Genomic DNA, 144179 nt, shown 5'->3' with positions numbered 1-144179 from the left:
AAAAGAATATATTATGTATATTTATAATTAATTGCTTTTGAATGGAGTACTATTATATTAAATGAATTTTCAACAAATCTGTTAGGGTAGTTCCTGTTATGTTTTTGAGAGACCGTGGAAAAGGGGGAAAGTCACCTTAATAGTCTCCATCGGCCGCTTGGTCCACTTTCCGTTTGGTATTATCCCACTCGGTCTAATCCTGAACCATTTGGTCTAATTGGAATTTTGAAACCGAGCACACTCTAAAAGATATTGGGTGAAAGTGCTCCATGAGGGTAATTATGCGTCCAACCAACATTGGGCATTTGTTTTGGGCATTTTTATTTATCCAGTGTGATGAAAATTTTGCCCATTCTAAAGTAATTTCTGATTATTTTTTAACCTTACTGGACAATGTGCCTCCCCCATTGGGTAAAATACTGCCCCAAATTAGTTGTACACATAATGACCCTCGTGGTGGTAAACATTTTACCCAATATTTTTTTTACAGTGCAGGGTCCCGTTACACAAAGGTTAGCGATTAATCGTACTCTTGGTTTCCACGATTGATTGTAGTCAATGCAATCAATCGTATATAGACAAATGTTCTACGATTGATTGCTAAGCTTTGTGTTACGGTCAAAATAAATGATTTTACTTTGGTTACTATATTTTATTATGTCTTGAAGTTGTAAATCGCTTAGATACTTTATTGTATTACGCACTATATCAAAAAGCCCCTTATTATTATCATTCTTCTTATTATTATTATTATTATCATTATTATTAATTAATTAATTATTATTTATTATTATTATTATTATTATTATTATCATTATTATTATTATTACTATTATTACTATTATATTTGAAACATTCTGAGTAATAATCGTCATGCATTTTATAGCTCTTACAAAGAAAATTTATCTTACACTGATATATATATTGTCCTCACTTTCATAAGGACACCAAATCAACAATAACCTGGGGCCTGTTGCATAAAACGTTTGTCATAAAAAAATAAGGTATACAAAAGTGTGCCATTGGCGCGGTCGACCTGCAATGTACACAGCAAACAATACACCATATTTACTGCCGATTCGTCTATTGCCAACCCGTCCACTAATCACATGGTCTACCTTCATTTAGTCTGATGCCATTCCGTATATCAACATTTCCAACCGTTTGGTCCAATAATCACTTCGTCTAATCACCAGTTCATCTATGACCATTTCGTCTACTAGCCAGTTGGTCTAATGTCCATTTTCTTTTTATTCATTTCGCCCAATTAACACATATCCAATTAAACCAAATGGTATATGGACGAAACGTCTAGTGGACCAACTGGTTATTAGACGAAATGATGAGTGGACGAAATGGCGATTAGACCATGTGGATAGTGGAAGAACTGATGGTAGACCAAATAGTCGACGAGCCATTAGACCTATTGGAAATAAACCTTTATGAGTATCGTAATGATCATATCTGGGCTAAAATGAGGCTTCCAATACAGTCCCTTTGTCCCTTTATCAGGTCGTGTTTTTGTAAAATGGTTCCAGCTGTTAAATGATCAGGGACCCGTTTCATAAAACTTGTTATAATAACAAATTTGCAATAGCATTTTAAAGCTACTGAAAATCCTTCAATATGATTGGCTGATATTAACTTTGTTATGTAAATAAGTGTATTTGTTATTATAACAAGTCTTTATGAAACTACGGTACACAGAGGTGTCAGAAGTATCCATATCCTTGTCAAATCATGAAGTTTCTTTACGTAATAATGAGTAGATCATTAAGTCATTAGCTCCCTGGTTTCACTCCGTTTCCTATTTACGAGCTGCAGGATGACCATGACGACTTAAACCGCTAATGAACGAAGGGCAGGAGGACATTGGAAACTAGAGACATTCATAACGCCGCTTCACTGCATGGTAACTGTCAATATTTCCTACAAATTAGAAACGAACTCAGTACATCCTAAACATGGTGGTTGTAAAGAGCCAACAGTTTTGAGGGGTCAGATATGAAATGGCGGATGGAGCAAACAGTAAAACAACAACAATAACAAAAAGATGCGAGCGAAGCTTGCGCGTGTTGTCTTTTTTAATGCAAAAAAAAATCCTGATAGATTTTGACACAATCTCCAGAAAATAATACAATATTTCACTCTTTCCCTTTCCTTTTTTTTTTTTTTTTTTTTTTTTTGGGGGGGGGGTCGTGAATCTTTTTTACCATGGCCCCAAGCCCCCATCTGTGGGGCAATGCACGTATAGACCAGCACAACTCTCGAGACAGGGGCGGTATGGTACTAAATAAGGTACTAACTAATAAAAAACAAAGAGGGGGTCAAGAGGAGAAAGAAGGAAGCAGATTCATATAATTCAAACAATAATTAGAATATTACTTTTCTTAAAATATGTACTTTATTTGAATTGTAATGTATTTCACAATTATGCAACATTGTGAATGTGTATTCAATAACCCGTAGGTTTGAGTTGGGACCTCATATGTAATATTCTGGAATGTATACTTCATAAATTGCCCATATATTATGTGCCCAACTTCGATTTCATGTGGGGCAAATGGGCCCGACTATCACGTTTCATGCTATCAGCATGTCTAATTCGTTCTTGTCTACCTAAGAGGTAAGGGTCCATTGTGAATGTAAGTTCAGAACATGATGTTATAAAGCTTTGACACAAATGTATCGTTTTTATTTTAAAAATCTAAGTTATGGGGGGTTGGGGCACTATATCACACATCCATTATTTCTGGTACTGTATACATGACTTGTGTGAATGACGTTTGAAAAGTTGATGAACGCAAACAAATGGTTAGTTGAATTGGACATAAGTACATCCACGGGGCATCACTCATCCTCGCACCTTGACGCGTTACTTGTAGTACCATTTTAATAAGACTTCAACAGTCGTTTCCTCATTTATTGAAAGGCCAGGTCAACGTGTTCTCTGAATTTGGCAGCCACGTGAAAGTGTAATTTACTTATTTGTTTGTTTTGTTGACAGAGGAATATTTGATTCCCAAATCAAATGCAGCTTATAACATGCATTCCACGCAAGAGCTTTCCTAGATAGGAAGTCTTTTCTTGAGTCGCATAATCACTTCTTTAACATGTTTAAGCTTGGCCCTTTCCCTTGTCAGTATTGATGCATGAATGAAGATAGTTGTAGTCGTTCAGAGTCGAAATAATAGAAATTGAAATACCATCTACTAGCCACTCTAGCTGAATGAGAGACGTCCCCGCGCGCCGTGTGCTATCTTGCTTAGATAACTAAAAAAACGAGAAAGCAGTATAACTTCTACCTCACTACACTGAATGAAACACTTAGCGCTCCCGCCTATCGCCATCATTTTGGGCATACTGTCAGATTCGGGGAGCGTTTCATGAAAGGAGTTGTCGGACGTTTTCATCTGACAAGTCCTGTTTTAACCGACAGTTGCCATAGGAACTGTACTTCTCAGCCAGTCAAATATAGGAAAGTTGTCAGATCTGACAACTTGTCAGATAAAAAGGTTGATGAAATGCTCCCATGTTTTCTAATGGCCGTGTGACTGTATGCTCTTACAAGTCAGTGCAAGCAATTGTCTTCCGCCGAGAATCATGAGAGTGGCGATGCAAAACCATTGACTCTTTTCTTTTCTGCATTAGCACAATTAACTATCATATTTTGTTTTAGATAAACGCATAATAAGAACCCGATATTAGATGAATGGTTAACTGGACACTGGTCTGATAATAGATCAGTGATTGCCAAAACATGGGACTAAAACTCCTTTGCCAGTGTTCACAGAGCACTACCATTGCAACACCGAGCATAGTTTCAGCGTTAAAATCATGGTGTTATGTTTGGTGCTGGGTTTGTTGTTATACTCAAACACTATGGTGTATAACACCTGAGGATATGGTCCATGCACTCAGAATACATGCAGGTGTTGTCGTTTACACCGTGTTGCCCTAGTCCAGAATCTGTCCTGTTTACGAACAACCTATAAACCGTTTATATTTCATCTCATCACCTGCTGCAAACCGCTGCCGAGATGCTGAAAGTGGGCATGCGTGCATCTACTGTAGAAACGGCAATTCGGAAATAACGCCATCTCCGACTCAAAACGAGTCGGGATATCGCGCCATATTGAACATTCTGAAGAGAGAATTGAAAATAAACATGAAAATATAAATGTATTAGACACACCGTTGCGTCGATATAGATTTAGAAATTTTTCAATTTCCTAAGGGTTCTTTTTACGTTTTCATAACAGGTGTGCAATTAACAATAACTTGATTGAATCGCAAACCCAGACGAGATGTTGAGCCTTCCTCCTCTAGTCCTGCAAATGTGATTACTTAAAATAGAACCACATGATGAAAATAAAACAACAGACATCAACTGAGTTCTTCTTTCTTCAACAAATCTTGTGTCCCCCATAATCCACCAATTTGTTTCTCCTGTTTCGGCTGTAGTCATTCTAAACCACGCGAATAAAATGTGCAATACGCTGCAATTAGATTTACACATGGCTGTTTATATTCAATCGCTCGTCGCTTATGTCACTGCTGCTCCAGTCAGGTTTTACATTCAAAGCGCTGGAATAGAAAAGGGAAATTACGTATTTGTATTCCTTTTGGTATATTTTGCTTTCTCATTTTCGAACTCGCCACCAGCAGGTGTGATAAAAAGGTGGGTCTTTCCGTGTTCTATTTTAAGTGTCCCTGTAGTGTCTGGGGTATGTTGAATAAAAAAACAGGTATGAGACTCTTCAAACTAAAACGCACCTTGTGGAAGCACACCTGTCCCAAGGTGGAAACTATACCCCCCCCCCTCTGTCTGCTGAAAGTTATGCTCAGTTGTAACAGGGATATTGTTTTTCGTCTGGTGCTTTGCTAGTTGCCATTGGTTGTAAAAAGCGGTACAGTTTTACTCCCCTGTGTCACTTGCTTTGGAAATAAAACTTTCATAGCAAATCAGAGGATCAGAGGATAACTGAAGATAACCGCCATCACTCCGTCTGATGTCACAACCGATTGTGATGGTGACAAGGATACATAACTCTGCCTCTATCTCATGGCAAAGGTGAACTCTTAGAATAGTTTTGCAAAAAATGCCCAACTTTTTACCAACCCTGGGCAACATACTGTCCACACAGGCTATTGGTTAAAATCTGCCCGAATTGGGTAATAAAAACTAACAATTGGGTATTTTTTGCTCAATTGAATAATGATTGCCCAGAATATATATATTACACTGGGCAGTATGTTGCCCAACATTTTAAGTGTGTGGAGACGGATGTCCCTCTTTCTCTGGTTACATGTCAGGGGTACCTCTACTCTCGGTCTGGTAACATGGATACTTAACTTTGCTCTTCTGGGTGGTGATAGGGGTATACAATTCTAACCCTTTGTACGGTTACAGGGGTACAGAATTCTGCCCCGTAACTTTTTGGCAGGGGTGGACAAGGTCGCATCCCCTCTTTCTCTGGTTACTGGGGTACTTCTTAATTATGTCTGGTAACATGGGTAAAGAACTCTTCCCCTGACTGTCTGGTAACAGCGATACGACCCTCCCCCTATTCCAGATGATAGCTAAGGGTATACCTATGCTATCTTCCGACTACCAGAGGGACGTTGATTGATGTCATTCCCCTATGTCAGTATGTGGATTTCGCTATGGGGCGTCGTATACCCCAGGTGGGTGTTTCATAAAGCTGTTCGTAAAGTTACGAACAACTTTACGCACAACTGGAACCTGTTCTTAGGCGCTAAATCAGTTACATAGGGGTATCACATAGCACAAGAAAGGATCACCAGTCGTGCGTAAAGTCATTCGTATCTTACGAACAGCTTTATGAAACGGGCCCCAGGTGTGTGGTGGTAGGGTGTGCCCCGGTGACATCGATAGAAGAATAAGAAACAGAGGAAATTAACCTCTTTTGCAGCTATAGGCCCATTTATTTCATTGCATGTATGCTCAAACGCGACGTGGATAGTTCTGTCTGCATTTTCAGTTTCAGTTTAGTTTAGCTTATTTCACTTCCATTTTCTGATAATAAACATAACAAACATATATACATATGTATGAATGTACATAACAGAATAAGTGTCATAAGAATATTTCAATAATTAATTAACAAATTCGTAGGAAATAGTCGGAGTATATATAATTCTTTTTGTTCCAAACACATTTTGATAATTAGACAAATTATAGATTACAGTTAGCATGTGAAAATGAAAATGAGGGACTTATTAAAAAGCAAAGCTTGTAATGTTGCCATTGCCATTCTATTCCTGTGTGAAGTGTGCATGCGACTGTCACACCTACAAAACCAACTCCAAACCGACCGATGGTGGGACGATGGTATATGCCATTCGAAATAATTAACAGCCATGATCATAGCTTGATCGGTCTGGACTCGGTTTCGTTGGTGCGCGTGCTACTGTGTAAGATCAAGCCTTTTGGAGCCACCCCCCCCCCCCCATCCCCTCGCTCTCTTGCTCTGTCTATCTCCCCCTCCCCCCCCCTCACCCATGCTTTCAACACCATCCCGCCCCCTCCCACATTCTTTCTCCACCGGTTTTTTCAATTCTTGCTTGTTATTTCCATGTCGCACTTCCTTTCCCTGATTTTCCTATTGTCCATGGTATTTTAATGACACATACTTTTTTTTATTTGATTCATTTTCCCTTTCACTTAATTTCTTCTTTCCTTTCAGAATGGAAATCTTACAGCTTAATACAAACTAACAAATTAATCATTTTCATTTTCATACCATGCAATTATGTTTCTATTTTAATTGTCAATGTTTATTCCTCTTCTGTGTGATAATATCTAAAACCTTTTTTCAAAATCAAAATCGGTTAACTGAAGAATGACTTTCAAATTATAACGCATTGTGTATTCATTATCACCGTATCTAGTCTGATTACCGTATCCTGAAAGTGGGTAATGATTTGCACACCTGATGAGTATCCGCTCATCCCGTTTGACCCCATTTATAAGATCTCGGTACAAGTCTGGATTTTCTTGTAAGTCGGTTAAATGCCTCAGAGCAAGGAACTCTTCTTTCTTCGCTTGATAAGATGTCTACTATTGATTTGTCATCTCTATTAAAAGCCAAAGTTTATATCTAGACAATACCATTTAGTCTGATAAAACAGACAAGTTCATTCATTTAGTCATTCCTTTATCATATTCTTAAATCATTCATCTATGTGTACGCTGATCATTCTATGTTGAAGTGGCAGTACAACGTTGTATGCATTTTTTCCCTATTTCAGTGTTCATAAAGGCATGTAAGACACTCGCTATTATAAACTGAAAATGGGGAAAATAAAAGTGTAGATAATAATTCTAAAATTAAGAAATTTGAAGTTTAATCCTATTTTGAACATCTTCTTCAACTCTAATTTAGATTACGTTAGATTATAGACTGGAGTCGAATGGTGTTATGTATGTTTTTGTATCGAAAATCAATTACATTTTAAAGATATTCATCGGAAAAAACAACAGTCTGAACACTCTGATGGGTTATCAGGCGACCAATGCTATAGTTGTATTTTTTTCATACAGATACAAATATTTGCATTGTCGCAGAAAAATAAAATAGTAAGCTGTAAACGAATAAAATATTTCAAAAACGGAAAGTACATTACTGGGGAGCAGATCCCTGCGGAACGGATGGTAAAAAAATAAAAACGTTTTTCAAACATAAACCAATCGAATTGATAACAGTCATGAAGAAAAAATGTGTTTCTTCACGGCACGCATCTTCTCTCAACTACTAAGGTGTCTCAGACTTGAAAAACATGAAAAATGGTTTATATTTCAAAGCTACAAGGCGGGTGATATAGACGAATACCCAATGCAAATCTAGATTTTTGGATCAGAGATATGATCGTCTTCGGAAAAATCTGATATTGCTGGAGGGTTGCAGAAGGGTGGTTGATAGAGTTGTTATTCCTATCCGTGAGTCAAGGGTCTCATGCTTCCTGCAAATGAAGACAATATAAACAAAGTCATGTTCGACACCCTTGGGCTGGTATTAAAAAAAAATCATAGACACATTACCAATACCTTTAAGAGAAGTGAGGCATATTGGAAAAATCCGGATAAAGGTGCAGTTACCAGGTTACTCAAAGGGTGAATAATTGCCACCCCCCCCCCCCCCCCACACCCCTAATCCGGCCCCGTGGCTGAATGTAAAGATTATCATCTCCATTTACCGGTTTCAGTTTTCGCTCATTAATTATCAAATTTATTAATCTTTTTACGAATTTGTCGAGAAAACCTATTGTTTTGTGTGCTATTCACCATTGTATAGGTGTACTTACGTTTTGAAATGAATACTGTAGGCATGCATGTCCTTCGTAAAGTTAAGTAGAAAACACGCATGCGCTTTGCCATAGGAATTACATTACATCATTATCAAATTAATCTTATAGTCAATTTATTCTTTATTAATAAACACAAGCGGTCAAGGTGCCGGATTGAGGATGAAAAGATAATCGCAGTGATTAGATTTGATGTGTCCGTATTTGACTTACAAGGATTTTCTTGTTAAATTGATAGTCATTTCTGCTTCCCGCCCAACGTCGTCCAGGGGTAGGCAGTCATCCCCGGACTACGGTGTTATAAGTTTCGATCTTGATCTTTTGAACCAATTTTCAATTAATTGATCGAGGGCAACAGGATATTGTAAAAATAGATATCCGTGATACGAAATAGATTGGGGAACCGTCTCAAGGGGGGGGGGGTCAATAATTACTATTCATAATTACAAAAAAAGAGATAAGAGATAAAGAGTGGAGTGGGGTTTATAACCTTATGATTACTGGGTCATCTTCCGTTGCACGACTTTTTCCTTATTTTCTTAAGCAACACCCATGCCACCCATTCTGTATTACTTCCAATTTCCCGGCCCAAGCACCAACAATTTTTAGTTGTTATTTGTGTTGCTGTGGAAACACTTTCCCAAAATGTACGTCAAGTCTAAGCCAATGTTTCTTCCCTCGTTTTTTTTATCAAGCCCTCTTACCAGACCCTGTCGTGCCAAGGGGGTGGCGCTACAAAGGGGGTAGGGGTAGCCACCCTCTGATTTTTAAGTAGTGAAAAAAAGACAAATGTGGAGATAATAATAAAATGTGATAATGGAAATAAATTATGAAAAAAGGCGTACAATGAGAAGAGGATCTGGGCCCCGTTGCATAAAAGTTACCATTATGGTAACTTTGCCATCCAATAGTAACTTGCATGGAATCTTGATTTTGATTGACTGTTGATCATTACCATGGTAGTTACCATTGGATGGCAAAATTATGACGTCACCTTTTTTGGTCACCTATATCCCCCGTTAGAGGTGGGGGTTCCCCTAGACAGTGACTTGAAGCAATAGAGTGATCAGATATTGCAGTGGCATCGACCCCCCCCCCCGTTGTTTTTCTAACTAACTTGTGTGCGCACTCGTAATGACTCTGCTCCTATACGAGCCAAGGTTTCGTCATGATATCGTGTAGTGTTTATTATTAGAAGGAATGAAATCGGGAACGCCAAAAACTAAACTTAAGCCGGTAATAAGATAACCTGATTGTTATATCCTCCTCTTGGGTACATTCAAACTTTACAAAGCCCTCTTTTTCTCTATGTCAAAGTCTCTGGCGTGACCAATTCTGTGGTATGACTGTCACTCAAAATGTCAAAGTATCCATGACACCTCCCACGTCCATCCATCCATACTCTCCCTCTTGCCTTCTCCCCCCCCCCCCTTTCTCTTTCTCTCTCTCTCTCTCTTTCTTTCATTCCCATTCCACCTGTCCAACTATCTCCCACATTTTAAGACTAATCTTGGAATCATTGAGGAGCTTGAAGTATCATAGGATGAGTACTTAATAGTTTTGTGGTTTGTCTGATTGGCAATTGGTGCAACAGGAATGAAGCAAGGGGAAGGGATTCTATTTGTGGGAGGGGGTAAGTGATTGACTCGACATTTTGCAGAAAATTTTTAAAAAATCAAAAGTTTGATTAAAAATAAGAAACTTATTGAAAATAAGTCACTTACCTTTTAATATATATTTTGATAAATATTAATTATGTTTTTCACCAAAGTTAGTAAACAATAACTCGTATACATGTATGTAACTTTACAGCTGACCAACCGGACATTTTGCGATGTGTGACCCGCTGTCACTTTTATCATCATTATCTATTCATTTCAATTTTGTTTTTTACCAATTTACAGCCATCTACGAATCTCACTTGCTCATTTTGAAGCGGAAGATTCAGATATTAACTCTTATGAATATCATAGAACAATGTACAAAATGAAAGAGAGTAAGAGACAGAATCACTTCAAATTTGGGGATTTTGAAAAGGCTTTTGGATAGCGTTCACCGAGGAAGCCCTTGAACTACCCTATGAATGTATAGAATTAACTTATGCACTGTAAAAAATATTGGGTACAATTTTTAACCAGCACGAGGGTAATTATGTGTCCAACCAATTTGGGGCAGTATTTTACCCAATGCGGGAAGCATATTGCCCAGTAAGGTTAAAAAATAAGCATTACTTTAGAATGGGAAAAATTTGCTTCACACTGGATAAATAAAAATACCCAAGAAAAATATCAAGTGTTGGTTGGACACATAATTACCCTCATGGAGCATTTACCCAATATTTTTGTAGAGTGTAGCAGATCTCATAGTCAGCGGCGTAACAGGGGTCGGTGGCCAGGGGGGGCAAGAGCCAAAAATTTCCCTATCATATCATGGTATGAACAGGCGTAATGGTGTTATGGGGCGACTATTTTGAGAAGGCCAGATATTGCGTATCGGGCAGAATTTATCTTTAAAAAAAGTTGCGAGCGAGCGAGCGAAGCGAGCGAGCAAAATTTTTGACCTTTTTAATACAAAAATCAAATTTTGTGATAAATTTTGACATAATAGCCAGAAAATAATATATTTCACTCTTCTCTCTTTAGATTCCTTTTCTGTGGTCTGTACGCCACTGTGAACAGGATTCTTTGTGGCAGTATCGTGAAGAGTAAAAAAAGAAAAAAAAACAGGGGCGCAGTATAGCACATGTGCTAAAAAGCTGCTTTATATAAGTCCCGAGCGAGCGAAGCGAGCGAGAAAAAATCACCTTTTCATGAGAATCTAACTTTGAGCTATTTTTTTTACATTATATTCAGTAAATAAAATCATATCCTATACACTTTTCCTTTGCTTTTCTTTCCTCCTTTTTTGTTCTTGTTTGTAGAACTTTTTGGGGCCATGGCCCAACCCTTCCATACGCGGCAGTGCTGTGCGGTTGGGGTCCGGGGCAGAGCCCCCGGAACTTTTTGATATCAAAGCCATTTAAACCTCGCAGATTGCCGCTATTTTAATCAAATCGCAGGCATATACAGAATATAGCTTTTACACAACACATTTATTCAACCCAGTTGCGTAATGAACCAAATATTTTGAGGGGGCAAAAACATAGCAATGTGGGAAAAATTTGTAAAAAAGTCGCCAGCGTGCAAAGCGAGCTGGAAAAAAAATTGCCTATTAAAATTAAATTCTAATTATGTGATAGATTTTTCCATTATATAAAGCAAATAACACATTTTATTGTTTCCATTCATTTCATTATACGTTGTCTCCTATAATTTATTTTATTTTCTCTTGGGTGTGGAACCAAGACCCCCCCCCCCCCATCTGTATGCCAGTGATTGAACGTGATTGAACGGGGGCGTTATAGAGTCATTTGAAGGTTATAAATGAAGAGCCCCTGCTGCGTGGGGTCTGGGGCAAAGCCCCGGTAGCTTATTTGCATAAAATTTAGCAAGCTTATAGCACAATGTTGTATGCAGTCCATCTTTCTTCCCGCTTTTTAATTTCAATCATCGGCAGCCAGGTCGTGTTATTATTATTTTTTTCTTGTCCCTTTTCTTTTGTTTTCCAATTTAGCTTTTGACTAATTACTCTCTACCTTCGTTTCCCGCTATTGTTTGCCATTTTGTCATCTTTTAATTTATTTCCCACCGTGCTATTGCATTACATAGGCCTATTTCGGAATGATTTGTTCTTTCTCAAATGTTCTTCTTTCGTACAATTTCCAGCTTTCCTTCCTTTTCCATTAAAAAAAAAGTTTTTTCTTCGTTTTCTTTTCACTTTCCCTTTCTTTCTCCCTCCTTTTTTTCTTTTTCCCGTTTTTCTTTTATTTTCCCGGTGAAATCCGCCAGGGGGGGCAACTTGCCCCCCCCCCCTGCCCCCCGCCTGTTACGCCACTGCTCATAGTATTCAAGGTTCACTTTTAAAAGGAAAATGAAGACGAGTGTTCAGCAAGGATACGTGATGTCTGCGCTGATCTTTATAACAACTATCGAATGCGTACTAACTACTGAAAACCATCCAGAGTCATAAGATGGACCCTCATTTCTTCGTAAGAAGACTTCGGTTTGGCTGATGATTCGGCTCTCACCCTCCCCCCCCCCCCCACACACACACACACACCCACGCACACACACCCCACGCACACACGTACACCCTCCTCACCCACATAAGAGAAGACGACCCACCTGATTTCCTTTGCCAAACGAATTGGCCTTTAAATAAACCAGGGCCCCGTAACACAAAGATTAGCGTTTGATCACTAATTTGAAAGTACAATTCTGATTGGTTCCTAGTCAGTCTCCTAAGCAAAATGCGCATGCAACGGTGATCTTGATAGGTCATTTCTTTTAGCGATCAATCGCTAACCTTTGTGTTACGGAGCCCAGAATTAAAGACACTCAACACCCCGAACCCATCGTATGGAACTGACCTTTCAACAACTTAGCTGGACAGTATTGTGGTGCCTATAATGTCATCAAGAACCGAATTTGTTTGACATTAAAGGCGTGCAAGCTAAATATTGGAGAAAAGAATAAATATAATTATAACGACCCATGAAATGTGCATATTTCACCAGCCCCTGAGCCCCCTACCCTGTACGTGCATGCGCAGTCGAATCGTCTTTTGGGCATTTTTTTCTTTTGGGGGAGTTTTTGTGATGTTAGCAATTAAATAATAAAATGCATTTTTTTCCTGAAATATATTCCATATTCCATGTTCCTCTTCTGTTTGCGGCTGTTAAAGAGGGCCAATACTATAGTACTTGACAGAATTTGATAATAAATATGAAAGACGCGTGGATGATGAGAAGGTACAACTCTATTGACATATAATGACCCCCCGCGGAGGCTCTATCAGAAGCAGTCAAAGCTGAAAAGTGTTTGAAATTGAACAGCCAAATGACAGGGAAATGAGATTTAAAAAAATAAAAACAATAAGAGTGGTGACTCGTTCATCATTAATTCTTTCTGAGAATTCTCAGGAAATTTTTTGCACAGGAAACAGCAGGGACGACCACCCCTCCGATGAGTTGTCAACTGCGGAGTTAGAGAAAATAGAACAGAAGATAAGAAAATAGGGGAGAAAGAGACCCAAGAGAAAAGGAAAAAATAAAGAGAGCGGTATATCTCTCTCTTGTCCTTGTAAGCCAGTTGATATGTTTTTCAGGACGTCTTGCCCCACATCCCTATATACCCTGGCGCCATATCAAACATGAGCAGCGCTATAAACAGACCAGTGACGCCCCCCCCCCCCATAGTGTTTTTACAAGTTATGGGAGAGAAGAGAATATAGAAAAGCCATAGTAGAGAGAGAAGGCAGATAAAGTTAGGAATAGATAATAGTTTGTTAGTGAAACTACTATCAATCCTACTATCTGTTTTCTTTTTATTTATTTATTTTTTTAATAAAGAAGAATTACTCATCTTTTAGTCACCCTAGGGTGTAAGTACGACGGAGCCGTCTCGAACGGTTGAAGACTGAGATAACAAGATACACAACTGAAGAACAAAGAAGGTGATGATCTGTGGCGTAATGAGTAAAACAAAATGAAAACATGTGGAGCACAACGTGGCAAACGTTGGATTTCTATATAGGCACGAGCGATCGAGCGAAGCGAACAAGCAAAGATGCCATTTAATTTGAAAATATTATTTTCGTGAGAGGTCATCTAGAAAATCATTTTTAAGATATTAAAATAATTAACCCCTGACCCTTTCATTTCTCTTGCGGTCTTTTTGTTTTGTTTTGTTTGCTCAGTGGTGGAAATATGTAAGGGGCAGGGGCCCCAATGCCCCCACATCCGTAGGCCCTAGGTCATGGGTTACGATAGTGTGAAGAATGAAGATTTAGCAAAATATGGCATAAATTGGAAAGAAAACAGTCAAAAGTCTCGTTTTTGTTGTTTTAATATTTGGAAGATCCTATAGTAAGAAGAAATAGTGAACAACATGAGAAAATAGTGATCATGGTGAACTATAACAGATCTAACACCGCCATATATATGATACACCAACCAACAACAACAACAACAACCTTTTAAGTATAATTGAAATTAATCACAATCTTGACTCGAATGAGAGGTTCAATTTAAAACTGTGTCAAACGCCAAAATGAAATGTTATCTTAAAAGATCTTAAAATATCTGACGCCAAGTTTAAAAGGTGTGTGTTTGCTTTTGTGGTTTGTACAGGTATGAAACATTTCAGTTGTTTGACAAAGAGATTAATCCCGTCAAATATCCTTTTCAAACTTGAGAGAATTGGTTTTCTGATATGTTTGCAGAGTCCTTGTTCGTGTCTTGTTCGAAGTTTTGAACTTGTGTTTCCCGTACCCCTTTCTGGTGTCAATTTTAAATTTAAACCGATCGAGCCAGATAGAGGCCTGATTTATTTTGGTTTCTATCACTCTAAGAAATAATTTATGTTCCAATTTCCTTATTCCGTATTTCCTGAATGTCCTCTTGTTCATTTTAATGAGAATTCCATATGTCGAGATTCGAAGATGGTCGACATCTTATATTTAACTCTGCAATCGATTAATTTATGCAAATTGCAATTTTGCCAGAGCTCTGTGATACAGGAAACAAAATTTAGGATATTGTCGTCCCTATTTGATGGATATTGATCTTGTATCATGATGCTATATCGGACTTTTGTCATTTTGGATGTCGTCTGACGCGAGAGCGAGATGGAGTTCCTACGAGTTGGGATGTTGCTCCTATTTCACGTATTTTTCTTCTCTGGATATTCACAATCGAGATCTCTTAGGCCGAGAGAAAAGGTAAGTGACCTTTTCTTCTTCAAAATTTTTATGAAAATATTTTTTTGTACTATTGTTAAAACAAAATACATAAGACTAATATCATAATAATAATAATAATATTCCGCATTTACATAGCGCTTAATACATCGGAACGACGTCTCTAAGCGCTTTACAGACATATTATTACCCCGGTCATCGGATTCTTGCATGTCCGCATACAATGTATGCACCTTCTCCACTCCCTGGGGAGCATTCCAACAAGAGTTCCAAGACTCAAATGCTAGGCATACTATTATAGGCTTTCACATCCTACCGGGTACCCATTTCACACCTGGGTGGAGAATGGCAAAGTGTGGATTAACGCCTTGCCAAAGGACGCTAAGCCATGGTGGGATTCGAACACACGATCCTCATATACATTGTCTCCAAAACACACTTGCCCAATATCATAACTGCAGTTTTTTTTTTATCCTTTAATTTGATTTATGATAAATTTGAATGTATTAGAATTGTTAATGTTATTAATCAAAATTACATGTGAATCGTTTTTTTCCAATAGATCTGACAGGTAAATTAACAAAATCATTCTATTTCCCCCTCCTCTGCCTCCCATTTCTTCTTCTTCTTCTTTTACTTTTACTTCTTCCTCTTATTTTTTCCTTCTTCTTTAATAAATAACAAAAAGGAGAAAACATATGAAAGTAATAAATAAATAGACAAAATAAATCGAAAATGAATATAAGAAATTAAAGATTAAAAAGAGATACAGTCAAAATTGGAACAGATTCATCAATTCCAAGCTTTGAAATGCGTTTAAAAGCACGATTGTCCGTCGTGTTGACTTGCGGTTGCATATAGTATCATGCTATAAAATATATATTCCATCTCCCCCTTTCAGGAAAAAAAATACATTTTTGGCTATAAAGGTGACGCAGAGACTCAATTTGATATTGGTCATGTTGGTTAAACATGACTCACTCTTGAAACTGTTAAAACTGAATGATAATCCGATTACTTCACCAAATCAACATAGAGCTTCCAAAAATCTGTTGACACTCTCAGTTAATAATTTGCCTAAGTTATTTGTGATTCTTATCATATTTGTGCCCATGATTACCAGCTATAAGTGAGAAATTACATTGTTCAATATTTTATTTTGGACAATGTATTTGTATATGTATTTGGACAATGAGATTCTTTTCTAACAGTCTAAGTGGGATATTTACCTTACTTTTTATGTCAAAATCCAGATGAAATGAGGGCAAAATACACGATCATTTTATGCTATTTAATGTGTTCTTCTTGTGTCATAGGAAATTGATACACTCAAAAGGGCGGTTCGAGATTTATTTATGATATACCAAGAGGAAAGCTTGAAGACGAGACTAGTCGGTGTGATCCGAGGCGAAGCGGGGAAACCCCTGAATGAAAACGAAGACCACGTGACAAACGAACCAGGTGGGTGTGTCACTGTGTCTTAAACTCCGCATGCAATATTGTGTTCTTTTATCTTCCATTCTCTCTCTCTCTCTCCTTCTTTCGGACACAAAGTTTGTCAAACACATTACCTGGGTTTTTTTCTTTCTCATATTCCCCTATTATGAAAAGCTTTATATTATTTGGTCAAGAGGTCTACTTTATGTCCATTACAAGCAATAGAACCTTCGAATACGACAAGATAATACCGAAAATAGTGTGAGGTGATGAATATCCTCCAAACTGAAGTTAGAATAATCCCTTCCGTCATGCTTGCTGCTCATCAGTATTTTCAGTGTATATACTGACAAATAAATTAAATAAATGAATAAACACACTTTAGCGAACATTATAGGTGGTAGAATACAAAATCAATCCCACATAGTAAGGCCATCGGTTTGACGCTTTGCTGATCTCTTTGTCATTTTGAGCACCGCTGTACCCTAACTACAATCCCTCTGTATCAATACATGAAGAATTCATAGCAAGATATAGCAATTTTCCTTTTTTTTCTCGATATAGGGCAAATATCTTCTGACGGAAACTTCACTGGGTTGGATGACATATCAACGTCACTTCTTGATACAAATAAAAACGGCGACGATGATGATGACGATGTTGACGACGACAAAAAGAAAGACTTGCTTCTCCGAATCTATTCCATATTACGCAAAACCTCTCAAAAGGCTTATGTCAATGAGTCGGATGATGAGCAGGACATTGAAAACCACCGGGGAGAGGCAGACGATGACAGTTTAAGTGCGTACTCTAAACCCAATCACAACCATCTTACTTTGATGCCGTTAAACGAAATATTCCCTGCAAACCCAACAAACGATTCAAACATTAACATTTCCGTTTACGGTGCTATAAATGAAAGCAAACTGATGGCTTTAGCGAACGAGACTAGGACAAATGTAGACTGGTCGTACATTCCTTATTCGACCGATTCGACGACGAAACTAAGTGAAGACGACGAAATGGTGCTGAGGAATGCAACACTGACCACTATCGACGATGTCGAGTTCACAAATAATATGTATCCTACAGATGGCGGTGGTGGCGGTCAGGAATTGTTTGAGAACAAACGCAACGAGCAGGACATCGAATACTTACCAAGAACGATGTCGGATGAGAAAAGGGGTGACATTAGCAGGGATGAAATTAGAGATGAAAACGAGAAAAATCACGACAATGATTTTATTAGCATTAAACGAAGTAAAATAGACTTGCATTACCAGATTGTTGCTCATTTAGAAAATGATACTTCAACATTTTATAACCACTCTACAAAAGAAAGTCTCGATCGAGAAGTTAGTGACGGTGGAAAATACATTGGTGATGATGGTGACAAAAAGGTCGATGTTGTAGATGATGACGATGATAGCGACTATGAAGAAGCAAATAACGATGATGATCATAATGGCAATATTTATGTTCTTGATCATTATTTCGCTGACGACGGCGACGATGATGATGAAGAGGACGATGATTATTATGATGATGATATCCATGATGTCGATGTCGACGATGGTTATGATGGGGACGGTAATCATTATGATGAAGATATCGATCAGTTCGATGATGAGGGTGACGACGATGGTGACGACCATGCTGATGATGAGGACGATGATCAGTACGATGATGAAATCGATAATGTCGATGGTGAGGATGGCGGCGATATTAACGATGATGATGATAATGATGCCTTGCCTTTCGTTACAAAACCAAACGATGAAGAGCATGCTTACGACAACCAAAGAACATATAATCGCGTTTTCGAAACCGGAGTGTATTCTCATATAAACGAAGTCGATGATAATCACCATGGTCGTACATCAATTGAAGATAGAGATGCTGAAAGATTCCTCCGCTGGATGCTTAGATACATCCTCCGAAGAATGGATGAAGGATCCAAATCAGAGAGAAAATTGAAGGTTGGCGAGGAACTACTGCCGTCTGAAGGTTTGTGAAATGTTTTTGTGCACTTGATCTAAAGCCCGGGGGGGGGGCACTCAGTATATAATGCATAGTGGGTTTGTGCCGCGGAGGGGACCCCCATTTTTACACTCAAATTTCCGATCCAAGGCATAGCATTTTTGTCTTATTGAGAAAAAGAACAAAGAAAGCCGTTCCAAGGCATAGCATTTTCTTCTTATCGAGAAAAAAGGAAGACAGAAATCCGCTCCAAAGCGTCGCATATTTTTCGTTACGCCGTTCCGGTCGCATTGAAGCTGCAATTTTGGTGAAAAGCGGCCGAGAGCGCTGTCCGACCATCGCCTCTGCGCGAGCGCACTCGGCGGCCGTGCCGCCGGGCTAGCTGCATCATGCACGCATGCCCGTTCCATAGGGATGCATACAAGCTCACACGCTGGCGATCCGTTCCAAGGACCCCCGTTTTTACAAACATTTGTCGTTCCGAAGCCCGTTCCGAGGACCCTCCTTTTTACAATAAGCCCGCTCCAAGGCCCCCGTTTTTTGTCTCGCCCGCGGCACACCCCTACCACTTTTTTGGTCGAGTGCCCCCCCCCCCCCCGGGATCTAAAGGCAGTTGGTCTACATATTAGCTAGTCTAACAACACATGGGCTAAACACATTTGGTCTAATTGTTGTTGGTCTACACTACAATTTCCATATCCACTTGGTGTTGTTGTTGTTGTCGTTGTTATCTTGGATTTTAAGGCGCGTACCACTCAGATATGAATATTCACTCCAATTTATTCTCATTTACTCTAAAGCCCAGACGTTCTAATTTTCACTTCGTTACTCCTTGGTCAAACGACTGTTAGGTTCATAAACAACTGGGGGTTGTGGCGTGCACCTGTAATCCAAGCTATGTGGGGAAGTTACAAATTGATGCAGAGGTTCGAGGTTCGAGCCCTGGTCACGTCTGTAGGATGGTGACAATAAAGGTCGGTCCAGACATAAAGGGCATATCTGATTAATACACGTCTAACAAAACTCAATTACATACACTCAGTTCATCTGATCATAGAGAGTAAGCGGCGTGGACCAAGTGGATATTAGACGAAATTTGTCTAGCCTATTCAGACAAAATTGTAAATGGGCTAAATAGCAATTAGACCAAATGGTTATACTATATAGGCGAAATCGGGTAAGGCAAAACCAAAACGAAAAACGCATACTGAAGGTGAGGGATTAATTGTCTGAAAAGTTCTTGTTCGCCTAATGATCAAGACTGACAATAATAAGGGGAATTAATTTACAAACCAATGATTGAAATGAATGTATTGGATAGCTGGACGGGGATCCCTTTCAGGTTATCGTATGATAATTATTAAATAATTAGTTCAGTAATTATATTTGCATCCGTATGATTTCTTTTGTTCTCTTTTTCTTTCCTGTAATACATATATGTACGCATATCAGAATAAGTCTACTATACTTTTTTCATTTCCAAGGGGTATCCACACTTTACAAGCTTTGCTTTTTAGTGGATCCCCTCATTTCCATTTTTGCTCTATATTATACTGTTTTTTCTGTTTGTTTTTTTACGAATGTAAGAATGCCCTTCTGTAAAATTGTACTTGATTTGTATTACTTTATATTACTTTGTATTATGTTTTTTTGAATGGAAATGAAATAAAAAGAATTGAAATTGAAATTTGAAATTGAAATATTAAACGTTACGAATGAATATTTATTTCATCGCTCTGCCGAGGTGACGAAAGATTCGCAAGTACGATAATCACGGACATTTTCTGTTCGCCGTTCTATACATTACATGACTAATAAACGATACAATCTTCATATGCATATATACCAGTTGAAACAAAAGCTTATTTTGATATGTTTTATACCAGAATGTTTCGATTTCTGTAATTTTTCAGACGAATCTTCTGCTACTATTCGAAGATATCTAGCAAAAAGCTTACAAAAAGAACGGACTGTCGCTTCCATCGGCGGAGAGGGCAGCATTGAATCTAGAAATGGTGGGTTGACACCGACAACGAACGACAGGCTGAGAAAGGGAGAGAGGCCTTCATCACGCCTTTCTCTTGAAGAGAAATATAAAGATCCAGGGGTACTTCTACAGAGCATCATTAAAAGAGAAGGTGGATTTAGGTCTAGTTCAATCCTCTCTATCTAAAAGAATCCACTCATGAAAAAAATTACATTGATTGAATGTTTAACATGTTTTTAAAAGAAAATAATGGAGTCCAAAATGAAAGAAAATTTCGTCCCACGAAATGATTGACAAGCAACATAAAAAGAAAATGTATCAAAAAGAAAAGAGTAAACAAAAAGATCATTCCTCCACTAGAGGTGCGCAATAAAGGCATTCTTATTGGACATAATGGGGTGCATCATTACAATTTCAAATTTAACGGGGAGCACCCGCACCTTTGACACCCCACCCTTTTAATCAAAATCCAGCATTTTATTGACAACTTTAGGTTGTATTTTCATCATCTCTATCTCCTATTTCTGTTTCATATTTTGTTCTTTTATTTCAGACTTGGAAAGACGTAACCAAATCCGAGACCTCGTGACAAGATTGCGCCAAAGATCGGAGATCGCAAGAATGAAGTCTACCCCATGAACCTGAACGTTTACAACAAGTCCAACAGCCCATTCATTGCACAAACCAAGTGTAGTTCTTATAACATCGGCGGTCAGGCGTGCTTAGATTCTTTACAAATCATTAAAATTGGATTTAAACCAAAAAACCTTTCGAAACATGCTTGTCATCAGAGTTCCTTTATTTTAGGGACCGAAAAACATATTCAGTAGTAGACCTACATGAGCATGATGAGTGGCTGGGTATAGCGTTGCACTGCCGAGAGAGCGGTCTTGTTAATAAACATGATAAAAGGGAAGAAGAGAAAAGAAAAAAGGCAAAGAAGAAAGACCATCATATAGCCGTAAGCGGGAATCGTTTATTAGGGAGACAAAATGTGTTAAAGGACACGTCCCCCCCCCCCCAGGGGGGGGGGGCTGTCAAATGTATTGCTGTACACATGCGTGACCAAATTATTTCCAAACACCCCCGAAACGAGTAATTCTCGATGTGCAAAATAAACCCCTAAAACTTTTTCGCTGGCTTCATTTACACATTTTGGCCCCTAAACAAGTTGTCGCCAGAGTATGACCCCTATACAAGTTTTGTCTACTTGCTAACAATAAGCTTAAATAGACAAAACAATATTCATGGGTATTGCATGCCCCCTGTGCAGTTAAGGTTACAATCGGGAAGAACCCGAACACTTTTCAGAAACGAGAAGGAAAAAGCTTGGGAGAAAAACATAACCTAAACACGTTTGGCTAGTCTTAAAAAAGCTATGGTGAAAAACATACCCTAAATACGTTTGACCCCGAGATTGACCATTGACCAGTCTTTCAGAACCACTCTGTTTTGAAAATCGGTGTCTTTTATACCCTTAACGAGTGCACGCGCCGCCCGCGTCTAAAACTGAAAACACCCCTTTAAACACGTTTTTTTTTGGGGGGGGAGGGGGGTCACGCATGTGTACAGCTATGTGTTTGACTGCCCCCTCCCCCCGGGAGTCCACCCCAACAAACAGTTGATTTGAATAAAAGAAGAATAATCCATCAAGCATATTATTGAAAATATCTTTAAAATGGGACGTAAAATAAGACAGTTATATGAGTTTTCAAAGTTTCGCTTACATTCACATCCTCGTCGGTATGCATATTAACAGACTGATGACGACACCCACTCACTGAAATAATCAAAATTCAAATTTTCTCCTCATTGTCATGCGAATTAACATTTTATTCCTCCCTGAAAATGTGGAATTACCATTATTTTAATATTTTTTGGTCCTTGTTGTCAAATCCATAAAAATTGAAATATTGTATAATTCAAACAATGAAAAACAAAAGAAATAGTAAGTGAAGGACATCATCGACTCTCTGATTTGCATATCACTGAGTTGTGCATTTAACTGTTTTGTGATAAAAAGCGAAAATTAAAATGTCATAATTTTGTTATTTTGTTATCGATTCAAATCAACATTAAATGTGGAGGTGCCGTGTGGAGGTGCCGTGGCCGAGTGGTCTAAGGCGCCTGGCTATACATGGAAAGTTCGGGGTTCGATCCCCGGCCGCGGCACCTATGCCCGTGAGCAAGGCATTTAATCTACAATGCTCTTTTATCCTGCTTTCAAATAAATGGAAATGCTATATGCATTATTGCATATGAAAATGAGATCTGTTGTACAAGGTGTCCACTTGTTTGTTAAAAAAAAAAAAATTATCTGGGGTGGACTTGATCTTTAAATTTTCAAGAACACATAAATGTGATTTGTAAGTAAGGGAGTGAAACAACCAAGTTAAATTATGAAACTTTGTGTAAGGGGTTGTTATTAATAAAAAGTCTATAAAATGAGATCTGTTGTACGTTTTGAATGGAATTTGTGGTTCAAAAAATACGATTGAAAGATCAGGGAGTTCCGAGGGACAAGATCCATGGACAAGATCCATGCACACCCCCACTCCAGTCCCGCCCCCATCCAAGCTCCGCATTCCGATTTTCTTTGTGACTCTTTAGTCGCACTAACTTAAAAACATGCATATTATATTACAATCTCATTTTATTTGTTCCATAATTTACTATTTGTTGTATTATAATTACTATTTCGGATGATTTTTTTCCATCTTAATTACCATACCCAACCTCTTTTACTTTGTTCCTGTCTCCCTCCCTTCCTCTTATTTCACTTTTTCTTTCTTTCTAACATGTTCTCGCTACTTTGTCCTACCTCTGACGCATTCCTGTTATGCTTGGTATTTCCATTAATTTCATATTGTGCATAATTATTTTGTAGAACCCTTTAATTAATTTTGCCTATTTTATTTTAAGTCATACGTTATATGTCTATGTATACCATTTGTAAAGTTATTTTCAGTGTATGATATATACTGTTCTATAAATATATAAGCTATACGTTTTTATGACAGACTGCATGGTCTTGTAGAGCACTCAGTTATATTTATAGATTCCTTTATTACATTGGCGTAAATCCGTGACGTCATGCTATTCAAGTGGTTGATTGGTTTGATTTGATTTGATTTGATTTTATTTTATTCACCAACGATAACAACATATTTACAGATGTTTACATATTACATTATTATGTCATGCATATAAATATTACAGAAATGAAACATACATGTATATGTTAAGAGCTGATAAAAGGGACCAGAAAATATCACAAGTGCTAGTCGAGCCTGGCCCCTACACATATTAGTAATATAGGCGAATATTGAACTTTAAAGTATGTTTTTTTTTTTGATTGATTGATTGATTGATTGATTGATTGATTGATTGATTGATTGATTGATTGATTGATTTAGTGAGTGAGTGAGTGAGTGAGTGATTGATTGATTGATTGATTGATTGATTCACATTAGTTACTGAAACTTACAGCGAGAGAGGGGGTGAGTATATGTCACAACTTCAAAATCCACATACAGTAATAATCAACCAAACAAAGAGGTGGATCAACCATAGAGATGTATACTAGTATACATCTCTATGGGATCAACCCATCCATTTGTTATTTTACAACGTCGCCCTCTTTTGTTTTGTAAATGAAGCTGCATGTTTACATGTACAATCGCTGCTACCTACAGCGCATGGAACTAGCTCCATGCATGCTCTGTATACTGTAATTTGTTGTTTTACGGTAGGCCCTACAGTATACTAGGTACCGGTACACTGACTGTATGGAAGCACGATCCCATAAAACTCAGCTACCTGCCTGAGCTCCAGACATCGAATACATTTCAGGAAATCTCTCAATCGGGATGAGGGTAAACTCCAATTCCATGCGATCTTGGTGAATTAGTAGAAGAAATCAAGATGGATAGCATTATTCCTCCAGAGTTTCCAGAGGGAGTCTTTGTGGAAGATGGTAAGAAAATACTGTCTCAGCACTAGTCTAACGTTGTTAAAGGGGAATCCAGCCTTGGCCATAAAATGTTGTGTTGGGAAGAAAAAAAATAAATTAAACAGAATGGTGAAAGTTTGAAAGAAATCGGACAAGCAGTAAGAAAGTTAGAGCTGCTTTAAAATTGAGATCACTAATACTTTGTAGATTTCAAATTGGCAACTGAGTAAGTAAATTATGACAAGGGGCAAGGACAACTTTCCAATAGGCCATGTACTTTATTATCAGGGATTTGTGGTTTTCTCTTAAGTACCCATTCTCCTGGGGCAGTAATCTAACTACAACCCAGGTAGTATATTGTTTTATGTCCTCATGAAAGAAAAATATAATTTGAAATAAAACTTTTGGAAAAAATGACATTTTAGCCATAATGTGTATTGGAGTACATGGAAGAGTAGTCCTTGCCTTACATCACTATGGCATCCCATATGCGGCCAATTTGAAGTCTCTATGGGTATAGTGATTACCAATAATTACATCTTTTAAAAATTCATAACTTTTTTGTTGTTTGTCCAATATTGTTAAAACTTTCACCTATCAACTTGTCTGAATTTTCTTTTCCTTATAAAAACAAGTTTTTATTTGGGTTGGATTCCCCTTTAAGTACCGGTAACGTCATGAACGTTACTCGTTACGTTAGGCCTAACTTTTAATCCCCTGATTTTTCCCATTCTGTATCAAGAAATGACAAGAACAGCAAAAGTCTCACATGTAGACCTACTAAATATGTAATTATGTAGGCAAAACTGATGGGTAATCCTGGGGCTGGGTTTTCATGGTTTTAGGGGACTAAAAGTGTTTTCGGGACCAGGTCACAAAAATTCTAAATTTCTATTTTTTACTTTAATACTAATCAAATAGGCCTAGGCCTAGTCTATTGTTTCTGCGCGAGTCCCACACAATCAGTATACCCAGTTGTTGTGTGTCCGGACAGGTTGTGTGTCCGGACGATCAATTTTAGAAAGTCATTTGGAAATATTTACAACCAAAGTTTCATCAATTTTTAGTACAAAATGCTAGGAAATATTAGAACAAAATTGAAGATGATTATAACTATTGAATTCATATTTTTAGTGTAATCCAAAGACAAAAAAGAAGGCTTCAAAAATATAAACTGAAGTGTCCGGACACCGACCCCCCATCCTATCAGCCACCAAATTTTAAACAAATCTACATTTACATGCATATTCCATGAGGGACTGCACGTCTATCTTGTTATAGCCCATTTGTGGTGGTTGGTGGTGCAGCCAGTATAGTGGGCAGTAGGGCCTAAGTTGGACCATATTTAAAGACAAGAAAATATGTGAAGAATTCTCACAGTGATTTTCAAAAGAAATGATGCAAAGAAAGTTAGTAATGCAATCTTGACTCCTTGTAGACTATCCGCTGTTTCTGAGAAGTTTTTTAAAAACAATTTCTGATTTTTTTTCTCCTCCTTTCCCTTTGATGAACTATAAAATACCCCCAAAATGTCTCTTTTTTGCTTTTTTTTATGGTGATACAAACTCTTCGTCCATGATGTATTCTTTAAAAATCTATATTACATGCTCTCCTAGAGAAAGAACACATGATTCACTGATAGATAAAGAGGCAGTTTAAGTGAAATATATACTAAACTGGGGAGAGTTGTTCACAAGTGACATCATACATCTTTATCGCATTGCCAATAGGAGGATCTCCATAGCATTAGTAATCGCAATATTCAAATGCTCATAACATTGTCATTATTTGTCCGCTTTTTTTTCAAATTTTTGTTTATCTGTTTCTTTGATTTTTCTGGTTTCATTCTCCTTTAATTATTCCCCTTTCAACAGAGAAAACAAAGCGTATGAATAAAAATCAACATTTTTAAAAAAACAATCAGCTTACCAGTATACTATGTTGAAAAAAGGTCTAGATCTAGGCCTATGTGATATTAAAACATTTAACAAAACAATTAGCTTACCAGTTTATTGAAATATCAGATGTAAATTGTTATTCCAAAGAGCCAGTCTCTGGTTTCATCGATCGTTCCTCATCATGTTCCTATTGCAGCTTGGGCATAAATGCACCAGCCAATCATGTTCATGCTACCATTTTCAGTTCATCATGGTTAAACACGAATGTGATTAGCTGGCGCATTTGTTATCGTATTCTCAAGCTGCAATAGAAACATGACGAAGAACGATCGATGGAACCCAAGACTGGCTCTTTGGAATAATTTTTTTTTTTAATTTGCATCACATATTTCAAGAAACTGGTAAGCTGATTGTTCTGCTAAAATGTTAATTTTCATTTGCATGCTTTGTTTTCTCTGTTAAAGTGGGGAATTAAGGAGTGATCAAAAGGGTGCGGTAGCGCATCCTTTTCTCCATAGACCATGTACATGTACTTGTAGTTTAGCGTCGTGCGAAGCACCAGCACACCAATGATTCCCCTCCCCCCCCCCTCGTGGCACCACCCCTGTTGGAGGGTTATTGAAGGGGTGGAGCTGCTGAGATCTAAAGTACTATTCATGAACGTGGAGTAAAACCAATAGAATGTAAACAGATAGTAGTTGAAAAGTACACTGTGGAATTCTAGTATTGAACTTTGATCTGCAGATTAGCACTAGGAATGCACAAACAGACAAGATTGTAAAACAGTGTATGTTTGGTGTATTTGAACGAGATACTGAGAATGAGATGCAGTTAGTACTTTTCATAGTGATGTAAATACATGTAGAATAAGAGTGTAAGACTTTTATTGTAAACTATGTACAGCCATACAGGTCAAAGGTCAGCAACAGGAATGCTGCTTGATACTAAACATCTTCAAACAGTTGTCTACCGTACTTGTCAGATCAAGGCTAATACATGGGTCCCACTTCCCATGTCAAACTCCTTTGGCCAACATGTAGTACCATCAGTTTGGTCTGTTCACTTTTCCAACCTAGTCTCGTTTAGTCTAACTCCCAGATGCTGTTATTTCCTCTTTGTCTTGTAATTATTATAAACTTTGTCAATTTAGACAATTGAATTCATGAATGATAAAATCAAACAGTTCCCTCTATTGAAAAATATACATCCAGGGAATAATTTTGCTTTACAAATTTGAATAGCATTTCTGGTCATAAGAGAGAAGTTCTCAAATCTCAACTGAGTACTAGTAATGTACAGTCCTATGTAAAATACAAAAGACTTAATGCATGGCAGTCTTTCAAAAATGTGGAGCAAATTGCAATGCGATTCCAGGAAAATTATTCCCTTTACATCTCCTCCATGGTGTTTTTTTTTTGTGTGTGTGTGTATGTGTAATTGGGCTTTATGAGAAACAGGCCCAAAATATTACTTTATTATAAAAACAACAAGAATAGAAGGTGCAGTACTCATTTTTCAAAAAGAAGAGAGCAACAGAACTCGAAAAAAAAGTGGTCAAGAGAGCAAGAATGGTGGATGTACAAAAAGAATGAAGTGTATTGACTACAGGAGCTCTATCAATTTCCTTTTAAAGGGGAATCCAGCCCTGGCCATACAATGTTGTGTTGGGAAGGAGAAAAATAAATTAAAGAGAATGGTGAAAGTTTGAAAGAAATCGGACAAGCAATAAGAAAATTATAGCTGTTATAAAATTGAGATCACTAATACTATGTAGATTTCAAATTGGCAATTGGGTAAGTAAATTATGACAGGGGGCAAGGACAACTTTCTCATAGGCCATGTACTTTATTATCAGGGATTTGGGGTTTTCTCCTAAGTAACCATTCCCCTGTGGCAGTAATCTAAATATAACCCAGGTAGTATATTGTTTTATGTCCTCATGAAAGAAAAATATAATTAAAAATAAAACTTTTGGAAAAAATGACATTTTAGCCATAATATGTATTGGAGTACATGGAAGAGTAGTCCTTGCCTTACATCACTATGACATCCCATATGCGGCCAATTTGAAGTCTCCATGGGTACAGTGATTACCAATATTTACAACTTTTAAAAATTCATAACTTTCTTGTTGTTTGTCCAATATTGTTCAAACTTTCACCTATCAACTTGTCTGATTTTTCTTTTCCTTATAAAAACAAGTTTTTATTTGGGTTGGATTCCCCTTTAAAGAGGTGTTGCATCCCTAAAAATGTGTCATGCCTTATTGCAAGTAATTAATACATGTTTTATGAGTAGGTTCTTATATACAGCAAATGAATTGTAATGTATTTCTTTTTTAGGAAAAGACACTTCTGATCCACCTAAGGTAGAATCTGCTGAGAAAGGTATTATACTTTTTTTTTCATCAGTAAGAAGTAACGATAACAAATGATCAAAGCTTCAGCTTCCATTATTAATATTATATCTCGTTCGTATCGAGTAAGTACTATTGAGACATCCACTGCAATATTGTACCAAATACCCGATCATTTTGTGCATTGCGTGTGTGCCATTATTTATAAATCATCAAGCCTGTCCTACATATGATTTCATTGCTGTTAATCTTATTCATGGTTCAACTATTACCCCAAACAACTTTATGCTTGATAATATGAAAAAAAATCTATAGTTTTTCGTTTTGTGATATCTAATTTATTCTCATTTGTATTTGATCTTAAACTTCAAAAATGTAATAACCCTTTGCATACTGATTTTTTTCTTGGTGATAATTGTGAATAATGGGGGAGTTTTTGAAATCTAGATTTCCATTTTACACCATTGCCTTGGTACTATTCTATGTACTGTAGATGTTATCCAAGAATTGCAATCATTTGTTTTGCTTTACAAAGCTTAGGGAAAAAAACAATATTTACATGTACATAGGTGTACGATTGTTCAATTTAATTGTACGAATGTGAAAATTACAGCGTTTGTATGAAAAGGATGTTAATTATGTTAATAGCCAATTCTTGCGTACTGAAGCTCATTTGATGTATGGCCTTAGCAATAGCAATTTGTTTTTCCTGAAAATTTGATTATCAATTGGCTATTTCGTGCTGGCAAAGAAAAATACATACATGTACATTGTAGTATGGCAAATTTATTTTTGTCAGCAACTGGATACAATTTCATAACAATGGTGTACTACTACAGACTGTATACATTGCCATGAGTAGCAATGCCACTACAAGTTGACTTGTTTTAATGAATACTGTACAAGTCCTTGTGTAATATTTCAAGTGTGATAAATGCTGGTATAATGACCATGTTCACTTTATTATTCTTGCAATCCATCACAATGCAAACTGTACCTAAATTGATCTCAATGCCACATTCTAATACATTCATGCGTAAAATGTTTACAAATATTCATTCTTCATTTTCACACAGATCAAGTATGATACATGTACATTAAATAAAGGCCTAAGAAGCACTGTAGTTCTTGTGTTTACTGTAAAATACAATAACCTTTATTTTATACACACTTATTTCAGAGAGCTACAAAGGTTTCTTATATTGTGATATTATCAGCCCATTCTATGCTTAAAAAAATTGTTTCATTACCCCCCCCCCCTCCTACAAACAAAAGTTTTTTTTACCATTTTGCTCTGAATCAAAACCACAATTTTTATTTAAAATGACAAAATGTGATACTATTCCATTTTCCAAATTCATAAAAAAACTTTCGCAATTTATAAACCATCTGTGTTTTGTTAGTCTTATATACTAGAGTAAAGTAGGTCTATCTCATTTACATGAGCTGTGAAACCTGCAATGTACTCAGCACCCTTTATTCTAAAAGAACAAATCAAGTATACATGTGTGTTGTGTAAAGTGAGCAATCTCTATAATATCTCTATTTGTATAATGTTCATCCTACATTGTATTGTTCCATTTTATGTATTTGTTATTGTGATTACAAACCACCAGACCAAAAAATGAATTCAAAGTTCTCTGTATGTTTTACCTGGTTTTTATTTCATTCTGATATTCATGAACTTTATTACCCATTTCAGAGGCAGACATGGACACCGTTCTCATTACGGTTTTTAAATCTAGTATACTGGAAACCGGTTCAGGTTCAACCAGTTTGGAAGATCGCTTTGCTAGCGTTCCCATTTAATCACACAAAAGTGGTTTTCAAAATCACTTCACGTAAAGCGATATTGTTGCTATGGGAACGCTCTCAGTGGGGTGACACGTTTCGCGCGAAATTCGAAACTGCAGCGTAGGCATTCTACACACAGTGTGTGGAGTAGCGTGCTCAAAATGAGGCAAAGCAATCTTTAAAAGTACATCGCAAGGTGGTTTTCTGTACCGGTTTGGAAGATCGCTTCCAAGATCGATTTGATCGTTCTCATTACATGTTAAACTAGTTTCTCCTAAACTAGTTTCCAGTAAACTGGTTTTAGGAAGGCAGTGAGAATGGTGTCTTTATGTATAATTACTGCTCTAGATTTGTGCTGATTGGAATGTGGTTAGCATTTATTAGCGCTCTGTAAATAGAAATAAACCACACACCTTGTAAATTCATACAAAGTTCCCATGCATTTGTCAGTGTACATGTACATGCCCATGTGACTGGTATTTATTTCCACCCCATGTCCATTAACACGGTTTCCATGCAAAGCAAAAAAAAAAAAAAAAAAAAAAGAAAGAGAAAAATTCTGCTGTATTAGATGTTCATTTTCTTATACTATCAGCAATTCAACATTTCAGTTAAGTTTTTGAAGTTGCATACTGTATATGTACTTTCATTTTTAAATGAAAATTATTGGTGACAAACAGATTGGGTGTAGAATACAATAAGTATCAGTGATTATTTTATACTGTTTATATGTATAAATTGCATTGTCCTGGACCAATTATAATGCTTTATGGTCAGTTTTGCAAGAAACTGTGATTTTCAACAAGATTAAATCTTGTTTATAATCACAATCTTCTCCTTTTCTAGAGCGATGGAAATCTGATTTCCATTGCTCTGAAGAAGAAGTTACCTAATCAAGCTAATGGCATTTAGATATTTTATTTCAGACTATGTAATTCCTCCCTATAAATGACAGATATCTTTAAATAGGAGATATGAGGCTTTTATCAAAATGTTTCCTATCATTAGCACCTATCTTCGAGACTAATGCAAGCATCTTTTTGAAAAAGTAGGATGCACATCACACGTATGGGACAGGTTACATACATGTAGAGAGTAGCCAGTGAATTTTCACTGACCACAGCAGCTAAGCTATTGAAATCCTTGAATCTTATGGGGGGGGGGGGGTTACTTAGATTTGGTTTGGACGGGGGTGTGGGGCTGAAGTTTCAAAACCCATACCCATATTTATGGGTCATTTTGGCTAAAAAGTTACCCATTATTAGGAATTTATTACAGGGGCGGATCCAGGATTTTCCAAAGGGGGGTGAATTTTTCCCTGGAAGATTTGACAAGAAAAAAACCCAGAAGTTATCTCCCAAAATGTAAAGTCATTTCATATTTGCACCCATTTGGACCCATGTTTAAGGTCAGTATCTAAAAATTGGGTCCATGTTTAGGGATTTTCCAGCATAAAACTATACCCCATGTTTAGGGATTTCTTCAAAATAAGCGACCCATTCCAGCGGCATATCCCTGTATGCTTTATTTTGTGAGTACCCCCCCCCTGCCGGGGAATCTTATACCCCTTTCATACTGCCCTCTTCCTTTTTCACCGGCGAACTTCGCCGGCGAACTTCTCCGCCTCGCATTCCTCACTTCCCCGGCGAAGAAAAAAATGTACCCTTTCGCACTGACATTTCTTCCCCGGCGAAAGTCAACGGGCGATTGCAGAACAAACGAAAGAAAATTGTAAACATTACTTCTTACCTATTACAAAAAGGTATCAAAAAAATTAATTACAACATATTTTGGAAGTATTACGATAAAAACAAACAATATCACCTTGTTTTTATATCTTAGCGCATTTTATACATGTAAAAAGTGCTTTTTAATAAATATTGTTAGTAAAAAAAAAAAATGTTCGAGGGTATCTACTTGGCCATAGCATTCAGCTGAGCTTGCAACTATCGCGCGCGGAATCTCGGTGCAGGGGACTTCGGGAGAGAAAAAAATTGACCTCTGACGTCATTAAAGAGGAGAAGTTCTCCGGTTTGCTTTCATACTGGCCTTTTCACCGGCGAACTTCGCCGGTGAAACAGTTTCGCCGGCGAAGTTCTCCACCTCTAGAGGTGGAGAAGTTCACCGGTGAAGTTCTCTTGTGTACCTTTCATACTGGACACTTTCCCCTTCGCTGGTGAACTTCGCCGGTGAAGTTCGCCGGTGAAAGGCGCAATATGAAAGGGGTATTATTGGCTGAGATCGAATTTGTCATTTACAGATCGTAGACAAAGACACTTCATGAAATGCTCATTTGGAAGTTGGAGTTCTTACAATGTTCGCAGGTCCAAGATGTTCTGACTTCTGAATAACCTTCTGGTCAAAATGTCAACTCGTGCTAAAAAAAAGCAATTCTTATTATTCCTGAACCAGTGAAGGTCAATGCTTGTGAAATGAACATTAGTCCTCAGTTGTAACCGTGACAACATTAATTAAAGAAAGTAAATATTGCATCTGCTGCATCTGCTGATTGGATGCAAGAACTGAGTGTGAGTGGAAGTGTACTGCATGCACAGTATTGCACACTAGTCTGCAGGCACAGACCCTGATTGAAATTTTGATCAACAAGTGTGTCTCCACGCAAAGACTAGCACATACAAAACTTGCTGTTTCAATTCCACAAGGCATTCAGAGTAGGCTGCAATTCAGACCCTTAACTCGAATGAAGGGTTTGCACAGCAGACTAATTGTACACTGTGTACATGTACAAACTTTCATTAGACAAAACTAGAAATTAGACAATATGGTTAATGGGATATATTTGGGAAAGCTGCTCTTTAAACAATATATCATAAAAATTTGCCGACATGTACATGTATACATGTTTGATGTTCTAATTCTCATCTCAGTAAAGACAATCCCACAATTCCTTTGGTTAAATTTGACATAGACTCAATTCATGAAGTACAGTGCAGTAAATACCAAACAAAACCAATAGTATATGAGTCAAAACGAGAGAAAATTTTGAACAACTTCCTTTTTAACAGTACAAAGGGTGAGCTTACCTGTATTTGAGATGAACTCGTTATCTTACCTAGTTTTTACCTGTGCTATCTATATATTAGTAACATTGAAGATGGTTCATTTTCTAAGTTTAATTTGTGGTCATATTGTGATCTAAAACTTAATTTTCTCTGTAAATACATTATATGTATGAAATACCCTGTGGATTTATTTTGAAATTTCTAAAGAAAAAAATATAATGGTCCCAAACTTTTTTTCTTTTTTAAATTTTGTTTCTTTATTATATGAAAAATAACACTTGAATGAGATGAAAATTCAGGATTCAGTAATTTTGTTATTTTATAAGTAAATCTATTTAATAGCTATATTAAAGGTTTTTATTTTTTCTAATATCTGTGCTTCCAAACAACATTTGTTATTTTTAATCATGATCATGACATAAAACTTTGTCAATAAATAAAGTGTGGTATGACTTTGTACTTTTTGTTTTTATATTTTGTGCCATACAGTGTATGTACTTTGTTATTAAATCTATTGTCATTCATATTTCCCCCATTAAATATAGGCAACCGTTCCTCACAAACCTGCATTGCTGTACATTGGCTTCACTCCCACGATTCCAAATGCAAACAAGTGTATTTTATCATACAGAATATTACTCCATTCATGATTCTTGCCCATGCATAGTACAAAGTACATATCGACCACAATAAAGGCACCTTGCTGTGTGGGATAATAACATTGAAATTCCTTCTTTTGAATTAAACACTTGACTGGATGCGTAAACGGAGCCTGTAATTTCAATGTTGTACATGTGTATGTAAATGTAAAGGTCTGTTAGAGATATGACTGGATCCATTTTTAATATGTCCTACATGTTTTAGTTTCCGGCTTTTTAATTGAAAAGAAGTTAATAAAGATCTGATTAAATCTTTTCATATTGGTTAACCTGTTTGTCCATATAGTAATATGGGCTACGACATGTATCATTTTGATAATTACAATCATAGACTTGTCTCCCTGCTTTTTTAAGAAAAATCTGTTTCATGATGAATACTAGAACTTTATACTTAAAACACAAACATATAGGCAGTGTACATTTTCAGAGTTATAGTTTCTTAATTTTTTTTTAATATCAAAACAGAGAAGCTTCTTGAGGGGGAGGATGTGCACATGTCCAGCTTCTTGTCCGACTGGGATACGGAAGCTGACCAGGGTGGACGCATGGTCACGGCCGACAGCGGCGATGACCGCTCCATAGACAGTCTTCCTATGTCACCCGACGAAGCCAACTCCAATCAGAATGCCGACATTCCAGTCCGAGGCATGGCGCCGGTCCTGGTTGGCGAGGAAACAAGCCACGCCTTCTTCTGCTTCGCTTGGGAGGACGACGAGTGGACCATAAACGTGGTCCGCAAGCTGGAATCCACCGCATATGGATTCACCTGTGACAACAGCAACCACAAGTGGGATCCCGGCGTTGCCAAGATGGACAAGATTATCAACTGTATCTCCACCTCCAAGAAGCTGGTGCTAGTCTTGTCGCCAGACTTTATGCGCAGTCCATGGTGCACGTATGAGAATATGCGTGCTTTGCGCGTTCATTACACGAACACAGCAAAGGTAATATTGGTGGTGTTGAATGAGATGGATCTCCCGGACTTTCTGGATGGGATACCGACCATTAATGCGATGTCAAGGAACTTTTGGCAGAGATTTGTCGCCGCATTAAGATTAGGTAGGTGAATGGATTGAGAACCAACCTGAAAACTTTTTTTTTTTCATCTCAATATTTACATATTTTCTTTGATACTTTGCTATAAAGATGTGACTTTCTACATTTTATTTGAAAAAAAAAATCTTCCACAAAAGTTGCTTGAAAATCAACAATTCACATCTATATACTATTTCCTTTGAAGTATTTTTATAAACTTTGGTTGGAAATTATAGGAAACATACAGGGAAATGATGAATATTCCCTTCTTCCTTCCTTGACCATGATAGACAGATTTTCTGGAATTTCAGTTGATGTTAAGCTACATCTATAAACATGTTGATTAATTTTACTTTCTCTTTCAGTTTCAATGTTGTTCGGGCACTGCCTCACAAGACATGACCATTGATCTAGATAAATCACAAATATTATAACGAGTTCAAACATCTGTCGCCAGTTGTCAATTTGAATAAAACCTCATAAATCCTTTCAATGAAATAAACAATCATAGGCAAATTTGTATTTCCTTGTATCAATGATATGCAATCCACAAAGGTTGAACTCAAAATGCATTGTCAATATTTTCTTTGTTTTTATTATTCTTGTTTTTGTCTCACCTGCATAGCAGTGTAAGAATATAGGCGCCGCTTTTCCGACGGCGGCGGCGGCGTCAACATCAAATCTTAACCTAAGGTTAAGTTTTTGAAATGACAGCATAACTTAGAAAGTATATGGACCTAGTTCATGAAACTTGGACATAAGTTTAATCAAGTATCACTGAATATCCTGCATGAGTTTCACGTCACATGACCAAGGTCAAAGGTCATTTAGGGTCAATGAACTTTGGCCGAATTTGGGGTATCTGTTGAATTACCATCATAACTTTAAAAGTTTATGGATCTGATTCATGAAACTTGGACATAATAGTAATCAAGTATCACTGAATAATCTGTGCAAGTTTCAGGTCACATGATTAAGGTCAAAGGTCATTTAGGGTCAATGAACTTTGGCCAAATTGGGGGTATTTGTTGAATTACCATTATAACTTTGAAAGTATATTGGTCTAGTTCATAAAACTTGGACATAAGAGTAATCAAGTATCACTGAACATCCTGTGCGCATTTCAGGTCACATGACCAAGGTCAAAGGTCAATGAACTTTGGCCGATTGGGGGTATCTGTTGAATTACCATCATAACTTTGAAAGTTTATGGATCTGATTCATGAAACTTGGACATAATAGTAATCAAGTATCACTGAACATCCTGTGCAAGTTTCAGGTCACATGATTAAGGTCAAAGGTCATATAAGGTCAATGAACTTTGGCCAAATTGGGGGTATTTGTTGAATTACCATCATATCTCTGTAAGTGTATTGGTCTCGTTCATAAAACGTGGACATAAGAGTAACCAAGTATCACTGAACATCTTGTGCGAGTTATAGTAGGTTTCAAAGTCAGCACTGCTGCTATATTGAATCGCGTGATGCAGGTGAGACCGCCAGAGGCATTCCACTTGTCACTTGGAATCACCTTGAGTGATCCCTTTTCATTTGAGTTCAAATAGAAATTAGTGCCTTTAAAAGAAACTTTAAGAAAGTATTAGCCATAAGACCTTTTGACAGTAAATTGCCATTTCCTCTGCTGCCAACTCGTCCACTCATCACATGGTCTACTTTCGTTTAGTCTAATGCCATTCCGTCCATCAACATTTCGTCTCATAACCAGTTGGTCTAATATCCAGTTCATTTTCATTCATTTTGCACAATTTAACACTCAGTCCAATACCACTACAATGGTATATGGACTAAATGGCTATAGGACCAACTGTTTATTAGACGGAATGGCATTAGACTAAATGAAAGTAGACCATGTGGTGAGTGGATGAACTGATGGTAGACCAAAATGATAGTAGACGAGTTGGCAATGGGACAAATTGGCATTAGACGAATTGGAAATAAAGCCTTTTGACTTTTTAAATGATTGTTAATTTTGAAACACCCCTCTTGGTTTGCACCTATTTAGACTTGGTACATGTAGTTTGAATATCTTGTACGTCTTTTTTTGTCTAGAACGTACAATAGATTTAATCAATCACACCTGTTAGTAGTACATGCCTCAGAGGCTCAGAATAATGAACAGAATGTGAATGCTTTTGTATCATGTTCTCTTTCATTTCATTCTTTTGTTAGCGCTCAGCCGCAAATGAACATAAATGCCACTATACAGTGTATATGAAATGTACACTTTATTACTATATTCATGGTTGATTTACATTATTATGCCTTGGTACATTTAAATGGTGTGAAAATTGAAACATTTGTGTGTGGTAGAGTGCATATTACTACTAGTACTTTGCATACAAAATTGCCCCCAAAGACACTTAATAGATCATTAACATTTTGGTTTTCTAACATAATACTCTATTTCATTGTTCTTGATGTGGTGGTGATGATGAGGAGGAGGAGGAAGGGGCTAATTATCATAATGATGATGAGGTTGTTATATTGCTGTTGCTGTGTTGATAATGAATTGAGAATAGTCATGATCTGTTGAGTGTTTACGATAATGAGGATGGTGATGATGATGAATGATAATGATGAAGATGATGATGGTCATGACAATGATTATGACGATGATGATGATAAAGACAGTGATGATGGAGATCTGTGATGATGATGAATGATAATGATGATGAAGATGATGATGGTCATGACAATGATTATGACGATAATGATGATAAAGACACTCGGTGATGATAGAGATCTGTGATGATGATGATGGTAATGATGATAATAGTGATGATGAAGATTCTTGTTGAGCATGGTATTAGGTATTCAGATTTTTATCTTTTTTCATTGGAAATTAATTCAAAACTATTCTTTCCCATTCTTTTCCCTGTTATTTTAGGTTCAAGCTTAGATGCCCACGATGCCTCTGTTAACAACAATGTGCCTGGTAAGTCTACCTTAAAGCCATTGCCTCCTGGGCCTGCATCATCCCTGTGCCAAACCAATGGGAGAAGAATCCGTTCAGTAATTAACAGGTTAAACTATTTGGGTCAGAGTCTGAATTGAATGCAGGCATGGGAGGATACTTTGATCATGAGCCATGTTTGAAGAAGACAATTTGTGAATATTTGCACAAGCCTATCAACATCTGGCTAGGGGTACACTAAACTACAGTTGCATTTTGTCTGGTTACATCTACCATCACTATGTTGTTTTTGCTGTGAGACTGTGAGAGAAAAAGCTATTTAACAAACAATTGATATCATAATAATGGTAATTGCAATCATTTCTGTATACTTTTTAGTGAAATGTATTATTATCCACCCCCACAAAAAACACTACTACTTATAATGATAATAATATTGTTATTATTATTATTATTACTATGATTATTATTATTTTTATTATTTTAATATTATTATAAAATCATATTTAATAATGAAAAAAATGTAATTCACACACATTTATCGTTTCCCACCAATTGATAATACTCAGATGTCTTTAATTAAGATATTTTGGGGGAATATTTTATGCTTTTACCTTTTTAGGCAATTTGCTTCCTCTTTTTCACATATACAGGGTTTTTTTTTTTTTTTTTTTTTCCTACTATATAGTCTTATGTATTTTTCCCGTCACACCTAGCGGATTACAATATCAGTTACACCATATGTGTATTAATATTTTTTCATATACATTTCTTTTTTGGATATATTTATATACATATTACTTATAGATACATATTTACACTTACCTTCTCTTAGTTTGTTTGATGCTTTATCATATATACTTATATATCTTTTGCACATTATCAGTTGTTCCCCATTCTTTTCCTTTTTTCCCCACTCTTATGCACCAGTTTATTATGCCTTTCTTTGTAACCTGTTTGACCCACCTCTCACTAATTCTCTGTTATTCATCCCATTATCACTGTTTTGTTCCAGATCCTGTTTGATGTTGCCTGCCTCATTATCTTAATCCCTCTTGGCTTGAGGCTTTTTACTGGCCTTACTTACACTAACTTCCCTTTGTGTCTGCCTACTCCTTTTCTTTCATCCCCTTCACTAACCTGATTGGTCTTCTCTACTCACTAATGCCCCTTTTGTCTCCTTGTTTCTAGTGTTGCTGTAGCTTGTTTGTGGTCTATATTATGGTTGTTCCACTTTATATGTTTGTCATTTTGCCTCCGACGAAGATTCTGCTAGGATCGAAAGCTTAGGCCCCTTTTTGACTTTCGAATATTTTATGAAACAGAATGAATTTCACCGACTACTGTTATAACAGGGCTCGACACTAGCGCCGGTCCGACGGTCCCAGACCGGTAAAAATCACTGTCGGGCCGGTAGATTTTCAGAAATAGCAAGATTTACTGGTCCGACATGACCAGTAAGAAAATATCATTGTCGTGCCAGTAATTTTCCAAAAATAGCAAGATTTATGGGTCCGACATAAACAGTAATAAAAACCATTGTTGGGCCAGTAACTTTTCCAGAAATGGTCAAATTCACTAGTTCAACATAAACATAAAAAATATTCCATGACTCAAATTGCAAACCATTTTCCTTCCGTTAAATTATGTCATTCACACACAGAATACACACAGAATGAATCGCATGCAATTTTTACTAGGGTAACATACAGTGTACATATGGCTAGCCAGCCACACAGCCCACATGGTAAATTTGCTACTGGCTGCACGAACGAAGCTTGGCGAAGCTTGGCAAACCTCTGGCAGAAAACTCTCACAGAACTGTCAAAATTCACATTTCACACTAATGAAAAGCTCTTATAATGTCCATATTTCCTAAAAATTGGGGTAACTGTCATTTGTAAGCAGTAAAAAGAAAAATTTTCACTTCTGTTTTAGTTCAAAGAGATCGGGTTTCGAGTGATATCGTCTGAATACATGATATCCCCACATATGCATTTGTGTGTGTGTTGATACACTTGGTTTCTTTCGTAGCTATATCTTAATTGAGCCAAAGAGAAACTGATTATTTATTTATGATAGTTTTAGCTTTCTTCCTCTGTTTTCTTTCTATCTTTCTTTTCAATCTTTCTTTGTTTCTTCCCTCTCTTTATTTTTTTTTGTTACTGTCTTTCTTTTTTAATTTTCCTTTTTCTTTGTCTTCCGTTCTTTCATTCTTTCTGTCCTTTTAATATTTTTCTCTTTTTTCTTTCTTTTTCTTTTTTGATTTCTTTCTTTCTTTAATTCTTGAGTCCATCCATCCTATATTTATCTCTTCTTTCTTTCTTCCTTTCCTTCCTTCTTTTTACCCTTTCTTTCCTTCATTCTTTGTTTCTTTCTTCATTCCATCCATCCTTTCTTTACCATTTCTTGTTTTTTATTTCTTCCACCTTTCAGCCCTTTCTCTCTTTCTTTCATTCATTCCTTCCTTTCTTCTTTCTGTCTTTTGTTCTTTCTTTTTTCCCTTCGTTCCATCTATCCTTTTACCTTTTTTTTTTTTTTTTTTTACTGCTTGCTTCCTTTCTTCTTTCGTTCTTTCTTTCTTTCTTTCCTTCATTCCTTCCTTTCTTTGTCTTTCGGTCTTTCTTTTTTTTCTTCCTTTCATCTATTCTTTTACATTTTCTTTCTTTTTTATATTGCTTGCTTGCTTCCTTCTTTCCTTCATTCTTTTTTCCTTATATCTATCATTTTACCTTTCTTTATTTCTTCCTTCTTTCAATACTTTCTTTCTTTTTTCCTTCTTTCCATCTCTCCTTTTACCCTTTTTTTATTGCTTCTTTCCTTCATTACTTTCTGTCTTTTGTTCTTTCTTTCTATATTGCTTGCTTCATTTCTTTCCTTCATTCCTTTATTTCTTCTTTTTCTTTTGTTCTTTCTTTCTTATTTTGTTCTTTCTTTCCTTCCTTCCTTTCCCTCTTTAGTTCTTTCTTTTTTTCCTTCCTTCACATTTATCCTTTCTTTACCTTTTTTCTTCCTTTCTTTCTTTCTTTCTTTCTATCTTTTTTCCTTCTTTCCATCTCTCCTTATACCCTTTCTTTCGTTATTGCTTCTTTCCTTTCTTTCCTTTTTTCATTACTTTCTGTCTTTTGTTTTTTCCTTCTTTCCATCTCTCCTTATACCCTTTCTTTCGTTATTGCTTCTTTCCTTTTTTCATTACTTTCTGTCTTTTGTTTTTTCCTTCTTTCTTTCTTTCTTTCTTTCTTTCCTTTTTTTCTTTTGTTCTTTCTTTCTTTCTTTCCTTTATTCCCTTCTTTCTTTCTTTAGTTCTTTCTTTTTTCCTTCCTTCACATCTATCTTTTCTTTACCTTTTATTTTTTCTTCCTTCCTTTCTTTTATTATTTATTCCTTTGTTTCTTTTTGTCTTGCTTTCTTTTTGTCTTTCATTCCTTCATTTTTTTTTTGGGGGGGGGGTTAACAAGAAAGGACAGCAAAATAAACTCACGCCTTTTTTTAATGTTTTCTTTATTTTGGGGACCAGTAGATTTTAGGTTCGGACCAGTAAAAAATGGAAAAACTGGGTATCTACTGGTCCGACATGAATAGGTTGGACCAGTAGAAAAAAATGGTAAGTGTGGAGCCCTGGTTATAAGCTACTGAAATCCTTGCATGTGCTTGGCCCAGAGCAAATTTTTCAGTGAAAATCACTTCATGAAACACCTAGTAATGATTCAAAGTTTCAGACCACAATCAGCTGTAGTCTGCGGTCATTAGAATAGACTTCCTTCCTGCGATTTAGATTTAATCATGGGTTTTAAACCTCAGTCATGAATTCCCATTGTTTTTTTTTTTTTTTAGAAATACAGTTCCCAAGTGTAATTTAAAAGATAGTGTGTCTCCCTCCCAATTTCTATCATGTGATTTTCTAAAAGTTTTTGTGGTTCCAAAGCAGCCCAAATTTGAGTCATATATGGTCAGTTGGCAAGTATTACGACCAACTTAAATGTAGGAATTTTCATGAATTTTCAAAGGTTTATATGATATACATTCTTTGATCTTTGTGAATAAACAACGGCCTCATCATTCATAAAAAACAAAGTAATGGTGAATGTCGGAAGTCTGTTGTAAAAAGTACTTGTAGCCCCTTGATTCAATGTCGCTGTGCATCTTTCACATCAACTTTCTCCTCTTCCACATCATTTTGTATATGATGACCACTAGCGTAAAGAACAGGGACTTGAGGGCCATGGGGCCCACACCCCCCCCCCCCTTTAAAAAATGATAATAATTAAATCTTAAAAAAATAATAATTCATGACCAAGAAAAAATTTGAATATAAAGAAACGGAAAGAAAAAGTGGTGAACAATGTATTATTTTCTGAATATTTGAAATTTGTCGCAAAATGAGATTTTTTATGGAAAGGTCATACATGTAAGTTTGCCCTATATTCCATATCAGGAGATGTCTGGCAATGAAAAGACTTTTGAAGAGAAGTCCCTGACTTCATAATTGCATGATTGTAAGACATCTTTTACAATGATTTCTATGTTTATTTTTATTTTTTTACTTTGTTTTACAGCCCTGTACAACAGTGCTCATCTCGCAACCATTCAGTCCAGTACAGATTGCTGTTGTAAGGCAAGATTTGATACTATTTACTGTCCTGATGAACTAGCAAGAAAAGGCGTTCAGGTATTACATTTTCCACTTCTGTTGTAATAACATTCAGTGCCCCATTTTGCCCACGATTTGGCAGTTTCGTGGCCCTTTTAAAATGGCTGGAATCTGAACCAAATTGTAAGTTGTTTTTCAAGGAAAAATTCTGGCATGCAAAAAAGTGAAAGTTGGAACAATATTTCACTAACTGTTACAATAAGAATGTTATAAAATTTTGTGAAGTTATGTCATTCATATGTTGACTTCAAATTGGTTGCATTGATGATGATGTAGGGTATTAGACAGACTACATTTCCTTTTGCTCCAACATATAAAATGGCTTGAAATTTACTTTAAAATGTGGAACATATTCAGATAAGCAATAGGCAGGGCATATATTTGAATGCGCACATTTGAGATTCCTTCAGGGGAGTGTTTCATAAAATATTTTGTCACCGATCTTTATTGACAGATGTTATAAGCTACTGAAATCCTTGCATCTGAATGGTAGAGAGCAAATGAGTGAGTGATGCTCACTGACAAAACTTCATGAAATCCTCCCTTTAATAGTATCAATTTGTTGTTTGACTATAGATACCTCAGCGGGATTACACCTCGGCCATCACCGCCATCTTGGACGCTCCGAAGATGAGATGGTACACGTTGTGGTACAACCGTTTCTTCAGCTCCCTCATCTGTGCCATCATCACCGCCCTCATCATCGTGGGTGTGGTCGGTAACCTTAGTAACTTCCATAACAAAGAATCGGGCGGTCTCCATGTCGGGATATCCCTCCTCATCGCTGTTGTCCTGTCCGCTGTTGTGGTCGGCCTCCTGCATCTTATTGTCTTCTATGAAAAGAGAAAGGTACTGTAACCACTGTATAATGAATGAACATAACATTGTTGTGATTGCCACAAGGCAGAAAATTATAAACCAAATTTTATTGCATATTCATTTCACTTGGCTGCCAGGATATTGAAACTTTCAGGGTTATTTAGTCACATAAACTATCTCCATAATATGCAAATCACTTTAATAGAGTTAGAGACATTTTCCATCCACTGTGATTAGAAAGTATAAAGGTCCTCACTCGGAAATCCCCTTGAGAGTAACAACTGTTACAAGACACTAATATAATTGCATCTGAATTGCAGAGAGCAAACTTGTCAGGAAAACCCCTTGATAACACCCCCTCCCTTTCAAAAACGCTTAGTCCTTGTCAACGTAGTCTAAATGTTCATATTAAGTTAGAATGATTAAAGCTTGTCCTGTGGTAAAAGAGACTTTAGCAGACACAGCATTTGTATAAATCACTGTGTGGATGGAATGAATGAAATTTTATCTGACAATCTGCTTTTATTTTTTATTTATTTTTCCTTTTATGTGAGGGATGGGGTTTAACTTTATATCTTTGGCCCGTAACACGAAGCTTAGTAATGATCGTAGAACATTATTCTACCATCGACTCCATTGACTACAATGTACAATCATTCTTGAAAATCAAGCGTAAAATTAATCCCTAACCTTTGTGTTTCGTGACACTTGTGTGTGACTTCCCCCTTCCTTTTTTCATAGACGCTGTCTATGCGACAGTGGGAAACACTCTTTCCCTCGGATAGGATGATAAATGAGCTTGGCCTTGTTCACAGGAGAGTCCCCATCTTTGCACATATGAATAAACTGAATTATTCACACAAGAGCAGGGGGAACCCTGGTATAGTGGTACACCTGCATGCCCCCAATCATATATATCAGGAAGATTGACCTGCGGGTCACAGTTCAAGTTTGTTTTGCTTCTCAAGTGCAGATGATGCAAAATAAACCATATTTCTTTAAAAATGATAGTAATGAAACGTTGTTTTTTCTTTATTTTCTTTGATTTTTTTCTCCAGTTAAACGTTTTAATAGAAGCTAACCTATCCCGTGCTAACATGGTGTTCTCCAAGCATAACATCCTGGTTGGGATGACCGATAAATTCAACTGGTGCTGGAACAGAGCTGTGGTATCCTTTTAAATCAAATTTGAAATGAAAATGATTTGAGAATGTTGCTCGGTCTGAAGAAGCTATTGAAGGGGGTATAAACTAAACATGTGCATTTTCAGGTGTAAATGTGCTTGGTCATCTCCCCTATTGAAATGGGCTCTTATGTTGGCCATGTCAAGGAGAGTCACAACCTATGCATGTTTAAACGATAAACTATTCATAAAAGAAAAGGTTACAGTGTGTTAAATCAATACCCTAGCAGGAAGTTATTTTTCTTAACCTGAAAATCTTCAGCTTCATTTTGTATATTTTGATTTGGCAGAATGTAGGGTGAGTCCTTTTTTTTCTTTTAATTAAGTTTGATCATGAGAGGTCATGCGAGAAAACATCAGGGCCCATATTCATAAAACTTAATAAATCTAGTTATCAGAGAAAAAAAAGGGGGAGCTGGGGTGATTTTGCCCCCGAAATGGCTCAAAAGAGCCTCGAAAACCCAATAAAGGAGCCCTGGAAAATGTCCATTCATTGCAATGTTAAAGCTTATCCAATATTGCAGATTCATGCAATAAGTTGTGAAAAAAAATACACACAATTAGGGTGTTCTTTGGCTTATCACGTTTTTATGAATATTGACCGGAATCGTATCACAAAACAATTGCAGCAGTCAAAAAATGTTGATGGTGTATGAATAAGGGGGTTTTGCAAGAAAATATTTACAATCAATTGCAAATTTCAGTTTCAAATTCCCAAGTGATAGATCAGTTTTAACAATTGCACAATGTTCATTTCAAATTTACTATCGGCCAATCAAATCAAATGTTTTCAGTAGCTTTAAACTTTCATTGCAAACTTTATACAACAGACCCCTGAACAGTATGATGATTCAAAACAGTTTTTATATTCTTATTAAATTTATAAAGTTGTTTTACAATACTCAATATTTTGTTACACTTTTATAAAATTGTTTTTGGTGTTTTATTTTGACAGAAAGAGATGGTAAAATTCTTGAATGACAATCGCAATACAGGAGATGTGGACATTGGTTTAAATCAGGTATGTATGAAAGAATGTGATGAGGATGATGGGTGGTTGCATGAAGTGATAGTGATGATGGTGGTGGTTGTGGGGGTGGCGGTGGTGGTGATGATGGTAGTGGTGGTGATGATGGTAGTGGTGGTGGTGGTGGTGGTGATGATAGTGGTGGTGGTGGTGGTGGTGGTGGTGGTGATGATGGTGATGATGGTGGTGGTGATGGTGATGATGGTGGTGGTGATGATGATGATGGTGGTGGTGGTGGTGATGATGGTGGTGGAGGTGGTGATGATGGTGGTGGTGCTGATGGTAGTGGTGGTGGTGATGATGGTGGTGGTGCTGATGGTAGTGGGGGTGGTGGTGGTGGTGATGATGGTGGTGATGGTGCTGATGGTAGTGGTGGTGATGATGGTGATGGTAGTGGTGGTGATGATGATGGCGGTGTTGGTGATGGTGGTGGTGGTGATGGTGATGATGATGGTGGTGATGGTAGTGGTGGTGGTGCTGATGGTGATGGTGGTGATGATGATGGTGGTGATGGTGGTGGTGGTGGTGCTGATGGTGATGGTGGTGGTTGATGTAGTGATAGTGGTTGTAGTGGTGGTAATTATCTTGATTTCCTTCCTTGATGTAGATAAATGATGTTGGGCTAATTTGGAGCTGATGTGCATAAATTGCCACTTATGGGCTGACCTCCTTTTGTGTGTATGCCTCAGTCAAAATACTGCAATATTGCAGTAATATTGGGGTATTCTAAAGTGTATATAAACAGAGGTTTGGAAAATTCTACAAATGTCAGTCTGTAATAATGAATCTGACTTCAGAGAAATGTAACTTGTGCAGCCATAGCTGGGGGCTTCAAAAGAAGAATAAAAGTACTTTCAATGGGATTCACAACGAGCCAGGTGCATCCCTATGTCTGTGTATAAACTATCATTAGATACGCATACGGTAGTTGAACCCCCTCAGTTATCAATTACTTAAAAAGGTTGCCTAAACCAAATGGGCCTAAATTCAGAGCTGCCCTTTAGTACTGAGTTTCAGATATTGGTAATGAGAAGAATACTGGCAGTTCCATGCAAAGTACTTATTACTATTAGATTTCAGTCTTATGTGTTCTATGGTATTTCTTTGAAAATACTGATTTCCAGCTTTTTTTTAAATACTGAAATGTTCTTGTCCAGGTTGGCAGCTCTGTAAATAAACATGGTATCTTAGATGCCTGGTTGATTGGGAAGATGATGAGTATTTTAACTATTTTTAACAAATTCTTTCCTCCTAGAATTCGTCAGTAAGTGTTGAAATGCTGCCCTCTGGAGGATGTGATGGAGATACCGCTCGGCTCACCATGGATACTAAACTCCGGACATTGTCCCCTCAGACTCTTATTGCCGATACAGACCCAAGATCTGTTGAGGTGGGCCATTTTGTAATCATAAACATGAACTTAGCAAGCGCAAGATTTAGTAAGGGGCTGGAGGATAACTTGGGTCTTTCAAGGATTTGGAGATTAATTTCAAATATATGTACATGATGAAAGAATAGTAGAATATATATGAGTACAATAGCAAAAGATTTTAAATTTCTGCTGGATTTTTTAAGTATTCAATTTGGAAATTATACCCTTAACATATGAGTCACCCCCACTTTTTCATTGGTATTTATTTGCTGTACAAAAGTATGGCTTAATGCAGATCTTTCTTGTATTTCATATATCAACTATTTACTCTTTAATTCGCTCCAATGAGACTGAAATATTTCATTGATTATTTTTACATTTCTCTGCTGTACATTAATTTTAATTATTGTTGACATCTCTCAAGTCTTGTTTGTTTTGTTACTGATATTCTTTTGTATTTGTGTTGTTGAATACCCTTTCTGCCATGGAATAGCTAACTTTTGAAAAACTGTTCCATAGTCCTAGGTTCCTATTTCAGGACATAATTTGTAATATTTTCAAGGTTAAACCAATTTTGGATAGAACACATTTGAAAATAACACCACAAATGGGAAAAGTTCAAATGGGCACAAAAATCTCCCAAGGACAGTATTAAAGAGAGAGGCAATCAATTAACATCCAAGGCCTTTATTTTGTTGGCCTGGGGTTAAAGTTAAGGACTGATATCTGCTTGTTTCCTTGTCCAAGAGTTTCATAATGTGGTATTATATTAAATGTTGTATTTATTTTCTTTTTCCTAGGAGGAAGCAGAGTTGTACCTCATGCAGAACAGTGCATCGTATATCAACAAACTACTCAAAAAGCAGTTAGTGGGACCATTAAGAAAGAGACATTGTAGGACCACTGTATGCCTGTGTCAGTACGTCCAAAAGACAGTCTTCAGTGTTCCAGTATAGCACCCACCAGAAGTTGACAGATTTTCATTCATTGTGTGCAGCAACTGTGTGTCTCTTGTCTGACTGGTTTGAATGCACTGCGAGTATGGTGTTTGTGTTGATTATGGTGTTTGTTGGTTGGTGTTATTGTTGGTGTACAGGTCATGGATTGGACTACAGAAGTGGGCTCCAACACCATCAATGATTGTATGTCATTTCAAGCATGGTGCTGGTGTTAGTGTTGAGAACATGAATTTTGGATCCTAGGACTCATCTCCTACAACAATACAAATTATAGATTAATACAAATATAGTGTTGGTATTGGTGTTGGTGTTAAGCATGAATAAGGTTCCTGAACTCATCCCCAACATCAACACCAACATAGGTGAATAGTGGTTGGTGTTAGTTTTTAGAGCATAAAGAAGGCACCTAAATTCATCTCCAACACCATCACTGATTAAATATGATTTCAACTATTGGGTTGATGTTGGTGTTAGTGTTGATCAGTCAGACGGCAGGTCCCAAGAAAGTGGCTTCTTTCATCCAAGTGATATTCATGACTTGAGATGTTTTGCATATTTAATGAGCTTGATGCGGACCAAAACACCTCTTTTCATTCGGTCATTGCTGCTCTAATTGTGCATCGAATTTCATAAATTTGGTATCATTGTAAAGAGGAAGAATCATTCTTTCAGCTCATGTGTTTAGATTTGTTCAAAGATTTTGTAATATAGGTTAAAATTTTGATCTAAAATATGCTACAAAATAATTATTTTCACCTGACAAAAGCTGCTATTTTCACACTTTATTTTTGTTTGAGCCCAAATGATTTTTAGATCATGATAAAGCTGAATATGTATGCTTTAAAATGATATAGGTTTCAAAATAAGAATTGGTTTAATCGGGTCAAGATCACACTTTTCATTTGCCAAGTACATAAAGCAGCTTGAAAACAAGAATACTGCACTCTGATTGGTCAAACAGACCACACACTGGCAAATTCCAACGGTTCTAGAGCCTGGGCTCATGGGAAGGTCACACTTCCCATGTGGTAATCTCCTCAAATACCCCGCGCCTGTTGTTCTGTGAACCTTATCCAGCCAATCAGAACTCTGGATTTCATGCAAGTACAAAATTTCAGAAATCTCGTCTTGTACCTTGGTGGGAAAAGTGTGATCTTGACCCGATTAAAAGGTGCTGCATATCAATAGTGGCATTGTGAGAAAGTACAGAAGTTCAGCTTTATGTTGATATAGATATCATTGAGGCTCAAAATAAAAAGTTTTGCACAATTTGCAAAAGAAAACAGAGGAAGAAAATTCAGTTTTGAGGCACATTTTCAGGCCAGAAATTTACTTATTTAACAAAATATTGTATACAAAAGAAATGACCAATATCAAAGAGTAACCTTTACTCTATCTGATGGTGCAATAATATTTCATTTAACTTGAGGTTAAAACAGGTAAATTCTTAGAGAAAGAAAATCTCACGAATCACGAGATTTTGCAAGGAGGAGGATTCAGCCACGAGATGATTTGGATGAATCTGGCCTTTTTGCTCATTAGCATAGGGACCTGCGGTCTGACTGTGATAGCATGAATCAGGCTCCTTATTTTGGCATCAACATCTGCATTGAATATAGGTAATATCAAGTATGATGTGGGTTTTGGTGTTAGTGTTGAGAGCATGTATCGGGCTCTACTACTCAGCTTCAACAGCAACTCTAACTATACCAGTAGGTGATTTTGAAGTTCAGTGTTGCTGTTGCTTATTTGGTTTAGTGTTGAGAGTATGAATCAGGCTCCTAAAATCATATCATCAACACTGACTATAGGGGATTTCAAATATGGTGTTTGTGTTGATGTTTTATGTGATAGTGTTAAGAACGTAAACCAGACAACTGAACCCAGGTCCAACATTAACACTGAGTGTAGGTAAAATCAAGTATAGTGTTTTTCTTGGGAGCATGAATCAGGCTCTTTAATTTTGCTTCAACATCAACACTGAGTAATGGTATTGGTGTAGGTGTTAGTGTTGAGAGCATGAATCAGTCGATTGTGTTACTAATAGCCAAAAAGCTGATAAAAATTCAAACTCCTGCCTCATTTTAGATTTGGTGTTGTTACTGGTGTTTATTTTGTCTTGACACCAGTGTCAACTTTCAACACTGCACTAAAAATACCTAATGAGGTTGTCATCATTATCATCATCATCATCATATCATTTAACTTCAGATTTCCCAATTTTAGGAGTTGGCATAAGATCCTGACCATTGCACTTCTCTTTTATGAAATGTGTGAGAATCAATATGTGTATTCAAGCAATGTGTGTTTGATTGATGAGGGTAAGAGATTTATATATATGATAGAAAGTATTGCAAAGTATTGCGTAAATTGTGCCTTTTTTGTCAATAATTGAATTGAATTTTGCAAATACAACTCTTGCTCGATCCTTTATGAATATAATGAGCATCAAAATAAAAATAAATGATTTATGTTTGATTCATGTCATATATGTACAGTACTCTGATATTACTGCAGATGTATTAAATTGTTAAATTGTGATTATTCCATCAAATGGAATATATTGAAGTACTAAATGTAATCATTTAATAAACTGTATCTCCTCTCTGAAACCTTCAGAAATTACTTAGACGGAGGTCAAGGCGGCCACATTTACATTTTCCATCTTATTTTTCCAATTCTTTTTATCATGTAATTTTGTAGTAAAGTAATTTATTAAATTAAAATGTTTGTTGCTATCAAAATGAAATAAACCATTATTAGTACTCAGTGCAAGTACATCCTTTAGAGATATATATTGAGGACCAGTGATAGACTATATGGGCATTTTCACCACAGATGGACACAGAGGCAAAAAAATCAAGTTGATATTCATGTAAAATGCTTTATGTTTTTTAATAAAACAAGACCTGAAGTTTCTGAGACAAATTTTTTTTTCGACTCTGGCAGCCATTTTTTATTTCAAAATGGCTGCCAAAGTATGGATACAAATTAGTGTTGAAAATAGTATATTGATACATATTTTGTTTTGACAGATTTTTAAAGAACAGGTTTGATCATGATGTTTTCGCCTGTGATTTAGCTTGCTATTATAACACTCTTTAAAATCCCACAGAAAGAAACACCAGTAATTCATTCATCTGATAAAAAAACATTGATGAAGTATGTGATATGGTATGTAATGTCAGTTACCGAAAACATGATTTTTTTTTTCTCATTTCCTGGAAAAGAGGATATATTATATGAAACTTGGTAGATTTCCTCTCTAGGTAACACCCCTCCCTTCTACACCAAAATTAAAGATTACCAATTAACAATGAAGCCATAGGGTACCATTAAATATATGTAATGTCAGTTACCAAGTGTAAAATGTAATGTCAGTTACCGAGATGTAATGTCAGTTACCATGATAAAACATTGGTTTCCAATATTGAAATGCAAATATGTGGTCAATTTTATGGTGAAGAAATATTGTATACTTGTTATTTAAGTCTTTCACTTTAAAAGTCACACCAGAAGGAGCTTGCTATTGACTTTTAAAAGGTATAGTTCACAAGGAATACTATATGAAATTAATGAAATTGTGAAGGAGTTGCATTCCCATCGTGCAAAAAAAATTACTATGAAATTGTTTTGTACATGCACTTACCAAGTACATAATTGTTTGTATCAGACAATTTTTTGTTTGGTTTTCGGGGGGGGGGGGTAGGGGGTACTTTTCCCAACCTATTGCCTAAATCTGCAACATTTTTTAAGCTTAACATTGTGATGAAGGGGATTTCCAGGGTCCCTTTTTAGTTTCTAGGATTCTTTTGAGCATTGCCTCGCTAAAGGCAAATTCCTGGTTTTTATACCTGTTAGTAGTGTGGATGTGTGATACAATTTTGTTTTTGGTTTACAAGTATAGATGAAAAGTGAAATTTGACAGTTCTGATCAATGTTGCATGGATCTACTAAAACTGTGTTTTTTTTCTTCTAATTTACAAATAGTTCAGTTTCAGTTTAGAAGCTGGAGTTTATTTTTTGTTGACAGCTTAAAAAAGAAATTAGCAAAGAAAATGATTAAACAAATTATGATGAGAATTGAAATCCGACAGATATGAACAAGCATTGCTTGCACTGACCAGAATAGAAATCAATAAAACTACATGGCTGCATGAGATTCGGGGGAGGGGTATGTGTAGCCTAGGGGAGGGGGAGGTTGGAGAAGGAAAAGGTTTAAAAAGTCAATATAAAACTGATGAATATATTATGGGTATATAGTCAGAAAAATCCATGTGTACAGTCAATGCAATATTAAATTACTAATAGGAAAACATGTAGCTGCTATGACCCCACCAACCCCACCCCCGCGAGTAAGTAAAACGTACATTTCTTATCTTTTGATAATTAAAAATGTGAAGTATTATGAAACTTTTATGATTTTAAAAAGCCTTACATATAAGTACCAAGAAAATTATGCCTTTGAAAATCATATAGCACTGGTAAATGTTAATGTGTATTGTCAGTTACCGACAAGTAATTGTAAAAATGTTCAAATCAAAGAAAGGAATTAAGAAAAAGAAAAAGTTTTTTCATTGAAATGTTCCTAGAAACTCGGGTATACTTCCACATCAAGCTCACTTTCATGTGAAGCCCTGCACAGAAGATACAATGCAATGATTCCACACATTTGACTTCCATGTGTTATCTCTATGGCAAATTAAGTGTAATGTCAGTTACCGTAATGTCAGTTACCAGCATGGTTGTGGAAAACTTATCATAGCCCCCAAAAGACAAAAACAAAATGTTTAATATTTTGACACATGTTAACCTAGTAACGAAGGTATATTTACATATTCAAATTATTACTCTATCTACTCAGGGACATGAGATATTTCAATTTTAAGGAACACCCTGAAATTGCATGTCCTTTTGCGTAATGTCAGTTACCGACACATTTTTGCTTGCTCATGCGTAAAAAAATGTGGTTACATAGGAAAACTTAGTATCAGAGTATACAGCAAGGTTCACTTTATTAACTCTATCAAAAGCAAACTCCCATCATTTGTTGTTTTAGAGATACACACAATGAAAGGTGTGAAAACATTGTGCCGTGTAATGTCAGTTACCGTGAAAATGCCCATATATGGAATCAAGTGATTTAACAATGTTGAAATTGGAAAGGTGTAGAAATAATTAACCTGATGAATAGAAAACTCCCCGAGCTTTTTTTTTAATGTGAATAAATAATCAATGAAATTGCATGCAGTATTTCAGTAGCTGTAGTTCCCTATGGTGATCTAGTATTAGCTCTGATATTCCACCAAAGAAAGAAAAGTATTAGTAACAAACAAAAAAAAGCTTCCAAATAGGACTTCTCTGTCATTTTGAACAAAATATGCTGACACTGCATTCTTCACAATAGATGAAGTAATGGGAAATGCAAGAAAGTTGTATGGCGCCTATATGGTGGGATTCAGAAGTGCTAAATAAGCATCTTTCACAGTGATCTCAAGCATTTCCCATTGCTTTGTCTATTATCATTGTGAGGATTAGCGATGAAAAGGAGCTTGCAAAATTCCTGCGTGAAAGACACCCCACCTAATTTTAGTAAGGTGCCTAAAAGAGAACCAATATATGTGAATTATGAGTACTGTATTTAAGCCTCAGGGCCCTGGAACATAAAGCTTGGTGATTAATCCTGTAATTGATTTCATTGATTATTGTGTATGATCAATCGTAGAAATCAGCCTTGTGATCAATCGCTAATCTTTATGTTACTGGCCCCTGGTTAATTTAGTTCATTTGGTGTAAGCCTTTTAATGTGAGTCTCAAGAACTTCATATGTTGGATGCCCTGTGCCAAAGGTGATGGTTACGTTTATTTGTACCGGTATGTATTTATCACTCAGAACAAACAAATAGACAGGGAAAAGGACGAAGTGTCACTCGCAACTTTGAGGAGATAATATTTTTTCCTCCTGGTATATATTACTCTTACAATAAAAATCTTGATTTGTCTAGAAATTTCACATCTCATTCTATAAGTATGGATATCTTCATACATTCTCTTTTTCTTGCCCTTCTCTATTTTCTTGCCTTTTCCACATGGAGCAAGTGGATGAAGACTATAAATTCCCCTTGAAATATTCAGATAACTTTTTTTGTTATTATGTTCTTTGAAAATGAGATCAAGTACAATAAAACCCTTTCATTGCTTGTATATTTTTTCCTCAGTTTTACACTGTTTCAGAAGATCATAACCTACATTATTTTATGCCAGGTTAATATTTTGTAATCAAATTATTATGTTACGACATGTTTAATTAGTGAATGATGTGTCACAACCCACCTCTGTTTGCTCATTATGTAAATATAAGTTCATGTCCTTTTTCAATATTTTCATTTTCATTCTGCTCATTTGATTCAAAGTGTTATCATAATTGTGTATATTTTGCTTGATTTGTGAATTTAGTAATTATTTAATTTAATCATAATTTTGATTATTTGGAGTCTCTGAAATTCTGTTAGATATTGCTTAAATGTTTAAATTGGTTGATGATAATAACTTAATGAGAATGTTGTTGTATATTTATGCATTTGAATTCATACTCTTGCATATTACCACACTTCTAATTTCATGGTATTGTATGTCATAGAGATGGATATGTATATTATATTGCACTAGATTATTTGGAGATATTGCACCAAAACAGGGAAGGTTTGTGTTACTAATTTGTTACATTTATGAGAGATATTATATGATATAACAGTGTCAGGAGATCAACCTACCATTATGAACAGCCACTAAAAAAGGAAAAGAAAGCAGATGAATTTTAGAAAAAAACATAAAAAATAGCAAAAGTAAAATAGTATCTCTTTAGTTCTTGTAAACATTAAATTGCTGCATTTATACTTTATTGCTGCTGCAAGTATGAATAATTCCATCTCTGGAACAACCAAAATCTGTTTGATGACAATGGAGAAATTTTGCTTAGAAAATTTATGTAACACATGCTTTTGCATAATTTGGCCTAATAAATCAATTAAACTTATGCAATATGTATCACAATAATTCAGATTTTGGATATCATTGAAGGCAAGTCCAGCAAGTGCAAATGTGGCAAGTTGTGAAGTCTTTGTTAGATGCAATTGGACTTTAATCTCAGCATAAATTGTTTTTAAAGCCATTTGAATATTTATATTCACTTTTCTTGGCGACGTAACTCAGTAGTGGCTCTCAAGGTGTTGGGGTGTGGTCATTTATTGATGGGTGTGGCTAGCTCAATAAGGGACAGAAATGTCCAGTCTTGCTATTGGATGGATGATTATATTTATGTATGAAGTGATTCATCAAAAGAAAATTTTACATTCATTTAGAATTGATCCTGCCAATATTTTGTATAGTTTCTCAGGCGAAATTTTTATACGCTTTCACATTTCTATAACTTTTTTCTTCATATATTTCTGTGGAACATCTCAACTATTTTATACATCATAGCATCTTTGGTTATGTTTTTTGTGTATGTCAGGTTTCCTCAACTGTCGAATGCCAGTTTTATTTTGTTTTTGTGGAAATCTCGTTATCCATGAGTTGATGGTTTTTTGATAGATCTTGAATGATGATCCAATTGTTGAAATGAAAATGATTACAACTAGCGTGACATAAGTACCATATTAAGAGGAGGTCAATAATGGTAAAGTTTTGGTATATTATGCACTAAGGCATATGTCACCCAATTTAGTTCATAATGTTTGGACCCAGTTGCACAAATCTTAGTAATTGATTGTGGGGCTGATTTTTACGATTGATCATACATGATAGTCAATGCAATCAATTATAAAAATCAATCCCATGATCAATCGCTAACCTTCATGCTACAGGGCCCCTGAAAACAAAATGCCTAGGACACTTTAACTGCAACATGAATAGGCCTATCTTGTTTAGTCCTTTTTCAGAAGGGCTAGAATTAAATGACAACTTTGCAACCAATGTGGGGATACACTGGGGGTTGAGGTAATTCATTCCAGCTATCAAACTGCATACTAAAAATGAATGGCCAGACAAGATTTTGCAATGAAAATGATGTAAGATCTTGGCATTTTTCTTCTGTGCAAGAGATTTGTAATTTATACAGATTAATGGCGAAGTCACATTTCCCCTACGGCGGCCATACGGCGAGTCGAAAACAGTTGTTTTAATGTTCTTTGTACCAGCTAAATATAGGTGGTTTGAATAAAAATGAATAAAACGGCTGTTCTTGACTTGCCGTATGGCCGCCGTGGGGGGAATATGACTGCAGCATTACTGGTATATATTTCTGCATGCAGTCACTGGCTTTGAATGTAGAAGGGGAAATATGAAGAATTTATAATATTGAAACAAAAAAACTTGCAGCACATCCTTTCTGTACCATAATACTGCCTTTATAATGTCATTTAAAATGTGCATATTGTTTCTTACTTTTTCTACAACTGGTTTGGGGTTTAATGATTGCCACGTAGTATACTCATGCAATAAAGATTATTTATCATCTTTACATTACATTTAGTCTATGTTGACTTTTTAGTTGTGTGATTGGTTTTTTTTAAGTGTATGAAATAAAAACTGAAAATATCAGTGAATACCGCATTCATTTGAATGAATTACTGAAGCCACCTCCCGCTATGATAAAACAACACATAATTAAAATGCACAAAATACATGTACAACATGTAGCTAAACAATCTCCCATTTACAGAGATGCCGCGGGCCGGTTGGCGCGGGGAAGGATCCATGATTCTTTCATGGGTGAAAATTATGTCTCGTTGATATTGTTTCGATTTTATTTTACAAACGAGATGTTGCATCTCTCATTTTTATTTTTCCTTCACTTTCTCATTCTCCTTCTCCCCCTCTTTAATTCTCCTCGCCCTTATTATTAGTCTTCTTATTCTCATCCTCCCCCGGGCCCTCATCCACCTCTTCCTCCTTCTTCTCCTCCTCCTCCTCCTCCTCCTCCTTCTTCTCCTCCTCCTCCTCCTCCTCCTTCTTCTTCTTCTTCTTCCTCTTCTTTCTTTTTTCTTCTTCCTCTTATTTTTTTCTTCTTAAATAAATGAATGAACAAATTGAAACATAGAAAAAATAGAAAAAAATTCAAGAATGAAAGATTTTGAAAAGTAGGCCTACAGCCAAAATAGGAACAGTTTCGTCAATCTCAAGCTTTGAAATGCGTTTAAAACATTATTTTCCGTCATTTCGACCTTCGGTTGCATATCGTATCATGCATTTAAAGGGATGGTCCGGGCTGAAACTATTTACATCTAAATGAATAGAGTAAAATTCACAGAGCAAAATGCTGAAAATTCCATCAAAATCGGAAAACAAATAACGAAGTTATTGAATTTTAAGTTTATCAATATATTGTGAAAACAGTTATAAGCACATCGTCATGAACATTCATTAGGTGGGCTGATGATGTCACATCTCCACTTTCCTTTTTCTTATGTTATTACATGAAATCATACATGATTCATTTTTTCATACATGTGTATAAATGATGTGTCTCCGTATGATGAAATAAGTTGCGGCAATAAATAACTAATGCACTCAATCAGTTGTCAATTCAATTGTTCAGTTCTTGGTAGAAAAATATTGAATAATTCTAATTTCCTATAATAAAATACAAAAGAACAAGTGGGGATATGACATCATCAGCCCACCTAATATTCATAAAGACATGCCTCGAACTGTTTCACCGGAATAATGCATATCTTTAAAATTCAATGACTTTTTTATCCGATTTTGATCAAATTTTCAGCATTTTGCTTTTTGAATTTTACTCTATTTTTTAGATATAAATATATCCAGCCTGGACCATCCCTTTAAACATACATCCCATCTCCCCCTTTCAGGAAAAAAATATTTATAGCTATATGGTGACTAAGTCCATGTGGCTAGCCACACTGACTGAATGAGGCTTAGTAATCAGCTTTTAACTCAACATTCTTATTTTTCCATCGTACATTATTGATCCCACTGCTGCCACCAGTTTGCGATATGAGGGGGCCTATTAAAGAGCTAGTGCAAATATCAGGTTCACCTGTGGGCCGGGTGATAATCTGCCTGTATATGGTGATGATGCCAGGGGTGATGCACTTCAAACATTTTGACCTCATGGTTTTTGTATTTGTTAAACATAATATGGCCTGATAAAATAATGTAAGATAATGATCAATAGAAACATTCAATAATCTCCACCAGGACATGATCCGGCCAACCTAAAGAGGAGAAGGAATTTGGAACTGAATACATATAATGACTTCGTTCAGTATACTCCCTAATAGTATATCCCTAAGTAAAACGGTAAAAACAATATCTTTTCAGATCAAGATCGATGGGTCGAGTCATCTGCCTCGGCTGCCCCATATATCATTTATTATGCCCTCCATTTCTGCCCCTTTATTTGAAACAAAATAAAGTTCGATCTGCGCTTCCACTTTTTGGGTAGACCTGAATATTCAGAGGAAGCCATGGATCGAAGCTGAGCTCCCTGAGCTTTACAAAACACTTTTTTTTTTGGGGGGGGGGGATAGAGGGAGAGAGTCAGCTAGGAATTGCCCGGGAATTGCTGATCTTCGGGATGCAAATCTAAAATCATTTCCCCATAAGTAGCCTAGCTACCGGGCCTAGCTACTATATAGGCCTATATGTTTGTCCGGATGTTTGTTAATTCTTTCTTTTATTTTCAAAGAAATGCTGGACCCCGGTGCTGGACCTTGGGCCCTGGACCATACTAGTTCGGTAGTTCCTCGAAAAGATGAAACAGTAGCCTACATAAAGATAGACCTGGATACTTGACTGCTGGAACAACGCTGTATATTTTCAGATGCGGTATAAAGACAAAGGTATAAAGAAAGAAAAAAAAAATAGAGAGGAATACCGGAAGTAGTAGTCACCTCGCATCATCATTCATCATGGGTTTTCGCGGGAAACTATACTCGTGCAATATTCACACACATTTTGTACACAAAATATAAATGGAGCAAACGGATTGCTACATGTAGCTAGGCATGCGACTCTTGCGATGAGTTGTCCAGTGGCATGAATGAGTCAGAATGTCGTCACATTTCAGCTGAGTAGGTCTAATTTGCCAAAAGTACATCCAAATCGATGTGGAACACTGCAGCTGAAGCATAACTCTGAAGTGAAGGAGCATTTCGTAAGTTTGGACTTCATTGACAAACCTTTTCTAAGTTTACGCCTGCGGGTAGTCCCACGTGTGTAAATTTGTGCTGTGACAAAATCAGTATAAATAATTAATACCAGTCAGAAATTCGAAAATTTTGGGATGGTTGAGGCATATAAAGAACTATCATTCACTTTAACGAGGATCTAATAAGTCAAAGGAAATGGTTGGCAGCCAAATGGTTAATGGTTTTCTTTTTTTGCCACATCATCATAATCATCAGTAGGCCTACCTCGAGTGAAGTTCGTGCAGGCTCCACTCCACTTCACTACCGCTACACTACGGCTACGCTCCACCAACCCGAACGTCGAGACCATGAACTCGATCGGATATTCCGAGTGACAAAAGGTGGGATTTTATGGGGAGAAAATACAAAATTCATGCAACATCACGATCTTTAAGTTTAAAAACAAGTAAAACTAATATTCTTACTTTACACAAAGTTTCACTTCTTTTCCATGCTTCTAAGTTCTATCAGTCTCAAAATTTATGATTTAGAGCCAACATGAAGTTCCTCACACGTAATAATTCGCTGCCGATTTCAGAACATCGCATGCGCGCGAGGGTCCGAGCTCGGACCAGACCCGGTACCTCCCGCATGCGATGTTTTGAAGTCGGCAGCGCATTAATATTTATACGTGTGAGGAACTTCATGTAGGGTGTCTGAAGCCACACTGAAAAGTGTCAGCATAAAACAGGCTGATTTAGGGGGAAATATGGCACATTTTTTTCAGGGAAGTTCAGGCTACTAGAAAAATGTGATCTGAATTGATTATTAACTTGTGTTTGGGATGTATGGAAAGAGAAAATTCAGGGGCTTCTTTTGACAGTAAGGACAAGTTTATATGATCATTTTGAATAAGGATTTAGAGATAAATTGCAAACCCTTATTTTTGTGTGTGTTGAGATTGCCATTTCTCCATGCGTTTTCTATGGGAAAATGAAATTTCTGTTTTGCACAATTTTTTTCACTTTGTCGCAATTTTTCATTGTGATCTGGTTTCCAAATCTTTATAAAAATCATACCATCAGATAGAGCATAAAAAATCCTATTGGACTCTTTATGGACAAGTTTTTGGCATTAGTAATGAATTTATAACAGCTCTCGGAAGCTAGAAATTTGGATTTGTGTGTGTCCATTTCTTAACTACACAGTCTATGGCAGAGAAATGCTGAAAATTGACCTAATTTCATTCTTCTTTTTTGCAGCCAATAATTGGAATTTTTTCAAAAAATTTACATTTCTGTCAGTCTGAAGGTCATTTCTCTTCAAATTCACAAAGAAAATGTGATATTTTCTTGAAATAAGAAAAATAATTTTTTTTCTCCAGACACCCTACTTCATGTTGGCTCTAAATCATCAATTTTGAGACTGATAGAAGCATGGAAAAGAAGTGAAACTTAGTGTAAAGTAAGAATATTAGTTGCACTTGTTTTTAAAGATCGTGATGTTGCATGAATTTTGTATTTTCTCCCCATAAAATCCCACCTTTTGTCACTTGGAATATCCGATCGAGTTCATGGTCTCGAAGTTCGGGTAGGTGAAGCGTAGTGTAGCGGTAGTGAAGTGGAGTGGAGCCTGCACGAACTTCGCTCGAGGTACATCATCAGTAGAGCCTAGAGGCGCACGGCCAATATGGGAGACTCTCTCTAATAGGGGAGACAATCTCCCACATTGGAGACAGTCTCCAATATTGGCCGTGCGCCTCTACTGATCATGTTGTGACGAAAACTTCACATTGATTGACATTGACTTTGTCATTGAATCTGACTTTCGATAGTTTCATGACTTGGAAGTTTGGGGCTAATGTCTAATGACGAACGTTAACTCAAGTTTTATTGCCTGGCTGCAGTTTCGCACCGGTAGCCACTCATACTACGAACGAGGTTATAATATAACCTCGTTCTCGGCTGTATGCCTTCCAATTGTAAAAATATACATTGCTCATTTTCCCTCCATCCGTTTTTTTTATTATTTTTATAACAAATTTTGTCTATGACTACGCCTCACATACCTCTTTTCCCATCCCCTACCTTTTGCTGTATGGCGAATGGTCGTGGATAACGAGTGCCGGTAGCCAGCTTTGAGAGAATTCCCCACCAGTATTAATTGTTTGCAAAAGCCAAATGTCATAGCAAGTCTCTCAATCACATTTCAAGGTCAATAATGCCCACCCCTTTTCTGAATTATCACGATCGGGAATGGTTAGCGACCAAAATCATGCAAACGAACAGGTGAGCTGCCGTAGGCGTAGGTCGCTAACTCTAGTCCATACATGACATTCAGTTCTTTATCTTGACTGAGCGATACTCGTCTCATCTAGCCTAGAGGACTCCGTGATCAAAATTTTTTATGATTTTGATATTGTCAATTTGATCACGGAGCCTAGACAAGGCAGGCTATGCCACTGTGGAGAAGATCGTAGTCCAGAAGGGAATTCCCTTCATATTTAACATTAGAACTTGTGCCATATATAGACCAAAATTTTATTAAATTGTATACCTTTATACACCTAATGCGTATAAAGGTATGATAGTTTCCCCCCCAAAATAAGACAAATTAGAGGTTTCTTACCAGACGGATGTCATGTATCCATGTTGTAAACACTGCAATACAATAGGCTTGACCCTTGAACCCACTCCGATATGACGTACACATACGTAGCTTCGATGAGCTGTATTACCAAGTGCCGTTATGAAGAAAAATTCATAGATTAAAAATGTTTTTTATTAAATTAAAAAAATAAATATTGATTGTAAATAATTATTATTGTAATAATAATTATTTACAATCAATATTTGAATTTTTAGACCAGCACCTCTACCAATAGTATTTCATTATTCATTAATAATTTTTACAATTTTTTTAAACAGAAAAATTATTAATTTGATGTTAATCAAGGTCAAACTTCCACAAACTTGTTGCAATGTTGCTCTATATTTTGCAGAACATGGCATCATCAACTCAAATCGATTCAGATCTTGCAAGCTGCTCATATCAGCTCTCTCCAAATAACAAACTACCTAAAAATGCATCCAACCAGCCGGAAGAGGCGACGGATAGGCCTAAACCCCAAGCATCACCCAAACGACCAATCAGGGATGCAGTAGCCGCTGCAAAGCTCAACAGCGCTCTTCTGCCTGCCAAGGTGACAAGAATAGGTGCATCGCCGAAAAGGATGAAAAAGGAAGGCTCGTGGAGAGGGGATGAGAGTGCAATAAAGAAACCTAGTCCAACCAAGAGTGATAAAAGTGAAGACCAGGATCCAAGCGCCAGTGGGGAGTCGTTCAAGGACTCGGAATACACAGAAGGTCTAGATGTGCTTGCCCGTTGGAGTGATGGCCTTTTCTATCTGGGAACTGTCACAAAGGTAATATCCTAGTTTGTATTCACTTTGTCTACAATAATAATAATAATAATACAAAACATTTATAGGGCGCTTAATACCGGCGTTTCTAAGCGCGCTGTGTTCTGAATTTAACTTTACATGGGGAAAAATTCAATGGGCATAATAACACAAGGTGTGACATGTAGTTAGTCTACTTTTCAGATAGTCCAATACCGCCTGGTCTAATGCATTTGGTGTACTATTATTAGTTTGGTCTAAATTTTGCCATTTGGTCTATAACCCATTTATTGTGTGTTGCAAGAAGCTTATGTTCAGTTCCAAATCAAGGGTTAGTCCAAAATACTTGTTAAGTCTTTGAATTATTGTAATTAGTGCATGTGTGCTAGATGTTTTTTTTTTATATGTTCTTTTTTTTTGTTCTTTATTTTTTATTTATTTATTTTTTTTTTTTTGGGGGGGGGTCTGTGAACATCAAAGGACCTACTTGTCATCAACTCTCACATTAACAAAGTCTTTCCCCATTGTAGGTTGATAAAGAACATGAGCGTTGTATGGTATCTTTCGAGGACGAATCTGAATTCTGGGTGCTCTACAAAGATCTGCAGAAGGCCCACACCCAGAACGAGGATCAGGACATCACATGCTTTATGTGCAGTGATGGAAGGTCAGAGTTCCCCGATGAAATCGTCATCTGTGACAGATGTGGTCGAGGTAAAAGTTTTTGAATTATGATGATAATGATAACATTTGGAGGGTGCTGTATACAGATGTTTCAAAGTGTGTGTGTTGGCTGACTAATAAACACTACGAATCTCTTCCAAATAAAAGATAAATCAGAATGATAATAAAATGAGTTGATTCAAGAGGGGAAACATTTTGAATATGGGTAGGGATTTGTTCCAGATGGTGGGAGGGAGCACTTGGAGAAAAGGCACTATCACATATCGGGTCATCGTGCAAGAGCCATGATTTCAGTGTCGGAGATGGATGAGCAGAAGGATCTGGGCAAGAAAGGAAGAGCAGAGAGAGAATAGGTCTTGGAGTTATTTGGGTGCCAGATCGTGAGGAACTTTTTTTGCAAGAATTAGAATGATGGTAGTGGTGGTGACCTTTTACCTGATTGCTAAGAAAAAGTTAAATGCTTGTTAGCAAGCAACCAGAGGACAGAAGGCCTTAGGTCCTCTGTGAGGGACCTGGTAATGAGGATAAATGCCTCAATAAAGCCCACTAGAGCACCAAGTGGGAATGGAACCAGGTTGGTGTTTCATAAAGCTGTTCGTAAGTTAAGAGCGACTGGTGATCCTTTTTTTGTGGTAAATGGTATTATTGGCGATGGTTAAAGGACAAGTCCACCCCAACAAAAACTTGATTTGAATATAAAGAGAAAAAATCAAAAAGCATAGCACTGAAAATTTCATCAAAATCGGATGTAAAATAAGAAAGTTATGACATTTTGAAGTTTCGCTTCAATTGACAAAACAGTTATATGCACATCTCGGTCGATATGCAAATGAGGGAACTGATGACATCACTCACTCACTATTTCTATTGTATTTTATTATATCAAATATGAAATATTTTGATTTTCTCGTCATTGTCATGTGAAATGAAGTTTCATTCCTTCCTGAACATGTGGAATTCCATTATCTTAACATTTTGTGGTTCAGGCAAGGAGGTCCTAATCGTCAAATTCATAAAAATTGAAATATTGTATGATTCAAATAATAAAAAACAAAAGAAATAGTGAGTGAGTGACATCATCGACTCTCTCATTTGGATGTAACTGGCTCATTCATATAACTATTTTGTTAAAAATAAGAGAAACTTCGAAATGTCATAACTTTCTTATTTTACATCCGATTTTGATGAAATTTTCAGCAGTGTGCTTGTCTGATTTTTCTCTATTGATTTAAAGCAACATTTTTCTGAGGTGGACTTGACCTTTAAGCACGTAAGAAAGGATCACCAGTCGTTCATAAATTCACTCTTAATTTAACGAACAGCTTTATGAAACGGCCCCCAGGGTCATCAAAATCCGAAACCTCCACTCAACCGACTTGGCTATCATGCCTTTAATTCCAATGTTAAATGATGTTAGTAAATCCTTAACCAACTTTGTTCTAAAGTTTTTCTTAGGTGTTAGGTTTCAATTTCCATAAAGCTTTGAGTTGTGCACTCCCTAGTCATCAGAGCAAGTTATAGAAATCTAGTCATGGCAAAATGGGAAGTAGAATACATCATAAAAGTTGGAAATAGTTGTAGCCAGGACTTAAGTGTTTGCACATTATACTGGAAGCAAAATAGGCTATGCAATTGATTGTCCAGTTTAATTTGTACACTTGATTGATACTGATCAATATAATCAAGTATGAATTCTGGTATCGTGATCCTCTAGTTGAAACAAAAATAATGTTCAACGTTTACCGTAAGTAACGGTGTATTAACCGCACCCGTGTATAAACCGCACCCCCAACTTTGGACTAAAAAAAAAAAAAAAAAAAAAAAAAAAATCCTCACATTTACATGCATGTTTGAGGTACGAAGAAACAAAAACTAAGTTAAAGATTTCAAAGTATTCAAAGAGATTACCAGTATGCAGAAATCTGCTGTTCTTGATCAATTAATCTACAAATGTTAGTAAGAAAGAAAGGTCCCGCCAATATTGGCAATTTACACACTCACTCACCTCACAGTCACAGTGTACACACACACACACAGCACTGCCTTTCTTGTACATGTACATTTCAAACTTCGATACGGTACCACTACCAGTACATCTTATCAAATTGTGATCTGTGTCTTTCACATTTCTTGCATCACAACCTCACAATCACTTTCAGAATTTGTCTAGCATTCGATGTCTTAGCATGAATTTTGGATACGGGATTACAGGAAGGTTCAAGAAACAAAGAAATTGGTATTTTTTCCAGTTGTTTGACGGCTTCGTGCCCTCTCTCTCGTGCGTGGTGCACGGTGTACATGGTATCTTCTGAAAAGCAAACGGGAAAGAAAAAAATAAGCTGGCGCGAAACGGGACTTTGAGGGGTTAAATTAAATGAATAGCGCCAGCTTAAGTCGCACTAAAACCACAATACAACGCAAGCTAGCTCTTGGCTCTCGCTCAGCTGTGACAAATTATTACCGAGAATGCTTGGCGTCTCTTTGAACTTAGCCAGGGAACTTCGCTGCTTTGAATCGAGAATAAAGTTGAAATTAGTGTCCTGAAGGTGGGTGCATTTGTTAAGACAGTATTTGATCACAAGATCATAATCGCTACCCATTACCCGCGGCTCATACCCCTCTAAACGACATTGCACTGGGCGGCTACGCCCGGCCACTCGATGTGTTGTGAACTGGCAGACTTCTTACATGTTCGGGAGGGGTTACGCGGGCGGGCTCAGACCCGTCACCGTGTATAAACCGCACCCCCGACTTTTGCTTAATTCCCGCCGAGAAAAAGGTGCGGTTAATACACCGTTACTTACGGTATTGATTTTTTATTTATTTGAGTGATATTCGGCCAATTTCTCCGTCATTGTGGGTACACAAGTTTGTCTTGTTTGTTTGACCTCTGAAACGGTTCCCAGCCCATCAGGGAAATCATTGATATCGGGGAAAATTATTTTACTTTTTTCCAGTCAGGGAAAAATCAGGGAATTTGATTTTAAAATTCCTAAAATCAGGGGAAAATGCCACAAATGAGGGAAAAATCAGGGAATTTTGATCAGCCCAAAAGTCAAAAGCACAGCAGTCAGTCAGACTCTGTTATATTTTTTTGCATATGAGAACAACATCCATTGAATGACTGGTTATGGTGGTACTAATTAGTTTTACACTATTGTTTTTATACTGAAAATACATATAATTCACTGCAACAACTGAGAATTTTTTTTTCTTTTTTTTTCTTCGTAGGATACCATCAACAATGTCATAGTCCAGCCATAGAAGGATCTATTCTACAGAATGAAGATGAACCATGGCATTGTAGACCATGTGTTTTTGTCAACTCAGTCAAGGTATGTGGACTCAATATTTAATTCACAATGATAGAGTTAGGGGGTCAATATAATACCAACACGATGACTTCACGAAACCTTTTTTTTGTTTGGCATTTCAGCATGTTTTATACTATATTTCTGCAGAGCATCATGAAATAAAATTCCCAAACCCACATTTGGTGGGAACCTGTCAATGGGGCCCCTAATATGTGGCCTGTACCGGCTGCACAGTAATGTTGTCAGTGCTACTGATGTAATAATAGAGGCTCTCTTACAGATGGTAATGTCACAGCAATGCCTAATACGTTATTTACAGCTTGGATCAATGTTTGACATAACAATCCGAGAGAAGTGACTGGGCCTACTGCTAGTGCTCTGTTAGCGCCAACAATGTTTTTGTTCGGCCGATACAGATGAATACCTACCTACTGGTTCCAAACCAGGCAATTGTACATTGACTTTACTGGGGCCTGTAGAGTATTCATGCATTGATTCATTACTATTTATTTATACGTGCAAACACTTCGTAGTCCTTTCATTTCTGTATGCTATAATTAAGTTTGTTAATGCAGTTGCTAAAACAGGTAAACCTTGAGCAAGCTTGCAGATAGTAAACCTTGCTTAGAATATCTTTTATAAACACAAAGTCATACCGTTCACAATATATATGTCTGTATTATTAGCCATACCGTATTTCACAAGCTTGCTGTTTTATTATGTGAAATTAAAAAGTATTATAAAGTATTGTACTGAGATACATATATAAACTCAATGGCCCGTATTCTGAAGTCAGGTTTAAATTAGACCATGGTCTAACTCTGTGCTAAAATTATGGAAAGCCAAAAGGGTCAAACTTTTTATTAAGTTGAATGTTTCTGATGTTTACTATGCTCTTTCCCGATTCATCGATGGTGAAGACAAACATCTATTTATACTTCCTAGACAATTATGAATGATTTGAGAGCCAAATGAGCTGAAATGTGATATCTCTATTGTTAGTGATTTATGTAACAATTGGCTATCCATACTTAAACCACAACTTTAAACCTGAGTGTAAGTTAAACCCGACTTGAGAATGTGGGCCAATGTATGTTCATATTTCTTGTTCTATGTTTAGGTTGGTGGTGCGTTGAAGAAAGGCCCTGCTGGTAAGTGATGTTCATGTGTTATCCTTTTAAAAGACAGATACAGGAGGCGCGATAGCTCAGTCGGTAGAGCGGGGGTTTCGGATTCCGGTGACCCGGGTTCGATTCCCAATTGGTGCGCTAGTGCCCTTTGGTAAGGCATTTATCCTCATTACCAGGTCCCTCGGAGAGGACCTTAAGCCGTTGGTCCCCTGGTTGCTTGCTCACAGGCATTCGTGCTTTCTTAGCAGTCAGGTAAAAAAAAACCTTGGTATAACGGTATAACATATCCTAGATTTTGGGTGGGGACGCAGAAAATATATAACTTTGTTCGATGCACCTTGTTTGAAAAGCAGTATAAAAAATAAGGGGAGAAAAGGGACATCACTCCCAAAACAGACACAATTTGCCTGCATGGGGGAGCAACAATGTTTAACTTTTTTCTATGAAAAGAAATGTTGGGAGGGCATGCACATGCCCCCTTGTAAATTATGTCAGTCTCCATTTTATTGTGTTTCATTTGTAAAATAACAAAAATGTGAATCTTTTATTTGCCTAATATATATGAATCTCACTTTAAAATCTCCTTTTTTAACTGTTCACACAGCCAAAGCATTTCAAGAAGTAAAGAAAACACTTCCTTACAAAGTAAGTATAGAATACTTGTTTTCTAATTTGCTATCACAACTTGCTCCTCACCTGTATTTAATGAGTAAGGAAAACATTTTATTCTGAAAAGTTGATACCTGTATCTTTCATCTTAAATGTGGTTTATTTTAAGTACCTTTTTTTTTTCCTTGAATACTATTTAATTTTGCAACCTGTACATAAAAGAACACCTTTTGATAGTGACCACTTATATCATCTCCAATTGGTTGTCTTTGAATACACAATTAATTACCCCCCCCCCCCTTGGCATTTTTACTTCACTTTTTATTCGCCATTCCATATCCTGTTGTGATAACTTTATTGCTCTCACCAGCAAATTAATAATGAATAATGAATAGAATCTCTCTCTCTTCCTTTTCTTTTGCTCTTCCCCTTTCTCGTTTACTTTTATTTCCTTCTTTCCCTTCATTCGTACCCCTACAGTACATGTAGATCTCTGTCTCATAGCTCCATTCATGTTTCCCTTTGCTGATTCCCACCTTCCTTTTTTTCCTTTATTCTTTCATTCTAATTTCCTTCTTTCTTTGTGTTTCTTGTATACATATATTGTATTGAGCTTTGCTATATGCATTCCTGGAAATGAAATAGAATTTAGAAATACAGTGTAGATGAAAATAGACAGAAAGTGTGTTAAATTGAATTTTGTTCTAATTGTACTTGTTTCCTTCTGACAGAAAGTGTGTTAAATTGAATTTTGTTGTAATTGTACTTGTGTCCTTTTGACAGATTGAGACTATTCACTGGGATGTTGGTCACAAGACAAATACAGAGCAATGTTATTGCTATTGTGGTGGCCCAGGAGAGTGAGTCTTTGATTTTCTAAATAATTTCCTCCAATATAAAATAATAACAATAATATAGGATTTGTATAGCGCACGTATCCACCTTGCTAGGTGCTCAAGGTGCTCGTATATTACCCTGGCTAAGCTAGTCTACCGATTCTGGTGCGCACAGCTTTTTGAGGAATTACTTCCTGCCGGTACCCATTTACCTCACCTGGGTCGAGTGCAGTACAGTGTGGATAAATTTCATGCTGAAGGAAAACACGCCATGGCTAGGATTCGAACTCACGACCCTCTGTTTGAAAGGCGAGAGTCAGAACCACTAGACCACGACGCGCCCACATATTTATTCAATGCGTAATTATAGTAGACTTGTTAAGAGGTTGAACGCTGCATTTTTTAGTACAAATGTCCCACTTGGCACAAATGTTCCTTGAGTCAAAAGAAAAAGATTCATCCAAAGAGACACGCTGTATCTATGCAAATAAGCAAGTAATTTGCATAAATTTGCATATTATGTCGATATAGTAAAAACAAGTATTTCAGAATATATATTTAACCAGAACTGCCCTAAAATTGGAAATAAAGACTTAGGGTAAGAAAGGGAAGAAAATTGTCATAAAATAATTGGGATATCCTTGTTTATTATTACCTAATTTACATAAATTATGCAAATTATAATTTAAAACAGAGTATTTTTTCATGAATCCTGAACTGCTTTTAAAAAACAGCAACTAATAACACAATGTCAACATTCTACATGAAAGAGAATATATTAGCGAAAACATCGATATGCTTCATGACAGTATTATTGTCTTAATTTGCTTAGAAAGAGGGCAAATATGTCAAAATGTATGACGTGATATTGCGCTAAAACGAGACCAAAACAATCTCTAAGTCACAGTCACACTCACGAATCGGACAATAAAGCGATCAATGGTATGTCATTCGAGATAACACAATCTCAACACAATAGCTTCCATCGGCTTCTCGTATCGCTTTTGTTGGTGTGTCTGCCACACCGTAATCTATGATACATACGGACAAAATGCATTTCGGTATCGGTAAAACACTATTAATTTTGTTTTATTTGTTTCTAATTTGTTTCTCTTGGAAAATTTACAGGAGACATTGCTTTGCAGGTTACTGCTTTAATGAAACTCTGGCACATGAATCATGACGAATGTATCCTACCTCAATCCATATTTTAACTTTATTAAAATATATATCTTTTTGGAGACCCCGAGGTGGCAAAACTGCATTCCCGCCACAAATCCAGTTTGACTTGTATAATCGACTTGGAAAAGACAGATGTATGAGACATCAGTCAACATGTTTCCTGAAGAAAGTTTTTTTTTTGTTTATTTAAGCCTACGCCCACGGGAGCCCTCCGAATTTACCCCCATCCCCTCTCCGTATTTCGACTTTAAATAAAAAAATATCGTGTTTTAAAACCATCGGCAAGGCAAATTGCGTTTTTTGGTATAATAAAGCAACTTTTATATCTATATTTTTATATTCTTTGCATTCTCCTCTTGAAAAAAAAACAACATTGTTTTATATCTCTTAAAATAAGTTCGTGTACGTCCTGTCGAAGTTGCCCAACCGTTTATTTTGTTTCGACAATATATATTTAGAATATCGTCTAAATGAAGCCCTCATCTGGAAAAGGGCACTTATTAAAGGCAGCATCTACATTATATAGAGGAGGCCCTGGCACTGGGAAGAGCGGGCTGAAGCTTGTTAAATTTCTTCGGACCAAAATTTTACATTGAAACTTTTTTGCTTTTCAAATTAACATCAAAAAAATTAACAAGCAAATAAACAAACTGGATTGCACTACAAAATGAAGGGTTTTTTTTGGTAACGTTTCTTTTTTTCGTTTTGTCACATCTGCCGGAATTCCAGGGGGTGCTGTCTATGGAGAATAACACACGCAGCACAGCCCCCCCCCCCCTTCAGAAAAATATTGCGGGTGCTTCAGCCCCCGCTTCCAAGTACCAGGGCCTCCTCTATATAATGTAGATGCTGCCTTTAATAAGTGCCCTTTTCCAGATGAGGGCTTCATTTAGACGATATTCTAAATATATATTGTCAAAACAAAATAAAGGGTTGGGCAACTTCGACAGGCCACCGTCATGTACACGAACTTATTTTATGCGATATAAAACAATGCCTTCTATGTTTTTTTTTTTCAAGAGGAGAAAGTAAAGAGGCTTTACTGTGTGTAGTAGAAATGTATCTTTCTTCCGAATGGAACATAGAGTGGAATCAATAAAGGGGTATTTTAGAGCTTACGTGTGGCTTTTCTTCAATGTACCACAGCTCTTCTATATGTCAATTGTAGAGTATTTTCACCTCAATCTATTCCAAGATATGAGTTCTAAAGACAATAAACTATTTTTGAATACATAAAACCAAAAGGGGAAAGGGTATCCTAGGCATGCTCCTGTTGGGTTATAGCCTTTACTGTGCTAGAGCATTATTACAAACTGCAAAACAACAACAACAATAATAATAATAACAATAATACTAATAATAATATTAATGATAATAATAATATTAATATAGATAAATATGAAATATAGATATAAAAGTTGCTTTATTGTACCAAAAACGCAATTTGCCTTGCCGGTGGCTTTAAAACACGATATTTTTTTTTTTTTTTAGTGTCGAAATACGGAGAGGGGATGGGGTAAATTCGGAGGGCTCCCATGGACGTAGGCTTAAATAAAAAAAAACTATCTTCTGGAAACATGTTAACTGATGTCTCATACATCTGTCTTTTCCAAGTTGATAATACAAGTCAAACTGGTTTTGTAAAGTAGCGGGGAATGCAGTTTTGCCACTTTGGGGTCTCCAAAAGATATATATTTTAACAAAGTTAAAATATGGATTGAGGCGGGGTACATTCGTCATGATTCATGTGCCAGAGCTTCATTAAAGCAGTAACCTGCAAAGCAATGTCTCCTGTAAATTTTCCAAGAGAAACAAATTAGAAACAAATAAAACAAAATTAATAGTGTTTTACCGATACCGAAATGCATTTTGCCCGTATATACCATAGATTACGGTGTGGCAGACACACCAACAAAAGCGATACGAAAAGCCGATGGAAGCTATTGTGTTGAGATTGTGTTATCTCGAATGACATACCATTGATCGCTTTATTGTCCGATTCGTGAGTGTGACTGTGACTTAGAGATTGTTTTGGTCTCGTTTTAGCGCAATATCACGTCATACATTTTGACATATTTGCCCTCTTTCTAAGCAAATTAAGACACTAATACTGTCATAAAGCATATCGATGTTTTTGCTAATATATTCTCTTTCATGTAGAATGTTGACATTGTGTATTAATTGCTGTTATTTATAAAACAGTTCAGGATTCATGAAAAAATACTTTGTTTTAAATTATAATTTGCATAATTTATGTAAATTAGGTAATAATAAACAAGGATATCTCAATTATTTTATGACAATTTTCTTCCCTTTCTTACCCTAAGTCTTTATTTCCAATTTTAGGGCAGTTCTGGTTAAAAATATATTCTGAAATACTTGTTTTTACTATATCGACATAATATGCAAATTTATGCAAATTACTTGCTTATTTGCATAGATACAGCGTGTCTCTTTGGATGAATCCTTTTCTTTTGACTCAAGGAACATTTGTGCCAAGTGGGACATTTGTACTCAAAAATGCAGCGTTCACCCCTTTTTTTGCAGTTAACAAGCCTACTATTAGTTTTAGCATTTTTTTCTTGCATTCTATTTGTTTAAACAAAAAATCCACACATGTATGGGCATTACCAGTTAACATTTTTTGCCAGACAATTTGTAGGTTGTATCAACAACATTTTAAAGCAACAGCAACAATTTTCAATATCAATGGTGCAGAAACGATGCTCACTCTTACATCATTTTGAAAAAGCAATATTACCAGTGCATTCAGTAATCAGAATTCAAATAACAGTATAAAGGTATTATTTTTAGAATTTATCACCCCTCCCCCCCCCCCTCACCAATATTTGTTCAGTGTACAAGGAGATTATCAGAGCTGCCAAGTAAGTTCTGAAAAATGAGAAGAATACTGATGGTTTTCAGCTGATTTTCAGCATTTAAAGTACTGTAGTTCAGGTTGGCAGCTCCGGAATATTTTAGTTTTGTGATTTTCATTCTATTCTCAGGTGGTATCTGAAGATGCTTCAGTGTTGCCGTTGCAGACAGTGGTTTCATGAAGGTAAAAAAAATCTGTTAATTTCAAGACTTCAGTTAGTATTTTAACTTTAATCTATATTTAGCTATATAGCTTGGGCTATTTTGAAATAATATAGTCGGGGGGGGGGGGGGCTCTTTTTGCTCCCCCATCCCACCCTTTGGATCTTGGGTGTGGATTGCGTGATCTCAGTGAAAATCAGCACCCACAAGACTGAAAAGGAAAAAGTCCCGAAAGGTTGCATATTAAGTATATATCGCCAAAAATATATATTTAGGGGGTTAAGGGTCAAATCTGCCCTTACAACAAGTTGATTTGTCTGTGTGATGTTCTCAGACCTCAAAAATTTATAATATGTACATCATATATTTTGTGTCTATTTTCTATATTTAGCTTGTGTCCAGTGTATAGAGATTCCGATGATGTATGGCGATAGGTAAGACAATCTATATTCACGTTTTTCCATTAATCACCTACAGAGGTACAGCTTTCATAAGCTAAAGATTAATCTGCTTTTCTTCCTCAAATTGGCATCATTACTATCCCATTCATTTTCACTCTGAAAAAAAATGTATATAATCTGAATCCAAGTGAATGTTTTGATCACTGAAAAACACAAAATTTGCATTTTAGAAAATGGAAAACTCCTGAAAATTTACTTTTTATTTTTGTCTCACCTGCATAGCAGAGCAAGACTCTAGGCGTCAACATCAAATCTTATCCTAAGGTTAAGTTTTTTAAATGACATCATAACTTAGAAAGTATATGGACCTAGTTCATGAAAACTTGGACATAATCGTAATCAAGTATTACTGAACATCCTGCCTTGGTTACAGGTCAAATGACCAAGGTCAAAGGTCATTTAGGGTCAATGAACTTAGACCATGTTTGGAGAATCAATATCAAAATCTTAACCTAAGGTTAACTTTTTGAAATGTCATCATAACTTAGAAAGTATATGGACCTTGTTCATGAAACTTACACATAAGGGTAACGAAGTATTACTTAATATCCTGCCCAAGTTTCAGGTCACATGACCAAGGACAATGGTCATTTAGGGTCAATGCACTTTGGGTTTGTTAGGGGTATTTGTTGAATTTCCATCGTAACTTAAAATTTTTGGAGCTAGTTTATGAAACTTGGACATAAGAGTAATCAAGTATCACTGAACACTATCACATGACTAAAGTCAAAGGTCATTTAAGGTCAATGAACTTTGGCCATTTTGGAAGTAATTATTAGATTGCTGTCATAACTTTCAAAGTTTGTAGATATAGTTTATAAAATGTTGATATAGGCGTAATCAAGTATCACTAACAAGTCTTGGGTTGCATGATCAAGGTCAAATGTCATTTATTGTCAATGAACGTAGTGTTTTTTGTGAATAATTATTTTATAGTAGTTTTCAAAGTCAGCACTGCTGCTATATTGAATCGCGCGATGTAGGTGAGACTGCCAGAAGCACTCCACTTGTTCTTTTTTGTACTGTCCAAATTTCTAAGATATAAAGTTGAATAAAACACAACTGTAGACATCTCATGCTTTAGTGAACTCTCTGTCTTCAAACCATGTTTTCTACTTAGTTTTGGTATCTCTTGCTGAATATCTTCTACTTTTAATCAAGCACCTGTGAGAGATATTTTTTATCAGTTTTGATAAGTTAAATATCATTTTAAAGCTTAGGATGTGCTATCACAAGCTCGATGTAAATCTCAAAATTCATTTTTAGTAAATTATTGTTCGTTTTTTGGTGGTTGATCAGAAGTGTTATGACATGATTCAGCCCTAGTATTTAATTTCCATGTTACAGCCCTGTTGCACTGATTGTGTTTGCTTTTTTTTTTTTTTTAGGTTCTATATATTTGTATGTTCTGTGTGCAATCAAGGTCCAGAGTATATCAAGAGACTTCCTCTAAAGTGGTAAGCTTTTGAATACTACCTCAGTCTATACTGAAAATGTATATGATATGCAGTGCTAAGATTTTGAATACTACAATAGTTTATGCCTAAACCTTGCTAAGATTTTGAATGCTTCCAGAGTTTAAGTTGGAAATTAATGTGATATAAATATAATGGTAAGATTTTTAATGCTACCAGAGTTTATGCTGAAAATTGGTATGATTACAGTGCTAAGATTTTAAATACTACCAGAGTTTAGGTTGAAAATTGAAGTGATATACAGTGGTAAAATTTGTAATACTACCAGAGTTCAAGTTGAAAATTGATGGGATATACATTTGTAAGATTTTGAATACTGCCAGAAAATCCAGCACACCGCAAAATACAAAATAAATAGTGAAACTGACATCAGACCCCTCATGTGCATATTGTGTCGTGCATATAACTGTTTTGTGAAAGTTAAGCAAAATATATATAGTGACATAAATTTCTTGTTTGACATCGATTTGAATGAAATTATCAGTGTTATGCCTTGTTTGAATTTTCTCTTTTTGTTCGAATCAACTTTTTGTTGGGGTGGACTTGACCTTTAATTATGCTTTATTCAGTGTGTATATTGAGAAGACGTCCAATAATGAATGTTTGCTTTTACCACAGGGTGCCAAATGACACTAGTTTCTATAAAGTGAAACCATATTAATTATAAATGTAAATTGATAACAATAAACAGTGGTCTCATTGATACTTGATGCCGGGTCCCCACTTACCTTACCTGGGTTGAGTGCAGCACAATTCGGATAAATTTCTTGCTGACGGAAATTAATTCATGGAGTAGGATTCAAACCCACAAACCCCTCATTAAAAGACAGGATTCAGAAACCCTACACCATGGCCAGTGTCCTAGCTAGACCCATTTTAGTGTTGATCGCTATTTCATGGCAATTCAAAGTTTTTTAGGCCGAGTTTAGTGGTCTTATTAAGCTGAAAGTGAATAACATGGCATGAGCAAATCTTTGAAAATAAACTAATATTTATCAAATAGGGCAATTCCATAAAATGATCAACTTTTTGTACGTCCGGCCCCCATTTTACTAGAGTCTTAAATCACTGTATAAACTGACCAAGTCATGGTCCCTTGAGAACATTACAGAAATCAGAGACGGAAAATTTCATGAAGGTCCCACATATAGGGGGTCAGATGTACATATTTTATGGAATTGCCCAATAGAAAACAAGAATGTAAATTTTGCAAATAAAAACAAGATTAAAGATGGAAATTAACGCAAGTGCAATTCTTCTTTGCAAGGACTTGTGTTTGAATCACTTCATTTTAAATTAGTGGTGGTCAGAAGTAGAATTTTTCATGATAAGTGGTGGTCAGAAATCTGTGCTTGTTGAGCCAACTACTGTAGCTATATCACTGACCATGACATGCTTGTATAATTAAGAAATCCTCTGTTTGTTTGTGCCTTCAGGACGGACCTTGCTCAACTGGTGCTTTACCAACTCACTCTGTTACACAAGAAAAAGTACTATGATTTTGAAGAGGAGATTTTACCCAATCTGACGCAGAATTGGGGCAATTATCAAGTACCTCATGTAAGTGCAATATTCTTCAAACAACCGCTAAAGCATAAACATTTAACTGCCCATTTACTAATAGCGTTTAACCATTTTTTCTAGAATAAACATAATAACGGAAGCCTAGTTCAGAGATTTTTAGCACTTATGGGATGGTGCAAAAAAGTTACATTCAATTGTCAATCAAACGTAACCCCCTAAATCAAGTGTAACAGGGCGTTGAAAGAAAGTTGAGTTTCAATTAAATTGAAGGACTCAATGCTTTGATTTTCAATTGAACATAACTTTATAGCAACATCCAATTAGTTTTTGGTTCTTCTCTAACACTTCTCATAAAAAAATCTAGTAGTTTTACAGATTTCGGGGGGGGGGGGGAGAATTAGTCCCCCTCTTTAGATCGTAGCCATGAAAGTTCCAATCAAGACAAGATTTTGTAGAATTGTAAATTTAGGTGCCTTTTTTTTGTTTATTTGTTTATTTTTTGGTTATTTCCATGAAATTAAATTCATGAATGAAACGTTACAAAGATTAAAATTTAAATGAAATTAAAATTTGAATTCATTCTTCTGTGTGGATGGTTTTGTCAATTTCTTATGTTCTGTGTTCTCTATTTTTTGTATTTCATTGGTTTTTAAGAAATTTAAGAGAAAGTGACTTTTCTTAGTCTTTTTCTTCCCCCAATTTCAGCTGTCTGAAACAACTCGATCCGAGAAACAAGAAAGAATGCTAAATGCACTCCAGAGCTCAAAGATGAGGTGAGTGTATGATGATTTATTTCAGTATCCAGGGGAGTGTTTTCACAAAGCCTCTCTATCGATCATAGGGTTGATTTCTATGATTGATTGCATTGATTGTGTGTATGATCAATCACAAAAGTCGGCCTAACGATCGATCACTAAGTACTATGATACAGGGACCCAGTTAGTGTTTCATTAAAGGAAACCAAAATACAAGGAGAAAATCTATCCTATCAGACATCTCTCCATTTGTTTTGTACACAAATTTTCAGATTTTCCTCATCTTTCAAATTGCATCTTGCCTCCTGAGCATAACAATATGTCATGGGAAAATATAATTCACACCACATATGTCAAGGTCAGGTGAAGTTAATGTGAAATATGTAAAATAAAGGGGAAAATCTGAAAATTTGTGTAAAAAACATGGAAAATTGTCCACAAAATCAGCCATTTTGAAGCACATTTGCCAATTTGAGGATCCCCATAGAAAGTACAACAAGACTTTTTAAACGTCCGTAACTTGCTTATTTCATAACCGATTTTGATGAAACTTGTTTTAAATTGTTCCTCTCATTTTACTCTTTCCAATAAGATTGATTCTCTTCTTGGGTTTTGGTTTCCTTTAAGTAATTCGTAAGCACGTACAACTTCACGCACGACTAGTGACTCTTTCTTGTGGTATGAATTTATTCCTCAAAATGCCAAAGTGTGCCTTATTGGCTACTATGCTAAAGCCATGGTATTGATATAGTGCTGAGAAACATATGAATCAGGCGCTAATAAAATGTTGCATCTTATTATTTTCTATTGTCTTATTCCCATCAGGTCAAATTGAAATCTCAGTGATTAAAAATTGTCATAGCTAACAAGCATTTGATTGCAAAAAAAAGTGTTATTCGTCAAGATTTGAAGAGAAATATTACGGAAAGCTCACCGCCATCATTTCAGAACGGAAAATTTTGAGGTATAACATTTAGTACGAAAAGAATCACCTGTCGTGCATAAAGGAATTTGTGACTGACAAACAGCCCTATGAAACGTTAGCCCCAGGGACTGTGTCATAGAGATGCTATGTCTGGAATATAAGGTACATTAGAACCAAAAATGTATTGTAAACCCCATTTTCTTTTAAAAGTTCAAACAAAATTTAAGTTTTTTAATTATCTAATTTAAACTCTTGTTTATGAAGGTTTTAACAGGGTATTAAACAAGGAAAGTTATTAGTCTGAATATGAAATAATTTCAGCATATTTCAAACTTAAGCTCATGTGATTTGAACTTTTCAAGATAGAAGCACAAAATTGAATGACTTTTGCAAGTTTCCAAGAAGTCAGAGGCAGGAACACTTTTATAATACCTATTGTAATAGTTTTGTGATATGGTACACTGAATAAAACATTTTATTGGAATATTTTAATAAAACTTAGCTGTACATTTCGTAAATAAGATGTGATAGTAGAAAAAGCATCCCATCAATCACTTGTATCCTCTCTGTAAAGTGCTTAAGGTCCTAAGTCATGTGGTTTGCATTATCTTGGTCTAAGCAGTTGATCAATTTCTGAGGTAATTCAACACCACATGGGCTAGCTAAACCCATTGGCCCGTATTCTGAACTCGGGTTTAAATTAAACCCTGGTTTAAAGTTGCCGTTTAACTATGGAAAGCCAATTGGAGCACAAACCCCTAACAGGACACATCCAATTTATTAACTCATATGATACCCAGATTGTCTAGAATGATAAATGAAGTATTTTGAAGCATTTTTCCTTATAATATTATGAAAGCAAAAGGAAACAAAATAGTAAGCATAAGAAATATACAATATAAACAGATTTTTTGAATTTTTGGCTCCCCATAATTTTAGCACAGAGTTAGACTGTGGTCTAAGTTAAACCCGACTTCAGAATACGGGACATTTGGTCTATTGTCTCTTTGGTATAATTACTGTTTGGTCTAGTCTACACTTATACCCACTTAGTCTGATTTCATTTTAATAGTTTGATGCCCAGATGGTCCTTTCCTCTTCATCTACTAATTATCTTGCACTTTGCCAATTGAAAAGTTGATTCATAAACAGTTGATTGAACTATCAAGTGGTGTTAGACCAAATGGATGTTATACAAAATGGGTATAGCCTACTAGAAATACAAACTGTGTAGTGGGTTAAATTATAAAAGAAATCATATGGTTGAAGATGAACTTGAATTAGACCATGTGGGATTAGACCAAATGGAAAGTGGACTAATCTGGCGTAGACCAAGTGGTAATTTACCTCACAAGAGTACAGGCATTCGAGGAATGAATATTTCTCCAGGGTATTCAATTTTGCAGTACAGGGCAAAAATTATTTCAATACCATTCAAGGTCATGGGCTCCAGTGCCCTCAGAAATGACCCTGATGCCCTTCCGAATGTTTGTAGAATTAAGGCCAAAGTAAGTGCCCTTATTGTCTGAAGCCTCGGAGCCCTATGGTCATCCAGTGCATGTGTCCCATTGAAAAGTATATTATTACTATTGATGTCCTTTTTTGATGGCCTAGGGCCTTGGATGCCCCTAAAGTTAGCACTGCCTTCCCTTTTGTTAAAGTGCCTTGTCAAAAGATGGCCTTTTCCCTTTGGATTCTTAATTCGAGCCCTGCATTTACAATGCACTGGTCAATTGCAACACAATATCAATTAACTTTTTGCTGAAGCAAATGAACTAATGGGAACTGAACCTGTGACCTTCAGGTGGAAACGCCAGTCAAAACCACTAGACCAGAGACACTTATGACACTCTTCCTTTATTCGTGCACTTCTGACAAATTTGATTAATATGTATTGAATCATTTTTAATAGATTCTGTGGAAAGAACGATAGCCAGGTCGGAAAAGCAGCAGAGAATACTGTGTATGTTATGTTAAATATCAATATCATCATACCAAAAAAAAAATGTGCTTAAGTTCATTTGCAGTTATTTATGCTTTATTCACATACTTTCATCTTATCTCTTTGTTTATGTAGTTTGGCAATAAGAATCTATGTGTTTCTTTCTTTTTTTAAACTTAAACATCAAATAATTGGAGTTTGATTTGGAAACTCTGCATGAATTAATCAAACAAGTTCAGGCCTTCAATCAATTTTAAGGCAAGACCATTTCCCGATTGGGCACATTAGTATATTATGGAACAAAACAAAAAACAATCAAGAGCTTTAGGTCAGTCATGAGGTCAAAAGGGCATTCCAGGCTATGGCCTCCAATGGTCTTGAATTAATTTAAGCCCTGCCTGTTATATCTCGCTTATTTTCCATCGCTTAGCTTTTAAAGATCAAGTCCAACCTACATGTATCAACCAATGGATTTGAATAGATGTAGAAATGCCAAATATGCGTATAACTAAAAACTTTGTCAAAATTTATGTAATGTAAGAAGTTTTGCCTATTTTCACAAAACAGAAATATGCACATCCTGAGCAGTATGCAAATGAAAGAGTTGATGATGCCACGCAATCACAATTCTGCATCTTAGTATATTTTGATGATAGATATATAGTTCTTCTCTAAGTCACAATTATAATTCAGGTGGTGATGTATAATCATTGAGGAGTCAAATGAGGAAAATAGAAACATTTGATATTTTTGGAAAAATAATAGAATACTCAATATTATAGAAAGGTCTGCCTAGATTTTGAATATGACATGTTATTCCCATGACAGAGTTATGTTTTCCTTGAAGGGAGTAATATTGTCTTGAGGGGAAAAATACAATTCGAGTGGGAATGAAATTTTATTTATCAAACAGATAGACCAGGCGATTTGTTTATCTGTTATATATTCTAGTATGTAGATTCACCATCAGAGACCGCACCAGCTATACATGTATAATGAACTTGCACTAATTGCTGCAGCTCTGATCCGTCTACATGACAAAAGAAACACACAAATGATAAAAGAAAAACACAGCAAGCACATGTATTTTGCAAATTGCGCATACACCCTTGTGCTTGCATCAAGCAATCTACCCCATTAAGCAGCTTGTAAAGTCATAAGGTGATGTCAAAACCTAGAATATAACAAATAGATTTTGACCAATCACTGATTTTAATCTACAGTATAACCCATGTAATATATGTCGATACTGAATAGATGACATCATCAGCTTTCTCATTGCATGCATTCCATGATGTGTGTATCACTTCATATTTGGCATTATTTTTTGTTTTATTTTTTCTCTATTCATTTGAATAAAAATAGGGTGGACTTAGTCTTTAAGATCTCAAAGTTGCAATTGTCACCGTATGATGTATATAAATCACATACATAGTAGAGCTGCAAGCTGTTGTGCTATGTCTTGAATTTGTTTAAGGTTATGTTACTGTCTCAGGTAGTTAGGTTTGGTGATGACTTCAAGCAACATTAGCTGTACATGTGTATGGCCCTTGATACTATGGGCATTAAATAAAGTTAAAAAATAAAAGCCCCCTTCCCCCCCCCCCAGATACGCCACTGCGAGCACGGGCTTTAACACCGCAAACAGGTTTGATTTTCTGCTGATGCATGGCTGCCTTTGTGTATTTATTGGGTTTTACCTGTTTATTAATATGATTATTACTATATTTTGGTACTGGCAATTAATCTTCTTTTCTGTGCCCCCCCCCCCTATTTGTGTTTTCCAAGATATTCAATGAATTATGTGTTCTTCCCATATCCTATGATATTTTTTATTTTCCTGCATCATGGTAAATAACTTTGGCTATATTTTAGTACTGGCAACTAATTTTTATATTTGCCCCCAAGATTGTGCTTTCCAATATTAAAATTTTGTGAATTTATTTCATGTTCTTCCCATATTTTGTATTTTTTCAGCTTTCTGCATCATGGAAATTGATACTTGAATAGATAGTGACAGAATTTCTATTTTGTTTAGTTCTTAAATTCAAACAAATTGGTACAGGCCAACAATTATCAAGTTGGTTATTTCAGATTGGTTTTTGGCTATTAGACTACCATGATCTTATATTTTGGATGGATGCATTTTATTGTTGTTGGTCTTTCAGGCCTGACTTTTGTTAAATTTCTAAATTCTTGTGTTGAATTTGGTTCTGCCATGTGTGGTTTCAACAATTAGGACGTGACGTAAGTACATTTTATTGGATGGCTTCATGTCACAGTATAAAAGTTGGTGAAGTGAAGGTCTGTGATACACAAAGCTTGCGCAATCACGCATTGCCTGTCCACTATCACAACAAAGTATGTGATTTGGGAAGATCTTTGTCATTGTCACAAACAGCTGATATGCCAGGCACTGATACATGTAGTTGAATTTGGGCATGCTCAGTTTCTACTCCATTGACGTTTTACAGTTGAGGTCAGAAGTATACATACACCCAGGAAATTCAAAGAAAAGTTTACACTTGCCAAACATAAAATTTACTATATCTTATAAAATATTTGTGCTGTCATGACGAATTTGATATCAAACAAATGAGTTTGTCATGCCCCTTCATCGCATTGCTTTGTCAGGAGCTGAAAAATATTTAGGTGTCATTTTTCCCCAAAAAATCTTCATATTTTAAACAAATTAAAAATAAAAATTTGACAAAAACATTTCATATTTGTGGTAGTATTTTTACATGTACTTCTCAACACAAACATTTCAGATTACACTTTTTTGTTCAGTGGTGACATATGATAGAAAATGTAATATAAATCATAGATTTGACATTAATATGTTTCTATGAAACGATGTTTGAAAATATAATAAACAATAGAATACATTTGGCACCAATATTACTTTTTTTTCTTGAAAGAAAATTCCACCTGAAATATACTTAAATCCCAACGGCATCCCAATCATGTGGTAGAGCTTCATACGCTCTTTCATTTGATACCAAATTTGTCATGGTAGTATTTTATGTTTGGCAAGAGAACAAATTTCAATGAATTACATGGGTGTATGTAAAGTTTTGGCCTCAATTGTATATTGTGATCATGATGCAGGCTTTATGGTGTACTTGATTACGTCACGTCCACTAGGAAAGTTGTGGGTTAACTGTGACATAATTTCAATTTCTATTTATGTACAGGTTCAATTCATTATCTCAACATTCAATATTAAAGAACATTCATAACTGTCTTTAAATAATAACTCAATTAGATTTCTTCGGCATTATGGAATGATGATGAAGGACAGTGAACATATGAAACAGAAAATATCAATGAATGTTTGACATTATTTTGGCACAGAGTTTGACCGTGGCCTAAAGTTAAACCGGATTTCAGAATACGGGCCAAAGTCGTTATTGATCTCCGACGCCATTTTTCTTAGCTATTTATGAAAAAGTAATTTTTCTCTGTCCTCTCAGATTTGTTTGCGGAAAGGAAGTCAAGAAGAAAAAGAACCTCTGGGGGTTACGGGTCCGCACCCCTCCAGTCTCGCCAACCATCGTCTTGCCTGCCATTGGTCAGATCACTGATGATGTCATGAATGACATGAAGATGACGGGGAAGAAGGTTGTAACCTTTCAGCCAGTCCAGAGGTACATCCTTTTGAGTTCATTAGCACAAACTAGGGGAGTGTTTCATGAAGCAAATAGTAATTTCTTTGCTCTGAGCCAATCAGATGCAAGGATTTCAGTAGCTTATAACAGATGTCAGTGAAAATCACTAATTGTTTCATGAAATGCTCCCCAGAAGCAGTTTTCATAATAATTTTTTCTTTCTTTCTTGGCATGCATAGAGAGCTGCCTGGGCCGCCTTATGGCATGATGCAAGAAACTTACTATTAATTTGGTGGATTCACAATAAGAAGCGCCATCTATCGGTTTTAGCGGACAGGCCAAAATTTGCAATGCCTCATGGGAAAAAGTCGACGTCTGTGTTGTGCACGCTATTTCAATAGTACATGCGATTTTAATTCAGCGCTGGCCGACGCGGCACGACCAGCTCGCATATGCTGTTTACGAGGGTCCAGGAGGTGGGAGAGAATTTCGCTGCATATTTCTTTGCGAAATTTTGACCGTGTTTGGTGAATTCTTGCCATATGTTTTTCTATATTTGAAGCATCAGTGTTACTTTACAGTACACTAGCACTGTGCGCTGCGATGTCGAACCCAAGCTAGAAATTGGGCCTGTTCGCTGCAACCAGTAGATGGCGCACCATTTTGTGAATCCACACAAAGGTTAGCGATTAATCGTACGCTTGATTTCTACGATTGATTGTACATTGTAGCCAATGGAATCAATCGTAGAAAAAAATTTTACGATCATTGCTAAGCTTTGTGTTATGGGCCACTGATCTACTTCTTGCAACTAGGAATATATACCAATTTGCTACAGCTAATTGTGATATTTCAGTTGTAAAATTGCGACAGAAAGGTTAAATTGGTTTCAAATATTTTCTTGTCTTGCAACTTTCGCTCAGTCCTGACATAATTATAAGCTGATTTTGTATTGAATATAAGTTCTTAATAAAAGTACAGTTTTATATTTTCAGGGTAAAGTCATTATCAATAACTACATGCAACAGACTTTGGAGCGATTTCAGTTCAACATATTATATTCAATTGCCAGATTGATGCACAGGTACCCCCCCCCCTCCCACCCCCCAAAAAAATAAAAGATTGGGATGTAATATGATACTCGAGGTTCGTTCACATTATTAACCCTTCAGCAAAGCTTTAGCCAGGCTTCAAATTGAATAAAGATGACTAAATGGTGGGAAGTAGCCTCTTGAGAATATGGGTTACAAATGAGCTGTCAACTAGAAATGATCTAGAGAATCATTGTACATTTAGAATAATATCATGTAAAAATACATGTACACCTTTTTGCTCCCTCTCTATGTCACACTCTTTCTCCCCCTCCTTGTCTATCTCTATTTGCCCATCTCTCTTTGTCTTTCTATCTCTCACCATCTCTTCGTTTTTATATTCTTCAGTTTATCTCCTGTGCCATTGGAAAGGAGAAGGAAACAGAAAGGTCTAACTCCCGAAGAGATCATGCGCAAGTCTAAGAAAGCTCGCAAACTCTTGTTACAGGCAACGAGTTATGTGAGTCACAACTTTATTGACATTGGATTATGTTTGATTTTTATTTACCAGTTTATTGCTTTACAAGTACTTGATACAAAATGCTGGGTTCTGGATGCAAATTTCTGATATGTATCTACAAGAATTATTAAAGATGATAATAATAATAATAATAGTAATAATATTAATAATTATAATTTGTATTCCTGTAGCACCAGTTTCAATGAGACGCATGCTTTAAGATGCCATCCCTGTTCAGCAAATGAGATAAAATATATACCATTTTGGTCCTGCCTTATTTGCTTACAACCTTACCCCTTGTCCTTAGATGGCACGAAGCTAAGCGTAATATGGGATGATATCGTAACGTATGACGTGGATAAATTCAAGCAAGAACATTGAGAAATCCTGTGCACAAATCGTCTTTGCATAGTTTGATTTGTTCAGTTAAGGTTGGAAATTTAATACCATTATGTAATTTTTTTTTCCAGTATGAACAGGGAATTTTTTCAGATTTCAAACAATTTAGATATTCATTAATTCTTCATTGATGCACCAAGACCTGATATGAACACTGCTTTCCGGACCCAGTTTACAAAAATAACCCTGAGGACCCTTTGCTACTCAGAACAGGCATATAGCATTTAAAATACCACAGCCATTCTATGTTGACATTATTATTAAGCTGTGGATGTTAATGGGTTTCTATTAATTCTTTCCTGTCTACAGAAAACCGGTGACCCTCTGACAAGTCCGAACCAGTCCTATAAAGGCTATAGTGGTGGAATGTGTACAGGACTTACTGTTGTGGCAGGTGGCTGCTCCGTCCTTGATATGATACCCCCTCTGGAAATGGTACCCTTGGGCAACAACGTTGTCCCGTGCTCAATGACTCTCTCCTCGCAATGCAGCAGTGACGGAAGCTCGCAAAATGGTGCAGGACCTAGCAACGGCCAAATGAACCAATATGGCCGTCTGCTCTCAGAACAATCGATGGGCAAGAAGCGCAGGGGCAGGAAACGGAAACGAAGGCCCAGCTCCGAGAATCTGGACAATGATACTAGTAATGATAGCCAGACGCCTGAGGTTAGTGATAGTCTCAGAGACACAGATTCAGAAATCAAATTATTAACTCAACAAAGTCCGAGCAAGACGAAAGTGAACGGCATCACCGAAGCTGTTTCACCCTTTGGAATCATGCACTCTGTTTCATCTTACTTTGGCGCAGAAGGACGTATCGCTTGCGGCGAGGGCTACAAGGTGCTTGGGAAGCGCGTCTGTGTCGACGGCAAGGTGCAGTACTTGATCCAATGGGAAGGGAGCTCACCGTAACTCTTGAGCCTGTGCCGTTATGAAAAGAGAAAGTTGCATCTTGAAGAAAACTGCTCTTTGAGCCCCGATGATCTATGATGGAAGAGGAAGTGCAAAACAGTTAGAGGAATATGGCTGTTGCATCTTCCATTCTGATAGCAGTATTGGCATCAATGTACTATCTGGAATATATGCAGTTGAAAGAGCAACACCATGCCTATTAACCGTCCTAGAGCACTTTCCAATATGCATATGAATGAGAAAAGTGTGCAACATGCTATAAAATAAATTTGCTGATAGATGCAGAATGGCACATTGATGGGGTATTCAGGGCTTCCATATAAGTAAAAAAAAATATGTGAAAGGAAGAAGGTAACATGATGCATATATAGAGGAATTTCATTGCCTTGGGCATTTGGTGATGCAGCATTATATAATAGCTGCATCATAATTTTGATATGGATATGGACATTGCATACCTTTCGAACATAGATGTGGCTTTAGCAAGTCTTCTTTATCATTGTAGAATATCATGATGAGGGTCTACTCAGTCCACTTTCCTTTACAGAACCCATTTAACCCTAATAAGACTGGGGGGGGGGGGGGGGCTTTTGAGACCAAAATTGCGACCCCCGGATATGCGGTTCTGAAATTTGGCAGCATTTCGTGAGTGCATGCAGACCCAAAATTGCTCAAAAACGTGAATTTGTTTACAAAATCTAATGCAAAAAGTGTTTTTAGCCGAAATACATAAATGTATTATTTTTCCTTTTACTAATTAAAAATCAATGAATTTCATCTTGTTTATCTTCAAAATAAAGTCCCCAACAATATCCATTGAAAAAACAATGAAAAACAAAAATATCGAAAAACTTAGAAATACATAAGAAATTCAGAAAACAATAAAACACATAAGAAAATAAATGTAATGTTGCAATTTTGTTTAAATACATCTGATCAGATAGTCTGTGAACCAAAAATTAGCATTTTAGGGGCATTATTTAGTTAATCAGAGCAAACTTTAGATTTTTATGCATAAATTAGAATGATTAATTCGCAGTGAGATTTCTCACAGAATAAAAAATATAGTTTTGTAGATTTTGCCATGGGTGATGTACATGCTCAGCCCCCCCCCCCCAGTCTTCTTAGGTGCCGAAATAGCCTAGTCTGTTTAGGATTAAGACTACCCTACTTTTACAAGTTCTCCAAATCAGGAAGATTTCTACAATAATAACATTCCGCTTTTATGTCGAGCTTAATATATTGGACCCTGGCTTTTCCACACGCAATAAATTGACTTTGTCCACTCCCTGGGGAGTGTTAGATACTCCTTGTAGTAAGGAGATAACTAACATTTGAGTATTTAAAGGGAAAATTCTTCTGTATCCAAAGCCCAATGCATTACTCCATGTTCTTTTAATAATTGGTTATAGACATGTGATGCATTGGAATGCATGAGGTACTTTTTTCCAGAGTTTACACAACGATAATGTTACATTGCTGGGAATATCCAGGGGAGCGTTTCATGAAAAAAGCTAAAACTTCTGACAAGTCCTGTTTTATCCGACAGTTACCTTAGTAACAGTGCTTCTCAGCCAATCACAATCAGGGAAAATTATCAGATCTGACCAATAAAAATGTTGATAAACCGCTCTCCAGGAAGCACTATGTTTCTGTATGCCTGTCTGCTTCGTTATTCGTGTCATTCCATTTCAGAGCTATCTAGGAAATCCTCAAGTCCAGTAAGAATGGGCTTGTTCTAACAGGAATCTTACACTACCAGGTTTTCAAGTGATTTGATAAAATTATAAAAGGTAAATTAATCATAACAATTCTATAGCACCTTTTGTAGATAAAACCAAAGTCAGGGGTGTGAGAGTTCAGATTTTTATCTGATTTCAGATTTTTTTCGTTTTGAATTTCAGCTTATTTTTGGCTTTCCTCTGTACAAAAAGTATGGGAGCTCTTTCTATTTCAGACTTTTTCTACAAGTTTCAGCTTTTTTTTTTTTCAGATCTTTTTATTTGTGACCACTCACACCCATGCAAAGTGCGTTACACAAAGAAATAACGATGGAACAAAACTTGAAGGTCAAGTCCACCCCAGAAAAATGTTGAGTTGAATAAATAGAGAAAAATCAAACAAGCATAATGCTGAAAATTTCATTCAAATTGGATGTAAAATAAAGTTATGAAATTTCAAAGTTTCGCTTATTTTTCACAAAACAGTGATATGCACAACTCAGTGACATGCAAATGAGATGGTCGATGATGTCCCTCACTATTCATTTTTTTTATTGCTTGAATTATACAATATTTCATTTTTTAAAGATTTGACAATAAGGGCCAACTTGACTGAAACATATCATTAAAGAATACTAATTCCACATGTTCAGGGAGGATTTAATCGTTGTTTCACTTGACAATGAGGAGAAAATTAGAATATTTCATATAATAAAATACAAAAGAAATATTGAGTGGATGACATCATCAGTCTCATTTGCATATAACTATTTTGTAAAATTAAGTGAAATTTTAAAATGTCACAACTTTCTTATTTTACATCCGATTTTTGATGAAATTTTTAGTGTTATGCTTGTTGGATTTTTCTCTTTTTATTCAAATAAACTTTTTGTTGGGTTGGACTTGTTCGTTAAACATAGATATTATTAAAAATACAAATGAAAGTTACAGTCCTTGGGCCCGTTAAACCTTTTGTCCCCAAAAAAACTCTGGCAAACAAAATTATGCTATTGACACACATTAAAAAATTGAAAAAAAATGTAATTTAATTTAAAAGTAATTGTAATTGAACATTTCTTCAATTACGTGATTGTAATTTTAATTGAAGAAAGTAATTGAGCCAAATCCTGTCTAGTAGTTCATTGAGTAGAAATCAGTAGTAAATTGTCAATTGCCATTTAGTCTACTTTCCATGACAGCCCTGTGTATGGCATGCTGCTAGTTGGCTTTCATCTCCAAACTATTCATTTCTACATTCATGCTTCATTGCCTTCTATAAATGTGCCAAAAATACCTCTAACGAAAAGCATCTCTTTAAACCTCATCAATTATACTAAATAGGTTCATTATTGTGGACTGAAATAATCGCTAGAGGGTATTCATTTGTCTCGCAATCTACTATGGTCGACAAGGAAATTTGTGATCACTCTCGCAAAAAGTGTTCACTAGCTTTCTAGGAAATTGTTGAACTTGTATTGGATCATTTATATCATGATATTTTCCAGACAACTGATCAATTGGAATATGGTCCTTTGGTCATGGTCAGCAAGTATATATTTCTGTATATTTTGGTTGATATATTCCATGCTTCTGTTCATTTCATTTAACTTTTGAAGGAGTACATTCATAGATAAACAAAAAATTGCAAAGTAAATTCAGAATCATAGAATTTCATTTTAAAAATCTGGAAATTTTCATCTTGAATGCCATAATTTCAAAGTTAGTGAAACGATTTCCAAGGGTAGAGGTCTCTTTGTATAGAGAATACTGTGATGGGAATGATCAGTGTGAAATTGTTAACATATCCATTCATGATGAATCTCTGTTAATTGATTGTGAAATTGAGAATGCACTTTGATTATTTAATGGATTTCCAAATTATCAATCTCAAATGTTTGTGAAAATTGAAATACAACAGCATTTATATGTCAATACTGATTCACTTGGGGAATATATGAATAATTTTTAAAATACAGTTAACTCAGTAGAAATCGACCTTAAGACATGAGTTGTTTATCTTCTGTAAGTCGAATTTCTCCAAAGTCGAACAAATTTCTTTGTTCCCAAGAGATTTGACTTAGGCAGAGTTGCACTTTACCTCTGACAGGTGTTTCATAAAGCTGTTCATAAAGTTACGCACGACTGGAACATGTTCTTAGGTCATAAATCAATTACATAAGGATATCCCATAGCACAAGAAAGGATCACCAGTCGTGCATAAAGTCATTCTTATCTTACAAACGGCTTTAAGAAACACCCGCCCAATTTTTTTTTCCCTCAAATAGTTAAGAATAAATTGTTGGACCTTACTGTTAACGGATTTCCAAATTATTCTTGAATGTTTATGAACATTGAAATAGAACAGCAATTATGTGACAATACTGATCAACTAGGGGAAAATTACATGTATATGAATATTTTTGGAGATATTTGTCTTACATCAATGAGGTTGAATTGTTGGTCCTTATTGTCCTTTTTTTTTAATGTCATTCAAACTTTTGCTGGTTGATACAACTCATAAATTTGTTGTCGTGTTGTGTACATGTTGCCATTGGTAATAATTGAGCACTTTTTGAAAAGTGAACCCCCATCGAAAGATAACATGGGCTTGTTTAAGTGATAAGGAAAAAAAATATCATGTAATTTCCTAACTCCTGTCTCAAGGTTTGACTGGGAATATACCAGGGTCCTGTTTCATAAAGAATTCTTATAATATCAAATGTACTATTTCTATCACAAGTTCACTATCAGGTTGAAGGAATTCAGTAGCTTTTTACAGGTATTGCAAATTTGTTCTTATAACAAGTTTTATGAAACAGGGCCCCAGAACTTTTTTTGCAAATTCTTATTTCTTAATGCTATGGTGCCCTCCTTTTGTACTTTAATATGTGACCTGCCACCCCAAAACCAAAAATAAGTCGACCAAAATGAATATTGAGATTTTTAATTGAGCTTGATAATTCACTTTCTAAGCTTTAAAATGAAATATAATATGTTGAAACTGACCAAAAATAATCATTACAAGTGCTCGATTGAATGCAGAGGAAATTCAGCAAGAGCTTTGAGAAAACAAGGTTTGAAGTTCAGGGTTCTCTCAAGCATGAGATGTGCACACTGTAATCTCAGTGAAACTTCCAAGCAGTCCGAAAAAAAAGTAGTTTCCAAGAAACTCTTGTATCTTTTCTTTTATTCAACTTTGTGACTTCAAATTTTCACAGCATGAAGGAGAAGAATTGCTCTTTCAGAAAAGCTATTTTTTTTATTTGTGGTTTTTGGAGACTAAATTACTATTTTGGCTATTTACAGAGAAGCTTACCTGGCGACTTATTGGTGGTTTTGTGGTGGTAGATCACATATTGTAATTTCAAATCATTACTCCTATATCCTCAAAGATCAATGTGTATTCAACTTAAATAATGTGAAGCTGGTCAAGATTTCTCCCTGAACCTTTCCTACTTTGGCACTGCCAATGCATCCTGTCCTGTCTTTTCAGAGCCCCGTTACACAAGGCACAGTGATTGATCATAGGGTTGATGCTTAGGCTAAAGAAAAATTTTGTGTTAGAGTGACGGGGCCCCTGGAAAAGCAGGGATTTTTTTTACAGGTTTTCTATAGACCCGAGCCTGAATCTCAAGCACCATTTCTAGGAGAGATAAATATCGCCTTTTCGATGCTTCACAAAATATACCAACATTTTTAACAAGCAAATATTAGAAAATCATTCCAAAGTGAATATTCAGGTTTGTACTGTACAACGCCATGTTGGTGAACAGATGCGACGTGATTTTCATCAAGGCGAGCGCGAACGGTATAGCTGCTCCTACAGCCGATCTCCCCCACTGCGCCCAGGACGTGACCTCCCTCGCAGCTCGTACACATGCAGAGCTACCACATCACACAGCCAGTGAGGTCTGAGTGAAACACTTCCGGGTTTTCGATCACGATCAACACGATGGGCGATATCAATAGGCAAAAAATAAAGGGTCAGTGAATTTTTTAGGGTCAGGCCGGTTACACCATTGCAAAAATTTTGTTTGGCCTTATGCTTGATTACATTGGTCATTATGTGTCATCACGTATACAAATCAATTGTACAATCACTCGTTATGCGTTGTGTCACAGGCCCCTGAGCTGTAAGTTCTTTGAATGTATACCACTGTTTGTATGCCAGTTTTAATCATGTGTTTTACATTGTTGACTTTTTTGCAGAATATTTCAAACCATGAACAAATGTAAAATGTTATGAAAATTATGTATCACAAAAATAATAAAAAAAAGCTCACTTAAACATTATAAATCTGTCTTTATGTAGAGATTGTGTTTGATTGTCATGAGTAAAAATTAATATTAAGATGGGAAATTTGTGTTTCATATCACAAGGCCTTGTGGGTCGCCCAGCTTTCTTTTGTCTATGGGTCTATAGCACTAAGCACGCACTGTGAGAAAGAATTGAAAGAAAAAAAATTAAAAGAACGATTTAGCTTAATGATAAACCTAAGCGCAAGGAAGAATATGGATATGTCAGTGGACCTCCAAGTGTGATACCAAGAAAATTGTATCATCTGGTGCCCCGTTTCATAAAACTTGATACTATAACAAATTTACAATAAAAGTTTAAAGCTACTGAAATAAATCAATTTGATTCGCTGATAGTAAACTTGTTACAGAAACTGCCCATTTGTTATTGTAACAAGTCTTTATGAAACGGGACCTAGGTTTGTAATCACTTTAAAATAGAATCACATTGATTAAATAGTATTTGTATTCAATATCATGGGCCTATATTTTGAAGTTCGGTTTAACTTAAGCCAAGATATAACTCTGGGCTAAAATTATGGGAAGCCCAAAGTGTTAAAAATTTGTTTACATTGTTGGTTAACTGTGCTCTTTCATCATGATTTAATGATGAAGAAAACTGTTCAGCTATTATTTACAGATAGTCATCAATCAATTTGAACGTATTGAGCAGATAAATTGAACCTGTACCATTAGAGATTTATTTTACAATTGGCCATCCATCCATGGACAAGTCCACCCCAACAAAAAGTTGATTTGAATAAAAAGAGAAAAATCCAACAAGCATAATGCTGAAAATTTCACAAAAATCTGATGTAAAATAAGAAAGTTATGCCATTTTTAAATTTTGCTTAATTTCACAAAACAGTTGTATGCATATCCCGGTCGGTATGCAAATGAGGGACTGATGACATCACTCACTATTTCTTTTGTATTTTATTTTATGAAATATTCTAATTTTCTCCCCACTGTCCTGTGAAAAAAAAATTATTTCTCCCTGAACATGTGGAATTACCATTGTTTTAACATTTTATAGTTAAGTCAAGTTAGTCCTTATTGCCAAATCTGTAAAAAATGAAATATATGTTAACCCTTCTTTCACCAATTTTACAATGGTGAAGTTTGATTATTTTAACATACAAAGTCATACAAACTTTCTGTATATATACATGTATATCATAAATTTGAATTTATTAAGAACATGATTTATATAATGCATAATATATCAAAACAACATCTTTGTATTATCAGAGTCCTCAGTCATCCTGGCTTCCTAGCACACAACTTTACATGTTCAGACTTGCACTTTCTCCACTTCCTGAGGTGCATTCCAACAAGAGTTTCCATCAGGGAAAACAATTACACAGGGGCTTTAATAGGGTGATTTAGCCCCCAAAATGCTTTTAAAAAAGCCTTGGAAACTAAAACAAGGGAGCCCAGATAATTCCCATACACTGCAATGTTAAAGGTTATACAATGTTGCAGAATTAGGCAGCAGGTTGTGAAAAATAACCCCTGAAAAAAAAAATTGGCCTGGTTTCCAGCCTTATTGAAACACTAAGCATACTACATCGGCACTCGTCTCCTATCCATTATCACCTGGGTGAAGAGAGGCAAAGTGCAGACCGATGCCTTGCAAAGGAGGTCAGGCCAATGAATAAATAAATGCATATATATTTACGTTGAGATATCACGATGATATAAATGAACAGGTGAGTGCCTATGTAGCAACTTTTGCAGAAATGGTGTCGGAGGAATCAAACACATCTAGGTGAATACAGGTGTATCTCAATTTACCCTTAAGAGGCTGGGGAGGGGGCTAATTCACCCCCAACACCCCAACATTTCTTGTGATAAATATTGTGAGAAGACGTTTCACAACTTATTTTCCTTTGTGCCTACCACATCGTTTTGACATTTAGACTGAATCAACCTCTCCCCAAACCCCCAACCCGACTATTCAGGCATCAAAATAGCCCAGTCTTTATAGGGTTCATCTGCATACACTGTAGCCCAATCATTTTGGAATTTAATCTGCATGTGTATATTAATGGAAAGTCTCTTTTTAAATGATGGATGGAAAAATTAAATAGATTTCTATTCTTTCCATTCAGTTTTACATAATCATTGTTAGATCTGGACAGGAAAGAAAAATTCTAAAATATTTTATCTAAATTCTGGCAGTATGAAGAAACCAAGCCATGCAGCAAGTCTTTACTATCTTTAGGTCACAAAATGTCGAGTTTTATTGAAAGGCCCCAACACTGTCCCATCTGCATATTGCTGAAGCTGGCAACCAGACAAGTTCATCACTGAATACCAGTCTTCCAAACTATTCATGGGTTAATCCATAGTATCTCCATATTTGTTCTTCGAAACCGGTCCATCAAACTTGTCTTGTCCTCCGTGTGCCGCAACTGCATTTGAAGTGTTTCCCTGTAACGGCTGTGGTGCGATAGATTGCTCTGCTGTGACTGTTCTAGGAGATGTAACGTTGTCATCGTTGTAACCTGATGCTTGAGCTGTTCTCACCCATTTCTTCTGGCAGTCTCTGGATGCTATGGATGCCACCAGGTAGCCGCAGGTAATGGCTCCACCTTGAAAGATAAATAATGGAAACGGTGGAAATAATCATTTGTTCCACTGATTGATGTTTCTATTAAGTTCAAGGCATCTGGATCATGCAAGGCCAATTGCAAAATGTAAAGTGATCATTCTGAATAGGTTACATTAAAGCCCTCAGTTTTGCACAATGCAGAAAACTGAAAATAATTCACACAAAACTTGGGAACACAGAATTCATCCTAACTGTGTTGTTTTCAACAATACAGAAACAGAAAAGAAAAATTCACAGCAGTTTATGAACACAGTATTCATAGAACTACACTGTAAACAATTTTTCAGACAAAAAAATGAATTTCGAAAAACATGGTGAAAATCATCAAAATTTACATAAAATCAACTGAAATAAAATGAAGGATCAGCCGATCAAACTTGTTTGCAGTGTTTATTCAAGGTGATTAGCATGAGTTTACCAAGTTTAACTGCAGTGTGAGTATATTTAACTTACATTTACTTAAGCTTTTCACTATTTACAATTCACCATCATGATTTATGCTTTTCACCAAACAACGCAGAATTTGATACTCAGACACCGATCAACACATAGTTTACATTTCAGAAAAGAGAAAAGTGGGAACTTTAGGATATATATGTGATGGTGATCTTTTACCTGCTATTGCAGAGACTGTATGAGCAGCAGTGAACCTTGGATATCTTTGTCGGGCATAGATACTAGCCGTTAATCCACCAGCGGCTCCTGAAAAGCAAAGTACAATACAACGATAAACCATGAAAGAAAAATGAAAAACATACTTAACATCAGTGACAAGTTGACTACCATGATGTCACATCTCTTATATATTATAGCCTGGCCAAGGCCCAGTTTCATAGAGCTGTCATAAAAGTTTTTTGTCCTCCGGCAATTATTAAGTTGCTTTATTTCAGTAGCTTTTATTTGAGTAATGTTGAGTAATGTAAAAGAGGGCAATGAATGTGGGTCAATAGGTATGGTTGCAATGCTTGTGATTTATGTTTTTCTATGCTACGATAAGCTAAAAGATATAGTCGTAGTAAAATGATCCTGAAATGATGATGAAGATGTTGACAAATGACAATGATAGAAAATGATGAAAATGAATATTACAATGCTTGTTGAAGATTTAGATGACCATGGTGTTGATGATGACAAAGAAGATGTTGCTGCTGATGATTATGACGATGATGATTATGATGGTGGTAATGATTAGAATTATATAGTAAACTACAGCGCATGCTCCATATTTAAGACAGTTCTTTAATCTTACACTAGTTCTATTGATGAAAAATTTCCCTCAGTAATTAGCATACTGAAAAGGGGATGATTTTGCTTAAAGACATGAGCAAAGAACATCTCCTATGGGTTGTACTGTAGTAAAATAATCAAGAGCAGATGAAAATCATAATACAATCAAAACAAGAGTCCAGATAGGTCAAAATTCATATTTTTCTGAACAAATGTGGAGTATTTGAGAGGTCTGTGCACACTGTCACAGATTTCTCGACATGTAATATGCCTCATATGATAAACTCACCTGCTATAAAACCAATAAAGCCCTTCAAAAACGCCTTTGACTGGCATCGTGCATAGTCCTGGACACCCTGTAATACAGATCAAAATAAATTTGACATATTTAAATTTCAATAAAACATCAAATACTAGTACTACAAATTATTCTTTGCTGCTTTTATCTTTATTAATTTGAGATTTTGGGTGGCTGTTGCAAGAGGAAGTTGCAGCTGTAGGTACCAAAGCCCAAAATGCCTATCTCAGTCTGGAAAACCCCAGGGGAGGGGGTCCCTTTTAACTACAAGTACCGATCCTTACCCTGTAGTTCAACCCCCATCGTCCCCCTTCATCATGATCGATAATTCTATGTGCAGCACCAGTAGGGGGGGGGTGGTTACAGGGGTTCAACCCCCCCCCCTTAAATTTGTTTGATGCCCCCCCCCCCCGAAATTTTTTTAAGGACTTTTTTTGTTGTCAACATTTCATTCAGCTTGAACCCCCCCTTTAAAAAATATTGCGTACGCTACTGTGCAGCATCTCCAACGGTCCACGAGTCATGACCTCAACTTGTGACATGAATACCCATTAATCATTTAATGCCAGTACCACCAACATGAAAATGCATCATAATCATGTTCATGAAGTTATTATGTTCACAATACACGTACAAAAATTCTTTGATAACAATCTCCACCTTCATGTCGGAATCTAGTATTTTCAGCACACGATAAGGGTGATTTCAACTTCAAGTTCGGTGTTCTATGTTGGTGTAGAGAGCGTGAGAGGGCTGCTGAACCAAGCTCCAACACCGAGCTGGGTTCAGAAGAACAATACCCATCTCGTTATCAATAACTCATAATGTCACGCCTCTGCGCAGCGCTGCTGATCGTCTCAAATCTACGCGAGAACTTCTCGATAACGAAAGTGAAATCGGGGAGAAATCGTTGTAAAATCTCATCATGATCATACAGAATGCAAAGGCTAACACATCACAAAAGAGTAATTATTATTGTCCATTAAAATGTAACTATAAGGCTCTAAGGATTTGCACTCAGCTTATCTGTGCGTGTAAAAATTAAATTTTTCGGGATGTGTCATCCTGTTCATAGGCTTCAAAAATCACCAACACCAACACTGCACCGAATTTAAATCACAATTTTCCCAATCCCTGGGGTTTGGTGTTGGTGAATGGGAAATTACATGTAGATGGTCAACATGGTCAATGCCAGTCACCACTTGTTCACTGCAACCATCCTGCCTGTTGGGAATCTACAGGTAGGACTATGGCCTGCCAATGCTGTACAGAGCACACACTTTAAAAAATCAGTAAAATATCACTTTTGTGACCAAAATTACTAATTTCCATACAGTTGCAATTTTTTTTTCTTTATTAGTAAATTGGGAATAATTTTTGTATTCACTAGAGCGCTCAAAAACTTGAATTTTGGGCATATTTTTGTGTATGCCCTCTATTGGTGGAAAGTATATGGCAAGAAAATTTTCATTTTTTTATCTCTATTTTTAATTAATAAAAAAATAATTTAAAGACTCAAATTTACTTAAGGGCCAAGTTGTATGACAAATAGGTGTAATGGAAACTGTCAGTGTAAAAAAATCAAGCATTTGTCCTAAGCTTGTAACCGATTTTGCAATCGGCAACCGATTCCATTCGATTTCACCACAATCGGCAATCACTTGCCGATCTTCGATCATGCCCCTTGAAGGAAAAAATCGAAAATAAAAAATCGGCGTAGATCTGGTTACAGTGCATGATCGCTCAGAACATATTTCAAGATTGTTTTTGAGGTGCTAGCTATTTAGAGGTCGCATTATTCAGAGAGAAAGACGCGGTATTATCTATGGCGATGTTTAAGAGGATAGATATCTTCTCTTCCGCTTCTCTTCCAACTCATGGTGATAGCGGATGCCGCCGTGAACTTTGAAAGGTCGTATTACCGACGGAGCTCACTGCGTTACTCTCTTACATCGTTTATGATTATATACATTTTATTTTCAACCTCGTGGTGATAACGGATGCCGATGTGAACTTTGAAAGGTCGTATTACCGACGGAGCTCACTGCACTACTCTCTTACCCCCTTTATAATGATATAAATCTTCTCTTCAACCTCGTGGTGATAGCGGACCCCGCCATAAACTTTCAAAGACTGTACTATTGACGGAGCTTATTGCGTTACTCTCTTACATCGTTTATGATGATATACATTTTATTTTCAACCTCGTGGTGATAGCGGACCCCGCCGTGAACTTTTAAAGATCGTGCTACTGACGGAGCTCATTGCGTTACTCTCTTACATCGTTTATAATGATATAAATCTTCTCTTCAACCTCGTGGTGATAGCGGACCCCGCCATAAACTTTTAAAGACTGTACTATTGACGGAGCTTATTGCGTTGCTCTCTTACATCGTTTATGATGATATTCATTTTATTTTCAACCTCGTGGTGATAGCGGAAGCCGCCGTGAACTTTGAAAGGTCGTATTACCGACGGAGCTCACTGCGTTACTCTCTTACATCGTTTATGATGATATACATTTTATTTTCAACCTCGTGGTGATAGCGGATGCCGCCGTGAACTTTGAAAGGTCGTATTACCGACGGAGCTCACTGCGCTACTCTCTTACCCCCTTTATAATGATATAAATCTTCTCTTCAACCTCGTGGTGATAGCGGACCCCGCCATAAACTTTTAAAGACTGTACTATTGACGGAGCTTATTGCGTTACTCTCTTACATCGTTTATGATGATATACATTTTATTTTCAACCTCGTGGTGATAGCGGATGCCGCCGTGAACTTTGAAAGGTCGTATTACCGACGGAGCTCACTGCGCTACTCTCTTACCCCCTTTATAATGATATAAATCTTCTCTTCAACCTCGTGGTGATAGCGGACCCCGCCATAAACTTTTAAAGACTGTACTATTGACGGAGCTTATTGCGTTACTCTCTTACATCGTTTATGATGATATACATTTTATTTTCAACCTCGTGGTGATAGCGGATGCCGCCGTGAACTTTGAAAGGTCGTACTATTGACGGAGCTCATTGCGTTACTCTCTTACATCGTTTATGATGATTTACATTTTATTTTCAACCTCGTGGTGATAGCGGACCCCGCCGTGAACTTTTAAAGATCGTGCTACTGACGGAGCTTATTGCGTTACTCTCTTACATCGTTTATGATGATATACATTTTATTTTCAACCTCGTGGTGATAGCGGATGCCGCCGTGAACTTTGAAAGGTCGTATTACCGACGGAGCTCACTACGTTACTCTCTTACATCGTTTATGATGATTTACATTTTATTTTCAACCTCGTGGTGATAGCGGACCCCGCCGTGAACTTTTAAAGATCGTGCTACTGACGGAGCTTATTGCGTTACTCTCTTACATCGTTTATGATGATATACATTTTATTTTCAACCTCGTGGTGATAGCGGATGCCGCCGTGAACTTTGAAAGGTCGTATTACCGACGGAGCTCACTGCGTTACTCTCTTATATCGTTTATGATGATTTACATTTTATTTTCAACCTCGTGGTGATAGCGGACCCCGCCGTGAACTTTTAAAGATCGTGCTACTGACGGAGCTTATTGCGTTACTCTCTTACATCGTTTATGATGATATACATTTTATTTTCAACCTCGTGGTGATAGCGGATGCCGCCGTGAACTTTGAAAGGTCGTATTACCGACGGAGCTCACTGCGTTACTCTCTTACATCGTTTATGATGATTTACATTTTATTTTCAACCTCGTGGTGATAGCGGACCCCGCCGTGAACTTTTAAAGATCGTGCTACTGACGGAGCTTATTGCGTTACTCTCTTACATCGTTTATGATGATATACATTTTATTTTCAACCTCGTGGTGATAGCGGATGCCGCCGTGAAATTTGAAAGGTCGTATTACCGACGGAGCTCACTGCGTTACTCTCTTACATCGTTTATGATGATATACATTTAATTTTCAACCTCGTGGTGATAGCGGACCCCGCCATAAACTTTTAAAGACTGTACTATTGACGGAGCTTATTGCGTTACTCTCTTACATCGTTTATGATGATATTCATTTTATTTTCAACCTCGTGGTGATAGCGGACACCGCCGTGAACTTCAAATTGATTTGAAAACGCTAGCTACCCAAAACATTTTAACAACATATTTCAAATCATCGTGCGTGCTTGCGTCTTCTACTTCATTTTAATTGCACTTGCGACTTTAAGATGATGCGTCGTAAGAGATCATTCCAATAATTCTAAATCGCTAGCACCTAAAAATACTTCTAAAAGATGTCCCGCCGATCGTTCATTAACCTGTGATCTATGAGAAATATTTTCATTTTATTTTCCTTTGCGCCTTTGCTCGGAAGATGCGTCTTTCGTTTATCTTTCTAATAAAAATCACTCGGTTTATTTTAAAGCAATAACACCTCAAAACCCCTGGCTTTAAAACGATCGCGCATGTTGGCGACTTCCATTCCAATGCATTCGTCTTTGTGACTTTGTCAGGAAGATGCGCGCGACCGCGAACAACATTTTGATGTATTCCTTTGTTTTTAAACATCGCCGATTCGATTTTCGATTCGATTTCGATTTTAGAAGCTTAACTGCCGATCCGATTTTCGATCTGATTTTTGATCTGATTTACAACATTAATTTGTCCCAAACAAAAAGAGAAAATAAGCCAAACATTGCCACCCTTATTTTGCCACACATGGAGATATAACTGAGAACAAGGTCATATCATAACCTAGACAGCTGGCAGCCGTCTGTTTCGAGGAGTTTTTCAACATTTTTTTATTTTTTTAATTTCTCCTCATACACATATATTTGGTGAGTGGAGCCAACGTAGTTCAGCGGAACAACCAACATAACAGAGACCGAAGCTTTTGGTCTAATCATAACCTTGTTCATTGATGAGTGCCAGTCACCAGCTCTGATGCTCAGTTCAGCAGACGACATTCAAAACCAGCGCTCAATTGAGCTCAAGTATAAACACAAACTGCCGGAAATATTCAATCATATTTTCAATGACATGTTTTCCAAGGACGAAGGTCAATCCCATCACCAGTATCATTTCAAATTCATGTACAGTAGTGAGTAGAGGCGCACGGCCAATATGGGAGACTCTCTCCAATAGGGGAGACAATCTCCCACATTGGAGACTTGCTTTGCAAAAGGACCAAAGAAACAACACCAACAAAAGCATGATTTTTTCCACCCAAAATTTTGTCTCACTGAGGTCAGAAGCCCATTTGTTTTGTGTGTGATTGACAACAAAAATCCTTATAAAAAAAGTAGACGGTGAATTTTTAAAGTAGACGGTGAAAGGGGGTAATTTTTCATGAGGAATCTGCTTATCACATTTTTATTTGCTGCCAAGGTAATCCTTTTGCAGCAAATGTAAACAAAGGAAATTGGTCTCCAAAACTGGAGACTGTCTCTGACTCTGAGTCTGAAATTGGATACCCAAATTCTTTACAAAAGTCTCTGAATCAGTGAATGATATTGGTCCCCACATTGGAGACAGTCTCCAATATTGGCCCGGCCGTGCGCCTCTACTGATGTACAGACTAGTACAGTGTTGTACTTGTAGCTGGTGTTTGTGTTGTCATTGTCACAACACCATGCACCAGATTTTAACACCGTATTTGAAATCACAATCAGCTCAGGTACATTCATGGTATGCGACAGGCTAGGAGCGCCAAGGGGCCAGACGCAAGATGCCCGGCCCGGCTCTCTCCGGGAAGCTGGCGAGCTATATCCGCTGGCGAACAAGACTCAAGAGACCGCTCGCCGATTATGTTCAATTGTTGTCAATGTCAGAAGTAAGACATAATTAAGACAAAATTTTTTACATACCGGATAAACGTCATCATCAAGATCTCTAATACTCTGCAAAACCATTATTCATTTCACTTCAAACGTACCAGAACGCATTAATTTATTGCTCGATCTTGCGATCTCGCACACTGCAAAATATTATGTTACGCAATACCAATCCTGAACTGAAATATTCACACATTTTTCATGATGTACACAACAAAATGTAGTTACGGTATTTTCAAGTTATTGTGGAAATGGATACGGTTTATAGGCCTTTATGTAAATATGTTATTGTTAAACCTTTATACATGTACATTTAATATGTTTAAGCCTTTAATTTCCCCATGGGGCTAATAAAGTTCAAGTAAATTAATTCTACGTTTGAGTCCCTTAATTTTCTATTGTCAGTTTGAAAATGCGTTTTAATGAGACATGCAGAGTAAAGTTCGTCTTGTCTCCGTTTAGACCTCTAATTTCTCTCTCTTTCCCCTTTTCCATTCGTCTTACTTTTCTCTGTTTTTCTCACTCTGTGCAGGCTAAAGGGCCATGAGCTTAAATATTGTGCCCTTTGTTATGCATTTTCTTAATTACCGTACTGTTATGCAGTTATTTGCTCTTGTACTGTTCATAATGTTTATTCCTGTATGCTAGTTTATCAACTGTGTTCATGGTAGTAGAATTTGCATTTTTGTATGTCATGCTTCGTCTCTTTTATTGCCTCTCTCTCTTTCTTTTCATTCTACCCCAGTTCTCTAAACTCTTTGTTCCCCATCCTCCTTCTCCTCTTCTTTTCATTCTTCTTTCTCTCTCTCCCTCCCCACTTCTCTCTCGTTCTCTCTCACTCTCTCTGAGTATTGTATACATGCATATGACAATTATTTTGATACTATGTTTTACTGTTGTGTTAATTTGTAGCATGATCATTGTTGTCACGTTCGACTATATTGCTTATTCTCTGCTTATGTAACATTGAAGTTCTCACAATATATGCAACTCCATCTCCATAGGCTTGACTATCTGATAATAACATAAAGTTGTTTATCAGTAAATACATTAACACTTCATATTGACTGGATATTATAATTGCACATGGAAACAAACACTCTTTATTATTAAGTTCTTTGTTTTAATAAGTAATGCATTTAAACATATATTGCCATTTTATCTGATTTTATTTTTGTATATTTGTAAACCCCGACTAGTGAGGAGAGCTTCATAACAGAAACTAGTTTTTCTTTTAGTCATCCTCAGGCACTAGTCGGTGGTAATTTATTCCTCTTGTATATATTCTTATTGTCTTCTGCCTGGAAATAAAATAAATAAATAAATAGTGTAATTTTCAACAGTTTTTATATACAATTTTCTACAATTGTTTTATACAACTAAACAAATAAAGAAAAAACAAAACAAAAACATGAACATAAACACGATCAAAAAAACAAGACAAAACAAAAAAAAATAAAACCAAAAGAAACGATTAAACTGAAGTTATTAAAATAATATTAAGCTAAGAAAATCTAAGTAAAGCAAATGCTATAGCAGGTATATAGCTAAACTAGATTAAACTGAACTAAAACTAAATTAAACTATAGGAAACTAAACTATAATTAAACTATTAAACTAAACTAAACTAAAATTAATAAACTCTTTTAAAAAATCAAATTGACACATGCGCCGTAGGTAAGTAGAATTTTATTCTTTTCTTTTTCTTTCTTTGCTGAGTGGGGAGCAGGTCACATGTAAACTTCTTCCAAAAAAAATGACAGCACGGGTGCCCAGGACCAAAATCCAATTGAAACCAGTTGGATATCCAACTGGTTTCAATTGGTTTCAATTGGTTTTAACTGGTTTCAATTGGTTTTAACTGGAATTTAACAATTTCCAGTTGAAACCAATTGAAACCAGTTGGGCAACTGGAAATCCTAACTGGAACCAGTTGGGTAACTGGAAATGACTTCCAATTGGAAATGATTTCTAACTGGAACCAGTTGAGTAACTGGAAATCCCAACTGGAACCAGTTGGGCAACTGGAAATCCTAACTGGAACCAGTTGGGTAACTGGAAATGACTTCCAACTGGAAATGATTTCTAACTGGAACCAGTTGGGTAACTGGAAATCCTAACTTGAACCATGCAGATGTTTTTGTAAATTGAAGGATTTTATGGACTCGGATACTTTTGCGAATATTTATAGTAAAAAAATATGGGGAAACTGTATCTCCCCCCCCCCCCGCTGCGTACGACCGGCCATGAATCGACACAATATAAAGGTCAAGTCCACCCCGGACAAATGTTGATTTGAATGAATAGAGAAAAATCAAACAACCATATATATGCTGAAAATTTCATCAAAATCGGATAGTTTCACGTGTAGGCCTATTAATTCATGCACAAAACAATATAACTCTATGAAGTATGATTGACATATACAATAATTAAGTGGATAAGAATTTCACCTCACAGTCTGTACACCCCCCCCCCCCCCCCCCCCAAGAAAAAATATATAAATAAATAAAATATACTGAAAAGTGGGCGTGGCTCTTCGAAGGAGGACTTTGGATGCGCATGCCCTGAATGTGCAAGCACGTGCGTGCAGGCTCGCTATCGGTCTCAGCAGCGCTCGCGCTCTTGCTTGGCCGCCGAGCTCTAGGGCGCGCGAGTCAGTCAGTTTAAAATGTATACTAACTACGCTAGAGTGCGGAGTCGCCATAGGCGCGCGTACTTAACGTCTGTGATTGTGTGGAGCGTGGCGGCCATTGCTCGATAGGTATAGATTCGCAAAAGTACCCGGATGTACCCATAGCTCGTGCGTTGTAACGCTGTGAAAAGGGGTGCCGTCTCCGGCCTTTTTCTTGAAGAAAAGAACACAACCTCATAAAAATCGAAAATATGAATGACAAATTGCATCTCAATACACTATTAGAGTGATAACATGGGGATTATGCTATTAATTTGGCATTTTAAAAACCTGATTTCTCGGGATGAAATTCTAAATAATTTGCATTTACCTGTCCGTTTATAGGCCTGTAATAGATAACAATGTTGATATATACTATCAAATAAACAATCATATAAAAATAAAAACATACAGCGGACATTAATAGAAAGATTGACAATTAATTCAAAAGACTGCAGTGAATTAGCCCTTCTCTGGATTTCCCTACCTTTAACTGCATCGTCCTCCTTCCATCCTTCCCACATTTACGTCCTTTGATTCTATGTTTATGTTGGATATAATTTTGTAATTTCTATATAGGCCTACATGATATGTAACTTGCTTTAATTTGTATGAAATATAGGCCTATCATTTTTATATATTAAGTTGTACAATAATTCTGTATAAGTTAGTGTTTTGATCTATACATGCGCTATTAAAGGGCATCTCATTATTGTTCTTGGTGAGCCTCCCGTTACACCATCAATGTTGAAATTTGTGTTATTTGGTGAACGTGCTGATTTTGTTCTTATAGGAACATAATAAATTCCCCAAAATCTGCAGGCCTATATGGCCCGAAAATAAAATATTGATTTAAAATGTCGAGAATATAGCCTAATTTGTTCAAACTTTTCAAAAATGACAGTTTTAATTCCCTTCACTTTAAGTTAGATTTGTTTTAATTCGCTTTTTAGGGGCCGTGTGTGCAATTAAAATAACAAACACACCTAAGCAAATTCGCTTTAACATACTGATCAAAATAAAATACAGGGGGCGCGACCGGACCCCTCCCTGAAATGAAAATGAACATTACACATAATAAATGATTGTGATTTTATGCACCCCATCACTTTCAAAATCATTCCGCGACGCCGTAATTAACATAATATAATAATTTTGTTCATCCATGGAAATCTTATTTAAAAAAAACTGATCGAATAACCAAACTCAGGTCCATAGGCCAGCAAATGACATTAAAGGAAGAAAACTAGAAAATCAAATTCAGTTATACTTTTAAAATGAAAAACAAAACTGGATATTCAAAACGCGTGTTTATCTGTTTATATGTTAGGCCGGTGCCAGTGCTTACAAATATTTGCCATAAAGTTCATTTATTCAAGCGACACAGACACAGTTAATTAGCACAATTTCAAGGCAGGTATCAAATTTGAGATTAAATTAGGATTTTTAATATCTTATTCCAAGTATTGTCACTTTTGCAATATTATTGTTTCATAATTATGTTTGGTTTTAGTACTCACAATTTTGCAACCGTTTTCATAATTATGATAAGTTTGCATTGATGTCTTTCATGATATTAGTTTTATACACTCTTGCAGTAGTAATAATATTCTTTATAGTATAATAAAAATTATATATCATAATCCCGCCCCTTTTCTTCTCTCCTTCTCCCCCTTCTTCCTCTCCTTATTATTCTATCCTTGATTTGTTCACATAATATTGGTCCAATCATTATAGGATCAGAAACAACGGCGATAAACAAAATATTTCAGCCAGTTTGCCGATCAGCATATTTTCAGCCGGGGAGACACAGTGAGCCACTGCAGTTTTTTCGCCCTTTTTTCGCCGTTTTGTGTGTTATAACCTATGGGAAATTCAAAGTTGCAGTTTTTTCGCCGTTTTGAAAACGGCTAGAAAAGGGCGAAGAAAGGGAGAATTTTTGGAGAAAAAACGGCCAAAAAACGGCTACATTAGGTTTCTTACATAAATCTTGAATTATTATGGAGTGCCATGATTGTTTAATATTAGCGGAGCTATTGATTTCCCCATGAAAACGGCGAGAAAACGGCGAATGTTAAGGACGAGGATCCTGTTAGAGGAGTGAAGATACTGAAAGAAAACGGCTAATAAACGGAGAGAAAAGGGCGAGAAAACGGAGACAAAAGGGCGAATGGGTAGTAAGGCGCGCGTTGCATAAAACGGAGAGAAAAGGGCGAGAAAACGGAGACAAAAGGGCGAATGGGTATAAGGCGTGCAGTGCATAAACGGAGAGAAAATTGTGAATGGGTCCCAAGGAGTGCATTGCATGAAAGGGAGAGAAAGTGGCGGGACAACGGAGAGAAAAGGGCAAATGAGTAGTAAGAGGTGAGAGCATGAAACAGAAAAAAAAAGTTAGAAAAAAAAAGAAAAGGGCGAATGGGTAGTACGAAGTGCATTGCATAAAATATCAAAAAGAAATGTGAAAATGTGTGATATGCATTGAGAAAAAGTGACTAGAAAACGTAAAATATATATTTGCAATTTTTCTGCCAACTTAGATTTTCTGAAGAACTCCTTTTGGAAATAAGCTCTAGTTTTCATGGGTAATATTTAATAATAATTCTCATTTCATTCATGTTGTTTCTTTTTTCTTTTTGACGAAATACTATTTTGTTTTTGTTTTGCTTATACTCCTTGCATCGTATATTTGTCTTGTATCATTTTGTACTTCTTGTTATGAACAAAATGCTGGCAATTGCCAGTGAAGTTCCAATAAATTCAATTCAATTCAATTCATGTAAACAATTTTTTATTTTACTTTGGGGGGGGGGGGGGGTTACGCCTTCTTTCATAAATCTTATTTACATATTGTATAGGCCTACTACATTAATTGTTTTATATCAACATTTTTTATATTTCATGTGGAATTTGATAAAATGTCAATCAGATGAAAATAAAATTTAATTGAATTGGATTGAAACTTCTTTGAATACTTTATTCTTTACTCTTATTTTCCCTTCTTCATGGGCGGGAACCCAAGGGGGACGTGTCCCTCACTTTTTGGAAAGGGGGGCATAATATCAAATCCCCCTCTGCTATTTGTGGTCTTTTATGATGGAGAACAATAAATCATTCAAAGTCAAATGTAGTAAAAGAGCTTAAATTTGCCTTATTTACAAAAAAAATGCAAAATTTCTCGCGCCGAATATTGGCACGCAGGTTGTCAGGGAAGTAATCTACAAAATTGTATCGTAATTTGTTTCATGCAAATCGCTATTAAGTAATTATGCTAATTCATGCGTAATTAGTATGCAAAATCATACTTTTTCCTCTAACTCCCTTTATAAAGCTCAGAATGTTCTATTTTTTTGGTATAAGAACTCTTTGTCTACATGAACAAAATTGTGATATCAGATCAATTTTTTTTGTCTTATTGTTTTTTGCAATTCCGTATGTATTTCTTTTGTTTTTACTTTTTGTTTTTCATTATTTTTTCAATTAAATTTGTTTGGGACTCTTCTGACAGAGATGCCAACCGTTACGTTTTTGCCGTATTTGTTACGTTTTTTCACCCAAAATACGGCGTTACTTTTTTTCTTTGTAAAATATGTTTTCTTAAAATTTCGATCGTGTACAATATGCAGGCCGTCGATGCCCCTATAACTGGCCGTGATGCCTTTACAAGAAGTGATCAATTCGCGGCCATAAAGGCCGTGCCCTTTTTTTCTACCTGGCCGACGTGCCCTTTTTCAAAACTGGTCATGCCCTAGCTTCAGTGTAAGATTAAAGTTTACAAAGTTCTCCCATATTTCACAAGCAAAAATACAGAAGAGAGAGAGAGAAAAAAAAACAAAGTTAAAAAATAACTCAGATCAATTCAAATTGCAAGCCATTTTCCGTGATTTTCTGGGATCTACACACAGACACACACACACACGCAAAGTTAGCATACAGTGTACATGTACCAGCTGCCGCACGTGGCTTGGCCTGCCTGCCTGTGTGGTGTGTGGCAGGCTTGCATGATCGGAGGAGATTTGCAAACTCTGAATCAAAGTGAACAATCTCAAATGATTAACAGTTTTTCCAACAAAATAATCAAAAAATCGGCAGGACATTTTTATAATTACATATATATGGATCCTCAGATTAATGATTTGGTGATGTAGTCGTAGGAGCAAGTTATCGAGTTTTCATTACTAGATCGATCTAGTTGTTTCAGCTTTTGTTTTGAGTGAAAATGAGTCTTCTCGTGTTCGCACCGATAACAAGAAGACAAGACAATGGGAATAGAGATGGTGTGATGCCGCGATGTTCATTTTATTTAAGTTTGACAATGTTTCACCTTCAAATTTTATTTGTTTCTAAAACATTTTAGTTTTCTAACAATTTTTAAATATATTATACAAAAGATAAATATCAGTAAGATTTTTTTGTTAGATGATTACATTTGTTTTGTTTGCTTGAAGCTTAATTTTTTTTCCCTCTTTAATTCTTTCTTCATTTCTTTCTTTATTGCTTTCTTTCATTCATTTTCTTTCTTTTCTATCTTTTTTCTTCATCCTTTCTTCTATCCTTCCTGCTTGCTTTTTTTTTTGTTCTATCTTATTTCAAATCTTTCCTAGCTTTCTTTCCTGATCCTTTCTCTCTCTCTGTTCATTTTTTTTCTTCCCTTAATTCCTTCCTTTTCTTACTTTCCTTTTATTTCCTTTCTTCTTTCTTTCCTTATTTTTTTTGTTCCCTTCCTCTCCTCTGTGTTTTATAGTGTTAAAGACCCCAATGCACTTGAGCTACTTCGTTTTATAGGAAAGATAACTTTTAAAATGTATAACAGAAGCTTTGGAGTGAATGCCCTAGCTGTTGCGACTTCAATGGGGTCAATTAATTACACCGTCTCGCACGTTTTGTGAACAATGGAAGGTGTGAATGAAGGTGTGAAGATTGCAGTGAACACCTAACAATAGGAAGAATCTGTTTCAATTTAAGTTACGCAATGATCACTTGTGATCTCTCTTCAACCTGGATGAATCCCCCAAACCACATTGTCCAATCACGGACCTACTACAATAGTCAGCTTTTGTGAAAACGGAATGATAATCGAGGATGATAGTGTATTTGTGATGTAATTAAATAATGATAGTGGTGATAATGAAGGGGGATAAAGAGGAAGAAGAGGACGAGAATGATGGTGGTGGTAATGATTTTGATGGCGGTGATGATGATGACGATAACATAATTATTTTTTTTCTTGATAAACATATTATGTGTGTAAATTTATAAAAAAAAGGAGGAAATTTTCTTTTTAAGAATTGTGATATAAAAAGGACAAAGTCTTTTTTCCAGACCCGGTTCTGGAAAAAAGACTAGACTTATATTATAATTTCTGAAACGACTGGGTCTGGAAAAAAAACTTTGGACTTATATTATACTTTTTGAAACAACCGGGTCTGGAAAAAGACTTTGCAATTTTGTGCTTTATCAACGTATTACTATAGATTTTAGTTTAGAACGGCATTCGCCTAAAATCCCTTCAAATTTATTACATTTGTGGGTAAAGTCATTTTGTGGGCGATCAAAAATTATTACATTTGTGGGTAAAGTGCATTATTACATTTGTGGGTTAAATTATTACATTTGTGGGTAAAGTGTTATTACATTTTTGGGCGTTATTATAATTGAATACATTTAGCACATTGCAGCATCTTTCCAAAAGAAAAATGATGAAAAAAAAATCATATTTATGAAGTATCAATTTTCTAAACATAACAAAATACGGTGAAAATGAATTAATTATAGATTTTTGTTAATTCTCTTATGACAGCAGAAAACACGTGTTTGGTATATATATACGAACCACAAGTGACAAAAGATTTCACACGCGAAGAGGGGCGAAATCGGAAGCTGAGAATTTTTTTTTTTCAGATATAAGCCGATTGATTTCAGCCATTTTAAAATTCTTATTTTTAGTAGGTATTTGTGATTACTTTATGGTGGAATTTTGATGAATTTTAAGAAAAGGTTTGATATGATTGAAAAAACTGAAGATTGTTCGGTATTATCCACTACCATACATTACGGTAGTATGAATGTTATTCCAAGTTGTCTCAAGTACATGCACTCACCCGCTTGTGTGGTACAACATTATTTGCTGATTTGTACTTGTTTAGTCCTATTTATTACTAGTTTTATTACTTTTTTTGTGCCTTTCATCATATATTAGCAGTTTTGAAGGCTTTTTTACCGATGGGGGTATTCACCCTTATATTAGCCGTTTTGTAGCCGTTTTCCACAAGGGAGGTATTCGCCCTTTATTAGCCGTTTTGTAGCCGTTTTCCACAAGGAAGGTATTCGCCATTTATTAGCCGTTTTGTAGCCGTTTCCCACAATGGAGGTATTCGCCCTTTATTAGCCGTTTTGTAGCCGTTTTCTCGAAGGGAGGTATTCACTATTTTATTCTGATGAAAATCATTGTTGCATACAGTTAGCTTTCCATAGTCGGTACACTTTTTTTGTCGCCGTTTTTTAGCCGTTTTCTAGCCGTTTTCTAGCCGTTTCCTGTTGGGAAAAAGGGAGAAAAAACGGAGAAAAAACGGCGAAAAAACGGCGAATCACCCAAACCAGTCTGGCTCACTGTGAGAATCAAGTCTATACTTTCCAGAAAATCAAAGTAAAATTGTTTTGCGCATTGTGATTTGTTTACTCTCCGAAGTTTTAAAATGTTTGCAAGGCAATAACACTGTACATAAACATCCAACCCCCCATTAGGCCTCCTGTACATTGCAAAATTGTACGACTGCATGCGCGCATTTTGCTGTCAACAAACTTTTCTATACATTGATCGCAAGTAAGAAAGTATACTTTTATATACATATTTATAAATATGATGGGATGGTTGCCAGCAAAGGAAATCTAAATCATCAATTTTTAACTGAATCAATGCGTAAATCATTTCCAAATATCAATAAAAAGTCATTTTATGATTCGCGAGTTTTTGTGATGTTGGTTTACATCAGCGTGTAAGACATGGGGAAAAGGGATCGAGTTATTATAGGCCCTATTGTGTAGATATATATGGAAAATAAATTATAACAATTATCTAAAGTGAAGAAATAAATTATCAGCAATCAGCATAAATATAATAGTAATTAGGAAACTATGAACTATAAAAATACAATCGTGTTTTTTTTTTCGATACAGCGTCTCAGATGCATCACTGTGATATATGGCCTATGAATTTTCTTAGGTTAATGTACATCAAATCATATTAAAACACATTAAATTTATTTATCAGGACCTAGGCCTAAATGTTATTTTTGATATTCATCTCTTCCAAATCATTAGAAAATAGAAGTCATATTAATGTATCGAAATTTTACCTAAGCAAAAACAATTGGGACTTTAAATCGTTTGCCTGTATTATAGCTGTATCGGCCTATATTATGCGCTATATATAGATAGGCCTATATAGGCCTTTTGACCTCAGTTTTGCTAGATTTTTGTTGTATTTGAACTTTAATCCAGTGCAATATTTACAATTTTGCTTTTCCATATGCTTTCGTGCTCATATGTCATCAATGTGTCATGTTCTGTGCTCATCCGTGTACATGCCCCATAGGTACTGTACGCGCATGGCAGGCTGCGAATACCTATCGAGCAATGGCGGACGGTCTCCACGTAATCACAGCGATTTGACGAAGTACGCCCTCTAGCGTTACTAGTATACATCTCTATGGTTTAAACCCGCAGGCCATGCGCCAGTGACAGTGTACAATGCGAACAGTGTTCTTCAGTCTCCATCATCAGCTCCAGCTGAGAAGTAAATACTCTTTTTTGTAATGATAATAAGGTGCCCCATCATATTATCATGTTCTGTCAAAGTCAGAGTCTGATTCATAACACCAATCTTTTTGTTTTGTTTTAGGTCTCCATCCCTCTCTACTCACAACTCGGTCTCAGTCTAATTCGACTTGAGTGACTGAGCGCTAGTTTAATTTGTTGAATCTCTGGTGCTGGTGCATGCAGCCAGTGCAGTGAAAGACCACTGACACTAGAAGTGGAAGCCGGAATCCTGGGCCGGGATTCATTGAGATTTGACGACTGCCACGGTGCCACCATTACATGATTACTGCAAATTTACTGCATCCCTGATCTGACAATAAAATGGCAGCAAGCAATCTATTGGCTGGTAGAGTTGCTATAATAACTGGTAAGAAGCTAACCCAGAGAGCTCCCGCCCGCGCAGCGGGCGGGAGCCCAGAAGCTTACCGTGTATTTTACCATTGTCACCGGACTAGGGTGATTTATGGTCTAAATATTTCTCCAAATGAATTGTGAAAACAGAAAGTATACAATTACCACGATTATATGGATGAAGGTCTAACGAGTGGCAGATTCCTGACATCTGGGCACAGTCTGGAACCTCAAAAAAACGAAAAGTTCTCTCCTTCTACCCCGTCTCGATCGGCCATTTTTGTTAAAAATCGTAACAAAATGGCCGATCGAGACTGGGTAGAAGGAGAGAACTTTTCGTTTTTTTGAGGTTCCAGACTGTGCCCAGATGTCAGGAATCTGCCACTCGTTAGACCTTCATCCATATAATCGTGGTAGTTGTATACTTTCCGTTTTCACAATTCATTTGGAGAAATATTTAGACCATAAATCACCCTAGTCCGGTGACAATGGTAAAATACACGGTAAGCTTCTGGGCTCCCGCCCGCACAGCGGGCGGGAGCTCTCTGGGTTAGTAAGAAGCTAATTATTGGAGGAACTGCAAACCCATGCTTTCATGCGCATGCCTAACTTGATCAGTAGATCGAGGCGCTGGTCCTAAAATTGGGATTGTCCCAGAAAACAAGGATATCCTCATAAACCAAGATAAATCATGTCACTCCCTACATAGACATACCGCCGTGTGTGAGGGGATATGATTGAAACTTACAAGTTATTTAATAGATATGACCAGGAGGTAGTGCCAGATTTGGGTCAGGTGCATGGGCCTACCAGAGCAGGTCATGATAAAAAATTGTTTATTCCAAGATCAGTCACTGAGAAATGTAAGAAATATTTTTACATGAGAATGGGAAAACCATGGAATAGTCTCAGTAATGAATTAGTTAATGCACCCAGTGTCTATACAGCTTCGAGAATGGATTGGACAAGTATTGGAGAAGTGAACCAGTGAAGTTCAACGCTGACCCACCAGGACATGATCCGGCCAACCTAAACTTAAGAGGAGAAGGAATTTGGAACTGAATACAGAGTCATAATGACTTCGTTCAGTATATTCCCTAAGTAATTATGATAAATTGAGATTGTCCTTGTTTATTGGGACAGTTTTTTTTTCACGTACCCCTGCAGAACGTAGACAACAATTAAGGGGATATAGCATGCTAAAAATAGATTCAGTGACCTCAATTTCCCCCAGTTCACTGTCTATTTTTCATGACTTACCATCTTCCAATAATCTTGTTATGAAACTTGATATGTTTTATTATGTTTACATTGACTTGAACACTTGACAGGTGAATGAACTTTCCTTAATTTCTTGTGTGGAGAAATCTTTGAAAACAGACCAGTTCCTGCATGTAAACTGGGACGATCCCAATTTTCTGACCAGCGCCTATATACTGATGATTGTGATCGGCGAATGCAAGATCTTGTCATTATTATTAAGAGTAAGACCCTGAAGTCCCTATTTAATAGTTTCGGTTCTCCACGGTCACCAGCTTGTGTCTTGACATACCCCATAAAACTCCAGCCAAGCAACAGAATATCACATCTTAAGAAAATAATAACCCCTTATTTTAACGAAGTCTTAGCTGATAATTATGGAGTTACAAAGAAAAGAGTCATGAAATATGTAGCAGTACAAGCTTTTCAGTTGCAAAATTATCACAAACAATGTGGGGGAGGAGGCTGAATCGACCCCCCCCCCCCTCCCTTCCCCTGGTCTAACCCTATAAGCTCTCATGAAGTCTCGATTTCCACACAGGTGGAGGAAGCGGAATAGGACGTGCAACCTGCCAGCTTTTTGCCAAGAATGGAGCAAGCGTTGCTGTAGTTGATCGGACACAGAGCAGTTTGGATGAAACTATTGCAAGCCTGCCATCGGACATAGATAATCAGAGTCATGAATCTTTTGTGGCGGATGTCAGTGATGGGGGCGCAGTACGGGATCTTGTTGCCGGGGTAGCAGATGCCTTCAGGAAGCCTGCCACCATTTTAGTGAACTCTGCAGGAATCACAAGAGATCAGTTGATGCTGAAAATGAAGGAAGAGGATTTTGATGAGGTTATCAAAGTTAACCTGAAGGTATTCGAAATTTCACACACATCATTACATTCATTGTCTCTTTCTATTGAATTGCTTGAGGATCCATTCACTGCTTTAAAATAGGGCTAAAGATTTTGACACCTTTAGTGTATATTCTTTGTCCAACATTTCAATCATTAACCAGAAAAGATCTAACTTCAAAACCAATTAATGCTCCAAGGCTTCCATTTCCACTTTTTTTTTTCCAGGGATATCATTATGTTAAAATCTCCATTATATTCAAAATGGTGTGTGATGTATAACCTTGGATGCCATTTCTCAAGACCATTGGAGGTTTTTGAGGCATCCCAATTCATTACCTGTTCTAGTTTTCAGTTGTGATTTTTGTTAAATGACATTTGTTGGAAAAATTGTCATTTGGGAGTGATGGAAGTTTACTGATACTAACATGACCTTTGACCTCTGATTTTGCCTAGGGCACCTTTCTGATGTGTCAGGCAGTAAGCCAGGCTATGGTGAAGAGTAAAGTTACGGGAGGAAGTTTCATCAATATCAGCAGTGTTGTAGCAACGGTGAGTTGAAGTTTAACTTCACAACAAAGTTTGCATTTTTGGTTAGGATGCGCACCACGGGGACTTGGTCGTGGTCGCGGAGGATTATTGTATTACTGGAAGTGCTTAGCATTGTCACTGCACCTCGATGAGTAGCTATGGATATTCCTCCATGGCCAGGTTCGTGCCGCACCAGAGTATTTTGATGAAATGGGCAAGATTCAAATACAAGTCTTTAAACTTACCTCTCGGAAATATCTTCCTACCAGCATTGGGCCCTTGGGAGGAGGAGTAGTCTACAAATGTAGACCCACATCTGCAGTGTGTGTACCACAGCTGATTCAACGAGTCTGCATAGCAGACTAGGTCTACTGTGGCTGTAGATGTCTCGCTTCGCTCACCCTTTCAGGCTGGTTTGCTTTGCAAACCAGCAGCAGTGCGCTTTGCGCGCTGAGATCCCACCTCACGAGCCATTCAGAGTCTGCACAGCAGACTAGAGGAGGAGGGAGTGAAGACATGAAGTAGTTAATTACATTTGAGCATGCTTCCTAGAGGGTTGTTGGAGGTGGAGGAGGTTCTCCCTCCATGTGTACCAAGAAAGCTGTTATGTTGGTGTTCGACCATTTAATAATTATAATTTCATATTTACCAGTAATATTTGATCTGCTTTGCATTTTTTACCCCTGATTGAACAAGTTAAACATGAATTTCCCTTTTTTTTACTTTTGAGTATAACATTCACATCAGCTGTCCAACAGCTGCAGTGAATCATCTGTTTTACTTTTGTTAAAATCATGAATCTTTAATTTAAGTCATGATGTCACAATATAGCATTCTCTTTTTTTTCCCTACCGGGTACCCTTGCACCGGTATTTTATTTTTAAATGCAGATGGGTAATATCGGCCAGGCCAACTATTCAGCATCGAAAGCTGGCGTTATAGGAATGACCAAAACCATGGCCCAAGAACTGAGCAGGTAAATTGGATTTCAAATTGCCACTTGTTCTACACCCACTTTTTCTACTGTTAAGTCTTAGGATCATTTTAATCAAGATACTAGTAGTTTGCTGGATGTTAGGAATTCAACACTAATTTTAAATACAAGGTTTATCATTCTTACAGATTGATGATTGAAAAGTTTGAATATTTTGATGTAATGAAAAAAATAAGGCAAAAGTTTCCATGGAAAACATATCACTTATTACATAATTTATTTTTCCAAAATCAAGTAAGACTTTTCATGTAAAACAAATATTATCCCCTCCAATAATTGCCTTTTTTATTTAAAAAATGTACATTAAATTCCATTTGCTCCACCATTTTTTATTTATTTTTGTTAGATTTGAAATCCGATGCAATAGTGTTTTACCTGGTTTTATTACGACACCAATGACTGACAAGGTTCCAGAGAAAGTCATTAAAATGGTAGGTGAAAATTGGGCCACAAATTTGTATCCAGTTTATAATGTTTGTTTGATTATACTACTAGAATAATTCCAACTTAACCAGAATTCGCTCAAATGTTTGCGATGGAAAATATGACGGAAAGCTCTGATTGGTTCTTGGACAGTGAGTGAAAAATCATAATGAAGCAACAAAAAGAAATCAATAAAACAAAACTGCATATAAGTGAAAAATCTACCCATCAAACCCCGTTGCAGTGTTTAGCATTAGTTTGCCAAGCTTTATCTGCATGGAAACTTCTGTTTTCCCCGAGACTTCACATTGTTTTGTTCTTGTCACAGCAAGAGCAAGGAATTTGAAGAAAGGAACACTGAATAGAGCTTCCAAATATTACTGATTTTCAGTACAGTCTGAGCTCTCTTATCCAGACACGATAGGACCAGCACCAATCCGGATAAGGGATAAAAGAGGTTGGACTGTAATTAGTACTGATAATTGTGAAGAATACAGATGGTTTCATGCAATTGCTGATTTCTAAAGGGGTTTGTGTTGTCCAATGGTATTTCTTTGAAAATACTGATTTTCTCACCAAATTACTAATTTTTAGCCATTAAAATACTGAAATGTTCTTGTTCAGGTTGGCAGTTCTGACTGATGAATATTGAATTAGCAATTTAAAAACAGAAAACTTTTGCCTCTTACCTATACTTATTTTCCTTGTAAATTTTGGTCGACCACAGATGTTACCCATGATCCCTCTTGGTACCCTTGGTGAACCCAATGATATTGCCGAGACCTGTCTCTTCCTGGCCTCGAACAAGAGCAAGTACATCACTGGGGCTAGCATCAATGTCACTGGTAAATAGCTTATATTATATCCTATGGCCCGTATTCTGAACTCTGGTTTAAAGTTGTGGTTTAACTATGGAGAGCCAATTGGGGCACAATTCCCTAACAGTACACATCCAATTTATTAACTCGTATGACACCCAAATTTTCTGGGAATGATAACTGAAGTATTTTTCATCATTATGAAAGCAAAAGGAAACAAAATAGTAAACATAAGAAATATACAACATAAACAGAATGTTAGCATTTTTGGCTCCCCATAATTTTAGCACAGACTTAGACCATGGTTTAAATTAAACCTGACTTCAGAATACGGGCCTATATGTATAAGTTGAGCCCTGTATAGTGGTCCGATCATTAAGCATCATGTAACCAAACATTCTAGGTATGATGTGAATGAAGTTGAAAACAAAAGCAGTCAGTCCGCAAGCCCTGAAAAAGTAGCTTCTTTTATCCAAGCGATATTCATGACTAGAGGGTTTTTGCATAGTTAATGAGCTTGGTGCGAACCAAAACACCTCTTTTTATTAGGCCATTGCTGCTCTAAATATTGACCAAATTTCATGTTTTTGGTATCTTTGTAAAGAAGAAGAATCATTCTTTTAGGTCATGTGTTTGGATTTTTAAAAGAATGTTGTAATATAGGAAAAACTTTTTATCTAAAACATGAAACAAAATATTTTTTTTTCATGCAACAATAGTTGTTGTTTTCACACTTAATTTCTGTTTGGGCACAAATGATTTTTAGATCATGATGAAGCTGAAGATCTAAGCTTTAATATGATATAATTTTTATAAGAAGATGTATTTTAGATGGGTCAGCAGCCAGCTTTTCATAGGCCAAGTACATTTTGCAGCTCAAAAACAAGAATACTGCGCTCTGATTGGTCATAGAGACCACACACCCACGCAAATTCCAATGTTCCCCACACTGGGCCTCTTCAAGGTCACACTCACCATGTGGTAATCTCCTCAAATTACCCGCGCCTGTTTGTTTTGAAAACAGTATTCAGCCAATCAGAACTCTGGATTTTATTTTACTAAGAAATTTCAGAAATCTCGTGTTGCATCTTGATGGAAAAAGCTGGCTGCTGACCCATCTAAAAGATGCCACATATCAAGAGTGACATTGTAAGAAAGTATAGAGTTTGAGCTTTCTGATGATATAAATAATGTTGGTGCCTAAAACACAAAATGTTGCACAATTTGCAAGTGAAAACAGAGGAAGAAAATTCTGTTTGATGCATCTTTTCAGGTAAAAAATTCACTTATTTATCAAAATATTTCATTCAAAAGAAAATACCAGTATAAAAGAGTAACATTTATTCTTGCCCATGGTACAAAAATAATCAATATTACTCAAGGAGAAAGTGGTTAAATTCTTTGAGAAAGAAAGTCTCACAATTCATGAGATTTTGCAGGGACATGAATTCAGCCACGAGAGGACTTGGATAAATCTTGCTCATTTGCTCATTAACACAGGGGCTTGCGGACTGACTGAAAGCCCATGAAGAAAATATGCAATTTCTCAGACATGCCAAAACAGCCAGGGGGGTGTTTCACAAAGATTTAAGTATGACTTAGGTCGCACTTAATGCCGACGCGTATCTGATATGAAACACGCAATCTTATTGATCAATTCGCAGTAGCTAGTGCGCGTAATCTTGGCATGATCTGACCAATACTATCGTGCCTTTTATACAGCACGCAACTAGACGTTTAAATGCGACTCTAAGTCATAATTAAATCTTTGTGAAACACCCTTTAGGTGTCATGTACTGGGCAAACCTTGTGATGCTACAGTACAGACACTAGTGAGATTCTGTAGGTTAGTCAGCATGTATAGTTTAATCAGCAAGAAATCCAACTTCAATATCTAATTAGGATAGGAGCTAAGGAACATTTCTCTGTTGAAAGATCAATTTATTAACAAGTCAGCGATCAACCTTGTTAACAAAGATTGTAGCATTTCCAGGAATGGCACAGTAGGGCATGACCTTGATTATTCATTTTATTTTCTTGAGTGGAGTAAGTTGAAATGTTTAATTGTGTATGTGTATTTTTTTTTCTGCAGGAGGGTTATGAGATGAGATGGAGATGTCAAACTATTGGTAATCAAGAAGCAGAGGTTCAAATGGATCAAGACATCTTGGTACAGCTTCCTGGGAGCTGCTTTTGAGGGATTGCTGTAACAATTACAAGACACCTGATGATTCTAGTCGCCTGATGGATCAAGATACATGTAATAGTAAATGTCTGGAAAGAAACTAATGATATTGATGATGATGGTGTACTTGATGAATATACTGATGCTGCTGATGATGAACATACCGATGAGACAGATTTACATGTAGGGACAGTGATTTTCCGTTTTACCGGTAAATAAATTGGAAATTCTTCATGGAATTTACTTTTTCAAAACGGAATTCAGGTCTTTGCTGTGTACATTTTCAGTGACAAAACAGAATTTCCATTTTTATATCAAGTTGAAACGGAATTACAGATTTTCAGAAACGGAAAAGACCATTTTTAAAAACTGAAAATCACTGTCTCTATCATGTGTATAGAGACGAAATATCCCCTACACACGACAGAAGGTGTTTAAAATTGGGCAAAATATTATGAGAAAGATATTTTATATTGTACAAAAGTTTAAGAATACATTTAAGTGACCTTTTCTTTGGTGTTATGCAGATAATTTTATTTATCTGTATTTTCTTTTTATCGTCTTTGACTGCAGATTTAATGATTAAGAACTTCATTACTTCAATCCACTTAGGCCGAGTTGACTCTATTTTTATAAAAATGTCTGTGTCGAGTTAGACAACAGTTCATAATACAATAGAGCCTTCAATATCTTTGAAATCTGCATACTCTATTACATCAATAATAGTGCGAATATTGTTACTAATATTTCTACCTTTCATGAATCCTTGCTGATCAGTATGTATTAGACAATGCAAACCTTTTTTCAATCTTGCTCCCAAAACTTTAGCAATTAATTTATAATCAGTAGTTAATAAAGTAATGGGTCGATAAATTTTAATACAGGACACATCTTTATCTTTTTTAGGAATCGGTGTGATTATTCCATTTCTCTGGGATGCTGACAAACAACCACATTCAAAAGAATGATTATATGATGCTACTAATAAATCACCAATGTCCTCGAAAAACACTTTATAAAATTCTATTGGCAAACCATCAATACCGGGTGTTTTATTGTTACTCATAGTCTTAAAAATATTAAAAATTTCAGCTTTACTTATAGGAGAATTCAAACGTTCCTTTAATTCTTCTGATAAATGAGGAATAAATGGTTCAAGTGCTTTTTAAAAAGCTGCTCCTCTTTCTTTAGATTGTGCACTTTCGGAAGTATATAATTTTGAATAATACTTATAAATCTCATCTAAAATATTCAAGTGATCATTTACAATCTGTCCATCATCTGACTTCAGATAACGAATATTTTTCTTTTCAAAATTCCTCTTTTCTAGACTACAAAAATAACGAGAACTTTTTTCTCCATATTCAGCCCATTTAATACGAGACCTAGTTATCAAACCAGCTGTTTCCATGTCTAAGATAATATTTAACTCTGACTGCGAAGCCTCCAACTTCTGAAGCAGTTCCTTTTGTTTGGCCTTCGCATCAATAGTGGATGGTTCCCCTGGGAGAAGTGAAATTTCATTATGTATACCAGCTATCTCATCTTCTAGCCTTTTTCTCTCCTTAACTGATTCTTTCTTGTTCCGTGAACAATATTCCATACAATACCCAGCTAAACAACACTTCAACGTATCCCATATGATATTGGGATTTAAACCACATCCTTCATGTACCAGTTTAAAATCGTAAATCTTTTCCTTGATGAACAATTGAAAATTTGGGTCATGTTCCAAAAAATTTCCAAAACCTTTCCCTCTTGGAGTATGGTCTAGCAATAATTTCAGATTTACCATATTATGGTCAGATTTAATCCCGTTGATATTAGTTTCCTTAACATTATTCAGTAAATTGGAAGACACTAGTATATGATCCAATCTTGAACACACTAGAGGATTTTTTTGCAACCTAGTTTACATAGAATCAGTTGGGTGAAGCTTTCTCCACACATCTATTAAATTCAGTTCTTCAATCCACGTATTAACCATTCGTTTAGCGTTTTTGTTTGAATGATAACCAGCAGTGCCCTTGTAATCTAAAGGGCCTAAAGTAACATTCAGATCTCCAGCAATAATTAAAGTGTGTAGTTCCAATATCTTCAATTTTGGCAAACAACTCGGCAAACAAGTCAGGAGAATCCTTATTAGGACCATAAATATTCACACAAACAAAAGCAAGGTCATTCAGTAATAGCTTAATAATAATGTATCTCCCGTCATCTTTAATGTGCAAAAATTCTTTGATTGTCATGCCAGGTTTAACCAAAATACCTACACCTCTACTATTACTTGTAAAGCTGTTGAACCAAGCCTGACCTCCCGATTGAGATGTCCAAAAACTTTCAACATCTTGTTGAGAGTGAGTCTCTTAAAGAAAAATGAGATCATATTTTTCCTTATGGAAATAACTAAAGACTTTCTTTCTTTTAAACGCATCGTCAAGGCCTCTACAATTAAAAGAACACATTTTCAATGTCATACTAAATGTAGATAAGATACTACTACATCAAAGTATTGGTACATAACACATGTTGCTCTGTACAGAGTGTAACAATGTACATGTGATTGTATACGACAGTGTGCATGTAATATCAAGGCACAAAAATTGAGTTACCACAAAAAGGAGTACAGACTGTGCAAAATAGTGCATGTATAAAAATATGAAGAATAGGCAAACAAAAACAGACAAAAATGTGGAGCAAATTCTGCCCCAACAACTTAAGCTACTGTAACATTCAAAACATATCGGACAATACATGGCACGACTGAAAATTAGTTATAGGGCTTGAGCATACATGTACCTGTTGCAGAAATCTGAATGGAGATTTGTGTCTCTCCCATATGCCACCAAAGAAAAAGAAATAAAACAAAGTAGAAGAAAAAAAAAATTGAAAAAAAAACAAACAATGAAGTCATATTGGCTTATCCATAAACCATAGATGAGATTGTTTTTTTTTTCTGACTGTATGAGAGGACTTAATTTATGGAATTGAATATAATAGGCCAGTTCCATAGTTCTAAGGGTTAACCAGACGACCTGTAGAGTCGCAAATCTTAATAGTGGCTGGGTAGATTAGGATGGCTTTCGCGCCTTTATACCCAGCTCCTTGAGTAGTGGCATCTTCTCCTTTCTCATTTGTTGTGCCTTGCGTGAATAATCATCGGACACATACATCCGAACATCCTTGACCCCTCCAGCATTGTAAGTGTTCGCCTTAAAAACTGAAATCAGCCTTTTCTTTGCAGCTTCCTTACTTAAGTAGGAGTTCAAACCAACATGAATTGGCCGGGGCTTTCTGTTGGGATTTGTCGACATGAACCCAGAACGATTGACCTTCTGGATGGTATCGGTAGCTGGACCCCCTTCACCAAGCAGATTTTTGATGAAAAGAACACAATCTTTGCTCTCTATCCCCTCTGGTGCGCCCCATATCACAGTGTTGTTTCGGCGAGATCGATTTTCTAAGTCATCAATTTTCCGTGTAGCTTCTTCTAGGGAGGTGGAGAGGGATTTGATCTCAGCTTTCATTGTATCCATCTCGAAGTGAATACTTTGATGTCATCCCTGCACTCTTGGAGAAGACTATCAAATCTACTCTCCTGGCGTTTCTCGAAGGCCACAAACCATGCTGGTGGGGAGTCATGTCGATGGCGAGGTTGATTACTGCCAGGCTGCTATGCCGAGAGCTCCCCGACCCCAGCTGGATCAGATTTTGATCCACGCGGCCGTGCAGTTACGGAACTATATGTATCAACTTCAACTTTTTCTTTCTTCTTAGCAGGAGAATTTCCAGAAGAATTAGTGATAAGAGATGCATTTCTAACTATTCCCCTGGTACTCATTGTTGCTTCAGTGATGAGAATAAAATGTAAATCAAAATATAAATCAAATGGGAGAGAAAAGAATACGTACAATCAGGCCTCACACTCTTGACACTCACACCGCCATCTTGAGTCCGGTATAATGGCAAGATGAAGAAGAATACTCAGTCTGTATTGAACCAATTTTGACTAGAAATATATATATGATTGTGAAGATATACTTGTCTATTCGATTCTTCATAACTGCTGTACGCTCCTTTCCAATTGATTGGGGCTTCCAGAAAACTAATTCAGGATGCCTTGCACGAAAACTGCTCCACCAACGCTTCCCAGGCTTGTTTTCTACAAAGGGGTTTGACCCGCCATCTTTGTCAAGCATTTTTTTCACGACCTGAATAGCAAGAAAAGCAAAGACTTCCATTTTATTCTCCATCTTTATTTGAGTGGATTCAATACCTTTTTGCAATTTTCTTGAAAGATCATTGAAAGTGTTATGGTGAATATTTCCTTTTTTTTTAACAGTTACATGTTGAAACCGATGTTGGAGCTTTCCCTGATACTTTGTCATGCAGGGTTTCGTAGGGAATTCTATATTCTTGTGAAGCCTTTCTAATCGAAAGCTCACCGTACCGTACTCTACGTAACGCCGCAGATTATTATCATTATCCACCATCATCATTATCATCATCATCACCAAATTATTATAATCATTATCCACCACCACCATCGTTATAATCATCATTATCATCATCATCATCAAATTATTATCATTATCCACCATCGTCATCATCTTCATCATCATCACCTTTCATCATTATCATCTTCATTATCATCATCACCAAATTATTATCATGAAATTATTATCATCATCACACCATTATCATTATCCATCATTACCATCATGAAATTATTATCATCATCATCATTCATCATCACCTTCATTATCATCCATCATCATTATCATCATCATCATGATAATCTTCAATCGTCATCATCACCACTTTATTATCATCCATCACTTCAGTATCCATCATCATCATCACCAAATTATTATCATCATTATCCACCACCATCATCGTCATTATCATCATCACATCATCATCATTATCAAATTATTATCATTATCTACCATCATCGTCATAATTATCATGAAATTATTATCATCCATCATCATCATCACCTATTATCATCATCTTCATCATCATCACATCATTATCATCACCATTAACCACCACCATCATCATCATTATCCATAATTACCATCATAATCATCCATCATCACCATCATAATCATCGTTACAATTATAATAATCAATTTTATCACCATCATCAGGTCACCACTTTTATATTCTTAACATCATCTCAGTATTTGTAAATCTCTTTTATTTTCATCATCTTAATAAAAAAGGCCATCGAGTAATCACCGGTGAAACTAAAGCTGACTGTAGTACAAGTAAATTTTCCAAATCAACTAATTACTAGATCTACATGTAGAAAATATACTGCATTGCCATGGGCCCATTGCCAAAAGCAAAGCTTAATCATACGCTGGGTGGAAACAAGAGTAGCGCCATCTTTTGATCAGTACAAACAACAACAAAACGGCCATTATCGATAAGAAAGGCGACTAGTCTAGACCTACAGAACCCGTGCTCCCCCTAATGAGCAATTCTAATCGTTTAAAAACATTTTGGACTAAAAAATGACATATAAATGGAATATTTATAAGTTGCTCGCCAATCTGGAAACACCAACTTTGTCGAATTGTGTACCAAAAAGGTGGGGATTGACAGGATTTTTTCCATACAATTATTCGGATCTAAGATGTGCAATGGCAGTGTGCGTACAGAACTACACTACAGGCATAAGTGTGCCGATGCACATCTAATTTAGAGTACGCGTTAGGGAACTAGGCTGGTCAAGAAAGGGTCATTGACCTCAGCGAGGTACTTTTTGGATTGGGTGGATACTAGGGGTCATACGGTACTACATATTAGTCTTTTGCGTCCTTTTTGTTAACCATTTCACACCTGGGTGGAGAGTGGCAAAGTGTGCCTTGCCAAGGACACTAGGCTGCAGTGGAATTTGAACACAAGGCATGAGTCAGAACCGCTACGCCGCGATGCACCCAACTTGTCTACTTGCCCAATAATAATTAGCATGCTCATTTAGTCAAAAACATGCGCACTGAGCAAATACATGTACGAACAAATTCAAAGAGCTACAAAATAGTCCATTTTCCTACACTAATATCTGTTTTATAAACTTCATATCATAGTTCATGCTAATTGTGAGATAAAGCTCATTCATGGTTATGCAATTGTTGTGCAAGGATGTTTCCCATCTAATGTGTTAGCTGAATGCCTCAGTTGTATTTCTTATTTTGTTTTACATGAAATTTCAAACTATGGCTGCATTACACAAACAGACACAGAGCGAAGTTGCCTTTACGAACAAACATCTGTTTTCACATCCATTTGACCAACTCGGTATTTCAGCATATTTTTTTTTGCAAGCGGAGATCATGCAGAATAATTCTGTCTTAATTTTATTGGGCCTTCCGTCTTCTGTCTATATTTCATTGTTTAATTGATCATACAAGCACAAATGATTGGCAAAGATACCACTGAATGTCATTACTGGTATTGAAAATTAAAGTTTCCCCTCCATTTTGAGTCAGCACACAACTCTTTCCCAATCTCGAGTAATGTATTAAGAGCCATGGCATTAGCTTCTGCCATATCTCGCTTGGTACAGTGAAGTGATGCATCTGAAAATGTTGCATTTGTCTCTGCTTCCTTCCTGTAGGCTGCGGTGCCATTTCTTGTCATGCTCCCAGCCACTGATACTGGATAGTGCTTACCTCAGTTCGTTCACGCAAGACTTTCCTTGATATTGCTTATTGTGATTTGACAAACAATATCATGATTAATTGAATTGACATAATGACATGCTTGAATCATTGGAATTATGCAACAATAATATGTTTAATAATCAAATGCCATACCTGCATCAAGATTTCTCTTTGTTCTGACACATACTGTGTGAGAACCTTCGCCCTATTGACAGTTTGGAGTGAAATATCAGTATTCCAATTGTCTTCTAACTTTCCAACACATTCCTCCATGTGAAGAAGACAAGCCACTCTGAAAGCAATAACATATGTCACATTACAAAATGCGGGCAGAGATTGGTGGACTATGAGCTGCAGCAACATATTTTTAGGTTTTCTGTTTTAGTTTTGGACTCGAACTTGAGATTAGATGGTGGTATAGGTTGATTGACATGAGCTTTCAGACGATGGCTTCTTTCATTGTTACCCTTCTTGAGATGGACTCCAAGAGAGTCGCTGATAAGGTCACTGACCACTTAATTTGTGTCTTTGTTTTTTTGTTTTTTTTGCTCCAAAAATGCGCAGGCAATTTCTCCTTGAGTACTGCTCTTGAGCGTTCAGCTCCCTCTTCAGCCGCTTGATCTCTTCATTCTTCTGAGATGAGACATCAACCAAATTACTTATTTTCTTCTCAGAAACCTGTCTGCAACTCGCATTATCATTGCATCTTAACGGTCCATAGCCTCTCTAAAAGACTGCTGTCTTATGCTGACTTCTTGTAACAAAATAAACAATTCCATGCAAGTGGCTCTGCTTTCTTTTCTGATCTAGGCTGCTCCCAGCCACTGTTCCAGTTCTGAATGTTCATCTTGTTCTTTTTCCAGTTCCATCGGTCAGTTTAATTCCAGTACCAGTTCTGATCACAACCACCTCTCATCTTTTAATAGTGGTGGTGTGTTTTTACTCGACTTAGTTTTAATTAGATTCCATAAAGGTTAGAATTGCTATGTATGTGATTAATTTGGTATGGCATATAGTGGTGGTCATGTTTAAACAATATAAACAAATCTATATTTGTGATCAGTGTGGTAAGGCATTGTGACGAACAAATCCACTATGGTGAAAAGCCCTATGTGTGTGATCAGCGTGGTAAGGCATTGTGACAAACAAATCCACATTGATGAGAAACCCTATGTGTATGATAATGTGGTAAGGCATTGTGACAAACAAATCCACATTGGTGAGAGACCCTATGAATGTGATCAATGTGGTAAGGCATTGTGGTGAGACAAATGCAAATTGCCGGGAAACTGTATGTATGTGATCAGTGTGGTAAGGCATTGTGACGAACAAATCCACTATGGTGAGTAGCCCTTTGTGTGTGATCAGTGAGGTAAGGCATTGTGACAAACAAATCCACATTGGTGAGAAACCCTATGTATGTGATCAGTGTGGTAAGGCATTGTGACAAACAAATCCACAGTGGTGAGAAACCCTATGTATGTGATCAATGTGGTTAGGCATTGTGACGTACAGAACCACTTTGGTGAGAAACCCTATGTATGTGATCGGTGTTGTAGGGCATTGTGACGAACAAATCCACATTGGTGAGAAACCCTGTGTATGTGATCTGTGTTGTAAGGCATTGTGACAAACAAATCTTGCAGGAGCAATGGCTTTTGCATTCCCTTTAACACAAACATTTGACCAATTGCATGACTGCCTTTGGCGTAGGAAGCTCCAAACACTTGGTTGCACAGAATGGTCCTTCTGGGGATAGGTCCCATCCATTTCTATCTTGAAGGGCTGCTCTGGTTTTGGAGCTCTCTTTTCTATCCCTCTCAACTGGAAGAGCCCTGGATAACTTGAAGATCGCTTACTGTAATTGTGCCAAAGATAAAGGTTTTGATTATCGCATTGTTTCATTATTCATGTTTCAGAGATTTCCACAGCACACGGTCAACAGCAATGTCAATCACGTGAATGCCCTTTCTTATGTAAATGACAAAGTCACACTTATCAACTGCGAGAACTCCCATCTGTTGTTGGGACGGAAAGTACCAGGATGATGCCTCCTTTAATTGAACCTCTCCATTAGAAGATTCCAGATGATATGAAGGGTCCATCACTGGAATTTCTGCCACAGACAAAAATTCTTATGCTTCAAAGTACATTTGATCTCAACTACTTTCTTTGCAGGGCATGCACATGAAGATATGCCATCTGAAGATGCTCCCAGAAATGGTGCTTCTGGTAGGAGGTGTAACCTTGTCGTTTTGCATTCAAAGTCCTTGTGATGTTTGTCCATCTCACTGGTATATAACTGTTGAGCAACATTATCATGCATTGTGACGTACAAATCCACATTGGTGAGAAACCCTATGTATGTGATCAGTGTGGTAAGGCATTGTGACAAACAAATCCACAGTGGTGAGAAACCCTATGTATGTGATCAATGTGGTTAGGCATTGTGACATACAAAACCACTTTGGTGAGAAACCCTATGTATGTGATCAGTGTGGTAAGGCATTGTGACGAACAAATCCACATTGGTGAGAAACCCTGTGTATGTGATCTGTGTTGTAAGGCATTGTGACAAACAAATCTTGCAGGAGCAATGGCTTTTGCATTCCCTTTAACACAAACATTTGACCAATTGCATGACTGCCTTTGGCGTAGGAAGCTCCAAACACTTGGTTGCACAGAATGGTCCTTCTGGGGATAGGTCCCATCCATTTCTATCTTGAAGGGCTGCTCTGGTTTTGGAGCTCTCTTTTCTATCCCTCTCAACTGGAAGAGCCCTTGATAACTTGAAGATCGCTTACTGTAATTGTGCCAAAGATAAAGGTTTTGATTATCGCATTGTTTCATTATTCATGTTTCAGAGATTTCCACAGCACACGGTCAACAGCAATGTCAATCACGTGAATGCCCTTTCTTATGTAAATGACAAAGTCACACTTATCAACTGCGAGAACTCCCATCTGTTGTTGGGACGGAAAGTACCAGGATGATGCCTCCTTTAATTGAACCTCTCCATTAGAAGATTCCAGATGATATGAAGGGTCCATCACTGGAATTTCTGCCACAGACAAAAATTCTTATGCTTCAAAGTACATTTGATCTCAACTACTTTCTTTGCAGGGCATGCACATGAAGATATGCCATCTGGAGATGCTCCCAGAAATGGTGCTTCTGGTAGGAGGTGTAACCTTGTCGTTTTGCATTCAAAGTCCTTGTGATGTTTGTCCATCTCACTGGTATATAACTGTTGAGCAACATTATCATGCATTGTGACATACAAATCCACATTGGTGAGAAACCCTATGTATGTGATCAGTGTGGTAAGGCATTGTGACAAACACAACCACATTGGTGAGAAACCCTATGTATGTGATCAGTGTGGTAAGGCATTGTGACAAACAAATCCACAGTGGTGAGAAACCCTATGTATGTGATCAATGTGGTTAGGCATTGTGACATACAAAACCACTTTGGTGAGAAACCCTATGTATGTGATCAGTGTGGTAAGGCATTGTGACGAACAAATCCACATTGGTGAGAAACCCTGTGTATGTGATCGGTGTTGTAAGGCATTGTGACAAACAAATCTTGCAGGAGCAATGGCTTTTGCATTCCCTTTTACACAAACATTTGACCAATTGCATGACTGCCTTTGGCGTAGGAAGCTCCAAACACTTGGTTGCACAATATGGTCCTTCTGGGGATAGGTCCCATCCATTTCTATCTTGAAGTGCTGCTCTGGTTTTGGAGCTCTCTTTTCTATCCCTCTCAACTGGAAGAGCCCTGGATAACTTGAAGATCGCTTACTGTAATTGTGCCAAAGATAAAGGTTTTGATTATCGCATTGTTTCATTATTCATGTTTCAGAGATTTCTACAGCACACGGTCAACAGCAATGTCAATCACGTGAATGCCCTTTCTTATGTAAATGACAAAGTCACACTTATCAACTGCGAGAACTCCCATCTGTTGTTGGGACGGAAAGTACCAGGATGATGTCTCCTTTAATCGAACATCTCCATTAGAAGATTCCAGATGATATGAAGGGTCCATCACTGGAATTTCTGCCATAGACAAAAATTCTTATGCTTCAAAGTACATTTGATCTCAACTACTTTCTTTGCAGGGCATGCACATGAAGATATGCCATCTGGAGATGCTCCCAGAAATGGTGCTTCTGGTAGGTGTAACCTTGTCGTTTTGCATTCAAAGTCCTTGTGATGTTTGTCCATCTCACTGGTATATAACTGTTGAGCAACATTATCATGTATTGTGACGTACAAATCCACATTGGTGAGAAACCCTATGTATTTGATCAGTGTGGTAAGGCATTGTGACAAACACAACCACATTGGTGAGAAACCCTATGTATGTGATCAGTGTGGTAAGGCATTGTGACAAACAAATCCACAGTGGTGAGAAACCCTATGTATGTGATCAATGTGGTTAGGCATTGTGACGTACAAAACCACTTTGGTGAGAAACCCTATGTATGTGATCAGTGTGGTAAGGCATTGTGACGAACAAATCCACTTTGGCGAGAAACCCTATGTATGTGATGAGTGTGGTAAGGCATTTTGACAAATCCATATTGGTGAGAAACCCTACATGTGATGAGTGTGGTAAGGCATTGTGACAAATAAATCCACATTAGTGAGAAACCCTGCGTATGTGATCGGTGTTGTAAGGCATTGTGACGAACAAATCTTGCAGGAGCAATGGCTTTTGCATTCCCTTTAACACAAACATTTGACCAATTGCATGACTGCCTTTGGCGTAGGAAGCTCCAAACACTTGGTTGCACAGAATGGTCCTTCTGGGGATAGGTCTCATCCATTTCTATCTTGAAGGGGCTGCTCTGGTTTTGGAGCTCTGTGTCCCTTGTTGACTCTGTCTACAAAGTTTGCTCTCTGGATGTGAGGTGTCAATGATGCCATGGTTGGTTGGAGCTTTTCTGCCTCAAATGTTTTTCCTTAAATGTCTCCCATCTTAGTTCACTTACTTTTGTGGTTTTACTGTTTCTTGCAGATACCCTGCAGATATTATTAAAGCCTTCCAAGTCTGATAACACACTTTCTTGGTTGAAATTTTTGTCACTAAAAAGTCTGGAATGCATGAACTATGCCACATTCTGGATCAAGGATTAAGTACTGCTTGATCCATCTGCCTTTTGAGATGCCTGCAAATTTATTAACCCAGTTGGAACAGCTGAATGCATGAACACCAAACAAACCTTTGCTTCTTTCACTACCAACTACAGAACTTCTCTCCACAATGTTGATTGTATGTTTGGCATTTCCTTTTCCAGTGATGAAGCAAAGATGACCTAAGATTTCGTGAGAAGGGCAAAGATCCATCAGGTATGCAAAGACATCAGTGTCTTGGGAGTAAACGTCAATATCTATGATGATCTCTGCTGACACTGAGGTAGCATCCAGTATATCCAAAAGAGTATCTGCTTCCTCATGTGTGTGAGTTCTGGATCAAACACGTCTGGCTTGTTGAAATATGTGTCATTTCCGTAGACCGCTACATTGTTCTTGCTACTGTTTTATTGGTATACTCATGCAGAAGAGCCTTTCCAAGATACTCTGTCAGTTGTGACTTGGTGTAATTGTATGACAAAAGAGTCTTCATTGAGACAAGCGTGATGTTGGTGTTGTCCTTGATATTGAACTTCACAGACCTTTTCCCTCTAGTCTGTGCCTTGAGGGAGTCATCAATGCATCTATCAAAGTCCCAGTATCCCCTTTCTCTAAGAGCTTCCTACGCCAGCTGGCATACTTGCAACATTGCACAATTTGCTCTGTAAGCTGATTCTTGAAATAATTCCCGAACTTGCATCATGCAATCGAGATACAAACTGGGCTAGAACTTCTCCCTCTTTCTAAGTCTGGCGAAATGCATGCTGCTGGAAGGTTGAATTTGCTCTCACTATATAATGATCTTTCATGGCCCTCACAGCTTAAGAATGATCAGCCTTTCCTCCACAGTGTCTGGCAAGTTCTTGAAAGTCTTCCAGATAGCAGCTCGGGCAGTGTATAGTAACAATACCCTCCGAGATCACAACCTCACTTGCTCTGGCATCGCCACTGTCCCGGCTTCATCACCAACAAACAACCCTAGACTGAGTCGAAGTCCTCACATAATTATTCCCACCTCATAGATTGGAATAATAAACGCTCTTTGATTCCTTGAAATTCAAAACCTCCAGTCACCATTCTGCCTCAGAAGGGCTTGACACCACATAATACATATAGTTCTCGTCGCAAATGTCGGGTCCAAGCCAAGGACAAAACGAGACATTAACACATCTCTTTTATTGCTTTACATTCATATCGCGCACACCTTTGCATAGTGCACATGCTATTCGACCCAAAGGTCAACTCGGCCATTTGCATATTCATGACATCACTTCCTCCTCCTCTTTTCTTTTTCCTCGCTGCATTTTTGTCTCGGCCAAACATTTTTTTTGTTTTTTTGTTAGAAACCGTCAATACTTTAATAAGAGGTTGTTCCTTGGCAAATCACAAACTGTAAAATTAAACTCTTAAAATCAATTTAATATTTAACATGAATGACTTTATGTTACAGTTACAATTTTCTTCATAAATAAGAGATGTAGTAAATACGGAAACAAGAAAAATGTAACCAAATTCAGTGAATTTATCACCATAACTGACCCAAGTCCACCATTGTTCAATCAAACAAAAGTTCGGGAAATGCATAAAAATACTTCCATTGCAAAACAATCAAAACATCAAACAGATAATTCAAAAGCCATCTATAAACAGTTGCTTTTAAAAAGTCACAAATGTAACAATTGCAATTTAATTTACAAAGAAAACATTAAAAGCATATTTATGTTAAAGGAGGCTAAACATGATATGAGAGAATCCTGCAAGATTATTTATAGCACAAAATAAAGACAAAAAAAAAACTGCAGATGTTTAATCCATTATTATTGGTAAAGTTATTGACAACAACAACAAAAAAGATGTATATGTAGTTGAAGAGTTCATGCCTATTTTATTCAAACCTCATACTAATACATTACCCCATAATGCACCACACATCATATGTTATTCCGATTAGTGAGTACACATTGATGTTATTTTCAAAACGGTATTAAAATATCTTGCCATTTTCATTGTAATATTGGATTATTAATGATCAAGATTAACCAAAAATGAATTTCCAAATATGTCTTTCACTCTTTATTTAACATAAACATCAGAATTCATCATTCCTCTACAAATTCTGCTAGACATTTTCCATTTACTGAGAATAAGAACATTATTATTGAACACAATTCTCATATCTACTGGCACTGCCAAACATTTGAACGCTTTTGTCAGATGGAATACACAATGAACTGACATATAGATCAAATAGAACATTGAAAACAGTCTTACTGAAATACACTCTTTATATTCAGACTACCTGTGAATTATGCAGATTTTCCATTATTCCGTAATTACCTTCCCCCCCCCATCCTCCACCCTCAACGTAAATAGAGGTATATCATTGGATAAATGGAAATGAAATTACATCAGTGCTTGTTTTGATGCTGTTCCAGACTCAGTTTTAAAAGATAACATCAGCAAACAGCTACAAGTACTTTATGTGTGTTATCCAATTTATCTATTCCTCTCAACTGGAACAGCCCCGGATAATATGAAGATCGCTTACTGTAATTGTGCCAAAGATATATGGCTTCAATATGGCTTCCGAGAAAAGAGTAGCACTACTCATGCAATACTTTCTTTAGTTCAAAAGGTAGCTAAAGAAAGTGACCAGTCTTCTAATACGGTTGGTTTGTTCATAGATTTTTCTAAAGCATTTGATACTGTTGATCACGACATCCTTCTTTTCAAACTTTCTCATTACGGCATTCGGGGAAAACCATTGATATGGTTTAGGAATTATCTTAAAGGGCGCTCCCAGTTCGTTTCACTTAATGACAATTTCTCTGAACACAAGCCTGTCCTTTGCGGAGTTCCGCAGGGCAGTATTCTGGGTCCACTTTTGTTTATAATTTATATAAATGACATTGAAAAGTCGTCTAGGTTACTTCAATTCATTCTTTTTGCTGATGATTCAAATATATTTTTCTCACATCATGATCCAAAGCAATTGACGCAAATGTTAAATAAAGAACTTAAAAACGTTGCAAATTGGATAAAAGCAAACAAATTATCACTAAACCTTGATAAAACTAGTTATATGCTGTTTAGTAATAAATTTGAAGCTTTACCAAATGATGTAATTTTTGATGGTACTGTCATCCAAAGGGTCCGATCAACTCGATTCCTTGGGCTAATCATAGATGACAAGCTTTCCTGGAAACCGCACGTTGACAATGTCTGCAAAATCATTGCTCGAAATACTGGGATCCTTGGTAAATTAAAACAATTCTTACCACACACTATTATGTTATCCTTGTATTCTACATTAATCCTCCCTTACTTAAATTATGGACTTATTGCTTGGGGTAATGCAACAATTTGGCTATTCGTGTAATAAATAATGCAGATTTCCGGGCACATACAAATAATCTATTCTTGAAAAATAAAATTCTGAAAATTAAAGAACTGTACACTTTTCAACTTGGACAGTTTATGTTCAAGCTTAATACTAAACAACTACCTATGCCTCTAATTGATATGTTTTTTAAAAATAGTTCGATTCATAGTCACTTCACACGCCAAGCAAACTCTTTTCATTTACCACTGAACAGAACATCATTTGCTCAAAAAACATTTATTTTTATGGGTCCTAAGCTATGGAATTCTTTTACAATTGATATAAAACAAAGCAATCCTATACAAATGTTCAAAAAACGACTTAAATCATTTCTCCTGAATTATTACTAAATATTTAATTCATCAATTACAAATTAAGCCTTCAGTGCTAAGAAGGAAACCTTTAATAATTTGTATACACTATGAGTGATTCATATATTTTTTAATATGATGCATATGATTTGTATAATAATGTATATATTACATAATGTAAATATTGTTATTTGTTTGTTTGTTTGTTTGTTTGTTTTTACAAAAGAGCAATTCAGTTGCTATAAACACGTAATTACAACATTAGGGGGGCCTACATTATACAAGCTCTGCTTATCAGTTGGCCCTCCCTCCCTTTCAATTATTTATATTTTGATTTGATAATTGTCTATTGTAATTTTATAATGTTATCAATTTTTTGTATGTACTTCAAATGTGATTATATGTTACTATGTCAATTGTATCAAAAATTGTAAATATGAAATTGAAAGTGGAAAATAAAATGATTGAATTAAATTGAATTGAATTGAAAGATAATTGACGTTTTTGATTATCGTATTGTTTCATTATTTACATGTATGTTTCAGAGATTCCCACAGCACACGGTCAAAAGGAATGTCAATCACGTGAATGCTATTTCTGGTGTAAATGACAAAGTCACACCTATCAACTGCGAGAACTCCCATCTGTTGTTGGGACAGAAAGTACATGTACCAGGATGATGTCTCCTTTAATCGAACCTCTCCATTAGAAGAGTCCAGATGATGCGAAGGGTCCACCGCTGGAATTTCTGCCACAGACAAATTTTGATGCTTCAAAGTACATTTGATCTCAACTACTCTCTTTGCGGGGCATGCACATGAAGATATGCCATCTGGAGATGCTCCCAGAAATGGTGCTTCTGGTAGGAGGTGTAACCCTGTCATTTTGCATTCAAAGTCCTTGTGATGTTTGTCCATTTTACTGGTATATAACTGTCGAGCAACACTTTCATATACATGACCATAAGCCATCGCTTTTGTCTGGATCCTTGATCCAGTACCTATGGCTCCCTGTATTACCGTCTTCCCTTCCGAAGTGTCTTTCAAACTGCGAACGTCGGCAGCAATACTTGCAGTGATGCGACCCATTCCTTGCATCCAACCACTCCTCATTGACTGAGGCTGTGGAAGTAGTCTTGATGTTCATATGAGGTTGCTTGACTGATGAATGCAACAATGCTTTCATCATCCCATGAATAAAATCGAGCACACAATTCTGGGACTGATGGAGGCGTGGTCGTAGGTGGTGGTAATACTTAGGTTAATACAATCGTGTTATGTCCACTCGTCGCACAATAAGCCACAAGTTTCTGGTAGGAGGTGTAGCCCTGTCATTTTTAATTCAAAGTCCTTGTGATGTTTGTCCATTTCACTGGTATATAACTGTCGAGCAACACTTTCATGCATATGACCATAAGCCATCGCTTTTGTCTGGATCCTTGGTGCGGTACCCATGGTTCCCTGTATTACCGTCTTCCCTTCCGAAGTGTCTTTCAAACTGCGAACGTCAGCAGCAATACTTGCAGTGATGCGACCCATTCCTTGCATCTAACCACTCCTCATTGACTGAGGCTGTGGAAGTAGTCTTGATGTTCATATGAGGTTGCTTGACTGATGAATGCAACAATGCTTTCATCATCCCATGAATAAAATCGAGCACACAATTCTGGGACTGATGGAGGCGTGGTCGTAGGTGGTGGTAATACTTAGGTTAATACAATCGTGTTATGTCCACTCGTCGCACAATAAGCCACAAGTTTCTGGTAGGAGGTGTAGCCCTGTCATTTTGAATTCAAAGTCCTTGTGATGTTTGTCCATTTCACTGGTATATAACTGTCGAGCAACACTTTCATGCACATGACCATAAGCCATCGCTTTTGTCTGGATCCTTGGTGCAGTACCCATGGTTCCCTGTATTACCGTCTTCCCTTCCGAAGTGTCTTTCAAACTGCGAACGTCAGCAGCAATACTTGCAGTGATGCGACCCATTCCTTGCATCTAACCACTCCTCATTGACTGAGGCTGTGGAAGTAGTCTTGATGTTCATATGAGGTTGCTTGACTGATGAATGCAACAATGCTTTCATCATCCCATGAATAAAATCGAGCACACAATTCTGGGACTGATGGAGGCGTGGTCGTAGGTGGTGGTAATACTTAGGTTAACCCTAATTCTCCCGGGGGGGGGGGCCATAATGGCCCCCCTCGACAATTTTCGCGATATATCTGCTGCGCAAAATTTTTTGACCTCGCCGCTCACTGACTTTTTACTTTCAAGTCTCGCGCAAATTTTGAGACCAAATTTGTGACGCCCGGGTACGCTGTTACGACATTACGCAACATTATGTAAGTGCATGTCAGACCCAAAATTGCTCATAAACGTGATTTCATGTACAAATCCAATGCAAATTGTGTATTTGGCCAAAATTCATAAATGTATCATTATTTCTACTTTTAATTATTAAACTTAATTAATTTTGCCTTGTTTATGATCAGAATTAAGTCTGGAACGATTTCCATCGAAAAAACAATAAAAAACAAAAAGTAAAAAAACAAAGAAATACATAAGAAATTTAAAAAACAATAAAATACATAAGAAATCGGTCTTGGTACCAGAATTTTTTTCATTCACAATTGTTAGGAATGCTATGAAGAATATATTCACCAAAAAATAGCATTCTAGGAGCTTTATCTAGTGAATCAGAGCAAAAAGTATGATTTCATGAATAAATTAGCATAATTAATTCATATAAAAAAAAATATATGAATTCAGTGAAATTTACCAATGCAACTGCATAGATTACGTCATTCTCTACCATCATGCAAATTTTCGTTGTGATCGCGCAATCCACGGCTGAGATCTTAAGGGGGGGGCCATAATGCCCCCCACCCCCCCCCCCCCCGGGAATGACAAGAATCAAAATACCCCGGGAGATTGAGGGTTAATACAATCGTGTTATGTCCACTCGTCGCACAATAAGCCACAAGTTTCTGGTAGGAGGTGTAGCCCTGTCATTTTGAATTCAAAGTCCTTGTGATGTTTGTTCATTTCACTGGTATATAACTGTCGAGCAACACTTTCATGTACATGACCATAAGCCATCGCTTTTGTCTGGATCCTTGGTGCAGTACCCATGGTTCCCTGTATTACCGTCTTCCCTTCCGAAGTGTCTTTCAAACTGCGAACGTCAGCAGCAATACTTGCAGTGATGCGACCCATTCCTTGCATCCAACCACTCCTCATCATTGACTGAGGCTGTGGAAGTAGTCTTGATGTTCATCTGAGGTTGCTTGGCTGATGAATGCAACAATGCTTTCATCATCCCATGAATAAAATCGAGCACACAATTCTGGGACTGATGGAGGCGTGGTCGTAGGTGGTGGTAATACTTAGGTTAATACAATCGTGTTATGTCCACTCGTCGCACAATAAGCCACAAGTTTCTGGTAGGAGGTGTAGCCCTGTCATTTTGAATTCAAAGTCCTTGTGATGTTTGTCCATTTCACTGGTATATAACTGTCGAGCAACACTTTCATGCACATGACCATAAGCCATCGCTTTTGTCTGGATCCTTGGTGCAGTACCCATGGTTCCCTGTATTACCGTCTTCCCTTCCGAAGTGTCTTTCAAACTGCGAACGTCAGCAGCAATACTTGCAGTGATGCGACCCATTCCTTGCATCTAACCACTCCTCATTGACTGAGGCTGTGGAAGTAGTCTTGATGTTCATATGAGGTTGCTTGACTGATGAATGCAACAATGCTTTCATCATCCCATGAATAAAATCGAGCACACAATTCTGGGACTGATGGAGGCGTGGTCGTAGGTGGTGGTAATACTTAGGTTAACCCTAATTCTCCCGGGGGGGGGGGCCATAATGGCCCCCCCTCGACAATTTTCGCGATATATCTGCTGCGCAAAATTTTTTGACCTCGCCGCTCACTGACTTTTTACTTTCAAGTCTCGCGCAAATTTTGAGACCAAATTTGTGACGCCCGGGTACGCTGTTACGACATTACGCAACATTATGTAAGTGCATGTCAGACCCAAAATTGCTCATAAACGTGATTTCATGTACAAATCCAATGCAAATTGTGTATTTGGCCAAAATTCATAAATGTATCATTATTTCTACTTTTAATTATTAAACTTAATTAATTTTGCCTTGTTTATGATCAGAATTAAGTCTGGAACGATTTCCATCGAAAAAACAATAAAAAACAAAAAGTAAAAAAACAAAGAAATACATAAGAAATTTAAAAAACAATAAAATACATAAGAAATCGGTCTTGGTACCAGAATTTTTTTCATTCACAATTGTTAGGAATGCTATGAAGAATATATTCACCAAAAAATAGCATTCTAGGAGCTTTATCTAGTGAATCAGAGCAAAAAGTATGATTTCATGAATAAATTAGCATAATTAATTCATATAAAAAAAAATATATGAATTCAGTGAAATTTACCAATGCAACTGCATAGATTACGTCATTCTCTACCATCATGCAAATTTTCGTTGTGATCGCGCAATCCACGGCTGAGATCTTAAGGGGGGGGCCATAATGCCCCCCACCCCCCCCCCCCGGGAATGACAAGAATCAAAATACCCCGGGAGATTGAGGGTTAATACAATCGTGTTATGTCCACTCGTCGCACAATAAGCCACAAGTTTCTGGTAGGAGGTGTAGCCCTGTCATTTTGAATTCAAAGTCCTTGTGATGTTTGTTCATTTCACTGGTATATAACTGTCGAGCAACACTTTCATGTACATGACCATAAGCCATCGCTTTTGTCTGGATCCTTGGTGCAGTACCCATGGTTCCCTGTATTACCGTCTTCCCTTCCGAAGTGTCTTTCAAACTGCGAACGTCAGCAGCAATACTTGCAGTGATGCGACCCATTCCTTGCATCCAACCACTCCTCATCATTGACTGAGGCTGTGGAAGTAGTCTTGATGTTCATCTGAGGTTGCTTGGCTGATGAATGCAACAATGCTTTCATCATCCCATGAATAAAATCGAACACACAATTCTGGGATTGATGGAGGCGTGGTCGTAGGTAGTGGTAATACTTAGGTTAATACAATCGCGTTATGTCCACTTGTCGAACAATAAGCCACAAGTTTCTGGTACGAGGTGTAACCCTGTCATTTTGCATTCAAAGTCCTTGTGATGTTTGTCCATTTTACTGGTATATAACTGTCGAGCAACACTTTCATGTACATGACCATAAGCCATCGCTTTTGTCTGGATCCTTGATCCAGTACCTATGGCTCCCTGTATTACCGTCTTCCCTTCCGAAGTGTCTTTCAAACTGCGAACGTCAGCAGCAATACTTGCAGTGATGCGACCCATTCCTTGCATCCAACCTCTCCTCATTGACTGAGGCTGTGGAAGTAGTCTTGATGTTCATATGAGGTTGCTTGACTGATGAATGCAACAATGCTTTCATCATCCCATGAATAAAATCGAGCACACAATTCTGGGACTGATGGAGGCGTGGTCGTAGGTGGTGGTAATACTTAGGTTAACCCTAATTCTCCCGGGGGGGGGCCATTATGGCCCCCCCCCCTCGACAATTTTCGCGATATATCTGCTGCGCAAAATTTTTTGACCTCGCCGCTCACTGACTTTTTACTTTTAAGTCTCGCGCAAATTTTGAGACCAAATTTGTGACGCCCGGGTACGCTGTTACGACATTACGCAATATTATGTAAGTGCATGTCAGACCCAAAATTGCTCATAAACGTGATTTCATGTACAAATCCAATGCAAATTGTGTATTTGGCCAAAATTCATAAATGTATCATTATTTCTACTTTTAATTATTAAACTTAATTAATTTTGCCTTGTTTATGATCAGAATTAAGTCTGGAACGATTTCCATCGAAAAAACAATAAAAAACAAAAAGTAAAAAAACAAAGAAATACATAAGAAATTTAAAAAACAATGAAATACATAAGAAATCGGTCTTGGTACCAGAATTTTTTTCATTCACAATTGTTAGGAATGCTATGAAGAATATATTCACCAAAAAATAGCATTCTAGGAGCTTTATCTAGTGAATCAGAGCAAAAAGTATGATTTCATGAATAAATTAGCATAATTAATTCATATAAAAAAAAATATATGAATTCAGTGAAATTTACCAATGCAACTGCATAGATTACGTCATTCTCTACCATCATGCAAATTTTCGTTGTGATCGCGCAATCCACGGCTGAGATCTTAAGGGGGGGGCCATAATGCCCCCCACCCCCCCCCCCCCGGGAATGACAAGAATCAAAATACCCCGGGAGATTGAGGGTTAATACAATCGTGTTATGTCCACTCGTCGCACAATAAGCCACAAGTTTCTGGTAGGAGGTGTAGCCCTGTCATTTTGAATTCAAAGTCCTTGTGATGTTTGCTCATTTCACTGGTATATAACTGTCGAGCAACACTTTCATGTACATGACCATAAGCCATCGCTTTTGTCTGGATCCTTGGTGCAGTACCCATGGTTCCCTGTATTACCGTCTTCCCTTCCGAAGTGTCTTTCAAACTGCGAACGTCAGCAGCAATACTTGCAGTGATGCGACCCATTCCTTGCATCCAACCACTCCTCATCATTGACTGAGGCTGTGGAAGTAGTCTTGATGTTCATCTGAGGTTGCTTGGCTGATGAATGCAACAATGCTTTCATCATCCCATGAATAAAATCGAGCACACAATTCTGGGATTGATGGAGGCGTGGTCGTAGGTGGTGGTAATACTTAGGTTAATACAATCGTGTTATGTCCACTCGTCGCACAATAAGCCACAAGTTTCTGGTAGGAGGTGTAGCCCTGTCATTTTGAATTCAAAGTCCTTGTGATGTTTGTCCATTTCACTGGTATATAACTGTCGAGCAACACTTTCATGCACATGACCATAAGCCATCGCTTTTGTCTGGATCCTTGGTGCAGTACCCATGGTTCCCTGTATTACCGTCTTCCCTTCCGAAGTGTCTTTCAAACTGCGAACGTCAGCAGCAATACTTGCAGTGATGCGACCCATTCCTTGCATCTAACCACTCCTCATTGACTGAGGCTGTGGAAGTAGTCTTGATGTTCATATGAGGTTGCTTGACTGATGAATGCAACAATGCTTTCATCATCCCATGAATAAAATCGAGCACACAATTCTGGGACTGATGGAGGCGTGGTCGTAGGTGGTGGTAATACTTAGGTTAACCCTAATTCTCCCGGGGGGGGGGGCCATAATGGCCCCCCCTCGACAATTTTCGCGATATATCTGCTGCGCAAAATTTTTTGACCTCGCCGCTCACTGACTTTTTACTTTCAAGTCTCGCGCAAATTTTGAGACCAAATTTGTGACGCCCGGGTACGCTGTTACGACATTACGCAACATTATGTAAGTGCATGTCAGACCCAAAATTGCTCATAAACGTGATTTCATGTACAAATCCAATGCAAATTGTGTATTTGGCCAAAATTCATAAATGTATCATTATTTCTACTTTTAATTATTAAACTTAATTAATTTTGCCTTGTTTATGATCAGAATTAAGTCTGGAACGATTTCCATCGAAAAAACAATAAAAAACAAAAAGTAAAAAAACAAAGAAATACATAAGAAATTTAAAAAACAATAAAATACATAAGAAATCGGTCTTGGTACCAGAATTTTTTTCATTCACAATTGTTAGGAATGCT

General features: G+C 36.8%; 6 protein-coding genes across 10 annotated transcripts in view; 5 read left to right on the top strand and 1 right to left on the bottom strand.

Moving 5' to 3' along the window:
* Positions 1-648, top strand: part of LOC129278407 (cyclic AMP-dependent transcription factor ATF-3-like) — a 9055-nt gene extending 8407 nt beyond the window's left edge. Inside the window, exons 4-5 of the mRNA XM_054914586.2 lie at positions 1-235; positions 491-648. The exon at positions 1-235 is cut by the window's left edge and continues 1017 nt beyond it. The gene's annotated coding sequence lies outside the window, so the exon portion shown is untranslated. The remainder of the gene's footprint in view (positions 236-490) is intronic.
* Positions 649-15022: 14374 nt separating this feature from the next.
* On the top strand, positions 15023-21425 carry LOC129277331 (protein PFC0760c-like). Of its 2 annotated transcripts, XM_064110505.1 has the most exons (6): positions 15023-15147; positions 16443-16587; positions 17128-18122; positions 18183-18570; positions 20457-20681; positions 21084-21239. In XM_064110505.1, the coding sequence occupies exons 1-6, from the start codon at positions 15055-15057 to the stop codon at positions 21167-21169; spliced, it is 1932 nt and encodes a 643-aa protein (XP_063966575.1). In that variant the 5' UTR covers positions 15023-15054; the 3' UTR covers positions 21170-21239. The 2 variants fall into 2 exon arrangements, with proteins under 2 accessions (XP_063966575.1, XP_063966574.1); XM_064110504.1 differs by having other exon boundaries at positions 15025-15147; positions 17128-18570; positions 21084-21425.
* Positions 21426-24220: 2795 nt separating this feature from the next.
* On the top strand, positions 24221-53413 carry LOC129277815 (uncharacterized). 2 transcript variants are annotated; one of them, XM_064109957.1, is made up of 13 exons: positions 24221-24253; positions 24300-24506; positions 28723-28767; positions 34678-35271; positions 38155-38202; positions 42738-42850; positions 43409-43681; positions 44710-44820; positions 45097-45132; positions 45790-45855; positions 47117-47251; positions 48034-48675; positions 49764-53413. In XM_064109957.1, exons 2-12 carry the CDS (start codon positions 24455-24457, stop codon positions 48187-48189), a joined length of 1629 nt encoding a protein of 542 aa, XP_063966027.1. In that variant the 5' UTR covers positions 24221-24253; positions 24300-24454; the 3' UTR covers positions 48190-48675; positions 49764-53413. The 2 variants fall into 2 exon arrangements, with proteins under 2 accessions (XP_063966027.1, XP_063966026.1); XM_064109956.1 differs by lacking the exon at positions 24221-24253 and having other exon boundaries at positions 24258-24506.
* Positions 53414-58997: 5584 nt separating this feature from the next.
* LOC129277814 (metal-response element-binding transcription factor 2-like) lies at positions 58998-88144 on the top strand. Its single transcript, XM_064110112.1, has 15 exons — positions 58998-59374; positions 62350-62772; positions 63279-63462; positions 66664-66767; positions 67867-67897; positions 68481-68521; positions 69269-69345; positions 73512-73564; positions 73934-73976; positions 75392-75460; positions 76915-77038; positions 77708-77775; positions 84101-84274; positions 85675-85786; positions 86495-88144. Exons 1-15 carry the CDS (start codon positions 59261-59263, stop codon positions 87095-87097), a joined length of 2220 nt encoding a protein of 739 aa, XP_063966182.1. The 5' UTR covers positions 58998-59260; the 3' UTR covers positions 87098-88144.
* Positions 88145-94286: 6142 nt separating this feature from the next.
* LOC129278406 (transmembrane protein 141-like) lies at positions 94287-103277 on the bottom strand. Its single transcript, XM_054914585.2, has 4 exons — positions 103110-103277; positions 97248-97314; positions 96347-96433; positions 94287-95711 (listed from the first exon to the last, which is right to left on the bottom strand). Exons 1-4 carry the CDS (start codon positions 103152-103154, stop codon positions 95458-95460), a joined length of 453 nt encoding a protein of 150 aa, XP_054770560.1. The 5' UTR covers positions 103155-103277; the 3' UTR covers positions 94287-95457.
* Positions 103278-105609: 2332 nt separating this feature from the next.
* On the top strand, positions 105610-122948 carry LOC129278405 (estradiol 17-beta-dehydrogenase 8-like). 3 transcript variants are annotated; one of them, XM_064109986.1, is made up of 9 exons: positions 105610-105740; positions 113473-113542; positions 113648-113932; positions 115718-116037; positions 116475-116570; positions 117440-117525; positions 117890-117974; positions 118694-118811; positions 120877-122948. In XM_064109986.1, the coding sequence occupies exons 3-9, from the start codon at positions 113887-113889 to the stop codon at positions 120885-120887; spliced, it is 762 nt and encodes a 253-aa protein (XP_063966056.1). In that variant the 5' UTR covers positions 105610-105740; positions 113473-113542; positions 113648-113886; the 3' UTR covers positions 120888-122948. The 3 variants fall into 3 exon arrangements, with proteins under 3 accessions (XP_063966056.1, XP_063966055.1, XP_063966057.1); XM_064109985.1 differs by lacking the exon at positions 105610-105740 and having other exon boundaries at positions 113466-113542; XM_064109987.1 differs by lacking the exons at positions 105610-105740; positions 113648-113932.
* Positions 122949-144179: the final 21231 nt, after the last annotated feature.

The sequence above is a fragment of the Lytechinus pictus genome, chromosome 15, assembly GCF_037042905.1.
Source record: "Lytechinus pictus isolate F3 Inbred chromosome 15, Lp3.0, whole genome shotgun sequence".
Classification (NCBI taxonomy): domain Eukaryota; kingdom Metazoa; phylum Echinodermata; class Echinoidea; order Temnopleuroida; family Toxopneustidae; genus Lytechinus; species Lytechinus pictus.
This window is presented reverse-complemented; position numbering and strand designations above follow the sequence as displayed.

Excerpts from the sequence above, each read along its gene's own strand:
- LOC129277814 (XM_064110112.1), top strand. The coding sequence starts at position 59,261 with ATGAGTCAGAATGTCGTCACATTTCAGCTGAGTAGGTCTAATTTGCCA. Across the intron at positions 66,768-67,866 it reads TTTTTGTCAACTCAGTCAAG|GTTGGTGGTGCGTTGAAGAA; the intron begins GTATGTGGACTC and ends TTCTATGTTTAG. Across the intron at positions 73,977-75,391 it reads CCGATGATGTATGGCGATAG|GTTCTATATATTTGTATGTT; the intron begins GTAAGACAATCT and ends TTTTTTTTTTAG.
- LOC129277331 (XM_064110504.1), top strand. The coding sequence starts at position 15,055 with ATGGAGTTCCTACGAGTTGGGATGTTGCTCCTATTTCACGTATTTTTC. Across the intron at positions 15,148-16,442 it reads CTCTTAGGCCGAGAGAAAAG|GAAATTGATACACTCAAAAG; the intron begins GTAAGTGACCTT and ends CTTGTGTCATAG. Across the intron at positions 20,682-21,083 it reads GAGCATCATTAAAAGAGAAG|ACTTGGAAAGACGTAACCAA; the intron begins GTGGATTTAGGT and ends CTTTTATTTCAG.
- LOC129277815 (XM_064109957.1), top strand. The coding sequence starts at position 24,455 with ATGGATAGCATTATTCCTCCAGAGTTTCCAGAGGGAGTCTTTGTGGAA. Across the intron at positions 35,272-38,154 it reads TGTCGCCGCATTAAGATTAG|GTTCAAGCTTAGATGCCCAC; the intron begins GTAGGTGAATGG and ends CTGTTATTTTAG. Across the intron at positions 44,821-45,096 it reads GGTGCTGGAACAGAGCTGTG|CTTCATTTTGTATATTTTGA; the intron begins GTATCCTTTTAA and ends GAAAATCTTCAG.
- LOC129278406 (XM_054914585.2), bottom strand. The coding sequence starts at position 103,154 with ATGGTTTTGCAGAGTATTAGAGATCTTGATGATGACGTTTATCCG. Across the intron at positions 96,434-97,247 it reads CTTTATTGGTTTTATAGCAG|GAGCCGCTGGTGGATTAACG; the intron begins GTGAGTTTATCA and ends TTTGCTTTTCAG. Across the intron at positions 95,712-96,346 it reads TACAGTCTCTGCAATAGCAG|GTGGAGCCATTACCTGCGGC; the intron begins GTAAAAGATCAC and ends TTATCTTTCAAG.
- LOC129278405 (XM_064109986.1), top strand. The coding sequence starts at position 113,887 with ATGGCAGCAAGCAATCTATTGGCTGGTAGAGTTGCTATAATAACTG. Across the intron at positions 116,571-117,439 it reads TCAGCAGTGTTGTAGCAACG|ATGGGTAATATCGGCCAGGC; the intron begins GTGAGTTGAAGT and ends TTTTAAATGCAG. Across the intron at positions 117,526-117,889 it reads ATGGCCCAAGAACTGAGCAG|ATTTGAAATCCGATGCAATA; the intron begins GTAAATTGGATT and ends TATTTTTGTTAG.